At 39.4% G+C, this 123,960-nt stretch overlaps 8 protein-coding genes and 1 long non-coding RNA gene across 18 annotated transcripts; 3 read left to right on the top strand and 6 right to left on the bottom strand.

Moving 5' to 3' along the window:
- Positions 1 to 6,154: 6,154 nt before the first annotated feature.
- LOC121632235 lies at positions 6,155 to 8,554 on the top strand. The gene is made up of 3 exons (XR_006008902.1): positions 6,155 to 6,196; positions 6,297 to 6,375; positions 8,491 to 8,554. It is a non-coding gene; the product is annotated as an uncharacterized LOC121632235 (long non-coding RNA).
- Positions 8,555 to 8,787: 233 nt separating this feature from the next.
- fmnl1b (formin-like 1b) lies at positions 8,788 to 57,821 on the bottom strand. 4 transcript variants are annotated; one of them, XM_041973486.1, is made up of 27 exons: positions 57,735 to 57,821; positions 52,330 to 52,751; positions 36,183 to 36,266; positions 34,846 to 34,929; positions 34,534 to 34,607; positions 34,289 to 34,372; positions 33,997 to 34,140; positions 30,414 to 30,501; positions 30,122 to 30,198; positions 29,525 to 29,618; positions 25,486 to 25,560; positions 24,944 to 25,054; positions 24,679 to 24,828; positions 23,716 to 23,817; positions 21,474 to 21,690; positions 20,995 to 21,213; positions 19,816 to 19,940; positions 18,803 to 19,002; positions 18,486 to 18,720; positions 18,259 to 18,327; positions 16,855 to 16,935; positions 16,600 to 16,729; positions 14,651 to 14,814; positions 14,470 to 14,571; positions 14,289 to 14,381; positions 14,080 to 14,194; positions 8,788 to 9,434 (listed from the first exon to the last, which is right to left on the bottom strand). In XM_041973486.1, the coding sequence occupies exons 2-27, from the start codon at positions 52,480 to 52,482 to the stop codon at positions 9,334 to 9,336; spliced, it is 3,171 nt and encodes a 1,056-aa protein (XP_041829420.1). In that variant the 5' UTR covers positions 52,483 to 52,751; positions 57,735 to 57,821; the 3' UTR covers positions 8,788 to 9,333. The 4 variants fall into 4 exon arrangements, with proteins under 4 accessions (XP_041829420.1, XP_041829423.1, XP_041829419.1 ...); XM_041973489.1 differs by lacking the exon at positions 57,735 to 57,821 and having other exon boundaries at positions 52,330 to 52,469; positions 52,581 to 55,347; XM_041973487.1 differs by lacking the exon at positions 57,735 to 57,821 and adding an exon at positions 13,846 to 13,925 and having other exon boundaries at positions 9,350 to 9,434; positions 52,330 to 55,370.
- A 3,921-nt stretch (positions 57,822 to 61,742) lies between these two features.
- Positions 61,743 to 81,307, bottom strand: ccr10 (chemokine (C-C motif) receptor 10). Of its 4 annotated transcripts, XM_041973500.1 has the most exons (4): positions 66,864 to 67,028; positions 63,339 to 63,389; positions 63,256 to 63,308; positions 61,743 to 63,090 (listed from the first exon to the last, which is right to left on the bottom strand). In XM_041973500.1, exons 1-4 carry the CDS (start codon positions 66,886 to 66,888, stop codon positions 62,221 to 62,223), a joined length of 999 nt encoding a protein of 332 aa, XP_041829434.1. In that variant the 5' UTR covers positions 66,889 to 67,028; the 3' UTR covers positions 61,743 to 62,220. The 4 variants fall into 4 exon arrangements, with proteins under 4 accessions (XP_041829434.1, XP_041829433.1, XP_041829430.1 ...); XM_041973499.1 differs by having other exon boundaries at positions 63,256 to 63,389; positions 66,864 to 67,027; XM_041973496.1 differs by having other exon boundaries at positions 61,743 to 63,308; positions 66,864 to 67,026.
- LOC121632231 lies at positions 75,695 to 86,374 on the top strand. Its single transcript, XM_041973501.1, has 5 exons — positions 75,695 to 75,833; positions 76,004 to 76,093; positions 76,461 to 76,571; positions 76,841 to 76,994; positions 83,939 to 86,374. The coding sequence occupies exons 1-5, from the start codon at positions 75,797 to 75,799 to the stop codon at positions 84,171 to 84,173; spliced, it is 627 nt and encodes a 208-aa protein (XP_041829435.1). The 5' UTR covers positions 75,695 to 75,796; the 3' UTR covers positions 84,174 to 86,374.
- A 3,957-nt stretch (positions 86,375 to 90,331) lies between these two features.
- LOC121632208 (UDP-glucuronosyltransferase 2C1-like) lies at positions 90,332 to 93,723 on the bottom strand. 2 transcript variants are annotated; one of them, XM_041973455.1, is made up of 2 exons: positions 93,587 to 93,723; positions 90,332 to 92,811 (listed from the first exon to the last, which is right to left on the bottom strand). In XM_041973455.1, exon 2 carries the CDS (start codon positions 92,802 to 92,804, stop codon positions 91,203 to 91,205), a length of 1,602 nt encoding a protein of 533 aa, XP_041829389.1. In that variant the 5' UTR covers positions 92,805 to 92,811; positions 93,587 to 93,723; the 3' UTR covers positions 90,332 to 91,202. The 2 variants fall into 2 exon arrangements, with proteins under 2 accessions (XP_041829389.1, XP_041829390.1); XM_041973456.1 differs by lacking the exon at positions 93,587 to 93,723 and adding an exon at positions 93,321 to 93,502.
- A 386-nt stretch (positions 93,724 to 94,109) lies between these two features.
- Positions 94,110 to 99,347, top strand: LOC121632211 (endonuclease domain-containing 1 protein-like). 3 transcript variants are annotated; one of them, XM_041973460.1, is made up of 3 exons: positions 94,110 to 94,463; positions 94,908 to 95,079; positions 97,272 to 99,347. In XM_041973460.1, the coding sequence occupies exons 1-3, from the start codon at positions 94,417 to 94,419 to the stop codon at positions 97,890 to 97,892; spliced, it is 840 nt and encodes a 279-aa protein (XP_041829394.1). In that variant the 5' UTR covers positions 94,110 to 94,416; the 3' UTR covers positions 97,893 to 99,347. The 3 variants fall into 3 exon arrangements, with proteins under 3 accessions (XP_041829394.1, XP_041829393.1, XP_041829392.1); XM_041973459.1 differs by having other exon boundaries at positions 94,449 to 94,463; positions 94,698 to 95,079; XM_041973458.1 differs by lacking the exon at positions 94,110 to 94,463 and having other exon boundaries at positions 94,493 to 95,079.
- A 316-nt stretch (positions 99,348 to 99,663) lies between these two features.
- On the bottom strand, positions 99,664 to 100,663 carry LOC121632212 (DELTA-actitoxin-Afr1a-like). Its single transcript, XM_041973461.1, has 3 exons — positions 100,518 to 100,663; positions 100,314 to 100,439; positions 99,664 to 100,214 (listed from the first exon to the last, which is right to left on the bottom strand). The coding sequence occupies exons 2-3, from the start codon at positions 100,415 to 100,417 to the stop codon at positions 99,764 to 99,766; spliced, it is 555 nt and encodes a 184-aa protein (XP_041829395.1). The 5' UTR covers positions 100,418 to 100,439; positions 100,518 to 100,663; the 3' UTR covers positions 99,664 to 99,763.
- A 1,027-nt stretch (positions 100,664 to 101,690) lies between these two features.
- On the bottom strand, positions 101,691 to 103,695 carry LOC121632213 (DELTA-stichotoxin-Hmg2b-like). The gene is made up of 3 exons (XM_041973463.1): positions 103,564 to 103,695; positions 103,331 to 103,442; positions 101,691 to 102,221 (listed from the first exon to the last, which is right to left on the bottom strand). Exons 2-3 carry the CDS (start codon positions 103,432 to 103,434, stop codon positions 101,792 to 101,794), a joined length of 534 nt encoding a protein of 177 aa, XP_041829397.1. The 5' UTR covers positions 103,435 to 103,442; positions 103,564 to 103,695; the 3' UTR covers positions 101,691 to 101,791.
- Positions 103,696 to 106,563: 2,868 nt separating this feature from the next.
- plaub (plasminogen activator, urokinase b) lies at positions 106,564 to 114,937 on the bottom strand. Its single transcript, XM_041973457.1, has 11 exons — positions 114,801 to 114,937; positions 114,651 to 114,711; positions 114,474 to 114,578; positions 114,239 to 114,392; positions 111,781 to 111,878; positions 110,474 to 110,515; positions 110,201 to 110,396; positions 109,956 to 110,107; positions 108,927 to 109,067; positions 108,687 to 108,835; positions 106,564 to 108,601 (listed from the first exon to the last, which is right to left on the bottom strand). The coding sequence occupies exons 1-11, from the start codon at positions 114,852 to 114,854 to the stop codon at positions 108,407 to 108,409; spliced, it is 1,347 nt and encodes a 448-aa protein (XP_041829391.1). The 5' UTR covers positions 114,855 to 114,937; the 3' UTR covers positions 106,564 to 108,406.
- Between the last annotated feature and the right edge of the window lie 9,023 nt (positions 114,938 to 123,960).

The raw sequence follows: 123,960 nt of genomic DNA, 5'->3' as shown, positions 1-123,960 counted from the left end.
TTCTGACTGGACCCTCTAAGCAGCTCATGTTTTGAAGTTTTTCCAACTTTAGCTGCTTTTGAGCCGCTGCTGAACGTCTGGTCACACAAGGTTTAAAACAAACATGCTGCAGGTGATTGAGCCCGTTTACATCACCAGCAAAACTTGATATCTGGGAATAATCAGATAGTTATATATAGTAATAATCTGATGCGTCTACATGGGCGTCTGAAATATGTTTGAAAAATCTGTCTACATTCACCAGTCCAATGCGTACATATGCTGTGATGTCATTTCCTGTCTTTGTAAAACATCTGTTGAATGTGGCGATGCCCACAGTGTTAGCGTTAGCTGCTCATGTAAATAGGTGAATGTTTTGATTAATTTATTTACACTTCCTGTTACTGCTCGACATCCTGTTTTTCTTCACGTTGTGACTACGTTGCTTCCGTCTTTTCAATAGAAGATGTGGAAAAGACGGAAGCTGTGCAGCTGTATACAGATGTAAAAAGACTAAATAAATCAGATATAAATGTCTACATGCACAAAGACATTAAAGTATTGGGGAAAAATCTGTGTTAATCCGATTTCTCATCAGATGATGGTGGTTCCCTATTCAAGGATATATGATGCTGTCTACATGGCCACCTGAATTATCTGATAACTCCAGAAATGAGGTATTGATCAGATTTGTGATGTCCATATAAAAGTGCATTGTAGTATATTCCTGTTGATTAACGTCATGTTTGCATAGGGAAACCAGCTCAATGGTTGACATACTTGTATACTACTCTTGTTACCAGAAGATTCCATGTAGGAACACAGATCAGATAACTGATAAATGCATCATCTGATTAGAAGAAATCAGATTTGCACACTAAGGTTTTCCTGTGCATGTACACCCATATATTTGTTTTACTTTTACAAACTTTTACATTTGTGCTGTGCGTAGCTTCCGTCTTCCATTATAAAGTTGTCACAACGTCAAAAAAAAAAAAACATGTTGGCGTGCAGCAGCAGGAAGTCTGAATATAAAAGTAAAACAAATGTCTGATGTTTCTCCAGGTGTCTGTTGGAGCCACTTCTCTAGCGTGGGGGGCACAGCCACCGGTACTACTGTTGCCTTCACCTTCCAGGCTTTCTCCAGCTCTTCCTTGAGTTCTTGGTATTTCTCCAATTTCTTGTGTTCCTTCTTCCTGATATTTCCATCTTTGTGATGGCTACATCAATCACTACGGCTTTCCTTTGCTGCTTATCCATGATCACAGTGTCCGGTTGGTTGGCCACCACCATTTAGTGGGTCTGTATCTGGAAGTCCCACAGGATCTTATCCCTCGCGTTCTCCACCACCTTGGGAGGTGTTTCCCATTGTGACATAGGGGTCTCCTGTCCATATTCTGCACAGATCTTTCTATACACTGTGCCAGCTTCTTGGTTATGTATTTTTTTGTCAGCCAGTATCTTGCACCCTGCTGTGAGGTGCTGGATTGTTCCAGGGGCCTCTTTGCACAGCCTGAACCTGGGGTCCTGCCTGGTGTGGTAGATCTGGACCTCAATTAGCCTGGTACTCAAGGCTTGCTACTGTGTTGCCATTATTAGAGCCCCTGTGCTGATCTTCAGACCAGCCCTCTCTAACTATTGGTAGGACTTGTTCATACCCGCCACTTCAGCTGTCTGCTGCTGGTACATCCCATGCAGGAGCTTGTCCTCCCATGATGGTTCCTTCATTTCATTCTCCTCCAGGTTTCATTGCCTGAGGTATTTACTCAGTGCTTTGTCCCTTGGGGCCATCTTAAATGTATTCATGGAGCTTGGATGCTGGTAATCCATCCAGGCAGTGCATAGGCTTGTTTGTCTGCTTTTGCAGTCTTTGGCGACAGTTCTATCAAAGAGCAGCTGGTGTTTTGCCCCTCTGGTACCTTTACGAATGTCTTTCTGTCTCTGTCATGTATGTATTGTATTGTATTGTGTTGTGCTGTTATGATGCCCGATATGAGCCTCCATGTTGTGGAGAGACAGGTAATATCCTGATAGCTGGATGGAACTGTTCCCTTTTGGGGAGCTTTCAGTATCAGCTCTGTCTGTCACTCGGTCAGCTATTCAGGGTGGGTCCCATCCCCCAGCAGTTGGTTCATTTGTACCGCTAGGAGCTCATGGAGTGAAGCTGGCGCCTTTAACCAGTAGGCATGGATCATGTCCGGGCCAGGTGCTGATCAGTTCTTCATACCTGAGATTCTTTGTTGGGTGTCTGCCACTGTGATGGTAAGTGGAATTTGTTCAGGGAGGGTGCTGTGGTCCACTCTTAGTTCTAATATTATTTAGTCTCCAGCCTTGGTGGGTTAGTATGTGTGGTATTACCCTGCCACTTGGAGTACATTTTAGCTGAGTCAGTGGAGAACAGCTGGTTTATTTTCCTGGCTTCTGTTCCTCTTGTGTATCTCCTCAGTCATGCAGCCAATGCTTAAAATCTTTGTTTGGCAGTCTCCAGAGCCTCAGGTACGGACATCTGGCTGAACCTCTTGGGACCCAACTGAAAGGGATTAATAGGAAAGTATTTCAATATGTCCCCTGTGGGATTTGAACTGTGGTCTCTGTCTATCTATCTATCTATAAAAAGACATAATGAGCTATTTTAGTGGGTTTATTAAACAGTTTCAGCAGAGTGTAAGGTCAGTGGGAACTATTTAGTCAATAAATTGAGTTTGTGGGACAAACATTTTGGGTAAAACATGTTCATTTTATTCTTGAAGTTTCCACACTGAGACCTACAAATGAAACAACTTTTTATGTAGATCCTTAAATTCACAATAATCCTTTCAAGGCACTTTTACAGATTTGTCCAGTTATAATCTAACAAACAAATCCATTACAAGATCCACATTAGGTACATTTTTAATAAATGTCTTCATATAAACCTAGCTGAAGAAACCAAGAAATGGCATTGAATAATTTATTCGCTATCTACCTGGACCAGTTGGGGGTGGAGGAGGAGAGGACATAAATCCAAGCCAGGGATACCTGCTGAGAAAGTTTAGAAACACAAGTTAAAGACAACAGTAAAGAGCAAAGAGAAAAGTTCAGGGAGGTGCTCAGTGCATGATGAAACGTACCCCAGCAGTCTTAAGGCTGAAAATATTCCTCTTTATTAACCTCATGTTTGTATAGGCAAGTAACTCAACTGTTCATAAACTTGCTTGTATACTACACTTGTTACAAAACCACCTGGAGTAGCTCATGAACAAGCAGCATTGATACAAAGGCACAAATGACGCTTGAAACATGCAAAATAAACAAGGCAGCCATGATAAACATGCAAACACACGCAGCATTTTCAGCCTAACTACAGGGATGGTAGAGGAAGACCCAAGTCAGTCCTGACTACATGATTTTTAGCAGAAAGAAAGTTTTACGCCTAAACTGTTAGTTTTTTTTCCCAAGCTTCATTCTTAGATTAAATAGTTTTAGTATAAATGTATAAATAAAGTCATTACATTAGTGCATGTTTAGCTTTTAGTAAAAGTTTAAGCAGCCATCACATGAAACATGACTGCTAAAATCCACGTGCATGAGCGTGTACTGAAACCTGAAATATAATCTGGTTTGCTTCACAGGATTCTCCAGGAGTTTGTTTCATCATCTTGTGGTTTGGTAATTTGTTCATTTTGCTGGTAGATTGTTAGTTTGAAGTTAAAATCCTGCAGCTGCGTTCAGTGTAAGCCCCCCACAGTCAGAGGTTTAGCATGAAGCTCATAGTGGAACTTTAGGATCACTAAACGGATCAGGATTCTACAAGACCACGAAGGTTTGTGCAAAATATTCTCTTTTTAATTCAAGTAAAAGTTATAGACTTCCTTCCCTCATCTGCAGAAAATGAATCAGTTTTATTTCTATAGCCTGAATGTGGAGCCTGTTACCTGCGAGCAGCCTCGTCGGATCACCTGGAGGTCTGGATTAAGGTTGTTTGTAGCAGCTGTCACAGCCGGGATCTTCAGCAGAGGTGAAGAGATCCGGTAAGCCAAAAGAGTGATTACACAACACTGATTCCCCATCTGTCACATGTGGCCCAAAGTCATTTATCCAGATTTATTCTTTAAATAAACACATTTTAACAGGTGAAATGAGCTCTTACGTCACACATGATGTCATGTTGTACAAATGAAAGTTTTTTTCTACATGACAGCAGCCGTCTGAGAGTTGAGGTGGTGATGATCAGCTGACATCATGTGTTTGGTTTCCATCCTGAAAAAAGGACACACACTGTGTGTGTTCACTGATAGATAAATTTCACAGATTAACGCCTCTGAACTAAGCAGATCTGTTCTGGGTTAAATCTGAGCTGCGATGACGGGGTAGAGCCATGTTTGTGCAGATCAGATGAAGCTTTAAAGGAGGAAGATGACGGTGCAGCGGTTTTGACCCTGATTGTCGCAGACCTCCATTTAAAGACTGACGTAAACATCACACAGCTTTGGTTAATGGTTTGAACTGAATTGGAAACTGATTTGACTTAATGTGTAAAATTGAATTAATTTTAACTGAGCGTAGACGACCGTCGGCTTCGGTTCAGCCGCTGCTCTGTTGTGGAATTAAACCCTTTACTAATATCCAGTGAGAAATTAAACAATGACGAAGCTGAACTGAGTCAAACAATCTTTAACTTTCTTTTACATAACTAGCTTGCTGCTACTGCATGAATACACATTCTGTCTCCTAATGAGCTTCTACAGAAACAAATACTTTTAAAATAATAAAATGACTTCATTAGCATACAAACAGTATGGAGGGAGGAAATTGTTCCACTTTTAATCGACATAGTTGCAGTTTGCTCCACCAATAATCTACCAACCAGAAACAAAACTTTGAGGTAAAAACCAGCTTTTTGGTGCAAAGAGGACGAGACAGAGATCAACAGTAACATCAGTCTTAAGCCAGAGATGCCTGCTGAGAAGGAGAAGAGAAGCAGCATGACTACAGGGATGGATAAGGGTCACCAAGCCAGACCTAACTACAAGCTTCATCAGAAAGAAAAGTTTTAAGCCTAATTTTAAAGGTAGAGAGGGTGTCTGCTTCATGAAGCCAAACTGGGAGCTGGTTCCACAGAAAGGGGTCTGATAATAAAGATTTAGCCTCCTATTCTACCTTTAGATCCCCTAGGAACCACATAACATCCAGTTTAAGCTGCTGGGAAAATCTGGAACCATGAGATCTTTAGGCTCAATGTACGTTGATCATTTAGAGCTTTATATGTGAGGAATTTTAGATGCTGTTGTAGATTTAAGAGCGATTTGGAGAAATAAGATGTCTCCTGCAGCGTTGTGGATCAGCTGGAGGCTTTTCAGAACATTTTGGGGCAGAACAATAATCAAGAACTACAGTCGTCCAATCTGGAAGTAATAAATGGATGGACTAATTCCTCTGCATCACTCCGAGACAGGACGTACCTTCTTTTAGTCATTTTATGTAAGTGAACGAATGCAGTCCTTGAAACCTGATTTAAATGCGAGTCAAAGGACAGATGCTGGTCCAGATTAACTCCCAGGTTTAACCATATTACTGGAAGCCGAGGTAATACCATCCAGAGCAATTACACAGCTAGATGGTTTCCTTGAGGTGCTCGGGTCCAAGGGCAGCGTTTAGGTGGGGCATTCAGGTCGTTAACAATCTATTTTACATGTGGGGAGAATAATAAACACCACAGATATAACAAGGCTCCTGCAGCTGGTTATTTAAATCCGCTCCTTTAAGTGGAAATGATGCAGCATCATTCAGTCGGATGCCAGAGGCTTTGGATCAGGTGGAAGCTGCTGTGGACACAAATCATCGTTAAAGTGCTGCTTTGTTTGCCTTCGGCGTGACGAGTGATCTTCAACATCCTCCTCTCCATCACTGCTCCCACAATGAGACTTTTTGAAGTAACAAACATTCCAAAAATGTAAACGTAAACAACGTTTGGAACCATTGGTGCTAATAATTACAACCAAAATATAAGTTGGAATCTTATTTACACATTAGGAGGAAAAGGAGAGAAAAGGTGAAGGTGTCAACATCATATCTGATGACAAAGAGCTTAAAATTAGATTTATTTGAAAATAATTTCAGCTTTCTATGAATACTGAGTCTTTCCTGTAAATTTCATGTCATGACCAACGTGTTTTTTTTTCATCTGACAGAACCAGGAGTTCTGCAGGTGTTTGATGCTCCGTCTTTTCCCTTTGAGGTAAAATGGTTCATGGTGATGCCGCTGCCCTCCATCCTCCATCCTCCACTTCCCGCTTCTTCCTCTGAGCCTCATCAGGATGACACTTATCTGATTCCAGGAGATGAGGCGACGGTTCAGGCAGGAAGAGGAGACGAGGGGCCGCGAACACCTGAAAAACCACTTTCCTGCAGCACAAGGTCGGATTTATACCATTTCATTTCTAAAGCACTTTAAAAACACACATAGCAGCTGCCAAAGATGCTGTAAAATTAATGTGAAAAACAGAAGAAAAGCATAAAAAGTCCAAATTAACAATAATTAAATGCAAATAAAGGATTAAACAGAACAATAAAACAGTAAATGACCATGTAGGAGCTATAAGAAATTTAAAACACACAAGTACATACAAAAGGTAAAAGATTAATACACAGATGAAAACTCCCATGTTTGTAAGTTAAGGAGTAAAAATGTGTTTAAATGAGTGTTTAAAGTGGCAGTGGGAGCTCGGTCCATATCTTAGAAGCTAAAACTGAAAAGTCTCTGTCTCCTCTGGATTTATAAAAATGTTTTCCAGACAGCTAAAAGCATCTAATCAGCTAATCTAAGAGCGCGTGATGGCGTGTAAGGACGAGGCAGCTCAGACTAACAAAGAGGCAAAACCATTCAGAGACTTAAAAACAAAAGAATCTTAAAACGGATTTATAGATGAGAGGGAGCTGATGAAGAGTTATACGCTGTTTGCTTGTACCAGTTAAGTCGTGCAGCAGCGTTTTCAGATTCAGTTAGAGGCTGATACAACAGACGATCCAGCTTTGGGGTTTTACTCGGTGGTTTTCCCTCCTTTTTCTTGCTGCTGGAACAGAAAACGTGTGCTTTGCAGCAGCTTCTGGTCTCATTGCTGCAGCCTCTCATCTTTACCGAAACACAGGTCAGTGAAGATCCAAAACGAGGAGGAAAATGGACGAAAGTTTTCCTACAGTCGCCCTCATCTGCTCAGCAAACCTAAAACATGGAGCCACCTATCAGGCTGATTTAAATCATTTACCAGCTTCTCTTACATTTGAAATATTTCTTTTAATCCAATCCAGTCTCGTTCTGTTGGCTCGTAAGTTAATCACATGATCAGTTGTGCTGATGTTTGCATGAAGTTGTAAGAAGGAACTTACTCAGACTGCTGTTCAAAGCCTTCTCCAGCTCATCCCAAAGATTCTCAGTGGGGTTATTCAGGAGTTTTCCTGGTTAGATTTGAGTTTTAGGAGGAATTTTAACTGCAGTGTAAACTGATGGAGCCTGAGTCTGGCAGGAAGTGTTGGATGAAGCTGAGTAATTAGTCACATGAGAGCAGCTTTCAGGGGAAAACGCCAGAACATTTCTGGGTTTTTTTTAAACCTGTGATTAAAGATCTGCAGAGAACAAATGTCTCAAAGTGAGAAGAATCCTGAAAGACAAAGAAATATAAGGACTGAAAACTTTTCCACATCCATGCGTTAGTTTAAAGATGCAGTGTGTGACAAAGTTAGCAATGACAGAAATGTTTTATATATCATTAGAAACTGTTTCTACTGGTATCTAATCACTTTACTAAAATAACTGCCATCTTTTTATTCTCTCGGAATAAACCATTTATATCTGCTTGCCGTGGCTCCACATACACAGAAGCTGCCATATTTGTATTAACATTTTCTACGGTGTGTCTGAATGGACAAAAAACTGTGCAGTGAGAATCCTCTGAACTTTAAAACTGCAGCAGCGGCTTTGTTTGAAGGGGGCTGGAGCACCGTTTGAGATAAGTAACACCTTAAAGACACCAGAGAAGAACACAGTGCTGAAGTAGCTACACTGCTGCACCTGAGACCACCGGATCCACTCACAGATGAAAACGTCTGGAAGAAGTTTGGCCACAGACGGCCACCATACAACTGTGCATTTGAAATCACATCTTTACTACCAGATGTCAGTAACTCTCACACGCTGTACCTTTAACCTGAAATGAAATCTTTGAACACAGCAGATTAGAGCTAGACCTACGTCTCTTAACTCGTTTTATGTTCATTTCACTGCATTTTTTCTGCTGCCTCTGGTGTGTTCAAATACCAACCCAAACTGGACTCTGTGATGAAAAAGTCATCCAATTACTCAGAATTTATCATAATTTTCTGTCAGCAGAACAGAAAAGCCTGGACTGCCAGCACGGTGTTTGTGTCTTCTGCAGATAAAATCAAGAGAAACTTAAAATAACCTTTTTTGACTTTGCAGTTCTTATGCAGTAGTTTGTTCACCCAGCACGTTTTCTTTTTGTTTGTTTCAGATAGACGTGGACGTCAGATTTCTGAGACCAGCTCCAAACACGGGAAGATCTACAGAGAAGAAAGCGAGCAGCTTTGACGTGACGGGTATGACCCATCAAACCCAGGAAGTTCTAATCGCTACACAACAAAATCATCTGATACTTCCTACAGTAGAAGAAAATGTTTGTGTATCCATAACGTACTTCCTGTGGTGTCATTTTCTCACTATTGACACCATCGAGTCTGCAGTTGTTCCTGCGTCACCATGACGACTGACACGGTGAGTAGTGTTTTGCAGTAAATAATACAGAAAAAACCAACAACTGTATAAAATTCTTTATTTGCTGAAATGCAGAAGCAAAACAGAAATTCAGGGTTTATTTAGTATTAAAAATAATTTACTTATATTACAAATCTTCATGTTTAGGATGTAGGAGCACAGGAACAGAGGGAATTAATATTCTACTAAAACTTTTTTTTAAGTCTGGAGTCTTTTTAAGGAAACTATCAGGATGATTTATGAGGCTCGTCTGTCAGCTTCTAAAGCCGGTGAAGATCCTCCTTCAGTGGAGGCTGATATCTGCGCAGCTTTAATGAAGCTCGTGTTACCTCTCAGCCGAGCGGCTCATTCTTCCATGTAATTGTCTTGATTAGCTCGTATGACATCCAGTGTCATTAACGTCAAGCACAGTAGATAATTCTCTGTCTTTAACATTCAATTATTCCAATCAGAACATTTTACAGCCAGGATGAGGCGTGAAGGACGTTCAGAGCTCGTTCAGCTGATGTTTCTTCTTGTTTGTGCTGCAGGTGGGATGGTGTTTATGCTCTCCCAGCATGCAGCAGCTGACTGGTGCTTGTGCTTGTTTAGAGGGAGATGTCTGAGGATACGTGAAGCTGTTGTCCTGGTTTCCACTTGCTGCTGCGCCGACCGCCGTCCGTCCGTCTGTACGGCTGATTCCTTAAATCTGAGGTAAAGAAAACCCACACATGTATGTTAAATATAGAACACATACAAAGCATATACGTGAATTATACTTTGAGGAAGTTTAAAAGCAGAGATTCAGTAAAAGTTCATGTTTTCTGATCTGTAATTCTGATAAATTGTTGGGTTATTTTTTTGTTGTGACACCTCCAGCTTTTCCAGCCTAAACGTGTCATAGTTAGCGTTGCAGCCTGGATGTGCTGGTAAACACGTGATGGCTTTACAGACGACAGAACTGTGTGAGCTTGACAGCGTAGCGGCTTGCTGTTCACCAGACGTTGTTCAAAAGATTTAATCGGGATAAGGACTATCTGGATTTGGGAATCCCATTTTTCAGGATGGTGGATCACGTAATCCAGCTTACTTTTATCCTGGTTGTTCAAAGCAACATTGGATTGGATCATCCTGACCCAGAATCCTGTTTTTCTAGCATTTAAAACGATGTGGGCTTCTGGCTATGTGAAGAACAACAGGTAGAGGAGCCGGTATAAACTTCCCATCGGCGCCACAACAAATATAAAACCAATCTGTTAACAACTACACTGTGGATATTCTGGAAACGTCTTCATGAAAGTGCAGTATCCCTCTCTGTGACAATGTTAATTATGCCCCGGAGCTCCATGTTGAGGAACCGGCCCAACGTCTGGCTTTCTGTCAGAATGAGGGAATAACTGGACGTGTAGTGAGGGATGCAATCATTAGACATGATTTTTGACATGATTATGCAGCGCTGACTGACAGGAAGATGGATTATTTCATGTGTTATTGAATTTGTTTGGGGTTTATTTCATGGGAACAAGATGTTATGTTTTATTCTTGCCATGCTGAAAGGCTAAATAGGAGCCTATGTCTACTTTATCTTCTTTTTCCCTATAACAGTTAAACAAGTCCGGTGCAACATATAAATATTAGACTAAAAAGATATTTGTTCAAATCTGAGGAAAGAGAAATAAAGACAGAGCAAGAGATAAGACGAGTCAACACCAGACTGACTTTTTCTAGCAGAGATCTCAGCAGACACAGGATGGAAGCAGATGCTGCATTATGTTGATTTAGGGGCAGAAAATCTACCAAAGTTCAGCTGTGCAGCTTTAAAATCCCAGGAGTAAAGAACCTTCTCTTTATTCTTGTTGTGCTTTGGTCTGTGCTGGCAATGTTTAGAGTAGATTACCACACATTCATTGTGCCTGCTCAACTATTCATTACAAATCTTTAATGTAAAGTAAAAGTTCAAACTGAGCATCAGAATGAGAAAGAAAAGAGATTTAAGTGACTTTGAACGTGGCATGGTTGTTGGTCTGAGTATTTACTGGGATTTTCACACTCAACCATCTCCAGGGTTTCCAGAGAACGGTCTGAAGAAGAGAAAATATCCAGCGAGCAGCAGTTGTCTGGACCAGAATGTCTGGTTGATGTCAGAGGAAATGTAGAATTTCTCTCTGTCAACTACAGATGAAAGACTTAGCGACGTATGCTAGGTCCATAGAGTCTCTCTTCTAAACTACAGGATCACCATGGTAACTCGGTCTGAACAGGTAAACCTCTCTGGATCATTTTTTTCTCAAACTGCCTCCTTTCACAGATTCTTCCCCATGAACTTTAATCTAAAGCAGAAATCATTGTTTCTCAGCAGTGGGATCTGGTCAGGGGCGGAATCCAAACCCGTTCAGCTGAAATCTACATTAAGTCGTCAAAGAAGATGCCTGGAACAGCCGGCTGCTTCATAGAACAACCTCTCAATTCCCTGTTGAGTCCTGTGAGGTCTGCGGCTAAACACTGGATGATGAGGTATTCAATGGCTTTATATGAACAGTAAATTGTTACCATGGCAACCATGCACTCACTTGATTAAGTGGCATGAGTTATATATGTTTTTTTTTTATTTCTATTTTATTATTAATTGCAGGATTAATCCTTTGATGCGTAGTGTCCAGTAAAGCAGACGCCTATTTCAAGGCTGTTCTCTAGTATGCATGCGTGAGGATGATATATTTGCAAATTAGCCACATTATCGAACATTAGTGAATCATTCAATACTCTGCCACTCACTGAAGAATGAATATATATACACATAATTTGTATTACCAAGTTTGCTTCAGTGATAAATGATACAGCTGTGTTTTAATAGAACAGATTAAAATAAAGAAAACATCACTACACATGAATGTTTCCTGTGAAAAAAATATTTAATTCATGCATCAGAGGTTAAAGACCACAATTAATTAATCATAAATATCCCTCAATATCATCACTTTCCATAAAGGATCATGTCCGAAACACATCGGCAGATCAACTCTGCAGCTTTGTTTTCGTTCTGTGTGAGTTGCAGCAGCGGCGTGCTGGAGTTTTTTCCTCCTAACAAAGGTTTAAGTCCTTGTTGGACAGCTCGCCGGCCTGTAACATGGCTTTCACCACCACTACGTTGACATAGTAAAGGTTAATCAGCAGTAACTGGGTTGTTATTGTTTACAGAGCAACCTTACAAAGAAAAACCTTTTTGATGGGTAGTTTTGCTCTCAGCATGTGTGCAATGGCCTGCAGTTGAAACTATTTCATTTTAGATCTATACACAATCACACCTTGTTCCCACAACCAAAGAAATCTGGTGTAATCCGTTTGTTTAGATGGGAATTTTTGACTGAGGACGCATCAAAATAAGAAGTTCAGGTAGGGGCGACAGGAAATCAGGAGCAGTGTAAAAGCTTTCAGCTATTTTCAAAATAAAAGCCCCTGTGCAGATTTGTGCTCGCTCAACCGTGTAAACTTTACATCATTAACTGGTCAGGGGGTCTCAGTGGTGTTTTTCCTGAAAGTGGAGAATCACAAGATTCTCCTGTGATCTCGCAGATCCAGCTAGGCGGACTATACTTGCTGGTGTGCCGTACCTGACATGCTCCTGGTGTAAATTTGGGGTTAAGAGAACAACCTACAGTTCCAGGTAGTTTATATGTGAGGGTCCATGTCCCATTCACAGTCCTTCCATCCAGGATGTGGTAAAGACAAATCTCCATCACTGGCCTGGCTGACAACTAGAGCGTCTCAAAGGTGAGTCATCATCTTCATCAGAAATAAGCTTTGTCCTCTCTTGCCACAGGGAAATCCAGAGGCAACGGGTCCACAGCGTAGAGTATTCTGTCCCAGTATGGTCTGTCGGGTGTTGGCTAACGGCTGCAGAAACCATCACTGGGTCGCCACTGAAAACGAAGTATCTTGAAGGTTGCAGTGCGAGTTCACCTCTGACTACTCGAGCTGCTTGGGCATGTTTCAGACAAAGATTCACCGTATACTAAAGGTGAGCTTAAAATTTTATTAGCACAGGGGAAGGTTCATATCTGTGGCTTCTCCTCCGCTTTGGTGGTATCTACACTCTTAGCAGGGTAGTTCAGTTGTGACGTTAGGGTGAAGTCGGTTGACTACCACAACTATCCTGGTGCGTGTAGCTAACACATTGGGAGTATTGCTCCCCTTGGCAGCTCACTCCACTGTTTTACGACAGGCTAGTGAGAGGAATTTTCTCTCCAGAACACAGCGCTTGCCTGTAGACCAGGAGTGGCCAACGTTGGTCCTCAAGAGCCACAATCCTGCAGGTTTTCCGTGCATCCCTGCACCAAAACACCTAACTCAAATTAAATGGATCCAACAGCCTATAAGGATCTGTACAATGACCCATTAGTTTAAGTCAGGTGTGTCGGATGCATGGAAAACCTGCAGGATTGTGGCTCTTGAGGACCGACGTTGGCCACCCCTGCTGTAGACAGTTAAGCTAAGAGAGATTATTTAGAACTTCTACTCGTAGTGAGAAGAGATCATCAAATGACTTCCTGCAAAGTGCAGCCTCTTATATAGGGGAAGGGCTGAAAGACAACATCACCATAAAGGAGGCAGATCTGAATGAAAATTTGAAAACACAAGCAGACTTTTTCATTTCATGCACAAGTTGCTCTGATTCAGACAATTCTTATGGAAAGAGACAACGTTTGAGGGATCGTTATGATTAATCAATCAGAGCAGTTAATAGTGAAAATAAGTAATCATGACATCCTGAAGAGAATGTAACTGAGTAGGAGGATTCATTTAACTTCTCTGCTTGTAGCTTTTTATTTTGTAGACTGATGTGTGAAGATGAGAAACAGTAACTTAAATTAGGTCTTTGGAAAAAGCGACTCCCTGTTAGGTGATGTGAGGCCCGATTTGAAGATCTAGATACCCCGCTGATAGTTTCAGATCTGAAAACACTGAAGGCCTTCAGTTTTACATCTGAGGAGGCGCGTGGATGTTAAAATGCCTGCTGTTATGTCCCACTTTGTAACCAGAGATGTATTTGATGTCTGTTTGCTCAGCATCTCTTCCTGGTTGGAAAACAGAAGCTGCAATGAGGGATTTAAAGACGTCACCTCGTCGCTGAAGACAGAGTCACAGAAGAGGCGAGAGGAGCGCTTGGCAGAGCGAGCCGTGAAAGGCACAGACTTAAGAGCTGAAGACGGGAAGGAAGGAGGGACAAAGGACAGAGAGTTAAGTCTTAAAAGAGGAAACAAGGATGGAAATGTGTAGAAAAGCAGAAAGAAAACATCTTAGCAAAACTGTAGCCTAGCTTTGTCCAAGTGATGATGTGACAGGTTGTTTTATACCTGTGATAATGTCCTCAATGGCACCATCCTTCCCCTCTCTTACCAGAGGAGACACCTGTCTCTTCTTCAGCTCTGCAATCAGATCCATCTGCTGCAGTTTGGGCGTCACAGGAACCTGAAACAAGCTCTGATGAATCTCAAGACAGATGGTGGACAGCAAAAACAACTTGATGTTTTAGCTGTAACATCAGTGTAGAATGAAACGTTACCTTGTTCCCAGTGACTTGTGGTTTAGTAGGAGATGATGGAGCTTCACAGTTGAGGATGTGGTGCTTCTTCTGCTCATTGTCCTGCTCAGCTTGCTGTCGGAGAAAACCAGTAAAAATGATTTAATCAGACTGAAGGCTGTCGCTGTGAAGTGCTGTCTGTTCACAACTAAGCAGCTCTGACCTTGTACGCTTTGATGAACCTGACAAAAACAGGGAAGAACACAGAGGGTGGAGTGGTTTTAGGATTCTCTCCAAAATACTCCACAACTGACTCGTACACATCCTGTAAGATGAATTAAAGACAACAAAGTGTGAACGTCAGAAACAACCGTCTCTCAGGACAGAAGATTGACTGAGCCGACCTGTGCCGTCTTTCCGTCAGCTGTAAGAGAGTCAAGCAGCTGCGAGTTGCTGCTGAGGAACTTCTGCAGCACAGGGTTGTTGTTTTCTTCAGAGAACTCCCTCCTCGTCACCTCCATCCCCTTCTGCAGAGCTCGCACATCCTGCAGGATACTGTCCACTGAAACTGGAGAGAAAAACAGGACACCTGTCTTCAAAAGTAGCTCTTAATTCATTTTCATATACAGTTACCTGATTATTGTGGGAACAAAAAAAAGTTCCTTATGACATAATACATGTTGATTTCGCAGAGGCAGCTGCCTAAGCAGGGAAACCCAGACTTCCCTCTCCCCGGCCACATTCACCAGCTCATCTGAAGGGATCCCGAGGCGTTCCCAGGCCAGCCGAGAGATGTAGTCCATCCAACGTGTCCTGGGTCTTCCCCGGGGTCTCTTTCCGGTGGGACGTGCCCGGAACACCTCACCAGGGAGGCGTCCAGGAGGCATCCTAACCAGATGCCCGAGCCACCTCATCTGGCTCCTCTTGATGTGGAGGAGCAGCGGTTCTACTCTGAGCCCCTCCCGGATCACCGAGCTTCTCACCCTATCTCTAAGGGAGAGCCCGGCCACCCTGCGGAGGAAGCTCATTTCGGCCACTTGTATTTGCGATCTTGTTCTTTCGGTCATTACCCACAGCTCGTGACCATAGGTGAGGGGAACATAGATCGACTGGTAAATCGAGAGCTTTGCCTTTTGGCTCAGCTCCTTCTTCACCACGACAGATCGAAGCAGAGTCCGCATCACTGCAGACGCCGCACCGATCCGCCTGTCGATCTCCCGCTCCATCCTTCCCTCACTCGTGACTAAAACCCGGGGTACATGAACTCCTCCACTTGGGGCAGGACCCTACTGCAGACCCGGAGAGAGCACTCCACCATTTTCTGGCTGAGGACCATGGTCTCGGACTTGAAGGTGCTGATTCTCCTCCAAGCCAAATTAGAGACCATGGTCCTCAGCCAGAAGGTTGGGAATAAGGTCCTGCCTCAAGTAGAGGAGTTCAAGTATCTTGGGGTCTTGTTCACGAGTGAGGGAAGGATGGAGCGGGAGATGGACAGGTGGATTGGTGCGGCGTCTGCAGTGACGCGAACTTTGCATCGGTCTGTCGTGGTGAAGGAGCTGAGCCAAAAGGGAAACCTCTTGATTTACCAGTCTGTCTAAATTCCTGCCCTCACCTATGGTCAGGAGCTGTGGGTAGTGACTGAAAGAACAAGATCGCGAAAACAAGCGTTTTCTCCGCAGGCCGGCTGGGCTATGCTTTAGAGATAGGATAGGGTGAGAAACTTGGTGATCCGGGAGGGGTTCAGAGTAGAGTTGCTGCTCCTCCGCATTGAGAGGATGCACGTCCCACGGGAAGAGAGGGGAAGACCAAAGACATGCTGGTGGGACGACATCTCTTGGCTGGCCTGGGAACGCCTCGGGATCCCCCCAGACAAGCTGGCAAATGCGGCTGGGGAGAAAGAAGTCTGGACTTCCCTGCTTAGGCAGCTGCCCCCACGACCCAACCCCGGATAAGCGGCAGAAAATGGATGGACGAATGGAATGATGAATTTAATTGCAGCTTCTTGTTTCCCATTATCCTCAGAGCAGATTAAACTGTAACCAAAGCTGATTTATCATCAGGCAGCCTTTCAGCCGCCTTTATGCTGTCTCATCTACTGCATCCAGATGACAGATAAAAATGAAACTACAAATCAAATCTTAGAAAAAACATCAGTCAGCTCGCTTTGTGATTCCTGATACATTATGCATGAGATGATAAAATATGAAACCTCTCAGTGGAAACGGCGGCTGGGACTCCTCAGACATGTTAAATGTGGCTAAATGTGTACAAATAACATGGAGACTTCAACCCTGATTGATTTATACTCGTGTGACTTTAGATTGTCTCTTGTTGAAATATGAGGTGTGTTTACCGAATGCCGCCTTTTCCAGGAAGTGCAGCTCTGCGTAGAAGCTCTGCAGCTCCGGGTATTTCTCCTGGATGACGCTGACGATGAAGTGCAGCAGTGTTTGTCTGCGGTCGGTGGATTTAGTATCAAGTAGCTTGAAGGAGACATCAGAGTAAAAAAACAAACTGACTGGAGATTGCATAAAGGTTCTTAAATTATTCACAGACAAAAAAGCAGCGTGTTGCCTGATGGAGGCTTTAATCCAGAGGAAAGTCTCACCAGATCTAAACTCTGCAGACGGAAGCCTCTCGCTGCCTCTCGCTTGCTGCTGTTCATGTAGTTTCCAAACGCCAGGATGATCTTTAAATCAGAAAAGAAAAATATTTATTGTGCACAGCAGGAGATAAAAAAAAAATCTAACAGTTCAACATGCTGTAAATCTAAAACTTTTCTTTTCTGCACAGACACTTGGAAAAGTGAACTGACTGAGTCGTTCACTGCACATTAACTTGCATATGACAAACAGATCTGAATTCTGAGAAATCCTAAAGGTTTTTTTTCCTCCCTAAAAATCCGGTTAAACTAATTTCAGATGAATCTTGCAATCTTGTCGATTATGACATTTCCAGAAGCCTCCGAGTGGAGCTGCTGTAGCTGACTGTGCCAAACAGCAGCTCGGACAGTTTAATAAAAAAGCACAAGGTGAAGGCGAGATGATGTTTGTACAAGATGAGATCTGCAGTGGTGACCCTGACAAGACACAACTGTTTCAACTAACAATTTCTGACTGTCTTACTTAACAATTTTATTTATTTTTTAGATTCCCACAAATATTTCTAAATCATGGTTAGTAGTTATGTAAAGACAATATGACAAAAGTGTAATATTTTGTCTTTTGACTCCATATTTATTGACACAAATCAGACTTAAATATTAAGCTTCACTTTGAAAGTTTTAGCTGCAAAGAATTGTGGGACATAAAAATAAACTAAACTAAAAAATTATTTGAAGAAATATAACCTGTCAGCCCTGACTTTCTGTTATTGTATCTTAATGCCTCCACTGTAAGACCTGGTTTTACACATCGTTGCAAAGCTTGAGTTTTCTGTATTTGGTTTCTATGCATTTTAATCTTTGAACAGAATTAAATGAGCTTTCTTTTCTCTGTGTGTGTCTGCACTTTATGCATCTGTTTCTAATCCTTTTAAACCCTCTTTTTTTGTAATTCGTATGTTCTTATTCTCATTTTTACATTTCTAATCCTTTTAAATGTCCTCGTTACCTCCCAGTGACCCTCTGCTCAGTCTGAGTTCAACGTGTTTACATGGTCTCTGACAAACTATTAAAATAAAGAGATTATTACGTCTCTACTCAAAACCTTCTTAAAGAGACCATCTAACTGGACTTCTGTCTAAGAAGAAAATCTGATTGTTCTTCTTGTTACTTTGTTTATTCTGTGTGGGACTTCATACTGAATGATCTCTTTAATTTTCAGCTTTAGCCTCATCCGATCCCATATAGTGTTATATAGTACTACCATAGTTTTAGTTTGCATCATCAGAGTAGCTTATTTTCGACAGCTAGTTTAATGTGTCTCTTAAACCATTATAAAATTATTATAAACAGAAGTAGCATCTTCAGTCAGAATTTGTGTTCAGCATCTCTTTAAATAAAAAAAATTACCTCCAGGATTTTCCTCAGCTTGTTGGAAGATTTGATTGACATTGAGGCAGCGATGATGGCGTTGAGTTGCTGGAAGAAACATTCTTCATATTAACATTAAATTCAGTTCACAGCTGCTTGATTCTTCATCCCGCAGAGACAGACAGATGTTTAGTCTCGCTCTCTGAACATCTGTCTTCACATCTCCGAGGTGAAGTGACCCCTCTGAGCTCCTGCAGTCAACTCACCGGCTGAATGAGCTGGACGCTCTCGGGGAAATTTCCCATGAAGGTGAGAGTGCTGATGCGATGGGAAAGCCGCGGGATCTTGCTGAAGCGCACCATGAAGCGGTCCTCCTCGCTGAGCTCGTCCAGCGGCCTGCCCTCGGCCTCGTAGTCGTGTATGAGCTTCATCTCATACTCCGTGGGAATGAAACGCTCCAGGAGCTCCAGGAAGTCCAGGCTCAGAGCTTTCTGGTTGTACCTGTGTGGACGGCAGAGATCTGAGTTTAATCCTCCTCAAGTTTTAGCTCATTCACGCGAACAGATTTCAGTTCAGGACTTACGTCTCGATGGCACAGCAGATATCAGATGCAGCCATCCCTTCTTTTCGTAGGGTGATAGCCAGGTTTTTGGCCCTGTTGGGCTCCATTAGAGTCACTTTGCTGGGAGTCTTGTGGGCCTTCATCTTCAGGGTGCCCAGATCTACAGGGGCAGACTGGGCTTTGGTCTTAAACTGCTCCTCAAACGCTGCCATGTTCAGCTCCTGATACAGAAACAGGCAAATCCATTAAAAAGAGGAGTGAAGCTAAAACGCTGCTTTGATGAAGCTGCTCTCAACTCTTCTACAGTTTACTGTAAATCTCCTGCTAACAGACATTAACTCTTTATATTTTATGGAGTAAAACTGCCATGTTGTAAAAATCACTCATTTTTATGGTGAAATTCAGTTTAAACGGGGCTTTCATTGATCCTCTTCATTAAAATAAGGTCGTTTGTTGGAGACTCTGATGCTGCAAAGATTCAGTAAATTTATTTTTAAACAATCGGTGAGTAAAAGTTTCTCTACAAAGCTTTAAAAAAAAATCTTCCTCAGCCGGTTCAGCCGCTCGCCTCCTTGCCCTGGCTCCCCGACAGCCTGAAGATAAATTTAAAGTTTTAATTAATTTTTAAATCACTACATGGTTTGGTCATATTTGGCTCGTATTTTGTGTCCTCATGTGCCACAAAGACCACTGAGGTCGTCTGACCGCGGACTGATACCAAACTTTAGGGGTGGTCATTCCTTTACTGTTAAATCAAGTTGAAATAAGGTTATTTTTAATGAGTGCATTTATATGTTTCTGTCCTTTTCTCTACCTTTAGTTTTTTTTATTCTGGTTTTATTATCTCTGTGTATACTTTCTGCTTTTATTTTTTGTATTATATGTTTCATGTAAAATACTCTCACCTTTCTAGATGTGCCTAATAAATAAAGTTGACCACATTAGGATGGTAAAACATTTTAACAGAACTTTCTGTGATGATACCAGAGAGAAAAGTTTCAGTGAGCAGCAATGTGAACAGGAACTGTTCAAACCTCCAAGACGTGCTCGTCGTCCAGCTCGCTGAAGATGGTTCCAGCCACCTGGTGGGGTCTGAGGGCCTGCCAGTTGAACAGCGGCATGCGGTATTTGGTCTGAATGGGCTTCTTTCTTTTAAATTCTGTAAGAAAAAAAAATAAAGAGAGAAATGCTAAGTCTGATATTAATTTCTTCCTACAGTGTCAGAGAAGCTTTGATGGTATTAAAACTAAAAAAAAAGAGTCAACTCTGATGTTAAGTTGGCTCCTTGGTTCAATTCATGAAAAACAAAACTGATTTTCTCAGATTAGCATTAAGTTTAAAAGCTTAAAGATTTAAAATAATGAAACATCAGTCTGGATGTTCCAGCAGGTTAACACTAGCTGAACATGAAGAGACCAAATTTATCTTCTCTGAAGCTTCGAGTTAGTTTCAACTGAACTGAAAAATTTGTTTCCGAGAAATCAAAGTTTTAAGGGTTGATCTGAATTATTTAATGTCACAGACAAAGCGTGAGATTTTATAATTCCTAAACGGAACAATGACATAAGCATTATTTTCACATGAAGCAGGTTCACTGAGTTCCTGCCTTCACAACGAGAAGGAACGAAGATGGAGGGAGGGATGCACGGACGGATAACAGTATGGCGGAGGGATGGAGTGATGGGTGGACAGATGCACGGATGAATAGAGGAATGGTGGATGGATGGACAGAAGTACGGACAGATGGAAGAATAGATGGACAGATGAACGGATGGATGGATAGAAGTACGGATGGATGGATAGATGGATGTTCATTATTTTATGGAGCTAGGGTAGCGACATAAATTTTAGTTTGTATCTCCGTATTGTAAACTGCAACAAGTACAGGTTCAAATCAAATTTATAAGTATAGATAAGTCGTAAAATACAAGATAAAAGAACCAATCACAGACGGAGGAGGGCCGAGATTCTGTGTCCACAACTAAACTTCAGATCAGAGAAATCTGATTGGTTCTTGAGTAGATGCGTAAAATGTTTTGTAGAACAGAAACAGTTCAAATCATATTTTCAGATTACATTTTCTTCGTATCTAAATTCAGATTCTGAACAATGAAACTAAGTTTTATAAGATTTGTTTTACATCAAGAATTTTAAAGTTCAATTTTAAATAGAATCATTTCAGATCAACGTGCCTGGTGTGGAGGCGGACTCACCTGTCACATCTGTCTGCTGGGTCGCACCACCTCCAGCATGCAGTGGGGGAGGCAGCGCTGCCGATGGTGGAGGAGGAGGAGGAAGAGGAGCTGCTGCTGGGACTGGAGGAGGAGGAGGCGGGGGAGGTGGGGGAGGGGGCGGGGGCGCTTGTGCTGCTGCTGACTGTGAAGAAACTTCCGTTGGAGGCTGTGAGGAGGTGGGAGCATCATCTGCCCCATCTTCAGTTGTCAGGAGAACAAGTTTTATTTAGTTTACTGCGTCATGAGTTACTGGTTTAACAACATCATGGATTTATAATGATTTCTCTGCATCATCCAAGACTTTAAACTCAACATGTGCAGGCTGACGAAAGTGGACCTGGATCCAGTTACAGAATAAAATAAAATTCCTACTTCCAGGAATAATTATCCTGCAGGTTAAAAGCAGCAGTTCCTGCTGTCAGTGAATTTCAGTCTGCAGGTTTTATAACAGGACTGACCTCTCTGCGTCATGTTCTGGACCACCTGGACATCCAGGTGTCCAGAGGAGGAGCGCTCCACACGGAGGAGGCCCTGATCCACCAGAGCCTGAACTCTGAGCTCCAGCTCCTTCAGGACCTCTGTGGATCGGTATTCTTCTCTCTCACATTCGAGGTCCCTCTCTTGTTCCCGCTGCTGCAGCTGAGCCACCTGAGAGCAGGACTCACGCAGACTCTCCTACAACACACAGGAGTGTCGGTCATTCTCACCACGTACCAAAACGTGCACATCACCAGTGTTTTATTCAGAAACGTCTTCATCCTAAACCTTGGTGTGAGCGCCCGTCAGCAGGGCTCCTGACTGGCTGGCTGCAGAGCTAACTTCAGGGTTCTGTTAAAAATTCTGAAAAATTAGAAAACTTTAAACTAAAACATCAACATTAAAAGCTCAGCAGTGATTAGATTGCATCTTTTATTAGATGAATCATCACTTTCTCTGCTGTTAGTTGTGCTTTTTGAGAGAAAATACAATGTGTGCTTGTCAGAGCACGACTGAGCTTTAAGCTAATTTATTCAGAACAAAACACAAAATTCAAATCAGCTCGTCGGAGAAGCACCTGTGCTGCGAGTATCAAGTTTCTGATATGTGTTTTTCTGGAGTTATCGTGCTCTCAAGAACAGCCAGTTTCCTCCTAATTTGGTTAATTAGCTCATTTATTTGCAAAGATCTTTTTCAGCTGCATGTTTGTCTCTGCATGCGTAATATCTGCTACCAGTTTAAACTGATCTGACTGAAGGATTTTGCTTCATTAACATGGAAATTTATGCAGAAAAGTGCTTGAAAATCTAATCAGATCAACTCCTTCATATGTAGAAAATGTGATATAAGTACCAAGTTTCTCCAGTTAGTGTGTTCGCCAGAGTGGGTCTAGAGAGGGATGGATACCAGCATTATGCTGCACACCCACAAAACACAAAGTTTTTAAATCCTTTTGCACGTTAACTATGAACAGCTGCCACGAGTTGTTCATGTCTGTGTGTGGTTGTCAGACAAACTTTCCCACCTGAAAGGAAATGTGTGTTTTCCTTCCACTGCTTTCCTTCTGCAGGACACAGATCAGCAATGCATACATGCATTATTACACAATGTACTACACTCAACTGAAGATAAAATAAAAAAAGAATCATTACTTAGCCGCTGGAACAGGTTGAAACTGGGTCTTGATACTTTACAAGCACGGTTGTCTGTGAAGACATACAGCCCGACTAGAGCCGCAAACAGCTTTACATCCCTGAGAATCAATATCACCGATAACCTCCACTGGGTTTAATAAAGTCAGGGTCGGTTCTTGAGTAATGTTCTTACACGTCTACAGAGGAACAACAGAAAGAACCCACCTGGAAACTTAACTACCTCAACACATGAGGTGGTTAATTACAACGTCTTTAACCCGTTAAGGCCCGACCCATGAAACAAATCTTAAGAAAAGTACAATTTTTTAAATGAGGACTTTATTTGGCCCTGGTTAAAAATATAATTTGGTTTTCTGCTTCTGGGTATCTATTAGGGGACAGAAGACAAGTATCAGATTGTGTTCAACAGGATTTTGAGCAAAGTTTATACCATTAGTTGAAGTAAAATGTCTTATGTGACATATTCTAACATACATGTCACGTCAGGCCCATTTCTACAACATCATCTTACAAAAAATAAGAGATACTGAGGGATCTGTTAACATACCCGCAGATCTGGGAACAGTTTCTTCCCTCAATAATTTATAATTATGAATTGTTAATAAATTCATTCTTGAGTGTGTGTATATATATATATATATATATATATATATATATATATATATATATATATATATATATATGTTTACTTCTACTTTTTTATTCTTCAAACTTGCATCTGTTCTTGTCATATATATCAAATATTTATGGATTTTTAACCTTATAAAGTCTTTTTTTTTCTTCCTCCACTGTTTACTAGCAGTACTATTATTGTTTATACTATTATAAGTAAGATTTAGATGATTTGTGAAGCTATTATTACTTTTCTCTTGCATTTCATACAGTTGCATTCACATGTCACTGTGTTTTTTGTACTTCATTTGGCTTAGTCCATGTGCTATGTTCATGTATTCTCTTTGTTTGTTTTGCATGAAATAAAACAAACAACCCCCCCTAAAATTCATATTTTCATCTTACTTTTAGTCGCTGTAAATGGAAAAGGGTAAAGGATGAAACTGGTGTACTCTACCTTTAAAAGCTCCACTTCTTTGGTGGTCTGAATGAGCTGCTTCTCCAGCTCGGACACTTTCTCCATGGCCTCCCTCTCACTCTCCTGAAGCCTGGTGTTCAGCTGGGACACAAGAAGCAAAGTCTTCACATTTCTGACCCACAAAAGCAACAACTTACAGAAACATCACCAAAACAAAAAGTAAAACTTTTAGGTATGAAGGTCGGGTAACTGTAGATCAGCCACAAGTAGTAAAGATGATAATTAAAGATAAATTGAAGCAGAAGATTAATTAACTTAATTATTACGAGCCAGAGCTTACAGATGTGGCAGTTCCTTCTGATCTACTATGCTAAGCTAGCTTCAGCAACACAAACTGATCCATTATCGTATAATCTAACAATCAGATTTTACTGCTGTTTCATTTATGTTTGAGATTTTAACCCAGTTGCTGATGTGACTGTAAATTATACAGATTTATTAAAAAAAGAAGTAAAACCAAGAAAAAATATATGGTATCAGATGGAAGAACATTCCTAGCTGGAAGCCACGAATGAAGCGGTGGGTAGGAGGAAGAGGATGCTACTCATCCTCCCCACGGTCCCCTGGAGAATTGACTACATGGGATCTCATGAAGCCTTAAGTTGCTCCACAGTAGATATTTCTTGGCCAATCTCAGCTGATTGTGTATAACAGTTGTTAAGATTCAGGATAAGTTTAAGCTGTTACGGTTGGTTTTATTATTAAATTAGGAGCGTGAATCAGACTTTTTGCTTATGACATCAGGGATCTTCATCCATCCAGACGAACTCAGCTGACGTAATCATCCTGCTTACTCATTAACACGCCCTGGTTTGTTTATGGCACCAGTCACTCACATTAATGAGTTTATAGGCGATGTAATGGAATAATATCCTAATTATCATTTAACCAAATGTAATTACTGCTTTCTGAAGGGCAGCTGTGTGTGAGCAGTACATCCACCTGCGTGTTGTGTTCCTGCAGTTCCTCCATGTGCTCCAGCAGTTCGTTCTTGGACTCTGCATCCTCTAGCAAAGCTCCCACATCAAACACATTATCCAGATAGGCCTGGATCTGCACCAGCAACCTGTCGCTCTCTGTGAACTTCAACATCTGCAAAGTCAAAACAGAAGATTTAAAAATGAGATCATTTAGATGGAGGAACTTCAATGTTTGGATCCAGCAGAGTCTAAACAACACAACACATCCGGCCCAAAGTCCAACTTGCCTCCAGGTAGTCGTCCAGCCCATGCTGCGTGAACTCATACTGGAGGTGAACTCTGAAGTTCATGTTCTCTACTGAGTGGACCACGATGTTGATAAACTGCATGCACGCCACCTGGTGGACAGACAGGGAAAATAATCCATTTAACCAGCAGCAGCCTCATCTGTGATCATCCAGGCTGGAAAGATTAAACATGTCACATCAGACTGGCTAGCTCTGGAGCTAAGGACTAACCTGAGGTTAAGTTAATGGTTTACATGAACTGGTTAGGGTTTGGGTTGTGTCCACACTGAAAGTGGTCAATTCAAATGTCGCAGTAAGGATAACCATGCAGGTGTGTGTGTGTGTGTGTGTGTAAGTGTGTGCAGAAAAACATCAGCATTGAATAAGTGCTGGAGATGTAAGATTTCAATGTTTAAATTTCTGCTCTGTTGCCAGTTTTTATGTATATGTTAATAATTTAAATATTAGCTTACTAACGGAAATATTAAAAACAATCATTCCTTCATTAAACATCCAGACCGTAACTTGAATCCCTGATTTACCATGAAGTCGATGTTGCTGTCTTCATTACGGAAATACTCCATGAGCTTCTCAAATCGGCTTTTCTCTCCACACACCTGAAAAACATGGTGAGTTTAGTTCTTCCTTTTTAAATGAGGTCCTCTGCCTTCGCCACGAGCACACACATGGGGGCAGTGTGAGCACAGACATAGATTTTCTTCTGCATCTACACTTGTGTCCTCCGGCACACAGATTATGCAGAGGGTCTCTTATCTGATGCTGGTTAATTAATCAGCAGTGTGAACAGAGGAGGGTCAGTGCTGCCGTGTGTGTAGAAACTGGAACAGAAATAATGTCGGGAATAAAAGCTCTGAGAGTAAAAACAAGGCTTCTCATTAGTAGATGATGCAGCTACAGTATAACTGTGTTGTCTTGACTGTAAACACCTCAGCAGATTCCCCGCCTCCTGCACCTCTGACACTCATGTCCACTAAATAATGCAGCATGCCAACCTGACGGCCTGCACAAGCCTAAACAAAGCCCACGCTCTGCTGCTGAGGGACACATAAGCCAGCTCCTGGCCTGGCGCCCGCCTGCCTTTACTTTAAGACTGCATTATCACTCGCCATCTCCTTCTGACTCGCCCACGCACATGCCGGTGCTGCAGCACCGCTCGAGTCACCGCTCTGATAACGGATGCCAGCCAGGCAGGTTTTTCAACTCATTCTTTCATCTTTCATTATTTAGGTTTTGCTTTATTACACACTGACCCAGAAGGAGCAAACCAACAATAAATTAACCAAACTAAGGAGTATTGCTTTGTAATACCTCACTTGTGCGCTTTAGAGATCGCATTATTAAACACAGACTGTTGCACTGTGACATGTTGCTGCATTTCCATGAACACACTCACAAAGCCTCTTTATGTCTGCAAACATGCAAATATCCTCAACTGTCAGATTTTCAGTGGAAAATAAGGTTTATACTCAAATGAATAATGAGGAAAAACTTGCTTCCTTCTTAGTTTACCTCCTGTTCATTTAAGCTATGAAATCAAAAGCACTGAAAAAACACAGCTGGGAGACTCATCTTGTTGCAGGACAGGTTTCTAACATCCAGGAGTAAAAATAAACCCTTCGAGTTCAGGTTTACGCTCCTGTCTGTCTGCATTGTTGCTGCCACATGAAGCAACAGTTGCTGCTTCCTCAGGACAACATGAGAGAAGGCCAAGGAGAGGTCAGAGGCCACTCGAGCACTGTTTCACACACTTCTAGCTCTTCAGTGAGTTTTGTCTGGCGGCGTGACAACTGGACGGAGCAGCTGACGGGGGCGGTTCAGCGTAGGGATCCACCTAAGCTGCTGGTCAGACCAGTGAGGGACAGACTGGTATGTAACTGGTGTCTGAATGTGGGCTGAGTCTGAGAGTCATAAAATCATAGAAGCATGAGGAAAGAATACAAGATTACATCTACGCAAAAACAAACTTGCTCTTTAAAACATGTGAAGTCAGAATAATATTAGTTTTTAATTAATGCAAAACCGCACACACACAGAGCAAAACACCAGCACAGGTTTAACTACAAACACAATATCAGCCTCACACGCGGCAAAACGCTGCACACAACCAGTGTTAAAACACTAAAACATCTGCTCTTAATGTACTTTTTAATTTTACAGTAACTTTACAAAATGCATCCGGCCGCAATTTCTAAATCATCTGTGATTTTGCTCTATTTCAACCTGAAATCTGTTTACGTGGGATTTACGTTGTTTCACTCCAGACACTCGCTTATTTTTGTTATCCACTCAAACTTTTCACTGTGAGAAGTTTCAACTCGCTCACTTTGTCAAAGACCTAAAAAGACGAACTGAAGACCAGGTTCATGTCCTGGACTGAACAGCTTGGAGAAGAAGCTGTTCGGGAGTTTTAGATCTGAGTGTCCAGTTTCTGGTAAAGCTAGAAAATGCAGACGTGGAGGCTAAGTGTAAATTCACGGATGAACCACCAAAAAATTCCCATTTCATCCTGGTGGTGATGCACAGGAAGCTCAGTGGATGACATGCAAAGCAGGGAGCCGGAAGCTCACAGCAGTTCTGCATGAAGACATAAACTCCGTTTTTCCTTTTGCTGCTGTTTGCTTGTGTTTATGTATGTTTTTAGGTTATTGCTTTATAAAGGAGCAAACACTGAACAGAAAGACACCAGGTCATAATGCATCTTCTCCTCCAGACTGGAAGCGGACTCAGTGATGCAGGATTTGTTTTTTTCACACATTTAGGTCGACAGCTTATTTAATCTTTGTGTTGTTTTGTGTAGACAGCAGATATATGATCCACTACACTACGAAAGGCTTCTCTCCCTACTTCAGCATTCAGACATTTCATCGAGAGCCCAGTTAAAACCTTTTTCTGCCTCCAGTACAGTAACTCGACAGCATACATCAGAACTTCTGGTTTTCCTTCCTGACATTTTACAGCAGGCTGCGTGTGTTTTTTTTTTTTTGGTCTACGTATTTTCTTTCTGAGGGACCGTACACACTCAGGACACCAGGGTTGTAGAAAGCTGAGGACAGTTTTTACAACCACACTGTAACTCTGATCAATGCCTTGCGTCCTTGAATTGGACCACGTGCAAAATACATCTTTTCTTTGTTTTATGGCCGTACTATTTATCTTATTTTTAACACAGTATTTCTCATTGCAGCTTATGGTGATCAGTAGACCATCTCGTAGTACCGCACATTGAATGTTGGTATAATGACAATAAAGATTTCATCTTTATCTTCATTATTTAGAGGGACAAGAAGGTGGAAGGAGGATTTTAGAAACCTGATTAATTTTACATGAATCAGGTTTCTCTCAACAATATCCTGAATCCTTAGAAAAAAAATCAGGTTAATGAAGGAACTATTGAGTGCAGACAGAAATTCATAATGTGTGACACGTCTGCAGGGATGGATTTAGCATTCAAGGAGAATCTTTTCTTCATCTATATAAATGTTTATTCAGCTTACAGTTGAAGGAAAACTGGAATATATTTGGTTTTTATTTGCTCTGTAAAGCCCACTTACAGAGATCATGACTAAAGTCAGACGGCTAAAAGTTTTTAGTTTAGCTAAAAGACTTTGATTAGACGGATAATGTGTTTGATATAGAGACAAAATACAGGTTTTATAATTAAGTATTTTTGCCAAAGCTCTGGGCTGTTGTGCTGACTGGATGTGCTCGCTGTGCAGGTGATTTCAACATCATGTTTAATCAATCATGAAAAACTGTAATAAACCCAGAAAAAGGTGCCGACAAACATGAAACTAACGGTTGTAAAGAGTCCACTTTCTGACCACAAAAAAAGAAAACCCTTCACACACGGCAGAAATCCCAGAATAAACATTTGTAAATCACTGCGTGATCCAAACAAACAAAAAGAAAAAGACAAATACTGAAATTTTGATTTCAGCTTGAAGTTGGTTTGCAGTAATTAAAATACAGTTTTTACTCCTCAGACTAATCAGTTTGTAAAGTAGTAGTAGTAGTAAAGTAGTAAAAAGATATTGTGGATATCTAATGCAGGATTTGATGTCATTTTGTCTAAACGGATCAACTCTTATCGGCACTTTGATGTGAAATAATGGTCCATTAAAGCATTTCACTATTTTCTTCTTTTACTCCTCATCTGGACTTTTTATAACCACATTATTAAAATGTACTCGGCTCTTTCATTACTCCGTTTATATAACTCCTCCATTAACTGTATATTTTTTCTGTGAGGCGGCTCTGGGGAAGACTGAGCAGGATAAGCTGGAGGGACGACGTCTCTCGACTCGGGACCCCTTTAGATGAGCTGGAAGAAGTGACAGGATGGATTCCCTGCCCCCACCACCCAACTTCAGATAAGTGGGAAGATGGATGGATGGATGTAGATCTGTTAGTTTTGATAGTTCTGACGTTTAAGATGTCCAGTTTCATACCTGGACTCATCTGGGCCTATGTACACAGACTCGTTGGAAAGATCATAAACCTCTTAAATCTATTTTTACTTCCGTGTTGAGGGTCTGAGTGCAACCCGCCCCCCCGTCTGACCTCTTTGAAGTTGTTGAAGGCAGCGAGGATGATGTCATGACCTCCTCTGACCAAACACACGGCTGCCAGCAGCTCCAGCACCAGAGCTTTGGTCCTGAGGAACAGATTTATGTTAACTGAGGAGCTTTCTTCACTGAATTCTATTTACAGGAATAATCTTCATCTTCCACTCGCTTCAACACAGATATTATAACAGAGACAGATATTCTAACACTGAAATTGTAGATTTAACTCCAGCAGTGAATCTGCCGGCTGACGGAGGAGTTCGTGGAAAGTATTTTTATAGTTCATTTTAATTTAAAATCGACATTTCAGCTTCTTAAAATGAATAATTTCATTTTTATTTTCTTAATATCTCTAAATGAATGTAAAATCTGTCACTTTTAATTTACTTTTAAAATAAATGAACTAAAGCTTTAAATGTATTTTGTAAAAACTTAATAAAGTTACAGAATATTTTCTGTTTTTTGCTGAACACGTCTGCATCATCGTGTTCACAAACCTCATCAGTGATGTTTCCTGTGTTCAGACGTACGTTATTCATCCCAGACTGAGAAACTGCATACTGGTGGTGTGTGTGTGTGTGTGTTTTCTCACCTCGAGTTTCTGTCATTGAGGCTGAGTGTGATCTCGTTGACGCAGCAGGGATGCTTCATCACTTGGTTGAAACCCGACTAATAAAACACACAAACAGCTGAATCTGTCTGGATTCCCATGAAATTTACTTTAAATCTTTTTGTTTTTCATCATAATTAACAGTCACTTGAAATATTAAATATGATTCAGTGTCTCATTTTCATTCTTCAGATATCCAAACCTTAGTTTGAAACAGGAGACAAATTAATGACATAACAAAAACAACATTTAATGAGCGGGTGGCTTTAGGTACCTGGTAGTTCATGATGGCGCGTAAACACATGATGCAGAGATGAACGTCATCTTTCTGACTCACGTTGCGCGAGTTCCTCAGAGCTCTTCTGTTTGGAAAGAGTCAAACCCACCAGGTCAGACTCCACAACCACCAAAAAACATAAATGCAAGCTACATCAACGTTTCCCTCATCACATAAAGTTTTCTACATGTACAACCCACATTTTATCATTAACATCATAATAATGGAAGAATAATGACAGGTGGCTTCCAGCTGACATGTTTGCAGCTTCTAGGTCGGCTTTTGTGGAAATGGCAGATAAACTGATAAATGATTTTTATGATGTCTGCAGCGACGACAATTTCAAGATGAACGATCATTTTCCTGATAACAACTTGACTGTAATAAAACAGGTGGCACAGTTCCAGCCTCCCACGTCTCTGATGATCGTTTTTAGTGGCTGCTTCACTCAGACATTCACACTTTAACACACCTGCTGTTGGACTAGAGGCTGAACACCTACGTACGCGGGTGGATCTGGTATGATCAGAATGCAGTCGCCTCTGTTCAGAAAGTGGCTTTGCAGGAAACTTTTTTCACGTCTTACAACCTTTCTGCAGTGCGACATCTCAACCAAATCCTCCCGGTGAACACAATTCACTTCAATAAATCATGAGCTCAGTGCAGTTTGGAAACTCCAACATTTCTGCTTGAGAGCAGATATTTAAGTACGTGAAGAGAATACCAACTCAAAACCTCAAACATGACTAAACAACCCATTTTTCTATGGTGTGTGTTATTATGGGCTCTCATGCATGGTCCTCTACACTCTCATACAGTTACCACATTCTTTCAGGGTTGCTGAGTGTAATCTGTGTCCAGATTTACGTTTGCATGCCAGATCAGCCACACCCAACAGAAGAGGGGAGTGAAATGGCTCGTTCCGACTTATAAAACCTGCAACTCCTGTATGAACAGAGGTGTAATGACAGGACAAAAAAATCCAAAACCTGTCACAGATAATTTATTAAAATTTTAGGAAATGGTGCCAACTTCTTAAACAAGAAGGAAATGTCTTCTTTTATGTTAATATTACAGCATCCAATTACACTGCATGTCAAAAAAAAAAGAAAAGATGTAGAGCAAGCATTGTGTGAGGATGTGTTTATCACTGATCTGCCATTCATCAGCTCAACCATCAAAACACATAAGTGTTTTAAAAGCATCAATATCAGTTCCTCCTTAGTGGCTTGGTGGGATTTTCTAAAAATAACCAAATCCTCACTTTTTCCATGTAAGTTTACACCCCTCTGGAACAACCCTGACATCCTGCAAAACAAAAAGCTTATCAATTTTACTCAATGTCTGAGTGAAGCTGGTGTGTTCATGTACAGGTGTAACAGTTTGTTGTCTGGTGATGGTGTGGATTGTGGGGTCGTTTTCCTTCTGTCTGTGATCTTTTAGTCTCCTTTCTTCTTTCCCTTTTGCTCTTTTTTTTGCTGTTTTCCATCTTTTTCTGTCCCCTCTGGTCGGGTCCAGCAAGATTACATAGATTCCGTGATTCAAAGTAAATAAATAAATAAATTAATCACATTATCAAGAGGAGCCTTACCCATAGGCCTCCCCTTGGCAGAGCAAATTTGTTCAGCACGATACAGCAACCAGATTATCATTTTGCTGCTATGATGCTGGACAGGACAAGTTAAAAAAAAAAAAAAAAAAAAAAGAAAAAACTCGCCACCTGGATTTAACTAAGTAAATAAGAGTCTTCTAGATAAATACGCATGGATGATGATGTTTTAGCTGCAACAAGTTATTTAACCTCAGCTGACGCAGTGAACAGTTTCTCATCTCTGAAACAGCCGTGTGGAAAGATGCTGCAGACGTGGAAAAGATGTTAATCTGCGTCAGAAGGGTCAAAGTACTTGTATTAAGCAGAGAAAACATCTAAGGAGATAAAACTGGGTTAAGAACTGTCCAACACTGGAAGGATAGCAGGGAACCATCGTTTTCCAGAGATGTGGTCGGAAATAATCTTGAATGATGGTGATCGGCCATCACTTCAACATTTGGTGATACTGAATTAAGTCTGGGGTTGTTACAGTTGGTCAGGTGACTCTTTCTCCTTTATTAAGACATGCACTTTTGCACAAAGCTTCCCAGTTTGTCTCATCCAAATCATCAATCTTGACCAGGCAGTGGCGTCGAGGTCCAGGCAGTTTTTCTGATCATACCAGTGCAAGATGTCAAGACCTTCTGGGATAATGTGGGTGGACTTTTGGGACTCTTGATTTTACTGATCCTGGTGCAGGACGGTGTTACCACAGCCACCATCTCCTGGATCACCGACTACCTGACAGACAGGCCTAAGTTGGTTCGGCTGGGGAACATCCTGTCTGATGGTAGTCGGTGACACAGGAGAACCTCACAGGACGGTCCTGTCACCATTCCTCTTCAACCTGTACACCTCTGACTTTAAATACATCTCTGATTCATGCCTCCTGCAGATATACTCTGATCATCTGCGGTGGTCGGACGTATCAGAGATGGACAGGAGGAGCTGGTGAACAACTTTGTGGACCGGAGCAGCAGGATACATCTCGTTCTGAATGTGAACAAGACAAAGGAGATGGTTATTGACTTTAGGAGGAGGAAACCTGCACACCAGCCCATCAGGATCCTGGGTGAGGAGGTGGAGGTTGTGGACATCTATAAATACTTGGGTGTGACTCTGGAAATGCAGACTGGACTGGAGGATCAACACAGATGCTGTGTACAGGAAGGGGATGAGCAGACTCTACTTCCTGAGGAAGCTCAGATCCTTTAACATCTGTAGCAAACTGCTTGAGATGTTCTTCCAGTCTGTGGTGGCCAGCGCCATCATGTATGCTGTGGTGTGCTGGGGGAGCAGCACCAGCTCCAGGGATGCCAGCAGGATCAAAAACCTGATCCATAAGGCTGGTAAGATCATTGGACACAACCTGGAGACACTGGAGACAGTCAGAGACAGGAGGTCTCTGAACAAACTGGTCCCCATCATGGATGATTTCTACATCCACTACATAGTAAACTGGAGGGACAGCGCCGCTCTTTCTTTAACAGATGCTGCAGCTCCGCTTCATGACGAGGTTCAGGAAATCATTCCTTCCTTTCACAACAACCCTGATCAATACCTCCTCCATGTGTGAGAGCTGATCATCATCTCTGCATTTTACCCAAACACACCCACCAATTCATCATCGTAGTTGTGTGTATGTATTGTATATATATGTGTGTACAGCTATTATTTGTAGTTTTTTAGGGGCTTCCCTTGTATATATTTTGTATACTGAGTTTATTTCTATTTTCTCTATATGTCTACATTTTTTTCTTATCTAAATTTCCTCACGGGATTAATAAGTACTCTCTCTGCAGCCTGGTTAAAAAACATCCTCAATTAATGCTCACAGATCTGAACTAAGATGTTTTAACTAAAAAATGTAAATTTTATTATCCACGTATTCATGATTATCTGGTGTTCTTTGTCACTTTTCGATTGAAGAATGTGACTCATTTTACAAACTGAACAGATCCACCCCCATCAGACCAGTGTGGACCGTACCTGACAGTGAAGGGCTTACTGGCCTTGGAGGCACTGTTAGTAGGCGAGTTACTGGCACTTCTGCTGAGGTCTTCCACTGACTTGTCCGTGTGTTTGCTTTTGTCTGAGGGCAGAATGCCATTTTCCAAAGTGTCCACATCATACCTGCGAGTCACAGTCATGACAAAAACAACAAAAAAAACAGTCTGTTTCACAAATGTTGCGAACTTTCATGACCTTCTTCAGCTACATTGTTCAGAGTGGCTGTGTGAAGCAGATAAGACACAGTTTGACCTTGACTGTTGATACTTACGGGACAGCGCTGTGTGCAACAGAGAGATAATCCACAAGGACATCCAAACCCTGGTTCTCCTCATTTAGGAACTCCTGAGCCCAGCTGCAAAAAGAAAAGAAATATCTGGATTTAGGAAGCACATGAAATGGTCTTCAGTCCCTTCTGGGCTCTTACATCCTGTTTCTGTCAGGTAGCTAAAACATGGCTTTATTTCAAGATGATGAAGAGTCCTTCCCTTAAATATGAGCTGCAGTGAAACTCACCCGATATGATTGGTCCTCAGAGAAATCTCCAGCTCTCTCAGGATCTGTGTGGATTCTGGGACACGTCTCTTAAACTAGCAAAACACATTAGAAGTAGTTATGAAGACTGGATTAACCCCTTGATGCCTGGTGTCGTACATTTGCAACAAACGTCTGACATCTATTTATTTATTTAAATCAAACTAATGTAATTTATTCAGACTTATTTATGTATTTATTGTTATAATTTAGTAATGTATGTAATCCTTTATTTTATTCCAGTCTTTTTAAACTTTAAACTGGGATGTTGGAAGCCAGATTGTTGTGTTATACCTTCCGACTGACTCCTCCGTGATCCAGATAACTTTTCAGCTTTTCCAAATATGCAGATGGTGGATTCTTCACTTGAAACCGCTCCTGAAGATGCAGAGAAAGACACAGAGGCCTGTAATTAAGCCTGATTGCAGCGCTGCGGTAGGAAGACAGGGCAGAGCTGAGCCAGGGTCTCACACAGGCACTTTGATTACACAGCTTCTCTTATGCAAATGTAAGAAATGGCTCGACTGTGGTGCAGCAGTTATTTTCAGACCCAGTTCAGCTTCACTCATGGCCTCTAATTAAATATATACTCTGAAATTTGTCAAAGAGCCTCGATGATCCGACAGGGGAAAGGCTGAGTGAGCTGCTGTATGACAGCAACAGGTGTCCTCCATCACGCTCTCATCAGGACACAGGTTGTTATGACTGTCCTGTTGCCACGGCGATGTACAATATTGATGAGCTTCCTCACATACTGGGTGAGGGTTGCCTCGTCTCGTTTGGTATTCGGTCCACTTAGTGTGAAACACTGAAATAAAGATAAATTATTACACAAACAGCAAGATTTCTATGATGCATACAGGTACGTTTGTCTGGAGCTTGATGGGGGTTTATTTTAGAGAGGAAATAAACCAGAATGGAGGTGATGCTGGTTCTAGATCCAAACTTCTGATTTGGATCTTATTAGGAAGCTGAGACTCATTTAAGCAAATGAATGAAGAAAAAAGGGTTAAAGAAGTTAAAACATATAGTTTTACTGCGCTAGCAACAAAACAGTTTAATTCTAAATAAATGGCATTTGTCATCGTTCAAAAGAGTAGAAACAAGAAAACTGGATTTATTTTAAAAGCTTCTTGTTGTATTAAGACAGAAATTTGACTTCACAGACTGTTAAAATAAATATAAGCACTGGAAACTCTGTTATGAGTCTTTAAACATTTTCCCACTGGGCTGGTAGGGCATTTTTTTAGTCCCAGTAGTAAATAATCAGGTCATTTCAGGTTTGGGTCCCAGTTTCTGAGCTTAAGCAAACCAAATAAAGATTAACAACATGAGGAGGTCGCACTGTGTCTGACGAACTGATTGCAGTTTGAATTTCCTGACGTGACTCAATTTTGTTGTACTCATGAGTAAATGTCATGAGTGTCATGGACACTAAATAAACCACAGCACGAGATGGAAATGACCCAAAATAAATAAATAATAAAAAAAAAGATTATATTTACAATGCAGCTGTGAAAGACAGAAAAAGAATACTACATAGGAGAGGGAGCAAAAAACAGAGTAAATACATGTTCAGTATTAAATATATGACACATGTCAGTGACAGTGAAAAGTGAGTTCAGATCTACCTGGTCACAAATCAGCTCCCACTTCTTGTCGTTGTCGTACTGGCTGAGGATCCTCACTTTATCTGGAGGAAGGTTCATCGTGTTCTGGAAGCAGACAGAACATAAAAATAATGATCAAAAACTACTAATCTTTTTTCACAGCATTGTGATAAACTAGAACTGTTTTCAGTCAGAGGCTTCTTCAGCCCGCTGCAATAAAGAAGCTCATTGTTATTTTTGGTCTTTTCAGAGAAACATTTTAAATAAATAAAACTTTTATCACCGCAGTGATAATTTCACTTTGGGTATTAAAAAATAATATTCTATTCTGTCCTATTAAATCCTCCTCTTTTACAGCCATCAGTTTGATATTCCAGTACTAAGGATGGTCCTTGATACTCTGTTTTCAATACTATATACTTTATCTTTTTTTTAAAAGTCAGAATACAAAAAGCCAAAACAATATAATAAAAGTACATTAATGTAAGAAAAGACATCTGCTGCTCATCGAGTTTTCACATCGTCTCCAAAAGTCTCCAAAAACACCAGAAAATGTTAATAGATTTGTCTCTGGTCATATTTATTTTTTTTGTAGAGTTTCTAGAGGGTTCTGAAAACTCGCTAAAAATAGCGAAGTCGTGAAGTTGGCAACCCTTTAAACAATGGATCCACCAGGTGGCTGCTGTGAAGAAGGGCTGACCGCTGCAGTGCCTGTTAAAAATGTGTGGAGGTGGCTGGTCCAAAGTGGCATTTAAGTATCGATATGCTTATTGATATGTAACTCTATACTAAATTCAGCAACCCATTAGTTTCTGATAATTTAAACATATTTTTGTTTACAATAGTAAAATAGAATACAGTAAATACCTCAAGACTTATCTCCCTTATCTCTCTGTCATCTTTCTAACTTGGTCCCTACATTTTTCCTCCCTCCTGTATAATCTTTTGTAAGTTCGTGGTTTATCCACCGTGCACAGCAGCTGATAACATGGTATGAATTTTACAAAATGTACACAGACCTTTACAGTGTAACGTTAGAAAGCAGAAGCCTGGTTGAGTAAAACTATCGAGATAAAATCCATGGCAGCCGGAGGAAAGCTAAACACAGGCAGAGGAAAAACGTGATGAAGTTTGAGGTTTTGGTGTAGACTGAGATCTCCTCTGATTCTATTCACTGCCGTCACTTTTAGGCCATTTCTTTAACAAAGTTACATAACTGAGGGACCATAAACACTAACTTGTTTAACCCCTTAATTGTCGCACATTTGCAAACCACTTCTATCTTTTTTTTTTTTTTTAATCTACCTATTCTATTTGTCTCTTTATTTGCTTTTATTTGCTGTTATTTAGGTATTTATTTCTATATTATCGATTGTTATATATTGTTGTTAATTTATTTAATTTTAAATTGTGTTTATTTTGTTCCAATCTTTTTCTGTTAATTATTTTTCATGATTTTTTTTCATTTGGTTTTTTAAAAATTGTGAATAAATTCAGGTGTTATGGGGTTAAATCCATTTAATTGAAGCCAGGTGCAACTGCCTGCAGATTAGGTGAGTTAAAGGAGGTTTAGTCAGATTAGAAACCATCGATCAAAACTAAAAAGCTGAATGTCTGCAGCCGTCTGGTGTAGAAAGTCGAGTGTTTGCTTATAATCTCTGGTGAAAGCTCTGCTGTGGTTCTGGTCCAGTAATGAGTTACTGCGTGAGTCAGAGGTCTTTGCTGCTCTGTGTCGGCCTGACTCGTCATTGTGAGTATGTTTGTTGCCACAACACAACAACAGGTGCGTTGCTAACGTTAAACCACAGTCATGCATGAATTTCCTGCATTCTGACCCACATTTAAGAGAAGAATTTCTGGGTTAAAACTTATTCTGAGAGAAAAAAGACCCCTCACTTTGACAAAAACAGCAGCAAACGAAGTGTGTTTTTGTAAATGATAAACAACCTGCTAGAGTTTAGTTTTTGGTATAATTTTAAACAGTCTAGATGTCAGACTGTCGGCACACTCGACCTCTTTCACACCCTATAATGTACTGATGTGTCCCATATCACAAACCAGCTCACAGACACATCAGTAGCACTAATTATAACTCACACTCTTGTGAAACCAGGCTAAGAGACAGGAGACTCCCACTCAAGGACGAAACTGGTACAGAATCATTTTCCCTGAATCGTCCTCGTATAGTTTTGTCTTCTAGTCTGAGTCACTGTGGTGAGACAAACAGCAGCGGTTACTTAGCTGAGACTTTTCACCTCCAGACCTCACAGCTCTGAGATTATCATCACATGAACCACATCAGGAGCTTGTGAATTTTAAATTTTGATCCTTAAAAAGTGAAAAATATACACACAAACTGAGTCATCCAGACACAAACACATGGAGAGCTCAGTCACGTGTGCTACTCTGACAAACAAGGGCAGCAGATCAATGGTGGATGTGAATCTGATAAATCAAGCCTGATGAATGAAGCTGATGGATCAATAAGTGCTGGTTATGTGTGGCTGCATGGAAATAGAAAAATAACCTCATGTACTTTGTGGGAAGAGCTTTAGAAACAACTCCTGTAGTAAATACTGATGCATGGCTGACACACTTACATTCTCTGCATGTCCAGCTTACCAGAACCGGCCTGGACTGAACCACTTAGTGGAAACGGGGCTTAAAGGGCCCAAAATGGACCAAGAAAATATCTGATTGTTTGCATCTACGGTGTGAGTGTTAGCTTAGCTTAGCGCTGGGTCAGTCGCCTTGATATTGTGGCTTCACATTTCACTTGTGTTGGTATTTTAACTTGTGGACTTTGCATAGAACTAACGTTGTCAGTTTAAACATAATAGTTAAAGTCACAAGCTAAAGTATTTATATTTTTTTATGTAAATAGATTAGTATTAAATGTCAATGTGGGTCAATATTCATTCATTCATTTTTATTTATTTAGCACATGGATATGCACGGCCTCAGATCGAAACAAAATAAATCAAAAGCACATCTTAATGCACCACCATGCTTGAAAAGGAGCAGGAAGAAGAAAATCTTATACTTGCCCCTTTGTTAACATAACACACAAATAGATGGTCTGTCAGTTTATTACTTGACAATCCACAATCAATACGAAAGAATCAGAGTTCACACACTCATTTACAATCTACATCATTCACTGAGTTCATACACTAAATATTATAGTTTTATACATTCTTTTAAACTAATAAATATTCACACACATCTTCTGCTACCTGTAATAAAATCCACAATTTAACACCACATGTTGGAATCTTCTGCAGACATTCTGGTAATACTCAAGCTCAATAAAATCTTTGTTTTATAAGTCCTGACTTGAAAAACAACGTGTTAGTGTGCTTCACTTTGTGAATAATTCTTACTGCTATTTTCTGTAAAACAAACAAAAGCTTTATGTTTGCCCCACATCTCCAAACAAGAACTTAAATATGGCAGAACGAGTGAATGAGACTAATACTTTCACATCATATGTTTGAAACTTAGAAATTAAAGTAGAATGCTCTATAGTGACAAATGTGTTTTAATAATAAAAAAAACCCTATTGTGTATTTATTATTTTTAATTGCAGTTGTAATTTCTTCCACTATTTCCATCAGTGCCAGAGCTGTAAATCTGTTTGCTCTGATTGCAGATATTAAGATATTTAAATAACTTCAAACAATGCACATGAAAGTAGTGGTAAATTAGAAAATAGAAGTCAGAAAATGGTACATTTTTTTACTCAAGTGTACTCAGAGAGCGGGGTTCAGTGTTTAACGGGGGCGTTTCTTTAGTTTCTGTGTTTGAGAATTATAATCTATGTGGAGTTACAAGAATACATGAATACACAGGATTTGTAATTTCTTTCTCTTTCTGTGGGTTTGTTTAAAGGTTTTTACCTGCGTCTCGACCAAAGAACCGTCTTTCTGACAACACTGGAAAATAAATGGAAGATAAAAGAAGAAAACTGTGTGTCTTTGAGTGGAAGCCAGTTGAGTACGCAGAAGTTTCCGTCCCCTTCAAGTGGGGAAGCTGCACAAATTAAAGCAAAACTTGAGAGTAGCGTTTTGTCACCTCTTCTCGTTATACTGATGTAGTCTGTCACCTTTAGTAAACTAACCACAAATACACGACGTGTGAGAAATAGACCACAATCCAAACCCTGTTTTTGTAATTAGCAGTTTCAGCTCTGTGCAAATATTTTAAGCACTTTAATATTCTTATTCGTTGTGTAACACCAGCCCAAAGTGAACATTACAAGCATAACAATGAGCTCTACAGTGTTGTTTAAAGTGTTTCATATTTACAAATGAGAGCAGATCTCACATGGAATATAAAGATGAAACATGTCAGGCATCGAACTGAAGCAGATCAGTGACTCTGGCAGCAACGCTGGGTGCATCCCAACGCCAGACCAATACGCTGGCTGTTGAATGACACACTATCAATCAATAAAGTAAAAAAAAAGAAGAATGCAGGCCCAAATAATCAATAAGCTTACAGTGAAGAAGGAATCCTGCAACAATAAAAAAGACCTAAAAAAAAAAAAGGAAAAAGTGGAGGCAGACATGGTGTCCATCTTTCAAGCTGCTGGACAGTGTGATGGGTGATGGGTAGTGGTGGATTCAGCCACCACCATAAAAGAACCCACCCCCCACCTCTGGGTCTTCCACAGACGAAGGTGGCAGGTTGTCTACAGACCACCTGGTACAGCTCAGATAACTGAGGTCGACCAAACACTGAAATCTTTCATGTTACACAAAGTCTGGATTTCACTTCATCGTGTTGCCTGGCAACCTATTTAACTGTTGGTAAGCTGGACTTATGTAAGTGCATGTTGACATCCTAACCAGCTCCAGTCCTTGATGGCTGGTCCTGCAGGTTTTAGATGTCTCCCTGACCCAACACAGCCACGATTTAAATAAATGGTTCTCCTCAAACATGTTGACGCATTAAAGGTCCCATATTATACACTTTATTCCCAATCTGAGACCATTCATTAATATCTAAATGAAATATTTCCGCCATGGTATGGACAAATCGACCCTCAGTTTGAGTGCAGCGGCTTCTCTTCACCTCCCTCTTTTTAGCAGCTTCAGAAATGTGCCGTTTATGGTGGGCGGAACCCTGGTGGAGCAGCTCAGCTGTTGGCTCCGCCCATCGCATCGCCCGTCATGAGGTGATTGACAGGTTAATATATTTTCAAGCTATCAGACTAATAAGGCCGAAACGATAAAATAACTGCCAGCTCTTACCTCTCCAGCTGTGTCACGGACAGTTGGTATTGAACCTGGCTTCAGCTTCAAACGGTTGGCGAAGCCTGCTTTCCATGCCCCCATGTTGTGGAAACAGTCCTCTTTGAAATGCTGGCCACAGACATGCAAAACCTTTGGAAGTTTTCCGGGTACATTTCCTCCAAAAATAAAATTAATCCACTCAGTCCTCGTGGGTTCAGTGGATGGAAGTAAAAAAAACGTTTTCGTGTTCATTTATGCAGCCACAAACAGAACAGTGCTTCTGTCGCTTAGCCATGTCCGCTAACGAGGGTTGCCGAAGAGGGAAAAACACTGGGCGCTAGGTGATTTTTAGAGGGCGGGCTTTGAGAGCCGGTAGACGGGTCCATCGCTCTGTGGGGAGTGGTTATTGTCCCTTATGACATCATAACGTACACGCTTTCAAACAAGCTCATTTCAGCGCTTACTTCCCTAGAGGTGGAGCAGGGGGGAGAGAGAGCGCCTGAAAGAGTTTCACACTTACGGGTCTCCTACACATGCGGGGGGACCAGTATGACTGTTCCAAAACCATTAAAAAGTGAATTTTGCATAATATGGGACCTTTAATCAGATTCAGGTGCTGCAGCAGGAAACAGACCTGCAGGACGGTGGCCCTAGAGGAACGACTTTGGACACCCCTGTCCAAGCATCTTACTCATTTGTCTGCATATATTGTTTATTTTGGAACTATATAATGGAGCCTCACAAGTCAACCACCAACTTTCAGATCCAAATCTGTAAGGTGTTGATGTCCTCCCACTATTACTCTGGTTAAACTGGCTCCTTTACCAGAAAGCAACAAGGTTCTGATACTCTAGAACAGAGCTGGAGCCAGAACCAGAACCAGAACGGTGCCTGTCTGAATGAGCTTTTGTAGTGTCCCCTCTTTTTTTACCAGCAGTCTCTAAACATCCGGATCTGAGACCAGTTTCTGGACATTTAATAAGACAAAATTTCTCTCTCAATGTCCGATTCTAGCTGCTTCATGTCCTGCTTTGTTTTTGTTGATGATGCTCCAACAGTTGGTAAAAGGTCTGGACTGCAAGCAGGCCAGTCCAGAACCCAGACTCTTCTACCATGAAGCCATGCTGCTGTAACAGATGCAGTAGTTTTTGGTTTATCATTGTCTTGTTGAAATCTGCAAGTTGTTGCCAGAAAAAGTTGCCACTGGATGGGGAACTCATACAGCCACAGGAGAAGCAGCTTTTTGAACCAAGCATTGATAATATACCAGCCGGTCTTCCCCCCCTTTAGTCTGAAGGACTCAGTGACCTTCCACACTGATCACTGGATCAATGCATCAAGCTTTGTTCTCTGGGGATAAAAACAAAAACAAGAGATATCACCTCAAGGGATAAGTTACATCTCTAAAGCAACTCTCAGAAAGGAGCATTTTCGTTCAGCATTTTACAGTTAATGTAAAAAAAAAGGGGGGGTTGTCTACTGACAAATCACAGCTGATATTTGTAGCAGTGACAGAAGGTGGATGTGAGGACACCGACAGAGATACTGCAGTGGATCTGTGAACCCACAGTAGAAGTAGGAAATTCAATGTTCAAGTCTGGAAGGGATTTTCTGCTCTGCAGCAAATCGACTCCACCCTGAGGTCGGAGAAGTCCTCCCTTCAGAGACAAACTCCACACTCAGGTTTGCATTTTTGTGAAGGAAGATTCATTCTGCAGCAGGATAATGAGCCTAAACACACCTCCAAGAGCTCACCAATGGTGAGTTTCCTCAGCGATGGTCTGACCTGAACCTCTGTCAGCATCGATGGCAGACTGAAAGACTGCAGACTTATTACGTAGAATTAATAAAAAATGTACACCTGCTGCAGTTTTACTGTAAATCTGATTCTTCCACAGCTGGTACAGAAACCAGGAGAATCACTGATCAACCAGTGACAAGGTTTTGATGCAGAAATGTTGAACTTTGACCTGCAGATGACGTCATTGTGTTGCTGTTATCGATAAAAACAGGTTTGGTTAGGGACAGACGGAGTCTCTTTTGGTTTTCTTTTGGTTTACTTGTTTCAGTTTGATCGTACCAACATGCCTTTGGTCGAGCACAAAGTGAGTCAAAGTTAAAAACTATAGATTTGAGGAACCCATGAGGAATTTCTCTCGTGCAGAGAGCAGCAGTCATTCTGGTGTTGATGTAAACATTCATGTTTGTTTTCTATTCAGGAGGAAAACAGGAAGCATAAGATTTTCTGATAGAGATCATTGAAATATTTAAACAAGTGCAGATGGGATGGTTTTGTTTTTTTTTATTATTATTATTAGTGGGAGAAACCCCATAAATAAAAAAAAAAAATTGCAGCGCGCACAATGTGGGATTATGTTCACTTCCACTCAAAGAACTAAGTCAAAATTGTACTAACATGGCAGGGAACATGCAGGGAAATGGTTCCTAAGGACCAGGACTGAGAACCACTGATTACCAGTGTAAAAGATCAAAAGCCTGCAGGGCCGTCCCCACGATGCCGGACTGCAGTAAAACTGCTAAGTCATTGTATCAATCCACCTTTCATCCCCACGAAACCAGGGATAAGCCTCCATGAAACCAATCATGTCTGAAACCAGGTAACAAGGTGGATCGGTTTGAGACCTCCACCATCTGCGGTGCTGTGAGGACAGCGTAACCGCACCACTGCAGTATATGACATCATAAACGCACACCAAACACAACAACGATAACGGCGTCCATGACCAACTGTGTTGTGGTGCTCCAGACAGTCCTGGCTTGTGTACAGCTTTAGCACCAAAATGCACGGCTGTTACAACACAGTGCTGTGCTACTGTACCATCAACAGCGGCAGCAAGCAGATACGTCATCACCTGTCCACGCGCTACTCTGCAGTGTTACTCTTTAATCATCAGCTTCGGCACCGTGTGGACATCAGAGGCCTCAGAGAATCAGGAGAAATCCCTGTGTGCACGGGACAACACTGAAGATCAAAGCTGGATGAGTGTTGTATTACCCTCAAGAAGTACTGCAATAAAAACAAATTATCTACTGGAAATTGCTGCAGGGGCCCAGGAAAACTACCAGAAAATTTCATCTGTGAACAGAGTGATGATTTGTTTTATTTATTTTTTTATTTGAAGTTTGTCAATATATTATTGCAATTACTATTGTTGTAAATAAACTGCTAGCTTTATTAATAATCTTAATTTGTCTTTTTGTTAAAATGATCTTTTTAAAGTAAATATATTTTATATTTGTTTTTACAACTTTTTAATCAGGATACTTGAAGCTCAACTTACATATTTATTTATGTCAGCTGTTGTATTTGTGCTGTTTTACTGCATCTGCTCACTTTAATGTTAAATGTCTGATCAGATGATAACATTATTTCCTGTTGTACTGATGACTGACAATCCACAGCGCTATCGTAGCCTCAGTAGGACGTGTGTATGATGACAATGCAACACACAACCCGGGAGGGGCTGCAGTCATCGGGTTTCACATCTGAATGAGTTCAGTTTTTATCTCCAGCTCGCTGCATCTCTTTTGTGCAGAATCAATACAGATTGAGAGATAAAGTGTTGAAGATCTTGTCACGCTCAAAATGGTTCTCACCATGGCAACCTGCACAATGACTGCTGGTTGAAGTCATGTTAGAAAGTCAAATCTGCTCCACATAATGCTAAGTCATGGATGAATGCAGGAGGCTCAGAGCGGCAGCAGGAAGAACAAGGCAGGTTGCTGAATGATGCATGGTGACACTTCCTGGATTCCAAAAGGACGGGTCAACGGCGAACAAGGAGAAGCTGAAGACTGTCCAGAAGGAGCTGAGAGAAAGTTCAGAGAGGGGAAGGCCAGTTACAAGAGGAAGATGGAGGAGCAGCTGCAGCAGCAGAACATTGGTGGGGTGTGGAAAGCCTGAAAATGGTCTCAGGCTTCAAAATGCCCCACTCACAGACTGAGGGGGACCTGAACTGGGTGAGTGATCTAAGGGGCCGTCAACAACACGGACAGCTGTGTCCTGCACAAGTTCTCAGATGACGGACTCACAACACGGATGCACTGTACAGGGAGGGTCAGAGCAGGTCTATCTTCTGAGGAGACTGCAGTCTTTTGCAGTGAAGGGGGACTCCTGAGGACCTTCTGTGACTCTGTGGTGGCATCAGCCATCCTTTATGGTGTGGTCTGCTGGAGCAGCAGCATCACAGAAAGGGAGAGGAAGAAGCTGGACAAAGTCATCAGGAGGTCCAGCTCTGTCCCACGCTGTTCTCTGGACTTGGTGAAAAGGGTCCCGGCAGAACTGACATTCATGCTGGACCATCACCCCCCCCCAGGACGCCCTGTCTGGTCTGGAGAACAGCTTCATGGACAGACTGATCCATCGCAGCTCTTTCCTCCTGCTGCTGTCACACTTTACAATGAACACATGGAACTGTCTTTACATGTTTATTTACATGTTTATTTACATGTTTATGTACATATTTATATACTGTACATACTCGTCCTGTCAGGTCAGATACTGTACATAATTATACTTTGTTTTTGTGTGTGTGTGTTCTTTTTGATATCACCTGCGTGCTTCTGCTTGCTGCTCCTGTACTGCTGTAACAAAGCGGTTTCCCCACTGAGGGACTAATAAAGGTTTCTTATGTGTTCTTATTTAGTAAGTGATTACAGCTGAATCTGTATTTCTGCAGAATAAATACAAGAAAATGTTCATATGAAAGCAGAAAATTGGGTTGGATGTAGGGCTGGGTATCAACACTAATTTTAATCGATTTCTTATTGAATCATTTACAGCTAATTGTGTAACACCATTTATTTTATTGAACATTCACAGATAACTATTTCTATAAAACATTTAGTCCATTTACGTGAAAATGAAAATCAGTTATTTGGGAGTAATCAGATTACTGTAGTTATCTGATCTGATGCATCTACATGCATTTCTGAAGTACCAGAACAATACAGTGTTCTAGAAACGCAGGAAAAGTGAAACTTTAAATGTCCTGATGAAATCGTTTCATTCAGTGGAGTCTCTCTAAATGTCCCCAACGTTCAGATTTTAGAACGACGTAGATTCAGCATGTTCAGCTTTGTGTGTTTCCATGACGACTGTGAAGCCATCAGCGTAACACAGGAGAAATACTCCATCTGCTCCTTCCTGGAGCACGATGCTTCCATCTTCACCTGCCTGAGAGAATTTAGAAAACTCAAATTTTTGTGTAATTTTCAGCTGGTTGACGGGTTTGTGTAAGTTGTACACCGACCAGTATGTGTCCCAGTGTATGTGTATAAATATACAGCTTACAGGTAGTACAGAGCCAAGCCTCACTGGTTGCAGGTGCCTTACTGAGCTGCACACATCCTATCGTTTTCCCCACGTTCTTTATGTTGCTGATGTTTGTTTTGATTCTCTTTTTTAATTATTTTCTCGTGAATAAGTCATCTAAAACCCTCAGGTTTGTTTTTAAACTTTTTGTCCTGCTTGTGTGAGAGGTCGTCTGCTTTGAACATATTTTGTTCTGTGATTCCAGACCTGAAGATAAAACTGGTTTTGACTGACAAGACTCTCAAATTTATACGTTGTAAAGTTGCACATCTTTATTATTCATTTCATCCTCGTGTCTACTGAGCTCTTATGCAACTCTTTCATATGAAAACAGTTCAGCAGGAGCTCGTCTGCAGGTCAGGTAAATGTGGAGTTCGGACCTGATTCACACAGGATTTTAGTTTGATTAATGATACAAGTAAAAAAACCACAGCTATGCATGGCTTTAAAAAGCTTAAGAAAATAATTTGGCTTTTGTGTGTACACACAGTTTAATACGTTTGGCTTCTGGTTTTTGTTTTCTTTTTTTTATTTGTGGGGATTTCTGTTAACCTGTAACATATGACAAAATACTCACATAAAACCTAATTATCTAATCCTGAACAGAGAGACTTATTATTTGAAATATTACTTATTTTAAAATATTGATATTTACAGATAAGAAAAGAAATAAAACTGCAGTGTAAAGACACGACACACGGCTGGAAACAACTGACAGAGTTTCTGACATCCTGTTTGATAATTTGACAATAAATACAAAGAAATGTGAAAGTACAGATGAAATAAGTGCAGACTTCTAAATAAGACGCTAAATGTTTCCTCCCTTTTTTCTCACCCACTTTTCTCTGCCTGTACATTCTGTACACAAATCCACAGATGTACATTTACAATTCCACCCACTGCCGCATTCCCTGTTGGGAAATATGCAAAGTGTTATGTAAAACACTGACGGGAGAAAGTTCCCAACATCCATTTGGATGCCACTGAAGCCTCTGCACACTCACTTTGTCAGGATCTCATTTGCTGGGAGCATTTTCTCTTCATTTTCATACTTCATCCATAAATGTTCAAAAAGAAACCAAAAGGCCCGTTTCATACAGAAAACCACGAACACACATCCCATTATCCACCCTACTCCTCCACATGGCTGGTTTGTATGCAGACGGAGTATCTTCTCTATTTAACACGAGAGATTTGTTGTGCACAATCAGCAGGAGACGAGGGGTTGACCGGGTGGGGGTGGGGGTGGGGGTGGAGGGGGGGAGATCTGTGATGTAGCAAAAACAGAGCGGGAGGAGGAAAATCTGTTGAAGCTAAACAGCTGCAGAATGATGCTCGCTTTTCTTTGCACACAGAAGATTGAATGGACCTGCACATTCATGAAAGGCACACTGCTACAGCTACACACACACACACACACACACACCAGCAGAGCCTGCTGCAGTCGGCAGGTTCGCTGTTGGAGCTTTAATTCATTGCAGCTTTCATTCGTCAACCAAAGCCCACAACCCAAATGCTTCCGCTGCAGCTTTGACCGGGTTTACATCAAACACATGAAAACACTGGAACGGCTGCAGATGACGGAGACACCTGAGTCACGGGGAGGTTTGTGATGTGATCAGCAAGTTTATATCACCATCAGAAGATTTACAAAATCCCATAAATGAATAGCTTTCTACATTTTTCTCATTTATGGCCATGTTCTGATTCTGATTAGTGACTTTAATGTTTATAACACCCATACACAACTTCAGCCAGATTCACTCTGTTCAAGGAATTTATTTACTTAAAGTTTATCAGTCTGCTGCGTATTCTTTATTAAATGATATTTAATTTCATTTCGTGACATTTTTCTTAACTTTTGTATTGTTGTAAACTTGTGTCAAACCACCTCAGTTTTTTTTCTTTCTTTTTAGTTTGATTTGATTTTACTATTATTTATGTATATCAGTGTTATTTTTAATTTATATAATATTTAGTTTTCCTTTTATTTCTATATAATTGTAAATAAATTCAGGTGTTGAGGGATGTTGAACCATCTGCTGATTCAGCATCGTGACACAGACCAGCGGCCTCTTGGTTGAGTGACGACTAGTCCAACGTCTGCATCGGTAAAACTGATGATCAGCTGAGCTGCACCTCGCAGTTGTTAAACTAAGTAGCTGTTTGTTTATATCCGGTGCTGCTACTGAACGTGAAAAACAACTGCTAGAACTTTGCTTGACAGACTAGGCATGTTGCCATGGCAATGACCATCACCATGGTGATAAAACAAAATCAGGCGGGAATGTTGGTTTCTTGTAACTGTCAAGAAAACATCAGTTTAGGGAGGAAACTGGAGCAAAGTGAGCTACGTTTCTCTAGTTTCATTAGCTCAATGTCGTATGTTTTACCCAGTTTCCACCAACGGGTCCGGCTCAGTACAGGATGGGTTTCCACAAGAAAAAACTGGGAAGGGTGCAGAAATATTCAATCCCCGCTGTCCTACATTTTCTGTTGGGGTCCCAGTCTTACCAATCCAACCCCATACGGTGAAGCTTGACACACTGCAATCTGTATGTTGGTAAAAAGACTCATCGCTTCCTGTGTGACTCACAGCAAGACCAAAGCAGAAACAGCTGCATGATTAAATATACGGTGGATTTATTGTTGTTTAGAGACACACGGAAAGAAGAACATAAACTGCTGGATGTCCACCATTCTCCTTCATTTCTGTGTGATGTTCTTCTTCGTTAAAATTAAAGGAAGGCATCTACACCTATGACATATGTAGCTGAGGCTATTATACCCTGCCTACCAGGTAAGTGTACAGCCGGCTGTGGAAATGCAACAGAGATCTGGATTTACTGAACCAAACCGTCCCATCCTGAGTGGGACCCGTTGGTGGAAACGGGGCTTAAACTGGTGCTCGAGTCATACAGGATATGCTGCAGTCTTCATCCTAAACAGTAGGTGTGGCTACAGAGAAAATAACACTGCTGGACACTAGATGGATCACACAGGGAGGAAATTATTCATATACAAACTACAGTTTCAACTCATCTGTTTCTTATAAGCAGTCCTTAATATTTATGTATAATCTGCAATAATTTTACCCTCTGATCTTGATAAGTCCTCCTTTTTCTATTTGCTAACACGCCTCTTATGCAGCGCAGTTACATAAATCAGGAGCTTCACGTCTGTGGATAAACTTTCTACGATCAGTTATTTTTTAGTGCAAACGCTTGCTGCTTCCACCTCTTTTCTATTTGTCTATATGTTGGTTTTAAGTCTTACTGATGTTGCAAATACGCTGCATGTTTATTGATTCGGTTATTGATTGAACTACACAGAAGTTATGACGAGAGAAGGGGGCAGGAATAAATACGTAATTATTCCATCTGCTCCTTTTCAGACTTGATGACAGTTTGTTTGAACTAATCTTTGTTTTTATCTTTTCTTTTTAACTATGTATACATTTACTTTGTAATTGGATACTTCTATGTGTACAAAATAAAATAAAACCAAAATAATAAAAAATAATAAAACAAAATAAAATAAAGCCAAATACCGGGTACGTGCTAGTCCTCGAGCTCCTGATTCTGATTCTTGAACTCTATATTCAGATGTGAGAACTTGTCTCATGTTAATCATTTTCACGACTGCTCTTAAACTTTTACTCTGGCTGGAACAGCAGGGAAGGGCAGGTTAAACGACTCTGGTTTAAAACAGCTGTAAGCCAGAAATACATCAACTCTAGATGTTTCCAGACTTTCACTGAATATTGTTTTAGCGAAAGTCAGTTTATAAAAGGAAATTTAGATGTTTTTATGTTTTCACTTGAGTACATGACGCTGCTGTGAGGCGAGAAGAGACTGAAGTGTGAAAACGTTCTTGGTGGACTATAAGTGTGTGAAATCTCTGCATGTTTCGGGTGAACTGATTTAAACTGGAATCATTTGGCTCTGCAGACTGGAATCTATTCATGATCCGAGCTGCACTGGGGGAGGATAAAATGTTAGCTCCTGAGCAGAGGTAATTACCATTCTGGTTCCTCCCTAAGAAGAAGCGTCTTCTTATCGATTGGACTGGAAGGAAGCTGCAGGGGGTTAACTGTTTGTCTTTCACGTTCAGGAGTAATGTGTGAGTTTAACAACGTCATGGAGGTCAGAGATCTGAAGATAAGGCTGAGAATGAGAAGAGGAATGCAGGTAATAATAGAGCAAGTTGTCTGATTGCATGTCAGGCTGTGTTTTCAAGCCTGTCTTCCTTTTTTAATGTTATTATTGCTGTCACCATGTTGACATGAGTTCAGCGTATCATGCTCGTGTTGCTGTAAACAGGAGACAACTAACAACTTGGAGACGGATGAAGTCACACGGGAGGAATGCCCAGCGCCAAAGAATAGGACCTTGTTTGTAAACTTATGAAAAAAAGTAAATTTTCTTCCTGAAATCCCACCTACGAAGTGTGATCCCCTCATACAAATACTGGCCTCGGTACACTGGCTCTGCCTGGTTTTAAGGCTTTAAATGAGCTGCCCAACTGCATCATTGTAACCCAGTTAGAGCGCTACAGGTTGACCAATGAGTCGCTCCCGAATGCACCGAGATCCAGAAACAAAACCAGAGATGTTCATGCACCTGCTGCTTGACACCTTTAAAATCTGTTCTATAAACAGCTTAAAATCAAGAAGCGGGTGGATCCAGTCCTTAATGCTTTAACAATTTGGGGGAAGTTTTAACAGCAGTTAAAAATCCTGACATAAGCAGCCCAAATAATCAGGTCAAAGGACACTTGTTACGAGTACCAGAGATCATTAAAACTTTGTTTAGTCTGGAGGACGTTTTCAACGCTGCTGTTGGCCAAGGACGAGATCTGGCTTCAAATTAGTGGTTTTTACAGCAGAAATGCCAAGATTTGATTTAGTTTAAAACAACATGAATAACATTCAGTACAGAAATGATTATTAAAATGATTTGTTTTCAGAAAGAGAAAGGAGGAATAATCTTTCTATCTATCTGGCCTGAAAAGCACAATAAACTGACACATATATGACTAATGAGTAATGGATCTGATGATGTCCAAATGAGAATGATGAAGAGGACTGTTCAGATACAAGCCGTCACTGAACCAGAACGTTTAACATGCTCCATTCATGGTTCAGACACTTCACTGGGGTTTTTATGTTTGTTAAAGGACAGCATGTTATACTATATATATATATATATATATATATATATATATATATATATATATATAGTTTGTAACATGTGTAATTGAAAAGTGTCCACGTTTTAGCCTTATAGTGCTCATTTAATCTTCTCTAGGAAATATAAGAGGTCATTAAGTAAACTGGGACATAGTTTTATTAAAGTGTAAACAGATCTGACTTCCTCATTTTCTTCCTGCACATGAACAGTGAGTGTAAAGCTGCAGTAAGCCCAGCATAAAGGAGCTCTTATGCATCTTTCCACAGTGGCGTTGTGTACCTGGCACAAAGATAAGCTTGTCCTCAGGACGTGCACATTTCCAACATGTTTCGCATTCTTTGCACTGACTGCTTTGTGCTCTGGAAGTTAACATGCTGCACAAAGTTATGCACATCACGACTCACCAGCACCGCGCTGAAGCGCTTCTCCAGCTCCTCCTCAGGTGGCAGCGGGAGCTTCTCTGCTGCCGTTTGCTTCGGGGGCCCCGTGGAGCCCGGCGGGGCCGCCTTGCCCTCCTTCCGCTGGGAAACCTCGAGGCTTCCTGCTGCATTTCCCATTATTATATGTCCAATAGATCCAAACAACACATACAAAAAAAGTCTTCAGCTGTTGAAAGCTCCAGAAGATTTGATGGAAAAAATAAAACTTCTTTTACTTATTCAAAGTTCCACATGAGCCGTGTCCTGCCGTCATCTCCAGAATCCCTCTGTGCTGACTTATAGCCTTCATTACTTGCTGATATTGTTCGACGAGCAGAGGGATGAAATCCAACCCAGCCTCTGAATGAGAGTCAGACCTCGCAGAGGTCCCACTGCATTATGAAACCCTAGAAAGAGGGAAGGGGATATCCTAACAGTGACGGACAGAGTGACAGCTGAGCTAGTGAAAGAGAAAAGTGGGAGAAGGAGGAGGAGTTCAGAGCCTGTCGCTTCTGTCCTAGATGAGGCTGCAGCAAGAGATAAATTTCAACACAAGATGATTAACAACAAAAAGATGTGACTTTTCAGAGAGGAAACTCAGAGGTAAACTACTGATGCTGCTGCAGTGTGTCTGCAGGTGATCTGTAGAAGTCCTCCATCTGCTGCCGGATGCTGGGACTACCTCTGAGCTGCATATCCACAGAAAAGAGAGGAAATGAAGGGAAAGGCAAAGATCCAGCAGGCAACCACTCTGTCTATCCGGCACGGGGACAGACGGAGACTAAAGGCGGCAGTGGCTTTAGTTTTAACAGCAGAGAGAAACCTGGGTCCTAATGCCTCCATGTTCAGGCTGCACCTGATGACAGACAGTGCAAATAAAACTCACTTCTACTGTAAACAAATATTTATGCAACAATTAAAATGTGGTCTGTAAAGCAGTTCACAGCATTTAGGAGCATGAAGGGAGATAAAGAAACTTGGGTTAAAATAAATAAAACTAAGGAACATCAGGAGGTGAGGATTTTAAACACATTAAAGGACATACTAACCTACAGGTTTTATTTTGTTCATTTTATCTTAAATTGCATTTTTAGGTTTTAACTTTTTTGTTTCTGTTTCCCTTTCCTCTCAGAGGCTTCCATTGCTCATCTTCAAGGCACACTTAGCTACTGAAATGAAGTATGAAATTAATCTGAGTGATGTTGTATTCTGACCTGAAACTTTTGTGGAGGTTTATTAAGACACGTGGGTAGAAGGTAAACAAACAGACGAACCTCACTTTAACACCGCCTGCCGAACACGAAGGACCAGACTGGGACTAAATGTCAGGCCGGGAGTCGTACACTCACTCAGGCCGCCCTAATTCATATACAGCACACATATTTTCACATGAAAGTACACACACACACACACATCCACGCACACACACACACAGACTACTTAATCACCAAAGCTCAATATTCTATATAGACCAACATCCACACACAGCTATAAGCCACCAGTCCAGCTTTCCTCTCATCAAAAGACTCAGCAACAGTCCCAGCAGGACTCCATTACTCATCTCATGATATCATGTTAACCTGAAACAACATGATTGAGTCATTTTGTCAGCAAATAATTTAGATGCCAGTTTACCATAAATATAAAATGTTAACATTTATATTCACTGCAACAGGAAAACCAAGAAGTCAACAGCAGCTTCACCTGATGTGACTCAGCTAACATTAGAAAATGAAAAAGTTAACTCAACAAAACAGATTGTCCAATTGTTTCTGAGCTGGACAAGGACAGATGTGGACAGATGTGGACAGAAGCCTATGTGTACAGACTAATTTAGCTGAGCAGCTTCAATACTGAAATATCGACCTGTCACTTTAACACAGCCATGAAAATATTTTTTCCTCCATTTCACCACATTTCTCTGCATCTCTGCTGTTCCACCTCTGTGTGTTTGCTCTTGTTGATCATTAAAAAACAATACTACCGTCATTTTGACCAAAAGCCATTATTAGTGAGAACCGACGAACACAAATGATTTTGTCTTTGCACAGGTGTCAGTGTCAGGCAGACCAATCAGGCACACCGATGTAATGCACCGTGATTGATTATTTATTTGCTGACAAGCAGGCCAGTCAGGCTACTTTTGGGTCCAGGCCACTGAGAATTGTCCCGGTTCTCCCGTGGGCCAGTCCAGGCTGGCTAACAGTCCTGAAGCGGACCTCTGAGGGTTTGCTGTGCTACCGGACACCAAGCTGTCCTGTACTCTCAGCAGTGGAAACGTGTCTGCAGCTAACTTTTAAAGTAATTTAAGCTTTAGTAGCTGTTTGGGATCAGACAATACAAGCTAGCCTTTGCTTTTCATCACATGCATCGTAGCTGCGTTTACACTACCAGCCTCACTTTTCAGTTCTGATTCGGTTCAGATCAGATTTAATAGTTCACAATATTAATTACAAGAATCTCGCACCTTGATTTCATGTAAACTTCATGTCTTTTAGTGTATTTTAGTCTTTCTGTGTATCTTAATTTGTTTTAGTATGGCTTAGGCTAATAGTGCATCTTAGTTTCACTTTCTTTTAGGTATACTTTTGTCTTCCGCTTGTAGTATATTTTTGTTTTCCAAGTCTTTTAATGTCTTTTGATGTGCAGAATCTGGCTGTGTGTAAAATGTTCTTTTGTTGTTTGTTTTTATATTAAATATACAGCACATTGGTAGTGGGTTTTTTTAAATTAATATGTGCACAAGATACCAAACAACAGAAAATATTTGTTAGACCACACAGGAGATTAGATTGTGACACACCAACATTTCAGAGATTTTTTCACAGTTAATATGTGGACGACATGTAGCATCAAAACACAGTGAAGCTACCCAGCGAGCTTTGTGTGTTGTACCAGCTATTGCTGGCAGTGCTGTAGTAGTGCTGCAGGTTAGAGACGACAACTCTAGAAGTAAAAAGCTGCATGTCCTTCAGCCACATGTGTCCTAGCTGTCTAGCATCACAATTTGTGGTCATATTTTCTCAAATCTTTACACTTACCTATTTTTTTTACATTTCAATGCATCAACTTTATGAACAAGGTGTTTACAAACATCCCACCCACTTCCAGGAGCCTTCATGACAAGACAATACTTGTTTTTCACCTCAGCTGTCAGTGGTTGTTAAGTTATGACTGATCAATGTAACAACTGAATTATCTATGAAATTTATTTAAAAAAACCAGATAAAAGCACAACGGACTTCAATCTGCCTGCAGACTCTGTGGGTGTTTGACGCTGTGCAGCTGGCTGATTTACCTTCAGAGAGGTAACAAGCAGGCAAAGGTTGGCAGCTCAGAACCTGATCCGTGTGACCAAAGCCTCACTCATGCCCACATGTTGCGTCACAAGAATGTGTAAGAGCAGCTTTCATTCCAACAAACCACAGACGTTATGCAGCGGCTGAAGGAGATTAAACACTTAAACTCTACTGTAAGCAGCGATGACATAAAAACCCAAGAGTTACTGGAAGTGAGGCTGCTTTTAATTAATAATAAGCACCACAGATACCTGCTTGTCTGGCCGCACCTGGTTGGCGGCTCGCCACGTAAAGAATAGTTTGTATAACATGTAGAGTAACACAAACCATTAGACACTCAATTTAATGCAAATTTATTATCTGGAGGCACTTCCATCCAATTATAATTCACTTCAATCTAATTATAATTTAATCAAACTGATTCTTTAATCCAAATTAGTCCGATTGAAAATCAATCTGTGTTTATGAAGCCATTTCATAAAAATGTGTCAAACCAAGGAAATCATTAAAAACAAAGTAAATAGTTTAAGGTTAACTTCTGAACTTTTTGTTTTAAATTTCATGAGTATCTTTTTCAGACACTAAGGTCAGATTTACAGGTAATAGTCTGCTCAGCCTGGTAGGACCGAGGACTCGGTTCAGTTGGAGGTTGCAACTTGCAGCCAGTTTGAGTTTTTCACGCTGTACGAGCTGAACCTCGTAAACCACGTATCCCCCTCCTCGTCTGAACAGCGTACATCCTTACTGAAGAAGACAACAAAAGAATGAACAAACAAAAAACTTTGCTCATCCAGTGGTTCGTGTAGGACAACCTCAGTTTCTGCCACGTATTTTATAGTCCACATTTGGTTGGCTTGAAGCAAACCCAGACTTAGTTTGCTTCTTTGATGCACATCAGAGTTCGGTTGCAATTTACTCCTCCACAAATGAACCAGATTCCCAGCAAACAAACTAGAGTTTGGTTAAGAAGGGCCGGTGTGAATACACCCTTAACAAAAGGTTTCTTTGTGGCTGCAGCTTTACAAAGCAAAAAGCTGCAACCCTAATCCATATACTGCGCTTTAGGTTCAGCTGAACTCAGTAAAAGTAAACAAATAAAAAAAATCTTGGTGCTGATTAAATGTTCTGTTCTTAGTTTCATAACCACTCATCCGGATCAGGATGCTTTAGCTGGAGAAACAAAATGTTACATGTAGCAGGGGAAGCTGGGAAAAACACAGAAAAACATATTTAAATGTTTTTCACTGCAGACAACTTTGTCACATTAAAGACTTAATTATGACGGCGTAATGTCAGAGCCAGGGACGAGGTAAGAAAAAAGATTCATGATGTACAAAAGCAGCATCCACTGAAGTGCTTAACCTTGTAAAACACGAGGTTCGCCAGCTGGGGGATGTTGAGACAAGATGGTTTAGATCTACAGCTGTATCATTCCAAAGAAATAGTCATATTCATCCTGAAGGTGGTGTTTTGTAGGCAAGTCTGAAACTTTTTTTCTTTGTGCCATCTTCATTTATTCTTCACCAGTAACACATATAATGGTAGTTACACATCTCACCAGTGTTGCCTTTACCACAGGGTAAAGTCCAGTCCTCGAGAGCTACCATCCTACAACTTTTAGATGCATCCCTTCTCCAACACATCTGAATCTAATGAACAGCTTGTTACCAGGCCTCTGCAGAGCTGGATGACATGCGCACGAGGGAATTCAGCCATTTGATTCAGGTGTGTTGGAGAAGCGATGCATCTAAAAGTTGCAGCATAGCAGCTCTTGAGGACTGGACTTCCCTGCTTTACTATGACTCCAGATGTATTCAACTAGACCTTGTGGTTGCAGAGATATGCTCATTTCATTATGGGCATGTAAATTTTAAGCAGAGGCCTAAAAGGTAAGCACAGAGCTCATAGGAAGGACGGAGAACCTCTGTCTTAAAATGTGTGAGAAAATTAGTAAACAGTTTTAGTGTACCTCAAAGATAGATTACAAGAATTAGAATTAAAAGAGATTTCCCATGTTCATTTTAGAGGAATGAGACATAGTTCTTGTTTTTTTTTTTTTTTACAATTGCTCTGAACATTTTACAGTCTGACCTTGTACCGGACCTGCTGGGTCGTCCACTCCTGTTTCCCAGGACTGTAGAATGATTGATGATCAATCCTTCCCAGATGGATAAGCAGCAACAGTTGTTTGTCTTGGATCATTGCTCCTTGGTGTTAAACTAACACACACCTGAATGCTGTTGAAACTCACAAAACTTCTGCTTTTATGGAAGTGATCATACTGATAATAACCAGTTAACCAAGTGTATTTGATCTGACCTTAATTCCTATGAAAGTGCAACTTCTTTCACCCAAACAGTAAACCTGTCAGCTTCAGGAAATTATTCAGCATAACACTGCCCTCTACTGGTGAAAACTCTGCACTACAACAGAAACTTTGCTACAACCTGACGGCTCACAACCAACCACCTGACTGAATGTTTTCTCATTTTAAAGCTGGATTTTAAAAGTGGAGCTGAAGCTGACTATAAAAAACCAACAGCAGTGTTATTTCCTACATTTCTGACTTTCAGCTGAGCAAATCTCCCCTCACCCTGGTCAAAGCAAAGTAGAAAAATGACACACTTTCATAAATTAAGAGGAATTAAAGCATCATCAGTATTTATTATAATAGATTTTATATGAATTTTTCACTGTGCATTATGTTTACTGCAGGAAGGATCTTTATGCGACTTAAATAACACTACATGGTGAACCACATGTGCTACCATGCCCTTAGACACAAACCCTCCTTCCTACCAGCCAGCAGTGTCCTTTAGAGAAAGATGCTGCAGCAGCAGAGCGCTAAAACCACCAGATCACTCTCTGCATGTAGAACATAAACATGTTGTGACACGGCTTGTTGCCTTGTCATATTTCCAGTAAACAACTAGTTTTAACCTCATCTAAGGCGTTAAAGTTGTAAACAAAGTTTATTTGCATTTAAATAAAGGTTTAATGTCTGTACTTGGATTACTCATGTATTCAGTCACACATTAAATTACATTTCAACATAACTTGGCAGTATGTTGTAAAGCTACTGATAACGTTTCCTGGAAGTCAGTGAAGTCGGTGTAAAGTCCTCTAAAGCTGGATTAATTTATTAAAATTTAAGAAACTCTTCAGAGGGAAACAAACACTTAAAACAATAAGAAATCTGCATAAATTTTTATTTTAAATTACTGTTAAAAATGTGGAGGGTAAAGCCTTAAAGATTTTCAAAAGCATAAAAGTTTAAAACACACATGATTAAAGAAACACCTAAACTACATTTAGGAGCTCTTTATATTCTTATATGAAAAAGCAGAAATCAAACACTGACTATAAAACATTTGAATACTTTTTTATTAGTCTGGTCATTTATTAGGCCCATTTTAAATTCAGCCTACATTTCTTAAGTTTGTAGTTTTTTTTTTAAAAGAAAGCAGCTGCTTGTGTTTCTTTGCTGTCTTCTTATGGTTGGAAATGAATTAAACTGACTGCAGAAAAAAGAAACAGACTGAGTTGTTAATGTTTGTGCATAAACTTCTATAAACTAAACAGAAATCAGTGATTAAAAATTCCAGTTTAACTGTTACAGAACATTTGATTATATGCTGACAAGCTGTTGTGTAAAATAACTATAATAAATACTAATATTTACCACCTGACATCAGAAACATCATCTTCCTCTTTTTTAATCTGGGTTTAAAACATCTGTTTAAAATAACCTTCTCTATATAACTGCATTCCCTTGTTTCTTTTATTTTTTTTTTATCTTGTGCTTCTACATTTGAATTTTATGCCCAATGTTCTGTTTTAAATAAAACACAAAGTTTTGCTTTTCAGGATTTTAGGCTAAAATTTTTCTAAAGAGAATTAACATTATTTTTGTCCAGCTGCTGCGACAATAGGAAGAGAAATGAGTGTTTTCTCCTGCTGTCTGAAACCGAGTTAAAAGAAGAACTACACAGCTGATCACAAACAGCTGACAGGTGGGATGAATCATCTTTAGATGTGGATCATTTTATTATCCCTTCAGCTAAAAACCTCAGTATTCTCAGTATATTTCTCAGTATTAGTCAGAAACAGCCTTTAATCTTTGAGTGGTCATTTTCCCCTCAGACTCATGAACTCTCCTCATGAGTGTGAAGAAAGACCTCGGTATTTATATAAGTCAACCCCACAGAACAATAAATTAGAAGTCGCTGTTTAAGGCCGTGTTTTTACATCTGCTGATCTCGTGTTGAACATAACATGCACAACAACAGGAATGCTTTTCCTGTAAAGGTTGCCATGGCAACAAAAGTTGACCAGTTTTATGTTATGGAAAACCCAGAGTTGAACCTGAAGGTACCTCATCAATTCAGACCTCAGTTCAATCAAAGCACGACCGAGACTACAGGAAAAGGAGCATATTGGAGGGGATTTTGGTGCATGCTGTGGGTGCGCTACCCACACGTGCTACTTATTCCACAGAAGCACCGCGCTCACAGGTTATACCGTTGTAAAGCTGACTAACCAGGCTTTTAAATTATATGAAGTACTACAACAATTGGTTTTGTTAAAGGGCAGAATTTACCAAAATAAGGTCTTTTTTTAAGTTTTCAGTATAAGGCCCTTTTCTACAACGGGCTCTGTTTGGAGGACTTTAAAAGGAAGGAGTATGTTGGGATTGTTTGTTGGAGCTGTCACCTAATTAAAAAAAAAAAAGATTGGACGTTATCACATTGTAGTTTTATTGTAAAAATGCAAAATGCAGTGAAAATGTGGACTACAGACCATATTTCTCCTTGTATGGGGAAACTGTGCACGTTATGGCCACAGAAATGCCAAATTTACAAATGGCATTAAGTTGAACTTCACTGGAGAGATGTGGGGAAGTTTGGACACTGTGATGCTGCTGACGTCGCACCTTGAAGCAGACAGGACTACGTCTCTGTGTCTGCAACTTCATTCTCCCAGTGATGCATGCAGCTTTTATACTCTTCATTTTTATTTTCAGAAGACAGCTGTAGGAGTAATCACTGGTACATGTTACTAACTAAAAGCAGCACACACACTCTACGGCAACTCAAGACACACACACCCCATCTCACTGCTCCAACATAGGTCACAACAACATCTGGATACAGGACAGACTACTTTCCTTCATGTTCTTACAATAAACTTGTCAGGTAAAAAGGCCAGTTTTTAACGTGGTCCACATCTAGAAGCTTCCGTAAGAAATAAACTGAAAATCTCTCTTAATGTTTACCTATAAGATCTGATCTCATTTTATATTTTTACATCACTCACATCACCGTCTGTATAATAATTTAAATAAAATGCACTAACCCTCAACAACAGCCCGTCATGTGTAGAAAATATCATGGCTCATTTTTGTGTGTGAAATTTAAAGATCAGGCCCATGTTGGTTACTGGAAGATATAGATGTTCTATGTAAAACCATGCAAAGTACGGATATAACACATCTTTAAAAACCCACTTATCGTATGATTTAAGTTTTTTTTTATGCCGCCAGTGTTGTGAAAGTAGTTATTTAGTTCCCAGAATAACAACATGCTGGCACTTCCCATTATTTCAAAATACCTCATGGTTCTGGTTTCAACATTTTAATGTGACTTACCAGCTGCTCTTTCCGTTTGTCTGCAGTGTGACAACTTCATGCGTAAGTTTGGCCAGTGTGACAAAAAGTTGGGTGTAAACAAGACTGATGGTCCAGTTAAAACATGATGACTTTTAATGTTTCAACAGAGCAGTTTAGCTCACTGCTCAACGCATGCATCTAACCATTTCATATAAATTTCATATAAACTGCTGGTAAATTAACTCAATTTACAGTACATTAAAAAGAAAATAGATATATTAGAAGTACTGAGTAAAGAATAAGCTATTTTTTTAAAAAATGAATTGAACTGAATGGACTTAATTTAAACCAAATATTAATTGGTATTGTGGTTTAAGCCAGAACTTGGTGCCTCTGCTTGTCCTGAGAATTGATGCCTCTGAGTAAATAAATCACAGCCAGGAGAAAACAGGTCAAATATGTGCAAGCATGTTTATTTATATCACTTATATAAACAAAAACAAGAATTTGTATGTTAACCAAAGAAAGAAAAAATTACTTGTGACCATAGTATACATTTAAAAAAGGCTCATAAAGTATAATATATTTTACATTTCACCTGATACGGTTAGGTAAAGCTTCACAAAGTGTAGAACAGGACAATTACAAAGGGAAATGACAGTAAATATGACTTCATATAATACAATAAAAATTTTTTAAAAGTTTTATGCATCAATTTAAAATTTGCATCTTAAAATTATTATTTTTTTTATCTACTAATCAGAGAGCAAATGTGTTAGAAACATTTTAGAAGCAGATCAGAAATATTGTTCACTGCTTTGTAAGTCAAATGTAGCACAAGTCTTTTCCACCGGATGTCAGAGTAAAGATCTGACGACCCAGCTGTTCACGCTCTACTGTACCACCCATGGGCTTTTCATGACTAGATCATGTTAAAGACACCTGAATAAAAAAAAAAAAAAACATCGGCTAGTCCTCTTCTCCGTGGATTAACTTCTTTCCTGAAAACTGAAACTTGGTGGAGGACACCGTATCATTGCTTGAGTAACTGCGTTCAGTTGGAGATGTCGGAGATACTGGAGAGGAAACTGAGAGCATAGTCAGAGCAGGAGAAGAAGCGGAGATGGAGCTCGAGTTCACCGTCTTCAACCACTGCTGAAGTCCACAATGGCAGCCCGAATCATGGATGAGCTGCAGCACATCCTTACGGAAGCGCACGCCCACCAGGGCATACAGGATAGGGTTGAGGCAACAGCGGGTGTACGCCAGAGTGCAGGTGATGAACTCCAACAACAGACCACAGAACTGCCCGGCTATTTTGTGAGACAACACCACGGTGTAGGGCAGCTGGAAGATCAGAAAGACCAGCACCAGAGCCACCATCAGCTTCAGGGTACGCTGTCGATGCCATCGCTTCCCTCGCCGTTGTGAGTGGCCTTCCCACAGCACATAACCAATGGACGAGTAGCACATCACCATGATGAAGAGAGACAGACTGAAGACTGCAATGATGGCTCCGTTGGTGGCCATCTTGACCTGTCCCCTTATCAGCATGACACAGAATGCCTTCCCTTCATTCTCCTCCACCCCAGAGTAGAGGATTTCTGGCATGCTGAGCAGAATTGCAAAAAGCCAGACACCAACAACACCCACCTTCCCCGCTGTTAACATCTGGCTGCGCAGCCGGAGCATCTGTTGGGCTCGTGCCACCACCATGTAGCGGTCGACGCTGATGCAGGCCAGCAGCAGCAGACCGCTGTACGTGTTAATAGCGTATAATGCACGCATGGCTTTGCAGAGGGAGTCGGGGAAGACCCATCCATGCTGAGTGTCCACAGCCTGCAAAGGGACGGTGAGGAGCAGGAGGAGGTCAGCCAGCGCCAGGTGGAACAGGAAGATGTCCGTCATGGAGCGAAGACGGAGGCGGCGGTACAGAGCAAACGTGGCAATCACTAGACAATTTCCAGTTACTCCGAATAGAAAGATGATGCAGAAAAAACATGCCTGAAACATTTTGATGATGGCCTCCTGATGCTCGTCAAGCTCACACCAGTCATTACATGAGCTGTTGCTGAAATAGCACTCATCATCATAGTCAGACGAATTGCAATAGTCATGATATGCGCAGTTATCCGGTTCTGGTGAGGAAAAGGGAAAAAAGAGAACATCTATAAACACATTATTCTAAATAAATGACTCATCAAACTTTGAAAAGGGGGCTTGACAGCACATCAACATCTGCTGCTGATACCAACACAGTCGAACACTGTAGTTGGTTGGCAATAGTTAGCATGCGGGTATATATATGTATGTTGGTTTTTTTCTGTTGATTGAATCATGAAAAGGTTTAAACTATTCCTCTCGATCTGATAGAAAACTGATTCTGATCGAGACTGACTGGATCAGCTGAAGTATTTATGATGCATTTTTATTCCGACTGGACATCTGATCCGCTCAAAAGCTCTCCATGTAAACTCAGCTAATGTTGCATTACATTTAAACACCAGTCAAGTGCATCTTTTTGGCTGCAAAGCAATTTAAGACAAGTGGCAAAATCTCTGAACCTGCAAACAAACAAGGTGTGAAAGATCATCGGTTTTCCACATTTTGACCAATTCTAGCTCCTACTCTTGGCCCTTCCCTTATGGTTTCCAGGGATAAGATTCCCCTTTCCTCCTGGTGAAGGACCAGCCATCGTCTCGTCTTCAGCTGGGTTTTTGTCTGGTCTGCATTTACCTGAGGTATAATTTGCATAAATTCTTTTTGCAAAACAATTTTTTAAAAAGTTTGCCCTTTTTATATTTTTAGAAAGGCTTTGTACAAATTTATTAACTGGTCATTTGCACAAAATCAAAGCCAAAAGTCTGTTCTAGTTAAGACTACCTTAAATCCTCAACTACTCCACAAACTTCAATCTGCAAGACTCAAAAAACAAACTTAGAGTCAGTTTGAACCAGACAGCAGCAAAGCCTGCAAAGTAAAATCTATCAATGCTTTGATGCGTTTGTAGTGAATATTATGAGTCATTCTGGGTTTCTGTAAAATTCCACTTTTAGAGTTGCGTGAGGACTTGTTTAAAAAAAAGAAAAAACAGACAGCCTTCCCATTTACATGAAGTCTGGGTTGTCTGTGAGCAGTCCTGTCCCTTGCGTCAAGATATCAGGAAATACCAAGTCTTACATTCAGGTTGAAAGTCAGAACTTTAGCTGTGCTCCTCAGTCTGACTAAGCGGGTGTGATATTCTAGTCATTTTGCACCATGTTGCGTGACAGCGGCATCAGGTTGTTGGCACAGGGGAAATCGTGGGCAGCTTGAAGGTCTACAAATCAGTCAGTGTCGCGTGCTAACAGCCTTTATAGCCAGTTTCCACAATCACCTTTTCTTCATTTCATCTTTCACAAAGTGACAATGTTACCACACAAAGGCTACTGGCACTGTTAAATTGTCCCTTCTCCTCTTATAACAGCTCTAACTTCTTTACTTGTTAAGGACCAATGATAAGGACTTTCTCTAAAAAAGGTAAGAGGAAAAAGATATCAGTTTGTAGACAGTCTGGTGTTACAGAGGTTTCAACTGATTTTTTTTTTCTATATCAAAGCAGTAATTTCAGGTTGTGTCATATATGAGCCAGTTTTGAACTGTCCCTTACAGTAAAGCAGGGTGGGCAAAAAGGACGAATTTTAACATGAAAATGTTTGTTAGAATGAAGAGTTCAGGCATCAGACGGAAAAATGAAAACTATTAAAAAGAAAACGGACATGAGATGAATGTTTTCTGGTGAGCAACAACCCAAACTTTTAGAGTTTCTCTATATTAGAATGAATAAAACGTCTTGTTGTGTAATTTAAAGTGCTAAGTGGATCTACTCCTGGTTCAGTGCATTTTCAAACCATAAAAAAATTAAAATAAACAAAAGAAAGAGATTATTTTAATGCAATTTTCTAATAACGCTGTATACTATTTGTCATCAGTTCCTCTTCCTCTCTGGGTTTGACTCATCTGCCTTCGATGCTTTCCAGATAATTTATTTCTCTGTCATGGGCTCGTCCCACTAAAAAATATTTTTATAATCATTTAAAAAATGTAGATGAGTTTGATGGTATACTTTACATCTGCAGCTCTAAACAAAAAAACACACGTATGCTTTCGATGTTTTGTGCTGCTTCAACTAGTTCCTATTTTACTTGCTTTTTTTCCCCATTTCTAAAATGACTTGACAAAAATTTATATTACTTTAAAATAAAAAAAAATTGGCTCATACAAATTATTTCACATGTACATTGTAACATTTATATCATGGTCCAGGTGTAGTGAAATGTTTAAGGAAATACATTTATTCAATTTATTGCATTTTAATCTTGGATGTTAAACAAGTTGCAGAATGCCAGTAAAAAAATGTATTTTTTTTTTTTTATCTGTTTTATTTATGTATTTTTTCACTCAAGAATTTTAAGTGTAAAATCCTGATGGTCCTTGTGGTCTGAATTTGTTTTTCTGTTTTGGTGCCGACTGTTTTACAGATTTTACAGATTAAAAATATAATTTTTTTCCTCCATTGAGAGAACTACCTCGGCTGCCCACACTTTCACAACTGTAATACAGTCCGACTCACAATATCGGGAAACGCAATCGCCTTTATAGTAAAGCTGATAGTGAGATCGCCATGTGAGATTTTGCACAGTTTGAGTAAGCACCAGTTACAAATTTCACTCTTTTTTTCATTTAAAGCAGCCATGTGAAATGCTGGTTTCAGTTTGTTGCTATTTGTGAAAACATGGAAAGTCTGAATATCAATAGAAGCAGTCTGATTTCTTCTTCTACTGCAGCGTAAATACTTCAGCCGATGCAGACGTGGCTTTTTGGCCTGATGCATCTAATGATTTTTTTTTTTAAGAAAAGCAAGTGCTACAAAAGCTACGAGTTCTTCTTGAACTTTACGCAGTCAGTTTTTATTTTTAATGTTACCAGCTCCTCCCGATTTCTCATGTATAGAGCTCAGACAACTGACAAAAACTACACAAATCACATGGATATGAGTCATTTGAGCAATCAGATTTGCAACCACAACCACACAGCAAAACTGTTCAGCATTGTAGGCACCTGGTAGTACAGGTATTTTAAACGGTTACATTTACTAATTAAATTAGCTGCTGTGTGTTTATTATTGTGATTATACTCGAATAACTGCCAATCATAAATACAGTGAAACTGACAATAAATGGCAGCATCACATCTTCTGTTTGCACAGGTTACAGGATATGCCTATAAAATTTACAGCAGCTGAGCTATATAACCTACATTTTCTTCACTATGAAAAAATGCAGTCAGTTCATTGCTGCAAATACTGATCATCTTGCTTGCTGTGTTATTTATTATGCATCTGATTATCAGCAGATAACTATTTCATGCAAGAATATTGTACAAAGAAAGAGGTGGTTGGAAAAAAAAACAACGTAGCATGTGAACAAACAAGCTAAAATTAATACTATAATAATAAAAATAATAACAATAATTATAATAATAATAATAATTATAATAATAATGATTTAGAACAATATTTCCCCAAAAATAATAACGTAATAATGTTCTTTAATTTCTAAAAGCATGCTTACCTGTGTAGTTGGATGTGTTATTCATGTCCAAAGTCGTCTTCCTGCGTTTGCAGATGAGATTTGTGAACTTGGAACTCTTAAAAAGAAGCCTGCAGGCTCACCGTTAACCACCAGCCAATGAAAACCAGCTGTGTTTTGCTGACCTTGTCATACCCTGCGATCGGGTGTATTTGCATCACCAGCAGGCATAATGCCAGTGAGCATGTGCATGAAACTTTGTTGCTGCATCTGTGCTGCCACACATCTGACACCGACTCTGTGGGTTCCTGATCTTTCTCCTCTGATCTAGAATTGTTTCATTTGCTTTTTGATCTGCAAAATATTTTCATCAGCAGTTATCGCCCGTCACTGCAGCCAAATCTGATTCTGTATCTGGCTGAGTAATCTCTGCAAAGTATGGGAAATTACACCTCTGTACAGTTAATTTAACTATATGCTTTTATTAGCTATTTAAAATGCAATCACAGATGAATTCAGATCGAATAAAAGTAAAAAAAAAAAATCTAATTGAGAGTTCAGGTAGAGGTTGACCTGCTAACTCACATTTGGGTGTGACTACTGGTAAGTTACAAAAAACCAGTTCACCTTTCCTTGACTTTTTGTGGTTATATGACCGTTTATGGAGTCACCTCACAACACAAAGGGCACAACTCATTTGTGTATGCTGAAATGTGGGCTTTCATACTGTATTTTAACACTAACGACCACCACTAGATGAGCAATTACTATGACTATGTAAAAGAAAAGTTTAATTTACACTCAGTGATGCTTATTAAGCAGCTTCCCACAATATTTCAATCATGCAAAACCAAACGAAAAAAACAACAAAAAAACAAAACAAAAAACAAACAAACAAAAAAAACAAAACAAGCGATATCAGTGATTTTCTTGTCAGTGCATGTTGGATAAAAGGGCTTCTCAGTGTAAGAATTTGCTATGAAAGCTCCAAGCTCTCCGCTTGTCTCATGAGTCAATGTGCGGCGTCTGTTTGAGACAGGCAACCAAAGAGTTCCTTCCACGACTAACTGTTTTGAGAGCCAGAAAGAGCCATCCGAAAAGAGGCTTTCATAGCTGATTTGGTCAAGTATGTGTCAAATGTTCGGAGGCATCATTAAACCCAGCCATGCAACGCACACTGATGCAGCCCCGTACCATCCCACTCACATGCTGAAAAGTCAAAGTGGAGTTTGAGTTCTCATCGGTAGTCAAAACCTCACATAGAATCTGGAGGAAGTCATGCATCTTTGCAATCACATTACAGTTCTGGATGCACAAGTGGACTGTGTTGAGTAAAAACAGTTTCAGAAGGTACGTCTGAGTCAATATTGATCACGGTGGCACGGTGGTTTCTCACACAAGGCAGCCTGAAAGCTCAAAGTTCAGAAAAGGTCTCGACCAGCCAGCGGTGGTTTCTATCTTCGGCCTTTACACGCTGAGAGTTCCACCGACTCTTTTAATGTTTTCTAGATATTAAAAGACCAAAAATATTCTAATTTTCAAGTTTATTTGTTTTTGTTAAACTGACTGCTGATTCACGGACGAAGCTGGACAAATTTGTGAGCCATGATCCATCCTTGCATAGACTGCCCAAGCCTTTGGTTGATGCTCCTTTTATACCTAATCCTGACACCCTCACCTGTCACCAATTAATGTTCTTGGTTGTATAATTTTAGTTTTTCTTTGCCTTCATTCCAACTTTTGATAACATTTTCTCGGAAACTAAATTACTCAGTGATAACACTTTTTTCTTTACTTTTGTTTAAAGTTTTATTGCATTTTAGAAAACATCCAAACCTTTGAAATCTGTGGTATTGTTGTACATCTGCATGGTTTTCATAGTTAATACGAAGCTTATAGAAATCCATACAAAAGACAAAAGTTCAGCTTTCCAGAAATATTAACAGCTTAACTTCTAATAAAATGTTGCAGCTCTTAAAAAGTTGCTATGTTTGTCATTTCAATCAGGTGGAAAATAATGATTATAAAAAATTTTTAAATGTGTGTTTCACACCAAAGCAGCAACATCTGACTAAATTAAAATGATTTGGCAGCTAATTTTGGAGTAAATTAATTATTTAAATGCTGGTCATGTTGCACCGATCATAAAAATCCTTAAATTTGCAAAAAGATTTTTTAGAAGGGGAAAGAAATTAAATGTCAAATGATCAAAGAATTTCTTTAATTCTTTGGGAGCCTACAGACATTTTATTGCATATGGTCGTACAATGTGATAATAAAAATTTGAGGGTTTTCAGCACGTGTTTAAGTGCAAGCCAGGGCAAGTTTATTTGTATAGCACAATTAATGTACAAGTCAAGTCCTTACATAAAACATTAAAAGCATTACAAACATGATCTCTGAACACAGAAGGCACTACAATGACAAACACCAGACCACAGTGTTTGGTTTCCAGAAATGTGCAATGGTTGCTTTGCAGAGCTCTCACTGATGGGAACTTTCTGGCAATTTGACAGCTGCACTCACATGTTGACAATACTTCATCCACAGTGTGGTTAACGTCTGATTTCAACCACGCTGGTTGTTTATATGCGTGGTTAATATAAACTGGTGTGAAACTGGTGACCTGCTTCTCAACCTGTGTACAACATTGAGGTTCAACAGGCACTGGTACCCGACCCAGCCCACACTGACAGCAAACATGACCAACCTAGAAACAGATTCAATAAAAAAAAAAAGCAAAAAGTTTCTCACATCTGAGAAATATCTGATTGTTTTATTTATTTATTTTACAGAAGTGTCCTTTTAAAGTTGCTCATTGAAATCTAGTAGCTGACCAGGGTGGGTATCACCCCTAATTTCCTGAATCAGTTTGATTCACAACAGCTGATTTGATCTGATTAAATCGGATTCTATATTAATTTACAAATATTTATGTAACATCAATTCTTGAATATTTTAAAACATTCTCAGAGAACAATAAGACACTAATTTTTGGGATTAACCAGATAATTTTAATAAAAATTGATCTGACGCGTCCACATTCACGTCTGAAATACAATATTTGACAGATCATTGTCAACACTAACCAGTCTATAACTGAATTTATTTTGGAGTATGTATGTGCATGGTGACATCACTTCCTGTTATTTTAAAAACATTGTTTTGTTGAGCATGGCGGAGCCCACAGACTTGGCATTTGCTGCTAATGTGGGAGGTAATAAGCTGGTAATAGTTTGCAGGTGAATGTGAGCTAATGGTGAATTAAAAAGCTTCATCTCGGGGAGAGAAGCTGATTTTGGACATAAAGCTGTCTTCTAACAACTGAACATAATCCATCAATAACCATCCTTATTCATAAAGATAAAAGAAAGAAAATATTTTAATATTACATTTAGAAATAAAACAAATCAGTCAGGTATTTAATAAGAATTGACTGTGTCATTGAGTTAAACATTGTCCCTTGATGAACCTTTGTTTTTGTATAAATTAATTTTTCATACATCATTAAACTTCATTAAAAGGGTAGTGCACCCAAAAATGTGTTGGAGTAGTAAACAACATAGTATTAGTTAAGTGTGATAAAAACCACCTAAACTGTTGATAAAATTAGTAATTTTTTCATTTCTTTATTGTGGCTCACAACACACACACACAACGCCCCCTTCAAGGTAAAACCAGGTTTTGTTTTTGTAGAGCCGTACCTGAGCAGGTAAACCATCGACTGGAGATGAACACCTTGGACTAAACTGGATATTCTTGAATTTGTCACATTGCCACACTTAAATATGAGTTTTAATTCCCCTTCAATTCAGAATAAAAATTAAATATTTAAAAAGATTGAAAATGACCTTGTAAATTCCAAATGGCCAAGTGGCTGGCTTATTCTGATTTTAAATCCAAGTTGAATAATTCCTCGATCATGTATACGTTCATTCCGCTTTAAATTAATTCTGAATAATTAATTCTGAATTAAAAATCATCATGTAACCATGGTGGTTCTGTTCTTACTGTGAGATACAATCTACTGGTAACTGAGTGTGTGAGTCAGTAAAACAGATTTTTTATATACATTTATGATGTTCCTGTTCTGTCCTAATAATCTAGGTTATAACGTGGGGTAATGTTACACACACTTAATATTGAATTTTTGGCAGTAACAACAAGGATTTATGACACTGTACCATAAACTTTTGAAAATGAAAAATACTTTAATCCCAGAGTGAAATTATAAAGCGGTGTCATATCCTAATAGTATTACGATCAGTGAAAGAGTTTAATTTGTAAGCTTGTCTACAGACAGCCTCTCTAGTCCTGCATGATCTCTTCTGTACATTATATTGCATTTCTTTCCCTCTGAACAAGACTCATTCAAGGTTGCATTTAACTGTTAAAAAGGAAGTTTTACAAGAGAAGTTAATTATTTGTCATATATCTTTAGGATAACTTTTCCAAGCACAAGCAGCGTTAAAAGCTGCTGCTCTGAAAGCCGGCTTTCCTTTCTGCACGCTTCATCACAGTTTGCTTCCGTCTGCCTTAGCGATTCTGAAACAGGAAAGTTGTGGAGGGAAGCGAGTCTCTTAAATCAGATGCTGTGAGAAAAAAGTAGTTTCATGTTAGTGAGTGAACTTATATTTTAAGAAAAATAAAGATTACAATGAACATCTGCCTAATTTAACCACTGGAAGGCAAATTTAACTACTTTTGATTAGACTTCAGTACCAGGATTACCAACTTTATTTACTTATTTATAAACATTGTGTTTATAATCATACGTAAAATGCTGTAACACTGGTGTGAACATTATGTGAACCTGGCATTATATCTACTGTTTTTATTGTATTTTTCTGTATATTAGATGTTTTTTTTATAATGCAGCTTTAACACACTTTGTGGAAGAAGTCAGACAAACCTTTATAGTGACCATTCTGTCATGACGAGAACAGTGCTGATACTTTTCAGCATTTCTACTTCTGTTGCCATTTTAAAAGTTAATCTATTCGTGACAGGTTTGTGTTTCCATACACATTTGCAGAGCCGTGGTTTATTTGATGTGTTTGCTGTGTTTGTACCCTCAAGTGGGAGTTATGGGTAAATCTATATTTTCTAGCTTACTCTACCAGATCGAAACTGAGAGAAGGTGCTTTTACAGGTGCTCAGTTTACAAAGAAACAGGCCTTTATCAGCAACATCAGTTACTGGATTTGGCGGACATCTCAAAAGCAGGATATTTACAGGATATTTTAAAATTATATCATGAAGAAAATTAAACCTTTAAGAACTGCACTGTATTTGAGAATTTACAGTAGCGAAACTCTTCTGAAGAAATGTGGTTCTGGTTGACGCCTCCTGCTTTATTTTTAAACCAACTGATTTTAAAAGCAAATGTTTCAAAATATTTCTTATTCTCGTAAAGGTCGGGCTGATCAAAGCTGCTGAGATTGTGCTGAAGAGATGCTAAATCCCAAGTTTGAACAATTAGTTAAATGCAGTAGTTAATAATACACATTTCACATAAAATGTAGTGTTAACAATGAAAGGCAAGACAGTGGTGCGATTTGGACTTATTAAAGACTTAAAGACCTAAAAGACCTTTCTTGAAAAAAAATAAATAAATAAGGTTGATTTTAAAAGCATTTAAATAAGGATTTAAAAACATAAAAAAAAAATATATATATATATATATATATATATATATATATATGTGTAAGGCCATCATAAATTTATTTACACACACATATACAATACCAAGTGGTGAACTGGAGAGCTTTGCTTTAGTGGTTTTCCTGCATTGTCCCTTGAGGTTATGGACTCTGTGTAACGTATGTGAGGAGCAACAAGGCCAGTTTGACTGTAGCTGAGCGTGTATGAGCAAAGTAATACACCCAAAACAGAATAATCTGGGTGCAGTACTAGGATTTGGGGGATCCATTTCGTATGATTTCAGTAAGATTTATATGTTTAAAGGCATTTTTTTAAAAGTTTGATTTTATTCTGTCATTTTTTAAATTATTATTTATAAGCGAACTGACTGGTTGTTATGCTTTACAACAATTTGTCTGAACTTAAAACATAACCTTCTCTGGACCACATGAGGTTTCCAGCATAACCTGCTGTGGTGATATACTCTAGTAAGACACGGACCACATTTCTGAACCTGAAAACCAGAACTGAACGTGAAAGTCGATCCACAATGGCCCTAATGCTGCTTCATAGTACTAACTTCTGAAACGTAGTGGTTACATGAGAACAGGAACTATATTTTTCTTTTCTAAATGTCCGTCAGTTTCACTAGACCGAGGTCCCGTCTGTGCAGGTAGCCCGTCGCATTCAGATCCTCAAATACTTTGCTTTTCAAAACAAGTTTCCAAAGTATGTTTACATGCAAAAACTAAGTTAAGTATCTGCTTGTTATTGCGATGCTCATGTCAACAAATGACCTGAAATGTCTTTCAGCAAGCAACAATACACTGAATGCTAGAAAAAAGCTTCCTGTCTCCGCAGACTGAGGTGAAGACGGAAGGCCATCAAAAAAAGCTCTCACAATCTGCACATTAAAAACCACCAAACAGGAAGTTCTTGTTTTTATACTTCTGGCTGTGTAGTGGTTGGTTTAGGCAAACATACTCGCCTATGCAATGTCAACTAAATTATGCCATGTTTGTCCCTAAAATGTGCATGAGTTAATATTAAATGTCACTTGCTACAAACATTGTTTTGTAGTGTTTTCATAGCTGCGATATGAATTTCTGTAAAACACTTGCTATTTTTTTTCTCTTCCTATCTTTCATGCTGCATGAGTTTCCTGTTTCTAGGCCTGTCTCCATCCAGACAGCTGCCTTCACAACCCCCTTAACGAAGGAGGAAATCCCTTGACTGTTTTCAGCAGATATCCGTAGAGGAACAGGATCTGGGTGGGCAGCACTCATTAGATTTCAATGCCACAAACATCAAGACACTCCTACACTGCTACAATTAGGGGATGTATCACTGCAGCTACACTTATGCATCAGTCGACCTGCTGTAGTAAAAAGATAACGCCACAATAACGGAGCTGTAAATGTAAATATTCTCCATAAATCTGAAGAAAAGAGTTATATCAAATATGCCAAATACACTGCCTGTCATAAATTTTAAGTTAATAGGAAAAAACCTCCCATTGGATAATTACTGCATGGATGATGTGGTTTTTAACTCCAACTGATGCCATGAAGATAAAAAAAAAAATGACCAGTAGAACTCCTGGCTATGTTTACTAGCAACATAAGAGCATTTCCACATGCACAATGTGAAGGAAAGTCAAGGAATTAAACCAACGAGCTGTGTAGCCTTCACCCTTCTAGGTCATTAGGGTCTTTTCAGGTCATTTTTCTTTATTTCTGGTCAACATTTTCATGTGTCACCCCATAGGGGATTTTTTTGTGTGTGTGAGATAGTTTTGAAAAACATTAAAATTCCAATTTCAAATTTTATTTAGGTCAAGACACCGGGGACAAATTTACTACCCCATTAGAGGACAAAGAAAAGTCCTCTCCAAAATTAAAATGATTACTATTACTACTACTATTTTAAATTGCAGATTACATTTTTCCACTTTTTTGTCTCAGATAATCATTCTAATTATTTCAAGTCTTTAAATCCCTGTTTGATGACATGATGTCAGTGTTTTTTTTTTTTAAAGGAGTGATTTTCTGTACAATAGATTTGGGTGATTGTATTTGTACTGATCTTTAAATAAAATCTCCAGCCATTTTTATACATTAAAGCAGGGCTGTCCAGCTCTGGTCCTCAAGGGCTGCAATACTACTGCTGCAGAAGGAAACATCCAAAACCTGCAGGACAGCAGGCCCTCCAGGACCAACTCTGGACACCCCTGCATTAAAGCGAACCACAAGGGTTAAGAAAAGCACTTATCAGGGAGGCTAATTAAAAAAGGCTTCAATTTGCTAGGGAGCATAAAGATTGGAGCAATGGAAGAAGGTCATGTGGTCTGATGAGTAAAAAAAAGGCAGATAAAGTGATAAATTGTGATCAGTCGCTCATCTTTTAGGTTATCTATCAAAGTTTTGCAGGCATTTATTTCCCATCTAGGAGGTTTACAATCCAGCTGCAAAATGTAGTGTTTATTTTGAGATTCTATGGTAGATTCACAATGAAAGATCCATGATTACAGCAGTATTTATCAATAAAAAAAAAAGTATGTTGCTAAGAGACCTCTACTTTCACCTGGAAATTATGATGAAGCCACTTCCTGTCAAACCTTTCACCAGTCAATGGCAATGTCCAATCAGGAGCAGCAGAAAGATAAACGAATGACAAGTAAGTCCTATCTGTGTGAAAAGAACAAAATAAAGGTCCTCTACGGATGGTGCAAAAACAAGCTGACATGGTGGTGTTGTGAGGATAGTAGGTAAACACTGGCATAAATACCTGTAAATAGCTAAAAAAAAAAAAAAAAAAAAGAATCTGCAGGATAAAGTGTGATAAATTGTTTTGGTTTTTTTTTGGTTGGTCTTTGTGGTGTTATATTAAAACATTAACACCAGAATCTGACAACTGAGGCTGTCCTGAATACAAGATAATGTGTGTGTGTGTCGATTGTGATTAATAGAGTTGAGCTTCTACATTCAGTTTTATGTAAAAACAAAACAAAAAAATAAGGCAAATCAAAAATACCAAAACAAAAAGGCTTGGTGTTTTAAGGGTTGAATGAGATCTTATTGACGGTACTGATTTATTTGGGTTGTACCCACTGATTAATTATTCCTCTCTAACTTGCTCTTTTCCATCACTCTGCCTCTTTATTCGGTATTTTTCCACCAGCTGATCCCGCTCAGGCACATCCACAGCAGAGATGAGATAAGGAGGGTTGGGCTTCTTGACTGGCTCTGCTCCCAGATATTTAGCTTCAGAATGGCCCTTGGGTCACAGATCGGCTTTGGAGGTTCCTGCTGCTCCATCCATCACCGTCCACCATGATTCTCTATCTGGTTCTTCATGCTCTCATCCTCAGTAAGTCTGACTGTTTCTGGTTTATTTAGGCATTTCCTGTATTTGTGGGTTTGCTGTTCATCTCAGTGAGTATGGTACAGATAAGAGAATAAGAAGCAGATGGTGGGTCTTCCTCTTGACAACATCCTGTATTTGTGCTTCTAAGTAATTATTAAATTCTTTTCCTCCAGGTATCGTCGCATCGCAGTCAGCCAACATCACAGAAGAGCTGAGTGAAGTTGATTTGAACCAGACGTCCCGTTTGTTCACAGATTATAAACGTACGTCACAACTTGCTCTGAATGAAAGTTTAATGATTTAACATCTCACTTATGTTGTTCTTTTAGTTGACAAAACGTCAGCACATGGCCCCTGAGATAGCATTTTTAAAACACTTTAAAAATCTACAACAGGGCAATTACTGGGAACAAAAAGGATTTTTTTTAATTTATTTATGATGTTCTACTTTAGCTTCGATGATGCTGCAACCTCACTCTACTGTTTAAAGACAAACGAGCTGTTTTAATCGATTATGTAAAACATGAAAATAGTTTCAGAGTGATCAAGTATCTGTCAGACGGACTTTATCTTGCATGAAAATTGGACACTGTTCACTCAAACGCTCAGTAAATGAAATCTTCCCTGCAGGCACACCGAAACCTAAAAATGTGACATCCAGTTTGTACAAAAATGAGATGGATGAGATTGAGAAGGAACTGCAAGGAAATCAAACATCTTCAGTTATTACAGAGGATGATGGTAAGTGAAAAATGCTTAATCTGCATCAACAAACTCCCCACTATACCATTGTTCCTTGACAACTGTGCTTCTAAATCAGCTGAAATATTTCCCAACAGGAAGGTAAGCTAACTCAAAAAGAGAAAAAAAAACCGAGATAAAGAAATGTGGTGTTGAATGAGCGACAAAACTTTCAAAGATCACAGAGACAAATATTTGTTGTGGTTGGGGAGTTTTACACTTTCATGTTTCCACTAATTCATGTAAAGATATTTCTCATTATCCAACAGAGAGGTTCCAGGACCAGGAGACCAAGTTACCAGATAAACACTGTCACAGAAACCTGCTGGTAGAATTCAGCGACGTGTACTGCGGTGACACTTTCCACAAAGAGATGCAGGCAATCAGCACAGATAACTGGTGTACCCTGGCATATTTTATCAGGTAACGACTTTTTTCAACGCATCTACTTGGCGCTTAATCTTGCATAACTTATTTTTGATATGCTGGGTTTTCAGAAAAACCATTAGACCATGACTAACGTAGTCTACAATCAGTTTTAAGTAATGTTGCTGATCAACCCATATCTTTTCTAAATCCAGCTCGTTCTTATCAGGCAAAAAAGGCAGAATTTTTTTTTGTTTGTTTGCTAGACCCCTTGCAGCCTGGTTATAATGTCTCAAGGTTTGGTGGTTTAACGGACCTGTGGTAATTCAACCCCAGGCCCCTGATATGGACACAGAAATAAATAGACTAAATACACTAAGCTAACATTTCATGCACTTCCCTGTATCGCTCGTCATTTGTAAAATCTTAAAATAGTTTCACATCAAACTTAAAACATCAGGACACAGAAGACATAATGATGACTGAAACTATCTCAAAACTGGATCGCGGCTGAATTTACATCAATTAATATGACCAGCATGAGACATTTTACATGGATGTACAGAGGCAGCTTTGATGGAGTGAATAAATCTATGGAGCATGGATGTAAAACTCCAGTCCACGAGAACATAATCCAGCAAGTTTTAGATGCTTTTCCTGCTCCAACACACCTGATTTGCTGCTGAACCATGTAAACATTACATCATTAATTGGTCCGGGTGTCTCATCATGGACGACGAGATATTTATCCTTAAAGTGGAGAATCTAAAGATTCTTCAGATCTCCTGTGATTTCGTGATCTCACGGATCCAGCTAGGCGGACAGCTCTCATGGGCGCTCTGGTGTGGACTGACTCGTCATGGAGGTTGGAACGAAACTGCGGTTTAGCCGGATCGTGGCACACAAACACCCGGTGGAAATGAGTAGGCCTGTCACGATAACAAATTTAGCTGTACGATAAATTTTCTCAGAAATTATCGCGATAAACGATAATATTGCGCAGAGCGCTAATGTGTCATTTTGAGACCATTCTCAACTAATATAGTGACATATGCCGTAATAATGCAAGTACACATTTTCAAAGGTCAATAAACTAAATAAATAAAAGCGCCTTTTTCACTGTTGCATCTTCAAATAAACTCCAGACAAGTAGACAAGCATGCCGGTTTTAATGACGAACCAAACTTCAGCACTTTACATCGAACAAAAACCCGTGTTCTTCTTCTGCTCTTCAAAATCTACTGCTTGTGAAACAAAGTCATTCTGCCCTCTGTTGGCCTTATAAGTAACTACAACCCAGCAGTTAGCTGGGATACCACATTCACATACGCCGGGACACCGGCCCAAAAGTTATGCGGCCCACTGGGAATCCTCCCAAACCTCTCGATTAGCCGGCATTGCTCTTAATGTGTATTTTGTCATATACGGTAGTATATAGGCTGATTCTATTTGCGTAATGTGCCTGCGGATTACAGGGGTTATTACGGTAGACCAGGAAGTGGGGGCTTTGTACTGACGTCGTAAGCTAGAATGTGTGAGTTCTGCTTACATGTGGGAAGCAGCGAAACAATAAAAGAGGAGATGCTTGCATCTATTATTTACATATTTCAGCATGAGAATCGGAGGTTTAGCGCGAGAGCGTGAGAAGCCACTTAAATACGCAAGTCTCACGGCCATTGCGTGTTGGCAGCCGTGCAAAACAAATGCGGCTTACCGGCTCGTGCTGCAACATGCTGCAGTCAAGTGTGACACTAGAGAGATCACTCCGCAAGAAACCAGAGCGTTTAGTCGAAATACTCCATAGTGAAACCTATTGTCATACACAGTCTATGGTAAAGGGGGGACGAAAAAAAATTATCGCGGCCGGCAAACTTATCGTGCTCTTATTTTCTTATCGTTCAATTAATTGACTTATTGCTTATCGCGACAGGCCTAGAAATGAGGGGTTAATGCGTTTGAGAGCAAAGCTGCATCATCTCACACCATTGGAAGATGAACTGACAATAATCCACATGAGCACAAACTAACTTTAGGGGTAGTTCACCTTAAAATGTGTTTTTGATCTGTAAACAACATACTATTACTTAATTGTAATGAACACCACCTATACTGTTAATAAAAAAATATAAATAAAAACAAACAAACAAAAAAAAACAGGACATTGTGGGTAAAAAACAAGGCTCATCAAAGACCGCTCTGTGGCGTAGGTGCTTTGTGCTAGTGCTAGCATCTTGCTAGTGACAGCTGAGCTGCTGTCAATAGCAGATAGTCCCAATTTGTCACGCTTTTTCCACACATACCACTCAGTGACCTGCTCAAGCAGATTTCTCGGCACGTTCACTGCGCAGGTTTTGCACGTAGCCATTGAATGTGTTGGCTAAGGTAGTGTGGAAAAAGTTCCCGATGGCCGATTCACTCGCTTTGAAAACAAAGTTGAGCCTCCCCATGTCGTTAGCTCCTGACGTCACTCAAAAGGTACAGCTTGGAATTACACTAAATAGATCTGTGCTTCCCATGGTCATGATACCTGATCTAGAATTTTATTCGATACGATACCTATACCAATACCAGATCGGTGCATCACTAACTGTTATCTTCCCAAACTGTCAAGGTTGTCAACCAAAAATGAAACAACTATGTCGGTTTTATAGAACTGGTTTGGATTGCATAAAAATTGTAAACAGATTAATACCATGTGCAAACTTTGCTAGTTGGTTAACGTCAAAACAAGAAGCCTGACTAATTTGTTTAATCACCTGTGAGGGTATAACCACAGCAAATACAGAGAAAGCCAGAAGATGTAGGTCAACGTGAGTTGATGCAGCAGTTTTTTCAGTGCAAGCGTCACACAGAAAAGCATCATCTCATCATATTAATAGTAATCAAATTTAAGCAAAGAGAATATATTTGATAGCTAAAGACAGGATGCTGCCTATAGTCATTGTTAGTATACTTTTGAAAGTGAAAAGACTAGACTCTATATTTTTCTTATTTTCTAATGCCTGCAGCATTACAAAATAATCATTTTTCAGGAGACACTGAAAGGAGAACAAAATTTAAGATAAATCCCCGATATGATTTATTAGACACTAAATTCATGCTCACATTTCTGTCAGGTTGTTCACAGAAATGGGGTTCCTATAATGTCTTCTTGGGTTTCTGTTCTGAACCAGCCACAGTAAACATTTACACATCCTATTTTGATACCCAAGTTCTAACATGGCTTTAAAGATAAACACACATGTCACGTGATGCCCCGGGCTTGAGAAAAAGTTGTGAAGTGTGGTTTCTCAGCCTCAGGATGCTGCAGGGCAACAACAGCCCCAAGAAGAAGAACTGTAGATCAGAGATCAGGGTTTACTGAACGCATGAAGGGAGAATAACAATGAAGCAGCAACATTCTTGGATACTGTTTCTGATTACAGCACCCCTTCGTCTGCAGTTCTAATTAATCAGTCAAAACACTTGCAAAAGCACACTTTCTTTGTTAATTTAGACATACTGTCACTTGCATTTGCAAGCAGCAGACCAGAGACACAGAGAGAAACTGAGCGACACGGCGCCAAAGGGCTGCGCGCTCCCGCGGCCGTCTAATCAGTTTCTGACTGAAGATCACTTAAAGGCACAACATCGGAAACCGACGTGAGGCGTGCGTGCGCGCTCTTTTATAAATCTGAAAGTTTTTGTGCACGTACGCCATACGTAGTCCTCTTTGCTAGATGAGCCCCAGAGTGCGTTGGTATTTTAGTCTACTGCTCCTGCATACAACAGGTTATTACTGGCTATTATCACAAATACAAGAAACATTCTAAACATAATCCCTGAAAGATACATATTATTATAGGGCATTAAGAAAAAAATACAAATCTTACAGCTCATTTAATCATTTGAAATTGTGCTACTAACTTGACCAAGGCCTCTGTCCGTCACTGACCAACCAAAGGTTGACCACGAGGATCTGCCACCGTTTACTCCCGGGGGGGTCGTTTAATTGAAACTAAAGCCATTATCTTACCTTAAGTCGAACCCGAGCTTTTCTTTTCTCCGACGAAGCTGAACTGGTCCATATCCGTATCTTCTTTTATGTTTTCGTCATGTTTATCAGTTGACAGACGTCTTCTCACTTCCATCGCTGCTAGCTAACTTGTTAGCGCCACTGTTTGTCTAATAAAAATCTCCTTTGCCAACTTTCTACCGTTTTCCGTTGTTCAAAGTAATATTTCTAGTAACACTAGTTTTTCTTTCAGAGGTTTGTCTTTCCACTGTTTCAGATAAGATTGGCATTGACTGAGTGACATCTCAATTAATTTTTTCTAACCGTTTTCACCTGGTTACTTTTCCATTCTCACGGCATCTTCAATTGCAGTACCGTTTTCCACCACACACCAACTCCCATTGCTAGCAGTTGTAATCAGAGGGGCGCTGTTTCACATTTTGAGCAAATTTACAGAATATTGTCAGAACACCTCCAACTGTAGTACCCCTTTTCACCACACATTAACTCCCATTATCATAAGTTCTAAGTCAGAGGGGCGCTGTTTTACAGATTGACCGCTAGTAATTACTTCAAGAACCCTGTTGTTAAATAGCTTTAAATATATTTAAATTTTTTAAGAATGAATTTTGGTCCATTCTTGTTTAGAACGTTGCTTCAGTCCATTGAGGCATAATAAATAAAAAGGTTTGCAGCATTGGTCTCTGCAAAATAGGCTTCAAATCATCAACTTGGACTAAAATTCCACTCACTGGGAAAGGTGACATCTGTCTTGAATGTTTTCCAAATGTGAATATTCTTTTTCTCTATAGAATGATGGACTCCAACTAGTTTGAAAATTACATTTTAACCTTCCACAGACTTATGTGAGCAACCTTGGGATTGTGTTTTGCTTTTATATAGGTGCTCGCACTTGCTTATGATCAGGTAATCTGGTAAATAACTGGCAGCAGCTATTAATTTTTAGAGAAGCAGTGAGAGTGGACTTGCTGATTGAATTTTAATGACAGTCTTTTCCTCCAACCTATCACAGCTTCAGTCATCTGCTCTGTTTACGCTCCAACAGGAAGTAGTTTAACCGCAGCAGTTTTAGTTATGTCAATTAAGCCACATTGTTTCAGAGCTTTCAGAATCCAGCTGAGAAGTTTCAGTGTCTTCTCCCCCGGTGACAATGACTTCTGACAAATATTGGAGATCAAAGAAAGTGCTTGACAAGTTTTAAATGCATTTCAATAACCTTTATTTAAATGTTTAAGTGAAATAAACTGTGAACTTTAAGAGAGTTTTTCAATTATTACAGATAATTTTAGTTTCCTTTAAGCTCTGAATGTGTCTGGTGTTACTGAACAAACAATATGTTGTGTAATTTGGTTAATTGGTTAAAACTTTTACCTTCATGAGGGTATGGCATGTCAGTTACCATGGTAACTTGTAAACATTACACATAATGTCCATTTGCCTTTCCTGTATGATATTGACTGTGACATACCTAGTTAAAGTTTATTAAAATTGATTAATCAATTATTTATTTAATCAATTAAGGACCTTACATGAACTCACACTTACATGCAGTTGCTGTGATGACCACTAGAGGTGGCAGATTATTTGCATGTATAGACCTTGTCTGGCTACATGCAAATAGATGCAAATAGACATACACATAATTAAAAATTGGGGGGAGGGACAGTTAGTTTGGGAGCCACAGCCAAGTACAATTTATAATCAAATAGACAATATCAAATAATAATTAAATATTTTTTATTTGTTTATTTAAAAATACTGGGCAGTTTTCAAATATATATATATTTTTTTGTTTGTTTGTTTGTTTTTTTTAGAATTGATTTATTGAAAACTTGGATATGTCAATGTAAAATTTAAACAATAATCAAATCCATTTATAAATCATGCTTTAACAGATCCCAGACAGTAGACATGTGTGGGACAAATCTTTTGGCACTTGCGGTATAATTATTGCTCTGACAAGTGCTGTGTGGGCCAGAAGTGGACCAGATGTCAGTTGCCAGTCTGGCTTGGATTATAGCAAGTCTCCTGTGGGCCACATGCGGTCCACATGTCAGTTGTTGGCCTGTATGTGGATAACGGGCAGGTATTTTGTGGGCCACTAGTGGTCTTAATACAGGAAGTTTTTCTTATTTCAGTTTCCTTGAGGGACGCATGTGGGGGTCATATGGTTGAGTTTTGCCCCCCCCCCAAAAAAAAAGTTGTCCAAACATTTTTTGTGATTGAGATGGGTTTGTAAAAATTTTAAATTATACTTTTTTATATGATAAGATAAATTTAACTAAGCAACATGGAATAAAAGCAATACATATTGGATTAAATATAGGGAAACAGCTTGTCAGTTTTATTGTTTGTAGGTTTGTGTTTTTAAATCTATTTATGTATTGAATTTCAAGCAGTTTAGGTCCAAGATATAGCTTAAAATGGTACAAAGGTGAGTGTTGAACTGCTAGAGTTAATAAAAGGTAAGATTACCCAAAGCAGAAAAATAATGTAACTTCAAAATGATATATTAATGTCTTTTTTCAGGACATTTAAAGCTGTTTTGCATAAATAGAAGTCGATCAAGCTTTGAAATGTGCCACAGATCGGTGTATCAGCTTTTCTTGATTATTTCAACCCTTCAGTCTGGAAAACGCTGTGGTATCACAAAAAGGAAATTTTAAAAAAAGTAAGACCATTGTGACTCTTCGAAGTCTAGATGTTTCTTACAGCGAAAACGCAAAGGAAGGTGTCTCCACTGCCGTCTAAAAGCACTCAGAAACTGGAGGAAACTGACAGAAAGCGGTCTGACAGAATCCAAACCACAACAAAATCAGAAGACAAGTTTCTGAGTCTACAGCTTGCTCACATGACCATTTTTCTTTCCATTGTAGAAAGAAATGTGCGTTCAGCTGAGATGGCTGCTTTGATAGGTCAAAATTTTAGCACACATGTAAATGTTTCTTTCTGTTTATTGATTACTGGCTTCTGTTCACCCACACAGACCATACAACGACTTGACAATTTGCTTGGAGGAGCTCACCAAAGTTACCGGCTGCTACTTCCCAAACCCAGACATTCAGGACTATTTCCTTTCCATCCACTCCACCTACTTCCAGAACTGCACTAAGGAAGAGGACGAGCCTGAGGACGCCCCTCACAGTGTGGTGGTCATGCTCACCATCATCCCTGTCGGCCTCCTTCCCATCGTGGTTTGTCTGGTGGTTTGGAGAAGTTAGGCCCCAGTTCTGGGAAAGCCACCACAGCCCAGAACCTGTTCAGGCTCCTGATAAGTTTATTTTACAGGAGATTATAAATAATTATTGTACTTAAAATAAATTGAAAAAACCCAAATGTGGTTTAATAAGAATGCTTTAAAGAGACCAGACACTACACTGATATTTTATACTAAAGATGAGGCAGCATATTATATATATATATATATATATATATATATATATATATATATATATATATATATATATATATATATTTATATGTAAATATACTGAATATTTTACACTTGCTTGATGGGTTTCCTTTCCTGAGAAGGATTTATTGATTTATTTCATAAATACAAACACAAAACAAGTTCCCAACATTATAAAAACACCAAGCTAAGCTAACTGTATCTCTGCCATGAGATGAAATCATGCTTCAGGGTTACTGAATGAAATCTGTATAAATAATTTATTACTTGGCTGAAGCTAAAAACTGGCTGCTGTGAACAGAGCTGAAAAGACAAGCGGATAAAACTGTAGTGATGCTGTTATTCTAAAGTACTAACACAAACGTATGCCACACACAATTAATTAAAACATCAAGAATTTATATAAACCCAAATAAAAGGAAAAAAGGGCAAAGTTTCATTTCATTTCATATTTTAGATGATCTATTGTTACATACAAAAAATATTTTTTTTCCACTGCTGTAAAAGGATAATAAGAAATATATCTATATTATCTAACAAAAAAATGTTGGACAGTAGCTCAGGAGGGACAAACCAACACTAACTGTAAGTTGGGTAGGTTTTTGTTAGGTGTAATGAGCAGTTCTTGCCTCTAGATGTCACTATTTCTCACACACCTTAAAAATAACAACAATCTTCTATTTTTTATTTTTATTAATTAATATAAATATTATCGTTGTTGGTTTGTTTGTTTTTGTTTAGGCCCTATTTCCATATACAGTACTCAGTTGTTCTGTGTTCTTTGTAAACAACATACAACCAATATTACATTTTTATATGTTTTTGTTTCTGAACATGTTTAGTTTAGATTTTCGTTATTTGGTATTCCTTGTTTGTTTTTTTCCTCTATATCAACAGGTAAATACAAACATGTATTTACATTTAAAACACTGTTACAGAGCCCATCTAGTGACACTGATAAACAAAGTATATCATCTAATCCATGGGAACAAGATCATTAACTTCTGACTGTTGGTTATGCATAGAGAATATTTGCAAACGTATAACATGGATCATTTTAATTTATTTTATTTTAATCGTGGGTGAACTATAATAGTGTATCAGAGCTTAGTGGGTTCAACCAACACAACAAAAATAAATTTAAATTTACTTCCGATGCCACCAGATGGGCTCTAGTGCGATCATTTTCTGTTTTCAGTCACCGACAAACATAATTCAGGGTTTGTGGGCTTCTGGTTTCAGTGTTGAACGTTGTCTTTTGGTTTTTAGTTTTTGTGGTGTCATGTTCTTCCTTTCGTGTTATGATATGTTTCTTGCTGACTTCAGTTTGTGTAACATGTCACTGTGTGTATTCTCATGTTATACATCTCTTTTAAGCCTCATGAGGTATTGGAACTGCATGTCTTACATAAACGCTCAGACTGTGTAAAAAACGGATGGATAAAAATATTCTTAATGCTCATACGGCTCTAATGATGGAAACTCTTGGTCCATTAGCCTCTTATACCAAGTCTTCCATCAGGAATTTTGATTGTGGTTTGCTCATGTTTTTATTGTTTATAAAGTATTGCTAAGCTCAGTAGTATTGCCTGCCTAAACAAAGCATCATTGTACCATCTGCAGATTGTACAGAGAACTTCTACCAGACTTCTCATGTCAGTCCGCTACTTGTCCGGCTCCATTGGGTTCCCATCCACTCCAGAGCACACTTCAAGACCTTGGTCCTTACTTATAGGGCTCTGAATGGTCAAGCACCAGCATACTTCAAAGAACTTTTACACCTATGTTCATAACAGGTCCCTACGGTCATGTGACCAAGGCCTGCAGGTTGTGCCATGTTCAGGCTTAAAACTAAAGGTGACAGAGACCAGGACTCTGGAACGCTTTCCCCACTTGTTTAAGGTCTAAAGACTCTGAGGAGCTTTTTAAAAAGCATCTAAAATGTGTCTTTTTACAGCACTTTGTGATCAATATCATGAAAGGTGCTATATAAATAAAGTGTTACTCACTTGTCTGTTTCTTTAGATTATGTACAGCACATTAAGTTTCCTTTCCTTTATCCCTTTATTCCTTTATTTGTATCCCCATCAGCTGGAGCTCATGCTGCAGTCCACATTTAACAAACATGACACACCACATACAGAACCACGGACATAGTATCGGCTTAAATACAGCCATATGAAAACAAAGTATTAGTATCAGACCAAATCATCATAAATTCTCAACATTCATCAATTTATATGTGATTTTAATAATCTCTTAAAAATACTTATATAAGGCCATTAACGGGCTTTATGTATGAAATGTGCTTTATAAATATTTATATATTTTATATATTTATATTTATATATTTTATACATTTCCATCGCTTTCTTTCTATTCCTTATTAAAATTTAGAAAGAATTTATTCCTGTTTTGTGTTGATTTAGGTCAGGGATGTCAACCCTGGTGCTTGAAGGCCAGTGTCCTGCAGGTTTTAGATGTTTCCCTGCTGAAACACACCGATTCAAATGAAATGGATCTCTAGCAGCTTTTTGTCAAGGTTCCCTTAAGCCTGTTAAAGAGCCACTAATCTGAGTAAAATGTGTTGAAGCAGGAGACATTTAGGATTGAGATCACGGGGTTTTAAATGTGTCCCTGTTTCTGGACGGCGGCCGTCGACGACCAGACCTGCGTTTCATCTGTCTTCCTGTTTTACTTGAGCTGGTTTCATTGTCATCTTAGTCAGTTTTACACCTGCTTTGGTTACACCAGGTTTCTGTATAAAAACTCCTTTATTCCTTTAGTGCCTTTCCAGATCCTTGTCTTCTCTGTGTACTGTTATTGCATCCATGTTTTGGAGCTTTTTAACCACTGAACGTTTATTTAAGACGTTATCGCCACATCGACCTGACTCCTGTGAGCCTGCATGTAGGTCCTCTTCTCCTCACACTGTGACAGAGTAATGTGACAGCTGTATTATTCCTGGACACTTTGTGCATTCAGATTTATTTATTTATTTTTCATGTTTTTAAATGTTATTGCTTTGTTTAATAATGTTATGGTGCACCTAATGGCCAAATCTCGTTTTTTGGAGATAAAAAACGTAAATGTTTCTGCTCACTAGAAACCTTTTTGTTACATGGTTGCATCTCTTTTTTAAATATCTTACTTCCTGAAAGAATTTTTTGAAACCATGATTTACAGAAGTTAATTTTAAAGATAAGCAACCAAAGAGAGTAAACTGTAAGCTGCTGTGTCTGCTTGTCACAAACTACCAACCAGAACTTTAGCCTCAGTTAAAAACAGGAAGAAACATCCTTATATCACATTTAACTCCTCACAAAAATGTAACGTGTTGTTTAAAATTAGCTACTACTAAATATCTGATAAAGACATTGCTGTAAAATGTGTTATAATGTGAAATTAGGATTTCAGTTGCACAACATGTCACATTCATGGTCTGAATGAGAAGACCACACCTATTCCACCACACACGCAGCCAATCAGATCATCTGACCATGAGGAAGCTTTTTTATTTATCCATTTCATTATTAATTTTGTTTTTTAGCAGCAGTAAAAAGAGATCACACAGGAGCAGCTTCCTTACTAAAGATGACATTTTCTTTGTTTTGCTGCTCAGATAAAAGACGGGTTGAAAAACAGGGACGGTCAGCATTTCCTCACTTGCACATATGAGCGTTGGCGTTTGGTTTTACTGCAGATTTCTGCAGCTTCTCAGTGCAGATCCCTGCAGAAAAACTGCATTATCTCTTATCTTGAAGCCTCTGTTGTGTGCATTGCTGACACAAGATGTTGCTTTCATAGCAGGAGGTTTGGCATTCTTCAGTATCTCCGGAAAAAAAAAAACTTTACTGTAATAAAGATTTTAGATGCAGCATCAAAAAGCTTTAACTTTTGTGGTTTTGGGCCTGCCTGCAGAAATTTGCTCCCATTCAGGTCAGAGTTTTTCAGAGGTGATCCTTTTCTGCACAGATCAGTTTAACAAATGAAAAAAGTTTGTTTCTCGCTAGATTAAACTTTCAGAAGTAAATACGATGATTTTGTTTAGGGTTTAGGATGTTAAATTCTCCTCTATGACTGGTTAGATTTACAGCCACAAACTCAGGTAGATTACTTTTAGGAAATATAAAAAGGTAACATGTGTTTCCTCAAGGTCAAAATATAATGTTCAGCTGCAGCATTAATATTAATCTCTATGTAAACCGAGAGGTGTTGATTAAATATGTTTGTCACTATATTGCTTTAGACCACATGCTGGATATTTTATAAGCTTTTCCTTTATTCCGTTTGATTTAAGTGGCACCAAATCACAAATAACTCCCTCTTAAAGTTTACATGTAGAAACTAAACACATCCCTCTGCTTGGCAGCCGCAGTCCAACACAACAAATCTTAAATACAACACGACTTAGATTACAGAATTTAAATTAAATGTATTAAATAGTCATTACGTAACACGTGAATCTTACAGGTGTTACTCTGAAGTGGCCTTTCTCTGTTATTTATGTGAAGCCAATTTAAAGCAAAGACGGTGGCGTGAAAGGAGACACTGCCACCTGCTGGATGAAGGAAGTTTTTCTGCTCCGTATCCTCCCTTCTTCATTTAACAACAGTCTGTAAACATCTGGGAGAGGAATATTGTCTCATTCTTCTTGCTCTTTAACATTTTTTAGGCCATATTTTGGGTTTTATAATGCACAAAATATTTTCAGCTGGTGAAAGTTGTAGACTGCAGACAGCAGCTGAATGTCTTGCTGAAATGTACAAGGTCTTCACTGAGAAAACATCTGGATGGGAGCATAATAGTTGGTCTTAAATCTGTTTATAGCTTTCAGTATTGATGTTGTCTTTCCAGATCTGCAATCCAACATGTCCATGGTCACTAATACAGTCTTATAACATTAGAGATGTAGACTGTCTGATGATTTAAAAAAATACAGAAAAAAAGCTGGATGGTCCCTCTTTTCTTTAGTCTAAAGGATGTCATTTCTATCATTTAAAAAAAATTAATTTCCTTTTGTGTGACCACAGAACAGTTTTTATTCTGCTTCAGACCTTTTTAAATGAGTTTTGGCCCAGAGAAGCTGGCGGTGTTTCTTTGCTTTAACTTGCATTTGTGGACTGTATTTGCAAACCTTATTTTCTGGAGGTGTTTCTGAGGCGATGCTGGGATTTCCAGGACAGAATTGGCCATGTTTTTAATGCTCGAAGATCACAAGAATCCACAACAGATTTTTTGTTTGGTCCCATGCACACAGAGATTCTTTAATGATAACATGTACTGCAGACGATCATAAATATTATTAGTTTTCACAATTTTATGTTTAGGAACATAATTCTAAATTTGCTCCATATTTTGTAGCAGCAGTTCTTTCTTTATCTCTACTACTGAGAGACTCTGCTTCTTTCAGGTACTCTTTCTTTTTCTTTTTTTTTTTTACTGTAAGTCAGTTATGTCACATGACACAAGAACTGGACTGAAGCTCACTGGAAACAGGTCTGATGGAGGGATGGATCCCTTATTTCACTTAAACTACTTAGAACAATTTCTGCCAAGCTATTATTTTTTTTTTGTTATTTTTTTTCTGGCAGGTTTGTTTTCATGTATTTTATTTTAAAGTAATAAAAACAACAATGACAGCTTTAATGTTTTACATGAACCTTTATTCATAGAGCAAAACAAAACAAAGCAGATTTTTTCTAATCTTCCTCCAGTTTCAGACATGCACATTATAAATGAGGTTTGGCAGTAATTTTACGGTGTGTGTAGCAACGACGTTTGTCATTTGAAAAACTGTCAAGTATTGTCAGTTGTTTTTGTGTGCATGTTGAGATTAAACATTTACAGGTTGAAGCTTTGTTGCATTTTAATATTTTCAAGTATGGAAGTCCACACATGTCTATGTTAAATAAAAAGGGTTCATCATAAAGTCTGAAAGCTCTGCAGCTGAGAGCAAAGATTTAAAAAAAGGAGTAAAAAAGTGTTTTTATTGTGGAATATTTTCAAGTTTGGGTTAATGCAAAGTTTTAACTGCAATATATTTACAAGCATCAGGATGTAGAATAAAGTTCAAATAAACCAGTGAGTTTATGATCATGTTTGAACCTCACGTTGAGTCTGGTTTATGTGTGTTTTTGAAAGCTCTGAGGCACAACAAAACAGAATTCATGTTTTTACCACAAAGTTCATGCTGAGTTTAAGTATTTTACTGTCTTTAATCAGCAGCATTGTTTTTCAATTTGAGAGCTTACTTCCTTCTTCAAACACTCAAATATTTACTGCTCTCTGAAGAAACGAACAGTTTTTGAGAGTAAAGAGGAGAGAAACCCTTCAGTTATGACTGTATTTACAGTGAAGTAAACACTGAAAAAACTGCTTTCTTTCAATCATCAGACAAAGAATGTTAATCTTTGTTAAAGCAACAACATGCTTCATGCTAGTTTCCTAGCTTCTGGCTCATTTTGATGGCACACAGACTTTCATTAAAAGACAAAGAAAGTGACAGAGAAGGGGAGAAGACAAGAGTCAACATCAGACCGACTTTTACTGGCTGTTGGGAGCTCAGAGAAGAGACTGGATGCAAGAAGAATGCTACCTTTTGTCAGGGGGTGCCCAAGTATGGAAATCTGCTAAAAACCTGTTATGCTACTTTAAAGACATAAAATATTCACTAAAAATAAGAACAAGAAATACTGAGAACTGCAAACCTCCTGAAACCAAAATAGTCCACTTTATGTTAAACCTCCATCCAGGAAGGTAAAACAGTGCATTTATGTACTTACTGACTGCTCCTTAATTCAAACGTTGTCTAAAAGTAAGCTAAAGTAAGCTAAAGTTACTCCTGCTTTGATTTTCTCCTCCTGAAAAGTCGAAGGCATAGGAATCTTATGGATCCTGCCAAAGCAGCTGTTATTACCAACACAACTGTCAGCAAAAAGCATATAACATCCACAGAATAATAGGAATACCACGGCATCTTATACGACTCTGTACGTAAATGTGCAGCACCTTTATGCCGCATGACAAACTCAATCCAGTACACTGCAGCATCCAGAGGATGCATGGGCTGGTCCCGATGGAGAGAGGACAGACGCCTCATGTTATCCCTGTAGGATGGATTATTAAGAACATCTTGCAGTGCTTCCAGAAAGCTGTGACGGCTGAGTTTTGCTGCATCCACCACCCTCGCAGCCCCTCTTGCTTCAAGTCTCAAAACGTTCTCAAACTGGTCAAACAGAAGAGGAATACCTATAACTGGTACGGCATGGTAGATGGTCTCGTAGACCCCGTTAGTGCCTCCATGGGCCACAAAGGCTTTAATTTTTGGGTGACCCAACAGGTCATTCTGTGGCAGCCATTTCATCAGCAGGGTGTTGTTGCCCAGATTGCTGGGAGGTTCACCAGCATGCCTCCAAATGACCTTCTGAGGAAGCTGGGCGAAAGCAGCAGCTATTTCTGAGGTGATTTCCATGGGAAGGCCTTTAACCAGCGTCCCGAGAGACATCAGGATGAAGCCGTGCTCTCCTGAACTTTGAACAAACTCCTCCAGCTCTGATGACAAAGGATTGGAGGGCTTACACTGAAATCCACCAATGTAGGCGATGTTGGGCATGGTCGGTCGAGGAAATTCGAAAACAAAGTCCACTCTCATGAGCCAGATGTCTGCTCCTTGAAGCATGTGGTAGAACTTCACATCTGGACCAAAGTACCTGTCTACCAGCCGGTCGTAGTGAGGGCACACGATCAGCTTGTCGATGCACGTGTTGAGGAAGTAAAATAAAAAGTTTTTGGTTCTTTCCCAAAACGTCATCCTGTCAGTCGCGGCGTATCCAGAAGTTGGAACATATGACGTTGGAGACGGCGCCACCACAAAATGGCCTTCTCCACTGGTGATCCATCTGACGTTAAAAACCGTTGGCAGCTTGAGTTCATGAGCCACCAGAACTCCGACGGGCAGCCCTGGGTCCAGAAGAACCACGTCAAACTGAGTGTCTCGAATACTCTTCAACAGAGTCTTATTCTCAAATATTTCCACCACCAACAAGCTGGCCTGTTGGTGAATGTTTGACAGCGTGGTGAGCATCTCCCAGTAGAACTTCATGAAAGCCATAACGGACCCGCCCTCCCTCTTGATCTCCAGCATCTTGATGAGAAAAGTTACGAAGAAGTCCTGCTCCTCTATGTCAATAGCTTGTGGCAGAGTGACGGTGATGGAGCGGTAATGTGGTGCGCTCTCCTTCACGTACCAGCTGGTGGCAGTGCGGACCACCGTGACCTCGTGGCCCTTGGTGTGCAGATTCTGGATCAGGAGGTTCATGTTGACCCAGTGGCTACCGTCAACTGGAAACACCAGAATCTTTCCAGCCTGGATGCTGGGACCAGTCAGGAGTAACACACCCACACCCAAAAGGAGAGAAGCTACTGGAATGCTCCCCATCGAGAAACTGAGAAAGAAAAACAGGAATTATCAATTAATAATGATTTTCTTATCAATGTTTTTGTGCATATTTCTGTCTGATAGTAGCTCCCTAAACAGAAAACCTGAAACAAACAACTCCAGCTTAGAGTGACCGAGGGATCTGTTAGTTTATTAGTTTACATTTCAAATACCGCACCCACACATGATCCGTCTCTCCGTCCAAATTCCTGGATAAACCCTGAAATACTTCAGCTGCAGCAGGTTTTCATTCTCAGTTTGGTGTATGGATTCAAAATAAAGCTAAAGGAGTGTATCCTTCAGCAACACAACCCTGGGAAAATATAAGAAATAGAATTTTAGCAAGTATTTCTTTCTGGAATCTGGAAATGGAGAACTTGGATAAAGCTTGACGCCTGCTAACAAACATCCAGCATTCATAACTTATTAAAAATGTATTTCTGGGTTTAAATACTTCATGATATTGATGTTTTCTGTAGTCAGGATCTGCACATGAAGCAACAGTGAAATAATTACCTGGCTAAAGCACATGTTCACAGATCAAAGTCCAGAGGAGTGCATGTCCTGACTAACACCTGGTGGTACAACCTTTGATTTCATCCTTTTAAATGTAACAACCAGCTAAAACATGGAGAAGAAAATTGCCCAGAGATGCAGTTTTCTGTCTGCAAGTCTGTTAGAAACCCTAACCCTAACCCTAACTCCTGCCGGTGTCTCCTGTTAAAAAACTGCTGTGTAAGCAAATGTCTGTTAATGTGTTGCAGAGAACATGTTGTACTTACCTTAAACCTCTGACACTGTGGAGAAAAAAGCGCTGGCTGTCCGGTCTCTGGACAAATGCAGCTGAGTGCCTGTGTGGAGCAAAACTTAAACCCTGATTATTGCGTTACGTAAGGAAACTTGGGAGGGGTGCATGAGGAGGGGACTTCAAATGCCTGTGTGCAGTCTGAAGGGAAGGAAAGGAAAATATTTTTCCCACAGCCACTCATCTTTTTTTAATCAGCTTCGACAAGCCCCTGACAAACGGGGGGAGTAACACAAATGTTTCCTAAAAGAAGGGACAATAAAGAAAAGATCTGGCCCTCATTTAGATGCAGAAACAACCTGAAGTCCCTTCAGACAACTGCTGCTCGCTGGATATTTTCTCTTCTTCAGAACATTCTCTGGAAACCCTAGAGATGGCTGTGTGTGAAAATCCCAGTAAATACTCAGACCAACAACCATGCCACGTTCAAAGTCTCTTAAATCCTCTTTGTTCCTCATTCTGATGCTCAGTTTGAACTTCAGCAAGTCATCTTCACCATGTCTACATGACTAGATGTGTTGAGTTGCTGCCATGTGATTGGCTGATTAGAAATGACTAAGTGGACCTATAAATTATAGCAAATTAAAAGAAACTAATGCGGAAAAATCTCAAATTATCCAGTAAAAAAAAAACCGGAAAGACAACTATTACCAAACAGGTTAAAAGTGGATTCAATCCAACCGGAGATGGCTGATCAAATTATTCTCAGAACAGTTCTGTGCAGGAAATCTGTTAGGAAGAGGAGGAGGGAGAGGAGGAAAGACAACCTGGCTGCAAAGAGGAGCTGGCCTTTGAACCATAATTATAATGATTCACTTGTTCTATCAGACAAGCCCACCTGCAGCTTATCACAGGTAGAGGTTAGAGACAGATCTACACATGGATAAGATTAAAGCCTCCAGTTCAGGGTCGCGTAAAGACTAAAGCAAACACTAGTAAAAAAGAAAACAAACAAACTAATCCAAGCTACTGAATGCCAGGAATCCATGGGTAGGCCATAGATTCCTGTATGACGTGCAGCCTCAGCAGACCTGTCCAATGACTTTGTTTCCTGTTCAGAAAAAAACTGCTTCTGCTTTCACTTACAGCTTGTGTAAATGAAAAGGGAACAGCATTCAGCCGGTTTCTGCGTGTTGTTTGTGAAGGAATGACACATATCAGGACATCTGCAAGTCTCGCCTTCATATCAAAATGTCACATTTTTTCTTCTATCTGCTCGCTGTGGCCTTCACCGCCGGCTGCTGCCCGTGTGCAGCTGATGTTGGGGATTTCACCCCATGTCTGCTGTTCTTCTACAGATCTTGGCCTCCAAAAGGTCTGACAGGGACCCCAATCTGCCAGCGCTACCACAACCAGTATCGCTTTGCCACGTTGTACAGCAGATACCGCCGCTCACCATGGTTCTCAGCCTATTTGTACGAGGTCCCTGAAGGAAAGAGGCCATCTGCTTCCTGGAAGTTCGAACCGCAGGTGAGCGCATCGACTTCAACAACAAAAAGATTGGTCAACACAAGTATGAAAAGCAGACCAGTGAGTTGACTGGTTTCATACGGATATTAAGTGAATATTCCTCAACTGTCTTAGTTGTCTTCTTTTATAGAAACTGATTATTTAGTTTAGCATCAGTGTAATATTTTACATAATCATACAGTAAATAAAAACAAGAGGAAATTTGTCCCAAAAAAGCAGAACTGAGCTTCTGTGAGTTCATGCTCAGCAATGCATGGTACCGGTGAGTGGTCACATGATGCCAGGCTTGCTGGTCGGTTCCTTGCCAGGAAGTCTATTTGTGGCGCGAGTTAAAATCTTTTTAATAAAAATATGCAAGCTGGAATAGCCTCATTTTTCTCTGAAAAAAACTTAGAATTAAATTCAGTTTTGTTTTTATTGTGCCAGTTGACAATAAAATCATTTCATTGCACTTCAGGATAATTAAACTCTTTTCCGGATTAAACAGGGAGCCAATGAAGAAAAGCTAAAATGACTTTAATGTGATCTCTGCTTCTAAATCTCATCAGAACCGTCAGTTGTCCAATCTGGAAGTAAGAAGTCCATGGACTAGTTTTTCTTACTGAGACAGGGTGTTTAATTTGGGTTTGCAACAGCACACTTCCTCTGTTAACAAGAACACGTGTCACATGCGTTTACATGTTATGTTAACTGGATGCTGTGAGAAACAGATGCAGACCAGAAACACCAGAAGAAACTGGATGTGCATGGAGGAGTAATCAGAGTCTGTTAGATGATCACTTTTCTGCACAAAATTAAATTAAATTTTATTTATAAACAACTTTTCATGCAAAAAGCAGCACAAAGTCTACACAATACAATGTTTGCTTTATATTCAAAATTAAGCCTAAGATTTCACACACCAAAGTATAGAACACAGCAAGTTAGATCCTGTGTGTCTTAACTGAATGTAGGTATAAAAATATGAATGGAAATAAACACAGGCTTGACTCCATGTGTTCCCTGGGGGTTTCTGTAGTCTTCAGACTTGGTTAAGTAATGAGATGCTTCTCATTGGTTAAAGTTAACGCCTGCACGTCATTAGTGACTTTTTTTGTCCTTTGTAAGAAATGCGAACCTTCATTTTTGGCCACTGTTTTGAATGTGTTAACCCATTACGGTATGATTTTGTGGAAGAAAGTGTTTCTCTTGAGTAGCTTTGAAATCCAGTTTGAATTTGTCTTGAAGGTCTTCAGGACATCAGGAAACTATTTACAACCTTTTTGGGTCATTTGAGGATTTTTTTCTTCCACTTTTGTTTGCAAACATTGTTCAGTCAGCTTCACTCCTATGGGGGGGGGGGGGGGGGGGGGGGGGGGATTTTTTTATTTCGAATAAGCACGAAAAGCAAAATAAAACAAAAATAAAAAAACAAGTATACAATTATTAAAAATACAAATACATATTCGAAAGGGAGTGAGAAGAAGTATAACTTATGAACTCCCACCCCTTCTCCTTAAATAATAAATAAACATGATAACCTCCTGATTTAGGCCTGATAACTAACCTGATATTTTTAGTTACATAACAACTTAAGACTTAAATTTTATATGCACCTACTACAGCCATATTCAACGTAAACATACACATACATACACATAGTCATAGATACTCGTACCCGATCAGAAGACATGTTTTTACTTATTATAGAACATTCAACACTAATAAAAATAAGTAACCAACAAAAACAGCTCCCCAATATATATTTTATTTATCTTTTATTCATAAAAACAGTGACTTTTGTAATTAAATTAGCATTTAAAGGATTAAAATAATTGGGTTAATTACACATTTTGTATTTTTGATTAGGATTAAAACTGATTTGTGCAACAAAAGAATATTGATCTTTAGATTTTCAGACGTTTTTGGGAGAAGACTTTTTTTTGTCTGAGGGTAGTAAACTGAAGTGACCGACAAGGTTTAAATAACTTTAACAATAAGATACTCCTCCACCTTCCAGATGGTGACTTTTTAAAAGATTACATGTAGATGAAACAAGGAAAGGAATATTTTAGACTTTGGGTTAATCAAGCTGGAAAGTCTCATGTGTGTCTGATGTCAGTTTTTTTTTTTACAATAAATTAAATATAAATCACAATGAGGTTTGTTAGTAATTGATTCTAAGATGACTTCTTTCTCTGGCTCATAAACAGTTGGCCTATCCAGGAGCCGATGGCAACATGGTTTCCTTCCCGCCGGGACCCCTGGACCAGAACGTGGTGGAGAGCCAGGCAGTGGAGCTGGACTACATTAACTCCACTTACTCTCGCGGCCACTTGAACCCCAGCCTTCACCACCAGACCCATGAGTGTCGCTCCTCCACTTTCACCCTCACAAACGTGGTTCCTCAAAAGGCAGGATCCAACGATGGGCCCTGGGAGATCTTGGAGCAGACCGTTAACAAGACCTTGGCAGCCTACTGCCTCACAGAGGCCTACGTAGTGACTGGCATCATCCCATACGCCAGCGCCGAGCCCTGGCTCAGGAATCATCGGGTGGCGGTGCCGGAGTACATGTGGTCTGCCTACTGCTGCCCGAACTACAACCACAGTCTTCCTGAAGAACTGAAACAAAAATTTCCTACATTTGCTGCAATCGGACGCAACGACCCCAACAGCACAGAGGAGATTGTGCCGATCGACAAGACGGCCAAGAAACAGTTCAGGGGTTATGATGTGAGACCGATGCCACTGGAGATGCTGGAGATGTACCTGAAGGACAGATTCAACACAGTGGTCAGCGTTTTTTATGAGCAGTGCACCGGATCAGGCTGAGTTTTCCTGCTGCATTTTAGAGTGACTCAGCTTTTCTCTAAACCAGATCTTAACTTCTAACTATAGAAAAACATGTTGTCTTCCACTAGTCTGGATAAAGTTAGGTTTAGGCACAAAAACAACTTGGTTAGGTTCAGCTGGAACTAACCCAGACTTGAATGTCTTGATATTTTGATGAACAACTCACCCAAACTGGAGAAGTCCAGCTTGATTTTAATCAAAGTAATTCCATCTAGTTCTTATAAACACAAAACTAGGGATGCACCAGTTTCCCATTTTTCTTGCTAACACAGAATACTGATATGACTATTAATAAACCTCATTACAGTTCACTGGTTAGGAGTGTGGACCAGTGTTTGATGTGATGACGGAGTGGTCATCCTGCGATCATCCTCTAAATAAGGCTTGAAAACTGCCAGAAACCTCATAAATAAGGAGAAATAAGTGGATTCTGTTCATCGCTGTAACACTCACACATATGCCCAAACTCAGCTTCTCTCACAGAGATAAAGCAAAATTCAGATTTTTAATTTAGCATGAGTAATGACTCGTTTATGCGTTAATCTATTAAAAAATATATGCATTAATTGCAGATTAATCTCTTTGCAACATGTTAAGTTTGACAGCCCTATCAGGTTCTGTATCGGAATACTTTTATAAATACCGAGTACTAGTACACGCACATAATATCAGGCCAATACTGGTATCAGTATCAGGGAAAAACAGATTTTTTAAAATGTGTTTTTTGTTTGTTATAAGAGTTTGTTTCTGTGTAAAACTGACAGCAGGGTATTCTGTCATTTTTAACTGGATGTGTTTGTTTTAGCAGTTAGTTTAGCTTGACTCAGGTCTTTTAAACCTTCCCTTGGCCCTTCAATCCCTCTGCTTCCAGGTTTCAGGTTGAGCTAGTGCTAATTATTTTTATCCTAAAACATATTATGCAAATATCAAACCTCAAAGGACATATTGGTTCAGTTAGACAAAGGGAAGAGAGTCTATGATTCTACAGATGTGGACCAAACAGTTCAGACCAGTAGGTGGCGACCTTGTGCAGCACATGTAGCTGGTTGGTGAAATGCTCTGCCTGCAGTTGGTGGAGCCTCGACTATCTAAAATATGAGAAATCATTGGATCAGCAAGTTATAAGCATTTTCAGCTGGCTGATATTAAAGTATAAAATAGTTACTGGTTACCCATAAATTCACATGTGTATGAATTTTTATACCTTAATGCATGAGCTTTGACCCTTAAAAAAAATAAAAAACTAAACATCTTCTTAAATTAATAGTAATTTTTACTTCTTTTGATTGATTTTAGACGACTTTGTTGATCAGCCTCAGCATCTCCAGAGGTCACTCACCAGAATTTTGGGGCAACCTCTACATGAATTTTTAACCTCAAACCTACAGCTTGTGTTTTACATGAAAAAAAACATGAAAGCATGAATAAACTTTACCTGCAGCATACAGTGCACTTCTATTTTGCTTTATTTTTACATCATGACCATTTTAGTTGTAGTAATCAGTTCCAAAACCCTACAAGCTTTTTTATTTATTTATTTTACAAAGTTTCGTGCACCACCCTTTTCTTTGTCTGTACCCCTGCATGGCCCCCCTGATAAAAATGTTGCAAACCTGCCCCTGCAGACAGCAATAACAGACTAGTGCTTTCAGATGAGGTCCAATCATGTTTAAATGTAAAAGCAGCACTTATAGTTAAGTTTGTGCCTTAAAATAAAAATAGATAAACCAGAGACGACTCATGACACAAGTTTTAACTCATTCTGGTTTTATTGCATGACCAGATGTTCAAGTAGCATGTCTAAAAGCTCACAACAGAGGCTTTAATTGGATGAAAACTGAATCAACAGCTCAGTAAGGCCGTTGCATCATGGGAGCAAAGAGCTTGTCCCAAACCTCCACCTTCATAATGGCCCTGCCCATGGGGGACATGGTTGCCTTGATGTCCAGGCTGCTGCCCTCAAAGGTGAGCCCGCAGCCTTTGGCCTCTTCCCGCACAAAGCCCTGCTGCTCTTTGTTGTAGTACATCTCTTCATACAGACTCTTGTTGCACTCTTTGCCCTGGTTGTAGATCCCCAAACCCAGCCAGTTCTTGTACATGTTGTAGTCGTAGGGCACAGAGAATAAGATGGCTAGTGTCTCTCTAGCGCTGTTGCTCTGCCTCTCAAACAGCTCGTATGTCAGGACGCCCACTGCGCCCATGGCTTTAGCGCTGGTCTTGCCAAAGTTGCAGACTTCAGTCTTCAGGGGCCGCACAGTGGGTTGGGGAGGGCTGTGGCAGCTGCCGCTTTCCAGGTAAACTCTTGTCAAGTAGAAAGAAAATTTAGAAAGTCAAGCTGCTATTTTATCTCCTATTTTTTTAAGGTAAATTCATCTTAACCTGCTTTCATTTTGCACTTACTTGGGGTTAATCAGGCAGTAGTTATTGGTGAGGTTGGTGATCTCGATGGTGACGTTTCTTCTGGTTTTCAGGCTTGCAGCCAAAGCTTCTGCTGTTTCACTCATGGTGGTGTTTCTTAAGTTTTAACTGCAGATCAAACAGACGCACTGCTGTTAATCTACGTCTGGGTAAACCTTCAAACACAGCAGGAATAAAGCAGCTTACCTCTCCTGATCACTGGTGAATCGCTCGCTCGGGCAGTGACAGATTTCAAACACTGAGTTCAGTCTTTAGGTGAGTCTGCTTGGGGAATGTGAGACTCCACCCACGGCACACCTCCAGCCTGCCACTCCCCACCTCTAACTCTGTGTCCCATCTTCACCTCATATGTAAAAACAGAATCACCAAACAGAGGGTGTAACCAGCAGTTAGAAAAATTGCATTCTGCCAAGCTACAAGCCAGTTTGTTAAGTTTCCACTGACATTGCCTCATACCTCAAAATCTCCACATGCCCCAGACCTTTTGTCCCAGAGTTAGTCATTTATTGGGAGACAAATTGAATCAGTGTGGGGTCGTCTGTACAGAAAACAGAATAAAAGGAAGCCAATATCCAATAAAGAGCTTTGGAAAGTCCTTCAAGAAGTCTGGAGAACTATTTCTCAAGGCTAGAAGAAATGACAAGAAAGCTTTTCTTAGAGGGTTCAGACACTAAAGTTAAACTTAGCCACAAAAATTAAGGAAATTTGTGTTTATCAACCATTTTTTCCATTTGATAATACCAATTCCTGTTGTATTATACATTGTTATAAAAGCCTTTTAAGTGCCCTTTACAACGAGGTATAACTTGTAAGGATTATGTTTCTGTGGAATGAGCAACACAGCTAAATGTGTGGATAATGCCCCAGAGCTTTGTGCTGGTTGATGATCAGTGAAGGCATCCATCAAATTCCTGGTTAAAGGATACTCCCACAGCTAAATGTGACCAAACTGGTGACCAGCATGAGAGGGCGGTACCAAGCTGTGTGATCTTCCACATCTACTGAGGTTGCTGACAGTGTGCATGAATAACGTGTACAAATGGTCATACATATTGTTTTTACTTTGGGAAAGTTCAATCATCCAATAAGAAACCCAGAAGAGTACGAATATCTGGCACATTTTAGGGGGCACAATCCAAACGTTTAGCTGTGTTGCTCCTTCCACAAATAAACAATCCTTACAAGTTATAACTTATTGTAAAGGTGACTATTCAAGCTTTCCAATAATGTAAAATACATATATCAAGCATATCAATAGCTACATGAGGGGTGGATGCACAGCGCTATGCAGACATTTATTTTTTATATGCAATGTTTTTTCCTCAAATTGAAAGTTAAAGAAGCATCAAAGACAAGCAGCTGATTTAATGTTTTTAATTCATTTCAAGCACCAAAAATGACAAGAATGCCTCAACAATGACATACTTATTTCTCACCATTTTATTCCCTAGGCATTACAATCATCTGCCCATCTTGTCATACACCTCCAGCTTAATAATGGCTTTACCCTCATCGGACATGCAGGCCCTCAGGTCCAGCGTCCGGCCCTGGTACGCCACCCCAGACCCGTTGGCCTGCTGCCGCACAAAGTTGGTGAAATCATTACTCTTGTACATGAGGTCGAAGAGCTTCCCGTCGCAGGCTCTCGTGTGCTCGAAGATGCCCACGCCCAGCCAGTTCTTGTAGAAGTTGTAGTCAAAGGGCACGGAGAACATGATGGCCATCAGCTCGTTGGAGTGCCGCTGCTGCATGTTGAACAGCTCGTAGGTCAAGACGCCCACAGCGCCCGTTGCCGTGTTGTCGTCCTTGGTGAAAGAGCACACTTCGGCTTTGGTGGTGCGCACGGTGGGCTGCGGAGGGCTGAAGGTAAAACCGCTCTCCATGTGAACCCTGAACGACACCAGGAGGAAGCAGAGCGGTTCATATGACAGTCTGAACCCAGTGTTGATGTGTGATGATTATATTAGAGAGTAAAACTGATGCTGAAGGTGAATTTTAGCCATGTGGCTCTTATGAGCCATAATTTAAAACAACTTTGTTGATACGAAGTTGAACTGATGACAGATGTTTGGTTATTTGCTTGTTCCACTGAACATAATAAAATATCTCCACAGTGTCACAATATTTAGCAAAACAGTCACATATGGACTTTTAAATAGTTCGGAGGTTGGAGGGGTTGGAGAACGACTACACATGACAAGTGGGGCACTTAAAGCCATGCCACTAAATGCAAAAAAAACATACATCAGAATGTCTTTTTTGTGAGATTGTGCTACAAGTAGAGACACAAAATAAACAGAAAACCAAAAAATTATCAGGTGCACACAACAAACACAAACTGAAGAGAAACAAAATAAAGAGATGAAAGAAAAACAGAAGAATAAAAAACCTGCAAAATTAGACAAAATAAGCAACAATGTAAATCAACTTCAGATACATAAAACATTTTAACAAAAGAGACTCAAAGGAGAAACTAAATGACCAACAAAAAAAACGGCAAAACAACTGAATAGAAACAAAAAAGACAAATTAACACTGAAATGTGTGAAAAGAAAAAACTTTTAAGACAAAAACAGTTCTGTTACACCATGTGCAGACAGAGGCTCCATTAGTCTCCCAGTTTGTTGTATTTTAATTTTTATTATTTACAATATATACATTCTGTACCAGTCACAAGTTTAGACACATTTGTCCATTAGAATCAATTGAAAACTGGGTCCAAACTTTTGACTGGGACTGTGAATAAATCAAATAAATGTCAACTCTAAACTTTTCTCATTATTTTTATTCATTGTCAGAAGCTTTTTGGTGCACCTGTAACAACTTATAAACAACTAAGCATGACGAATCTATTTTATGTTGTCATAAGATTTGCACAAACAAACAGCAAATTACATCATATTTTGCTTTTATGAAAAATGAGATGGTGCAGGTGGCCCGCAACGTGAGTTTCAGACATGTCACCGGTTCTGTTTCGAAAACTTGCAGGGGATTCTTACTTTGGGTTGACGAGGCAGAAGCTGCTGCTGATGTTGGTGATCTCTATGGTGCAGTTGCGGTTGGTGGTGAGGGTGGTGGAGTGGGACTCTGCAGACTCAGGCATGGTGATGGCTGCAGGGCAAAGAAAAGAGACAAGAACAGAGAAAAGTCTCCTGATTTTTAACAACTTTTCTAGAAAACCCTTCCAACTTTAGTAAAAACTGCTTAAACATTTTCAAATACGCGTACTTACTTCGGGCACAGTTGCACACAGAATGGCAGGTAGTCGTCTGACAACAGGTTTGGAGGTGAGTGTGAAGTCACGCCCTCTCGGTCACACCTCACACATGAGCCGATGGGTGGGCAGCACAGCATGTCACTCCCACTGTGTGCAATAACTTTGTCTTTCAGTTTTGTACAGAAACAGCAGTGAAACAACTTTTTCTCTTTTATTTCTCTTTAAAAATCTTTATTATTTGTGGTTGTCAGCAGTGTCGTGCTGCTCATGAACTAGTTTACACTTCAGTTGACTTCAGTTTTTTTTAGGTTAGAAGTGAGAATGAAAGACTGAAGAAATACAAGAAATTATGGTGTTGTGTCTTGTAATGAAATCAGTTATACTAGATCTGAAAATCTATTACACAAAATGGATGTGCATGGGATCAGATGTATGGACAGAGGACAAAAACAGTTTCTTTTATTTGTCTAAAAAACCTTTTCCAGTGTAACAGAAGGTAATTTGTTCAGTTTACCTTGTCCCTAACATAAAAGCAAGGGAAAAATATGCTGCAATGATTAGGAATGTTATAGATATCTTCTCACACTGGACTGATGATCCAACTTCATGTCTTTCCTAGAAGTTGATGAATCTGATATTGTGACTAGTTTTTTAGGCGCAGGTGGACATCATTAGCACTGAAATGTTAGATTTAATTTCCATACAGTTTGTAATATTCCTATAAATAATGATAAGTCAATGAGGCATCTGATGTGCACGCTGCATCTGCAGCTTCTCTGCACTAGTGCTGCTGCAGAGCGAGTGCACAATGCACCATGGGTAACGTAGCGTGAAGTAGAAAGCAGAAAATGTAGGCTGTGACTGTTACAAGACCTCACATAATCCGAATGAGTTCACTTTCAAGTTCTTTGTTTGCAGATACTTTTCATTCAAATTCACCGTTCATTCAGTTCTTTTGAATGCATTGGTCAGTCATCTGCATACACTGGTTGTCAGTGTATGCAGATGACTGACCAATGTCCACTGCAGTGGCTAATACAATGTGCCATCCTTTCTGATGCATAAACAGCTTTTCAGTAGGTTTCCACTGTTGCAGCCACCAGGGAAAGTTTATTTAAGTCTAACAGTAAGTAGCCACACCTAGAAACACAAACTAAACACAGTGAGTCAAGTCAAGTGAAGCCCAAACCGTCCAGCCTGGTTCACCTGCCAAGAAATGTCTGGGAAGTTTTAGATGAAGATTTAAAATTTTCCACACACTGTTTTCTTTTTTTTTTTTTTTTTTTTTTTGAGCCTAAGAGTTTTGTTCAAAAGAACTGAATGAACGTTGAACTGAATTAAGAACCCAGTCCTCCTGTAATAAAACAAAACCAAAGACACAATAAAATGACAATAAACAGAAACAATACCCAAAGGAAATATGCAAAGCAACAATTAAAATAGGTGTAGCCACAAAAAATCGCAGAATATGACTAAGAAAAACAAAAAAAAACAAACACAAACACAACATAACACAAAATATCCAGATGAGTTTAAAGCAGAGCTGAAATAGGTGTAAAGAATTTACAAAAGATAATATAAAAAAAAGAAGTGAAACGTTACCACAAATAATGCAAGATAACCACAGACCAAAAAATTACCACATTGAGGAACAATGACTACAACAGTTCACCAAAAAAGCTGAAAGAATAAAACAGTAAGAGTGTTCTGAGACACCAAATGACCCCAAAGAAACATTAAAAGAAAAAAAAAAAGAAGAAGAAAAAAAGAAAGCCCCACAAAATCACCAGAAATCACCTAAATACAACAACAAGGAGAGAAACAGCTTCAAAGAAGCTGCAGGGAGCAAACAAGAACAAACAGAGATGCTTTACAATAAAAGGAAGACAAAAAAGAAAAGGACTGACCTCCATGTTGGAAGCCCTGGACTTATTTATGCGGTAGTTTGTGATCTCTGAGCATCTCCTCCACCTCTGCAGACACTTTCTCATCATTGTAATCTGCCATTCAGCTGACAGCTAACACAAGAAATGACATGTAGCAGCACAACCAAACCAGAAACTGTCTGTGTTTATATAGAAATGCAAATAACTGGTGAAAGAAAATAAAAATCTGGCTTTTAATGTAGCTAACTAATGTACAAACCTTTATGAAAATGTAAAATCCTAAAAACCTAAACCAAATCTTTCATTTATTAATTTAAGTAAAGTTGTTTAATTTGTTGGTTCATGTGTTGCTGGTCCTTATTAACTGGTTAGTTAATGCTGAGATGGATTTTTTACCTCATTAATCAACCTTTACAACAACTACAGCATCACTAGACAACTTTTGCTCCTTGTTGCTGGTTTTTACCACTTTAGCTCCATCCTGTGGTCAAATCAAAGCTGCAGGGTATAAAGATGAGTTCTGTAGAAACCGTTCCAGTGTGTGAGGGATGAGGGATCATTTACTGAATGTGTTTCTGTGGATTCAGAACTGACAGACATTAATGAGGAGGGGGCTCAAATTCATTCATGTCAAAAGTAAAATATTCTAAAGAGCAGAGTTCTCTGCTATATATATATATATATATATATATATATATATATATATATATATGTGTGTGTGTGTGTGTTTACAAGACAGTTAGTGATTATTGTATTCTAACTTTTGTCTTGTTTTGACCACAAGATGGTGGTGAAATGCAACAAATGACAGAAACCCTGATGAAGGAGTATGCTGAAGTCGCTAGCTGGGGGCAAAGAGCTAAGTCTACTCACCACCTGAACCAGGAGCTCACCACACTTTTCTAATACTGCAAACATTTACAGCTTAATTATCATAACACAGCATATCGTAAGGGGATTTAGAAGTTTTTGAACAGAGTAACAAGGTAAGGCATGTGTCCCGCTGCTCCACTGGTAGGTGTACAAGTAGGATCAAAGCGAGGAAAAAAGGAAGAATCAATGTAACGCCATCTCAACACGAGAGATATTTTTGTGTATTATCCATTAGTCATTAACATATAGCTTAAAATAACTTTTTGAAGTTTATTAAACTCAAATGTACAAAACCATTATCAAGAAAACACCGACAACATTTTTTGTTTATTACATACAAAAGTACAGTGTGTCAGATTTGATGTCTTCAACTCTGCTCTGCAGCATAAATGCATTAGTAAAATGGCATATTCAAGCATTTGACTTTATAGAAAATAATACCACTACTCATAAATGATTTTTGAGTAGTGGTAAACTACTAATTTGTTTTGCACAATAAGGATAAAATGTTCAATAGACATTAAGCTTTCTTTAAATTGTAGAAAAAAATGTATCAAAATTAATAGAAAAATGACTGAAAACAAAGAAAACAAGCAAAAACACTGGTATACACACACATGTTTTTCCTGTCTAATAACCTGATGCATCAGTTTGTGTCAGAGAACCATCTGGGACGTCCCTCCTAAAACGTTTGAAAAGGGGAGGGACTTTAAAAAGTATGCTGAACAGGTAAGTGGATGAAAAATTTTAGTTTCAAAGTTGTGAGTGAACTTGAACAAGTGGTAGAAGGTAGAAGCTGCTCAGTGTTGTCTGACTGCCTGCTTTCAGCACAGTCAGCTACATCAGCTCCCCGGCCCGAGGCCGAAAAAATAAGCACCATGTTGGTTCTGTTTATATGGGGATTTAAGGAACTAGTTATTCTTTGAGTTGCATGTTTATTTCATATTTTGTTCAAAGCTGATTTTGGGGGGAAAAATGCACCCTCAATCTGCAAATATAGGATGTCTTTTTTTGAAGAGATCAGGGCCCAGGGAGATTTATTCTAATTCAGTGTGTCTCAGTCAAGGTTCTTGGGACACACTGCCCTGCATGTCTTAGACGTGTTCCTACTCCAACACACCTGATTCAAATGAGTAAACTTCATCATCAAGTTCTTTGCAGTCATTCATTTAATTCAGGTGTGTTAAAGTAAGGTTACTTCTAAAACATGTGGGGCAGGGAGTCCTGAGGATCTGGAAACACTGCTCTATGATTTCACAATTCTCACAGGTATCCAGCTGCTTTGTAATTAAATTACTTTGGGACCTACAAACTCCTGATGAAGAGCAGGAAAAAATAATGTATGTTTATTGTGGACTATTCCTAGTGACAGGTTAATCCACATTTCATGCCAGAGTATGAAGAATTAAGCTCAGCACAAAGGCACAACTTTTTTTAAGATATATCACAGATTAGTTGGGTTTTCATTCATTACAAAGCAAATCTGAAGCAATCTTGAAAAGTTGCAAAAAATTAATTTAGATCAACAACATTTCCATTAGCTCGTTTCCAATCAATAGATTAGGCTGCAAGTTGTTGTATCATCCTGACTGGAAGAAAGCTTTAAAGGGAAATAAACAACTGCAGTGGACATCCATTAGGGGAAGCTCTTCTTTTACTTCCAGTTCTGGGAATATTTGGGATATTATATCATATCTGGGGAGACACTGATAACTTGTTTGAGTTTAATGATTATTGGTTCAGAGCAGGAACATCTGGCGAACTCTGTCATTGTAATCTTTGCCAGGACTGATGAAATTGTTTATTTCCCTTCAATTCCATCAAGTCTTCCTGAAAACAGGCAAATACCACTATTTATAAATTGTTTTGCACATACATGAAGGTTTTTCTTTTTCTTTTTACTCTTTTTTCTACTTTTCATTAGTCACATCATCTATATGCGATTGGAAATGGGAACATAAACAAGATTCATTGAGCTAGTCATCATTAGCTTTGGTCCTTTCTTAAAAAATTGTTTGGAAAGATAACAAAATTATCTTTTTTTTTATAAGGCCTATGTGGAAATGGCAGCATTAACGGTTCATATCTTCAGTGCAAAATCATTTCTGTGGGAACAAAGTTCCAGCAGTGATGGAGGTCAGGCCCGTCTTTTCTTCTATCCACTTGTTGTAATTAGTAACTCTGGCGTAAACACCAGGTCGCTGTACAGCCGCACAGCCATCACCCCAACTGATAACCCCGAACAGGAAGAACCTGTCGCCAACCTCACATACCAGCGGTCCTCCTGAGTCGCCCTGTGACAGAGACGAGCAGCATTAAAGGAAACGTGATTTCTTGAACTGATTTGTTTGTGACGTTAACTCAGAGATGTTCACATACCTCACAGGCGTCCTGGCTCCAGTCAGGACGACCGGCACAAAACATGTTGTCAGTGATCATGTTTCCATAATAATCTTTTTGTCTACACACATTGTCAGCGATGAGATTCACCTGAGCCTCTCGAAGGGTCTGAGACATGTGCCACAAACCTGGGGAGAAGAAGGTTTAATTATTCTGGCTACACAGAGATCAACATGCAGATCTGCTTTACATTAATGCTACTCAGGAGACTTTCTTCACCATATTTCTCTTTCCCATATCCAGCGATTTCACAGGCGACACCTGGCAGGAGTCTCTGCCGAGGCGGCGGCAGGCAGACGGTCTTCACCGAGTCGGTGTCCTCCGCACATTTTCCACTACCGGCCTTCAGCTTCAGCAGGGCTGCAAAACAGTTTGCAAACAGTTTGCAAAACGGCGAAAAGTCACAAAATAAAAGTAAAAAATGTTTGTAAATTTAATGTCAGGATAATTAAATATTCAATGTGCTGGTCAAGTGAACTGCAAATCATCTTTTCCATCTTCTAACTAGAAAATAAATAAATAAAATAAATTCCTGATACAGCATTTTTAGCTCTCTTTTTGAAATTAAATATAAAACTGCTGATGTGAATTTGTTAGCAAAGAAAAAGCAAAGTGGGAATTCAGAGGAGTTCTGACTTCCAGGTACAACGAATGAAACATGATTTGAAGTTAAAGTTGAGTCACTATAAAGATGAAGCCGTGGAATATTTCTGCTATGAGCTGGAGTCTGATCCAGTTTTCTGGACCAGGGGTGTCAAACCTACGGCCCGGGAGCCAACACCGGCCTGCTAGAATGTCCAATCTGGCCCGTGTGATGAATTTAGTAAATGTGAAAATGACATAGAAAACATTAACTGCAATGTTTTATACATAAGTGTAACTGCATTTCCAAATTTTTCCAGGTAAGATAAAGTATTTCAAAGGCAGGGGCATAACTTGTTCTGTCTTCTAGATCAGACTTCAGTTCGCATTATGAGGTGAGTCGGTTAATGTGGTCAGGATTACACACACACACACACACACACACACGTGGAAACGTTCAGGTATGTACATTTAAAGAAATCTCTAGATCTTATCATAACATAAAATACTGTATTTTTCAGTTCCAGACACCTGTGATGAAATTTATTATTTTATTGATCCCTTGTAATTTGTAAGTTGTAATTCCCATGTAAATAATAAAATGATAAACAAAAATAAACAGTCGTTTGGGTTGTTTTGCAGTCTGGTTATTAGATGTGTTCGTACCAATGTCATTGTTGAAGTTTCCCTCGCTGTTGTCAAACCCTTCATGGATGGAGATTTCCTCCACCCTGAACGTTTGCTCCACAGCTGGGTCGCTCTCCTTCAGGGCGTTTTTTCCCAGAATGACGGAGAAGCGTCGTGGCTTATTATGAGACCTGAGATTGAAGAAAAAAATACCACAGTATAGGTTTGATCCCAGTCATTTCTCAGCACCTGATGTGATTACAGCAAATGATCTCAGTTCCTACCCATCTGGGAAGCAGTGGGCGGCTGTGAGGACCCAGCAGGGGGCGATCAGACTGCCCCCGCAGCGGTAAACCTTCTTGGATTTGCTATGCCAGAATATGGCAGCAACCCAAGGGTGGGATTCCACAGTGGCAACTGTTCCACCCACAATCTTCATCTGCTTTCTTCTGGTACGCTGACCACATGTCAGCCCTGCAGCTGGAGGATTACACCACGTTCAGAACTGGGTCAGAGAAAAAACAAAGTTTGATAGAAAACATGCGGTATGCACTTACGTGTTTGTGACTCAGTGGGTGCAGGGGGAGGTGCAGCTGTAACTGTGGGATTAAAGAGGTGTTTTAACGCACATTAAACATGCACTTTGAACTTGTTCTAAAAGTTCAAAACCTCAACTCTACCAGATGCAAAGCACAGCTTAGTTAACCTGGTTTCAGCATCTATGGAAGCCCTTTCCTGCCACTCTAAAGTTAAAAAAATTGACAAAAATCTTGTGTTTGAGTGGCTGTAGCTCAGGAGGAAGAGCAGTTGTCTTCCAACCAGAAGGTTGGCGGATCAATTCCAGGCTTTACCTGACTATATGTTGAAGTGTCCCTGGCCTCCTGATGTCCCTATCAGCTGTGTTTCTGGGTGACTGTGACAGGTAGTGTGAAGCACTTTGAGTGTCCACACTGACTGGAAAAGTGCTTTATGAGTACAAGATTCTCAAAATGAATAAATATGAAATTTTAAAGTCAGAATTATTAGATTAAAAAGCCAGTATTATAAAAAGAGATGTAATAATTATAAGATAAAAGTCATAATTATAGAATAAAAGTCATAAAATTTTTACGTAAAAGAGTCACAATTACGAGATTAAAGTCATGATATGAAAAAGTCTAAATTGTGAAATTTAATGAGTCATAATTATAAGATTAAAATGATTTGATCTCACATATAATAATAATCAGATAAAAGTCATAATTGTGATGTTAAAAGTCATAATAATGAGAAAAGGTCATAATTATAAAATAAAAGGCTTAAAATTACGATGTGAAAGAATCCCAATCATGAGATTAAAATCATGATTATTAAATGAAAGAGTCATAATATTCCCTGAGGAATTACAAAGGGATTAACAAAGTATTTCTGATTCTGATAATAATAAGATAAAAGTAATAATTAGGACATAATAAAGTCAGAACCATGATATGAAAAAATCAGAATTACGAGATTAAATAGTCATTATTATGAGATATCTTTAATCTTATATAGTCTTTAATGACAATGGTAGTCATGGTGGTGGAGAAAATGCAGAAAGTCTATGGAGTTTATCTCATATTTATGACTTTTTACTTCATAATTATGACTTTTCATCTTATAACTGTGACTGAATCTCATAAATATGACTTTTATCTCACAATAATGACTTTTATTCCATAATTATTCCGTTTTATCTATGATAATTAGAATTCACTCATAATTAAACATTTAAATCTCAATACTATAACTTTCAATCTAATAATTATCAGATAATTTGTCAATGTTTTGAGTTGTGCTTCCATAAATAACAGATTTTTTCCAGTTCCCCAGAGAAAATACCTACAGGACTGAAGGCCACAACGTTGAATTTGACAATACTCCCACACCAGCTGCTGGTCTTTCCAAACGTAACACCACGGACGGCGTCTGTAGTGAAGATTTCTAAAAGAAAACAAGATGTCACCCATCACACGAATGCAGTGGTTCTTATTTTAATCTTTTTTCTTCTTTTTTTACCACCTGTAGAATCATTTTTCAGCCCAGTACTGCACCTGGCGACAATTTACATTCAGCTCAATTTTGGTTTGAACCTGTTAAAAATAACCACATAATAACCTAGAAATAATGGAAACTTCATATTTTCCTCTGTTTTAGTGAAAAGAAAAACAAGTACATTTTTAAGATGTGTACATTTAATGACCTATCCTTTTATAAACGGTTATAAACAACCTGAAATTTCTGGAGAAAATAAAGTTTCAACAATATGTTGTCTCAGCTACACATTTACATAATTGTGTTATTTTATTTATTTACAGTTTGCCTTTCTTTATTTTATTTTATATTTATATATATGTGTGTAAATTTAAATGTGTGTGTGTTAAGAGTTCACGGCTGAAACAGTAATGATCCCATGTGAGAAGTTTTACCACTGAGAGATCTAATAGTTGTTATAAAGGTCAGAGCCTTGAGGCTTTGGTGTGGGCTGCGAGTCCAATCTGGGCTGGTTTTCTCAGCCTCTGGCTGATAACAGGATGACGAATGTGGTGCACAAAAAATGGTCCAGCTGTAGGACATACAGTGAGGTTGTATGTGGGCCAGATGCCAACGCCCTTAGTTTGCCCTTAGTTTGCCCTTAGTTTGCCCTTAGTTTGCCCTTAGTTCGCCCTTAGTTTGCCCTTAGTTTGCCCTTAGTTTGCCCTTAGTTTGCCCTTAGTTCGCCCTTAGTTTGCCCTTAGTTTGCCCTTAGTTTGCCCTTAGTTCGCCCTTAGTTTGCCCTTAGTTTGCCCTTAGTTCGCCCTTAGTTTGCCCTTAGTTTGCCCTTAGTTTGCCCTTAGTTTGGGGAACATGGTAAATGTTGTGATCATTAACTGGTAGATTATATTAAGTGTTACAGACACAGAGCTATCATAATATCTCACAATGCCACATTTATTCAAAACAAGTTGCCATTTTTTAAAAAGTAATAATAAATAAATTAACTTGGGATGATATATTTTATAACTATAACTGCATAGACGTGTACTAAAGAATCTTACTTAATGGATAAAGAAGACTGACAAGGCCATCTGACATCGATAAGAAATCAGTTGAAAAGAAATACCTGAGACATTGTGATATGTCGATTGTATTGATGTTTCCTTTACTCAAACAAAAATTATTGCCAATACATTTAACAACAATACTAATGGTGTGCTAAACAATAATGCCAATTAACAAACACTAAGTCATTTTTTCAATATATTGATTTTATTTGTGTTCAGCACTTTGTTTCAGCTGTGGTTATTTTAAAGCTGCTTGATAGATAAAGTTGGAAAAAGAACTGTAAAATGAGCTATTAGAACTTGGCATCACTTAGAATGATGCTAGTGAGAAAGATGTATGCTACTTTATGGACTATAAACTAATGCTAACATTTTGCCTTAATAAATGACTTAAGGCTTAGTCTTTTATTAAAATACCATTTTTTAAAACTTATATTTATGTTTATTTTAATAAGCTAAAGAGAGAGCGTTCCATTTAATGGTGAAAATTACATTAGCATAGTTAGCTCACAGCAAGTGCATCATTACCTAGCTTAATCTATAAATTTTATCTATTTGTTTTATTTATTCTCATTTTATTTTCATTTAGTTATTTCCTGTTTACTTAATATTCAGAAAACATTGGTCTCGTCCTCCTTGAAAGAACCAGAATTCTATTTAATAGAATAGTTTATAATAGTTTATATAATTTTTTTCTAACTGTTTATTAATATTCTCAACACACTGGGACAAGAGCCAGTTTTTATCTACAGTGGTATGTTACTGCTTGTTTGTTCATTTTGTTCATGTTGTTGGTCTAAATTAATTTAGAAATACAAGTGTTTTATATTATGTGTGTGTGTTTATGTGTGTATAAACACACGTGTGTGTCTGTGTGTGTGTGTTTGTGTGTGTATTGTACATACATTTTTAATACATTTTTTTATTTAATTGTGTCTATATGAAAAAAATCCCATTACAATATCCAGTGTTTGTTTTTGTTTTATTAAGGCAGGTCAGGTTTACTTGTTACACATTTCATGTTTCAGACAATTCAAAGGCCTTTACATAAAACGAAAAAACATTACATTTAAAGATAATTTGTTATATCAAACCATTCAGTGATTTCTAGTAGAGGAGAGGATTCTTATCCATAAATAGATCTCTCTGTGGGATCATAGTTTAAAACTCATCACTGTGACTTATTGTTTTGCACTGAAAATCCCTCTAAAGGGACGAGTTTATTAACTTTTAAATTTGAATTCAGACTGAACACTGTACCTGCAGTAGTTGTGCCTTCCTGAGCGGATGTCTGAAAACAGGTAACGCCGCCTGTTGTCTGCATCCCACATCTCACACCTCTGTCCGCTGACTGATTCAGACACTTTGCCTCTGTAGTACAACCCAGTGCCCTCATAGCACTCTTCACGTTTCACTGCAGGAACAGCAAGATATCACAGGGTGATTCAAATGTGTAAAATGTAAATAAAATCTGGGTTAGAGATAAGCTTTTTACCTTTTTCACAGTGTCTTCCATCAAAACCATCGGCACAAAGACAAAACAGATGTTCACCAGTGGTTAGCGATGAGACAGAGACGCCTCCATTAAGGCAGATCCCAGCTATAAGAAGCAACGATACATGTCACACTCAACATTCAACGGCAGAGTCCTACTGAATGTTGAGTTGCTTACCTGGACTATCAGAGGAGGAGAAAATAGAAAATCTTTTATCTCTTTTCTGCTTCCAAAGGCCCTGAAATATGTTAAAAAGAAAGATAAACTTATGAATAATTAAAAACATATTCAGAGTTTCAGATTAAAAAGATAAAAATGTCTTACTACCTCAGCTGTTGACAGAGCTGCCAGCATGAACACGAAAACATCTAAACTTCTCATGTTGCTTCACTGCAAAGGTCTAAATCAGAACAGACTTTGCATGAGCGTGCTTGCAGAGCGCTGTATGGGCGCCTCCTCGGGGTTTATTCTGTTTAGTCTGCTCTGTGCTGGGAGGATGGAGAGCTCTGATTGGCTAACAGCTGCTTGACAGCTGGCTGGCCCACTGGAGGAAGAAATAGCTGCATGCATGCACGACTGAGTGAGTCATCGTTAATCCATATCAATTTGCTGGAAACTTGTCTAGTATGCCAGGAGAAGGCCTGCAGCTTCCTGGATGCTGCATTTATAGCACTGAAGTATAGATAACTTTGGCTTTTACTACTGCAAAATACACTAAATGTTTCCAGTGACTATCATTCATTATAGTGTGTGAATGCCTCAGCACATCTCCAAGACCAATTATTTAAAATAAGCATCACATGGATGTCCAAGATATATATGACAGAACATAAGCTCATATGTAAATGAAAGATAAACATTTTCTTTTACATGTAGAGGAGATGGTACTAAAACATCTCATCTTTTATAAGTAAATACTCTTTATCATATAGTTCCTTGAGTGAAATGGGTTATCTTTGATTTACCTTCATGTTTATCCAAGTTTTTATAAACTTGGAGAACAACTAAAATCTAACCTAATGAGATCAAGAAATATTATAGAGTATGGAGAACAGATTATGTGGGTAAAAAGAAGTACTCTTTTTACTCCCCCCACACAGTCCGTACACTTGAATGGATTATTTCTTTCCGGACACTTCAGCCAGCTTCTCCAGTATCAGCAACCTTGAGCATCACAGTAGAGTCATCTCAGATCATTGTCCCGTGAGCCTGTAGATTCAAATTTAAACAGAAATGGACATTTATCTCCAGATTTTAAGGTCTGTAAATTATCCCAGATTTTCTTGAGGTGAAAGATAACAGAGAGGTCTCAGACTCCACTCTCTGGAAAGCCCTCAAGCCCGAGAGGATATATCATCTCATTTGAAAGCTTTAAAATACAAGAGAGAGAGAGAGAGAGAGAGAGAAAGAGAGAGAGAAAGAAAGAGAGAGAAAGGGCAAAAACAACTGGAACAGGAAATGAAATGGATGGAAGAGACTCATATAAACTTCCTCTTGCAGTCTGCCTATAATAAGATTCTGAAACTAAAAAATGAAAACAACTATTTCCTTCATGAGGAAGTTTCCAAACTCCTACTAAAAAAAAGAAAAAAACCACTAACATATCAGTTAAGTCATAAAAACCCTTTCAAGACTCTTTACTGAAATATAAAGATTCATAAACCACGAACTTCTCTTTGTTTGTCTTATTCTTCTTCCTGCATGGTGGTACCAATAATGATAGTTATTATTAATGTTGTAATGTCATCGATGATGGTAGTAAGAACAGCATTAATCTTTTATTGATTTTCTTTTGTTCCCTGTTGATGTGTGCTTGTGAATTAATTTGAATATGATTATGTAGGATATCAAGGGATTAGACCAGGGTTCTGGTTCCTTGGAGACCCTCCTACCAACATTACTGACAGACACCTCACTCCTCATGCATGTATGTCTGTGTGTGGGTGTATGTGTATGAATGTTGCCGAGAAAGAGTGAATTCTATGTTGTGATCTTTTTTTTTTTTTGGTCCCAGTAAAAAAAAAAAAAAAAAAAAAAAAACTTGGAGAACTATTCATGAGAACCACTCAAGTTCATCTACGATAAACTTGTCGGACTGTGTTGAAGAATAAAGCTGGTCTTTAGAGATATTTACATGAATATATACAGTGTAAAAGATATACACAACTCTGATAAAATTGGAATTGTTTGTAAAATGTGAACAAAAACAGGATGTGATGATTTGAAGTTACATAAACATTTTTGTTTTAATAGAAAACATATCAAATGTGTAAAATGAGACACTTTACTGTTTACTGAAAATATTAGCTCAGCTGAATTTGATTCCAGCACCACATCTCATAAAAGTTAGGACGGGACAACCAAGGGCTGGAAATAGAAGTGGTAGTAAAAAAGAAAATGGTGGAAAAACACGTTGGTTAATTGGCAACAGGTCAGGTGGGGAACAGGTCCTGACTGTTGTTTGTGCTTATGCACCAAACAGCAGTTCAGAGTACCCACCCTTTCTGGAGTCCATGGATGGGGTGTTGGAGAGCACTCCTTCCGGGGACTCCCTCGTTCTGCTGGGGGACTTCAATGCTCACGAGGGCAATGACAACCATGTCCCGGGTGAGGTGGGGGACATTGAGTCCGAATGGGCTGTGTTCCGTGCCTCTATTGTCGAGGCGGCCAGCCGCAGCTGTGGTCGTAAGGTCGTTGGTGCCTGTTGTGGCTGTGACCCTGGAACTCGTTGGTGGACACCTGCTGTAAGGGATGCCACCAAGCTGAGGAAGGAGTCCTATTGGGCCTTTTTGGCCTGTAGGACTCCAGAGGCAGCTGATGGGTATTGGTGGGCTAAGCGCAGCTGGTGGGGTAGCTGGTGCTGGCTCTCCCATCTCTGGGGCTGAGGTCTTTGAGGTGTTTAAAAAGCTCCTTAGTGGCAAGGCCCCGGGGGTGGATGAGGTCCGCACAGAGTTCCTTAAGGCCCTGGATGCTGTAGGGCTGTCTTGGCTGACATGCCTCTGCAGCATCGCGTGGACATCGAGGACAGTTCCCCTGGACTGGCAGACTGGGGTGGTGGTCCCCCTCTTCAAAAAGGGGGACCGGAGGGTGTGCTCCAACTACAGGGGCATCACACTCCTCAGCCTTCCCGGTAAGATCTATTCAGGGGTGCTGGAGAGGAAGGTCCGTCGGATGCCCTTTGTCACCGATTCTTTGACAAAATACCCGCCATCTTGGAGTCTGTTCCCCAGGGAAAGAGGCCCCGGGGAAGACACAGAACACGCTGGACAGACTACATCTCTTGGCTGGACTGGGAACACCTCGGGATCCCTCTGGATGAGCTGGTGAATGTAGCCAGGGAGATAGAAGTGTGGGTTTCCCTGCTTAGGCAGCTATCCCCGCGACCCAACTCCGGATAAGCGGCAGAAAATGGATGGATGGATGGATGGATAGTAAGGGTGCATACCACTAGTCTTGGTATGATTGGGGTCTTGGTTCAATTAAGAATTCCAACATTCAGTTGATCCAAGTTTGCCTTCACAATGCAGTTTCTCACCGAACCCAACCTTTCAAATATTCCAGTCCTTGCCAGACTCTCCTATTTCTCTCACAGCTACCTTACAAAGCAATAACCCCTGGATGCGGAACAGGAAATGTGAACGCAGCAGTCCTTGTTTTCAGGAACTAGTGTTTACAGCTTCATTTCCTTGGTTAAATTTGGCACACATGTGTAGCACCCCAAGACAAGACAAGACAAGACAAGACAAGACAATCGAACACCCGTTGCCATGGCAACAGGGTACCCGCCATCTTGGATTTTATGCCCATTTTTTACCCCATTTTTGTCACTTTATACACATCGTATTTGAAATCCCATCACAGCATTGAGACAGCGCTTTTAAAAGTTTTAAATGATTTGCTACTTTCTGTTGATTCTGGTGATGCTGCTATCTTAATGCTTTCAAACTTGAGCACTATCCTGACACAACAGACCACTGGACAGTTACTTTTTGTGTGCATAGCATTTTTAATTTGGTCCTTTCTCTGTTGCACTACAGCGTAGTGCTGCATTTGCTGTATCTTGGTGGTGAGAAGTTAGAATGGAACCTCTCCCTTCTACTGGATCATAAGAGATGATTGAGAGAGATTATGTTGTTATGTGTCTAAATGACTTCTTTTAAAAACATTATTTGGAAGATTTTGCTCAGTGTTCCTAACATACAGAACTGTTTTATGATGGTGAAACCTCTTGGTAAAGATACAAACTGTGGAAAAAGGGATTTCAAGATCCTTTTCAGAATTATCTGAACAGCAGCCAAGATAAGAGATGCTTGAGTTCCCTGAATAATAAGGAGAAGAGTTTGGTTGTTTCCTTCATTATTTCCTTTTTCACAGGGATTGCCAACTTCGAGGCCACTGTCCTGCAAGTTTTAGAGGTTTCCCAGTAGCAACACACCTAATTTAAATCAAGTTAATCCACCTGGAGCTTGTTGTCAAGCTCAGCATAAACCTGCTTTTTTTCTTGATTGCAAACCTTGATGATAGAAAAATATTTTATAAAACCTTAATAATATTATACTAACTATTTCATACTAATATAATATAAAGTGTCCTAAAATACACACACGGAGCCTTCTGTCCATCTTCATCCTTTTCATGGGTATTTCGTCCTTTTTTGAGACATCTTGCGGATGCATACCCAGATGGACCAAACAGACCAGTACCACTGGAAACTGTGGGGGCAATGTTGTGCAATACAGCTCACATGTGACCAGCGAAGGAACAAAGAAGAAAAAGAAGCTGTGATGAATATTCATGGCTGCACACACCACCGTCTGCTAGGCCGCCTCTTTAATGCATCCTTCTGAAAATGTACATTATCATGATCTCATCTACCGTTTCCATGTTGGCTGTTGGCTGACATTGGACTCAGAACTGGACTGCCCCCTAGTGGATGTATTGTCTAACAACACCACGTAACACGAAAATCACCAGTGTCTGAATGCATCTGCAGGGGTACTGTGTGTAATGTTGCCAGTAATGTTGACAACATTGTGTTGTCAGTCTTATGAAAGCATGATTATAAACACATCAACCCAGACGGTCACATGAATAATAACATGCACGATGTGAGACAAAAAATCGAAGAAAACAGCAGGCAGCAGCCTAGACTCCTCTTTCTCAGTTTCTTCCTAATTACTGAACAGAGATGAACAGAACTGAGGGAAATTTTAACCTCATTTCAGTGATGGTGACTCTTTATGTTCATCAGTCTAAAATAAAGTCATCCAGGGTGTAAAATGTTTTGCACTTTGACACCTTTGATTACTGTTCAGCTTTTATTGTATTATGCTTGACTACATTAATACTTTTTAAAATCCTGCATCACTGTCATAGAGCTAAACCACAAATGTGATTATTCACACAATAAGAGAGAGTGATGTGAATATAAATATCTATAATATGCATTTGTTCATAATGAAAATATATAAAAGCAATGGAAGGCTTGTTTTCTGCCAGGATCATGCAACACATTTGCAAATAAGACAACATAATGACATCTTGGGATTCAGAGCATAAAGTCAGTTTTAACATTCCAAAGGCTTTCCCTCTGCCTGCTGCTTGCACTAGTTTTTACACCATCCACTGTGTTGGATGATAAATTTCTCAAGACGGAAGATGAAGCATTTTCTAGTACCATTCGTAATTCAGATCTGTAAATATTTGGATGATATAACACTCATTTTATTTGCACATCAGCTGAATATTTTTTTTTTAAAAAGTTCATTTTAGGCTTAGTCGGAATATTTATCTAAGGTGGAATATGATTTATGCTATGTGAGAGGCTGGGTACACCCTGAACAGGTCCAAAGCCATCACAGGGCCATTATGAAACATTTATCTCTAAAGTCCTTTGATACCTCATTGTAAACTTTTATTTTCTTTATTAATGACCTATGGACAGTGCTGATGGAGTAAACAATAACATTCAATCATGAGAAATTATTTGCAGTTCATTTGAATATTCTTTAGACTTCCTCTGCTCCTCATTTTTAAGAGAAATTGTACATTTTACACATTAAACTTATAAGAAATATGAGATAATCGAGTTAAGGGACATATTAAATGAGATAGTCAAATAATTTGCATATTGCTGTAAATTAAACTATAAAAATAAGTATATACATCATAATTAAAAAAATGAGCACCACTTTGATAACAAATGTGAAAATCAGTTGTAAATTATATTTGAGTTTATTTGGCTACTTATTGTCAGCACTATACTGTAAGTGGCTTTTATTGATCACATAAAAACCTTTTGTTTCTAATAATAACAGTAGGTTATATTTTTCTCAATATTTTGTAGAATTTTCTCAGGTCCTGTACCTTTGTCATAAAGCTAACTGGAAGTCTCAGTTATTACTGGTCCAAATAACAACCTAAATATTATTGTTAGTATTCTTTTCCACTTTTGACTCGGTAACTTCAACACTGTCCTGACGTTGTTAAAGGCAACACAGATTTAAATACGTCTAATTGTAATGAATATGGAAAGCTAAATATTACTAGCCGTCCAAGCACGCTGTGGACGTTGGGACGTCTACCTCACGCTCACCTGTCCGACCTGAACTGCAGCAGCGAGGGTGTAAAAACAGCACAGCTCACAGTTTAACCGCCTTCCTGAGCAGCCCTGTATTAATGCATGAACAGCAGGAAAAGTGGAAGAACCAAACGAGGCGACTCACCTGCTTTTATGTCTTTATTCAAATCAAATCAAACTTTATTTATATAGCACCTTTCATACATAAAAATAGCAACTCAAGGTGCTTTACAGAGAGTAAAATCCCCCAGAACCCCAACTCAAGAGCAGCAAGCCCACCCCCCACCCCTTCCCATCAAACACACACACATCACAGAGGGTAAAAGCAAGTTAAAAGGACCAAGGAAACGCTGTCATAAATTCTGGGGTCTAGTGGTGTGGGGAAACACTGAGATAAAACACTGTAAAACCAAATCTAAAACAATCTAAAAACCAACCCTGGGTATAAAAGTAATATTGCTAAGACCCATAAAATAAGAGAACCCGTGAAATAAGAGAATCAGAATGATAAAACAAATACATAAATGATAAATAAATAGAAGCTGAATACAGTCTGTGTGTTAAGAATAAAGAAATGAATAAATACAATAGTAATAATAAAAGAACTGATTAAAATGCTAAACTAGAAAGGTGGGTCTTGAGTCTGTTTTTAAAAATATCCACACTAGGTGCTCCCCTCTCATCCTCAGGCAGGCTGTTCCACATACGAGGGCCGTAGAAATAAAAGGAGGACTCGCCGTGGGTTTTTGTTTTTACTCTGGGAACAGTTAAAAGGCCAGTACCAGAGGACCTGAGGGGTCTCGTGGGCTCATAAGATAAAAGCAAATCAGATAAATAAGGTGGGCTAAGACCATTAAGAGACTTAAAAACCAATAAAAGAATCTTAAAATCAATTCTGAAGCTGACGGGGAGCCAGTGCAGAGACTTTAAAATTGGTGTAATGTGGGCCCTCTTTCTGGTCTTTGCCAACAGACGTGCAGCTGCGTTCAGTACAAGCTGCAGCTGGTTCAGGTACTTCTCTGGAAGACCAGAAAGAAGAGCATTGCAGTAATCTAATCTTGATGTGATAAAAGCATGAATCAGTGTCTCTGCACTGGCTCGAGAGAGAAACGGCCTGATGCGCGAGATGTTCTTTAGATGATAAAAAGCAGTCTTAGTTATGTTTTTAATATGAGGCTGTTGTTGTCTTCTAATATCCTCTGAACCGTCCTCTCTGCTACCAAACACCAAACTGCTCCTGCTGCTGAAATACTACCAAGTTCTACTCCTCTCTCTACAACACACACACACACACACACACACACACACACACACACACACACACAGTCTGACAGCTCATTTCATATTTTCCTCGTGCAACTTGTTTTTTGTTGTCTAGATATATATGATAACTTAGAATTTTTGTAGTGAAAACGGTATCTGAACAGACAAAAATCCGATTGAATACAGCAGGAGTTTATCTTGCTACTGTATGAACACCCACAGCATGAAGGAATAACTTGCCAGGAAAACATGAAATATGCTGAAACGTCAGTTTATCAAAATGTGCAAACATAAAAAATACAAGATTTTTTTTTTTTAATCTCATTGTTTTTAAATCATAATGAGCTTGAAAATCAGTGTGTGGTATAGAGTTTAAATCAGATTCTGATCACGTACAATATTATATCTTTTTTTTTTTTTTAACCAGTTTCACAAACCAAAATTATTTCAGTTCAGTTTAATTTAACAGAAGCACCTTCATTTATATCAAATCACAAAAAGCAACTAAAAACAATCCAAACTATGATTTTATTCATGAACTCAGTCAGACATTTACATGGAAAACAGTCGGTTCTTTTAACAAAAACACACTGTGTCATATTCTGGACTATACTGAGTTTTAAATGTTTCACATAATGTAAAAGAAAATGGGAAAAAATACATTTTTTGTGGCCTTTTAGTTGTTCCAAGGGTACGGCGAGGCCTCTTTCCATTGTTACGGCCCTCGTCTGACTGCTTGGTGTGTGTGTGCGTGTGTGTGTGTGTGTGTGTGTGTGTGTGTGCGTGCGGCTGTGTGAAATATTTTTGTGAGTGTTTCTATTATTATGTATTTCCACTTTGTTTTGTTTTAAATGTTTTAATCATGTAAAGCATTTGTGTTGCCTGTGGCATGAAAGGTGCTTTATAAATAAAGTTTGATTTGATTTTGATTCATATAAACCAGGTTTATACAAACCAGTGTAAACATTACTCCTATTTAGAGTCTCAAATGAAATATTTTTAGAAGTTGGTTGTAATAACCAGTCAAAGTTATTTTTGTATTTTCATGGATTTATCCAATGAAAGCTAAACTAATGATGATTAATAAATTATCCCCCTTTTTCCTTTTAATTCACTAAAACTGAAATATCAGCTTCCTATACTGAAGAAAGTATAGGGCAGTTTTTTTGTTATCATGCAAAACTTCTTAAACTCTACTTTTTGGTTCTTTCTCATCCCAGATTTATCATGAAAAGTATCTGAAAAGTTTTATCTTTCATTAAATATCAATGGTTTTATATAATAGCTCACAAAGTATTTCACACAAGCACTATTTTCTGTGGCATGTAGTGATGAACTGTCACTCAGCTTCAACCACAGGATGTCAGTGTTTCTCCTTGAACGCCGCAGCGCACAGCGCATGATGGCTGGATCCATCCACTGTCCACTTCACGGTCTCACACTGATGTTCTGAAAAATATTACTAAATGAAATCAATTTAATTTAATTTGGTTCACACACACGTGCAAAGTACAGTACATTGGTCCACTGTGGTTTTTAAAGTTCTTTGTTAATAAAGTTAGATTTATTTTAATTTCTAAACACCAACAACAACTTCCTGTTGTTGCTCTTCAGGAGGTGATGATGTCATCATGACGCATTTCA

This window comes from Melanotaenia boesemani, chromosome 21 (assembly GCF_017639745.1).
Source record: "Melanotaenia boesemani isolate fMelBoe1 chromosome 21, fMelBoe1.pri, whole genome shotgun sequence".
Lineage (NCBI taxonomy): Eukaryota > Metazoa > Chordata > Actinopteri > Atheriniformes > Melanotaeniidae > Melanotaenia > Melanotaenia boesemani.
The sequence above is the reverse complement of the archived record's forward strand: the minus strand, read 5'-3'. Positions and strand labels throughout refer to the sequence as shown.

Excerpts from the sequence above, each read along its gene's own strand:
- fmnl1b (XM_041973486.1), bottom strand. The coding sequence starts at position 52,482 with ATGGGAAATGCAGCAGGAAGCCTCGAGGTTTCCCAGCGGAAGGAGGGC. Across the intron at positions 23,818-24,678 it reads TGCAGGAACACAACACGCAG|CTGAACACCAGGCTTCAGGA; the intron begins GTGGATGTACTG and ends CTTGTGTCCCAG. Across the intron at positions 21,214-21,473 it reads CCAGAACATGACGCAGAGAG|ATGGGGCAGATGATGCTCCC; the intron begins GTCAGTCCTGTT and ends TGACAACTGAAG.
- ccr10 (XM_041973496.1), bottom strand. The coding sequence starts at position 66,888 with ATGAATAACACATCCAACTACACAG. Across the intron at positions 63,390-66,863 it reads TAACACATCCAACTACACAG|AACCGGATAACTGCGCATAT; the intron begins GTAAGCATGCTT and ends TTTCCTCACCAG. Across the intron at positions 63,309-63,338 it reads CAATTCGTCTGACTATGATG|ATGACTGGTGTGAGCTTGAC; the intron begins ATGAGTGCTATT and ends ACAGCTCATGTA.
- LOC121632231 (XM_041973501.1), top strand. The coding sequence starts at position 75,797 with ATGATTCTCTATCTGGTTCTTCATGCTCTCATCCTCA. Across the intron at positions 76,094-76,460 it reads TTTGTTCACAGATTATAAAC|GCACACCGAAACCTAAAAAT; the intron begins GTACGTCACAAC and ends TCTTCCCTGCAG. Across the intron at positions 76,995-83,938 it reads ACCCTGGCATATTTTATCAG|ACCATACAACGACTTGACAA; the intron begins GTAACGACTTTT and ends TCACCCACACAG.
- LOC121632208 (XM_041973455.1), bottom strand. The coding sequence starts at position 92,804 with ATGGGGAGCATTCCAGTAGCTTCTCTCCTTTTGGGTGTGGGTGTGTTA.
- LOC121632211 (XM_041973459.1), top strand. The coding sequence starts at position 94,801 with ATGTCACATTTTTTCTTCTATCTGCTCGCTGTGGCCTTCACCGCCGGC. Across the intron at positions 95,080-97,271 it reads CCTGGAAGTTCGAACCGCAG|TTGGCCTATCCAGGAGCCGA; the intron begins GTGAGCGCATCG and ends GCTCATAAACAG.
- LOC121632212 (XM_041973461.1), bottom strand. The coding sequence starts at position 100,417 with ATGAGTGAAACAGCAGAAGCTTTGGCTGCAAGCCTGAAAACCAGAAGA. Across the intron at positions 100,215-100,313 it reads TACTGCCTGATTAACCCCAA|AGTTTACCTGGAAAGCGGCA; the intron begins GTAAGTGCAAAA and ends CTACTTGACAAG.
- LOC121632213 (XM_041973463.1), bottom strand. The coding sequence starts at position 103,434 with ATGCCTGAGTCTGCAGAGTCCCACTCCACCACCCTCACCACCAACCGC. Across the intron at positions 102,222-103,330 it reads TTCTGCCTCGTCAACCCAAA|GGTTCACATGGAGAGCGGTT; the intron begins GTAAGAATCCCC and ends GGTGTCGTTCAG.
- plaub (XM_041973457.1), bottom strand. The coding sequence starts at position 114,854 with ATGAGAAGTTTAGATGTTTTCGTGTTCATGCTGGCAGCTCTGTCAACA. Across the intron at positions 111,879-114,238 it reads GGAAGGCACAACTACTGCAG|AAATCTTCACTACAGACGCC; the intron begins GTACAGTGTTCA and ends GTTTTCTTTTAG. Across the intron at positions 110,108-110,200 it reads GCCCACTGCTTCCCAGATGG|GTCTCATAATAAGCCACGAC; the intron begins GTAGGAACTGAG and ends CTTCAATCTCAG.